Consider the following 144179-nt stretch of genomic DNA (forward strand, 5'->3'; position numbering starts at 1 on the left):
AACACTGCTTTAGACTAATGATAAATACCACTATTCCTCCTTGCTTAGCTCAGAAAGGCAATTTGAAATACTTGGTAAAGCCCAGTGTACCATGGGCAGCCCTTATTCTCAGAAGGGATTCACCTGTTTTGATCTGGCATTTGCATTTCAACAGCAGAGCTTTTCCCCTGGGAAGCTCATCCAATAAGTGGCTGCTGGTTATTGTATTGCAGATTCAGATGCCCTTATCATCTTTTTCAAACAGTTGAAGAAGAAGAAAAAAAGACCCTATGCAATGGTTTAGGTGCTGTGTTTCTGGGGTGGAATAACAGTATTGTCAAGAGACAAAGTATATCATCAGGAAATAAGCAACAGAAACTATTTGCAGAGGCAGCAGGAGTGAGAACTGTAGCAGGCGCACCCAAAAGACAAGGAATGTTGAGATGAAAATGGAGCTGGGAGAGTGCATCCCATGAAGAGCACTTTGTTCAGTGCTCTCCTGTTGTGGTTGGCAAAGTATGTCCAAGGTACGGCTTGTGGATGGAAGGGCTGCTCGCTGGCCAGATAACAGGGTGGCAATAGAAACAGTCAATAGACAACGGGCGAACAATAGACAATCCTTCAGTGCCTAGATTACTCAGAACGTTCCTCTCCAGTGATTCAGCTTTAGCATTTTTTTAAAAGCGATGTCTCGCTCTGTTGCCCAGGCTGGAGGGCAGTGGCATTATCTTGGTTCACAATAGCCTCGACCCCCTGGGATCAAGAATCTTCCTGCCTCAACCTTCCAAGCAGTTGGGACTATAGGCATGTACCACCATGCTTGGCTTATTGGCTTGTTTTTTTTTTTTTTTGGCAGTGATGGGATCTCAATTTGTTGCCCAAGCTGGTCTTGAACTCTTAGCCTCAAGAGATTCTCCTGCCTCAGCCTCCTAAAGTGTTAAGATTACAGGCATGAGCCACTGAGCCTGGCCTAGCATTGCTTTTAAGGTTGAGAATGATCCAAGGTAGAACAAGCCAGCCACAACAGAAAGACCAGGTACCTGCTTGGATGGTCTCATGCCTTTCAGGATCCCTGGAGTAAAAGCCTTGCTGCTCTCTGGCTTTCCTGGACACTCCCAAGTTCAGAACTGAATATACGTCCTATTCAATAGGACAATACAAGCAAAGAGGCATTAACAGTTTTCTGGGGTGAAGGGGCAAGTTCGGCAAATGATGACTTCTACACAGCCTCCAGAACCCAGCTAGGCCAGGCGAGAGCCTGTGGGGTGCTATTTCCAGGCCCCCCGGCTCATCTAGCAAAGCCCCATATGGGCTATATCAGATGGCCTCGCCCTGGGTTGGTCTCAAACCCTTCTTCAGGTTGTGGCTGGAGGAGGGGAGGCTCTGGCTGCTTCTGAGTACTTTGGGACACACTCTATTCAAGCTTTGAGAAGGTAAGCGGATGGAGCATCCAGGTGTTACCCTCCAGGAAGGGTCAGAGTTAACTGCTACCCAGTTCCCATGCTCAACCGGAAGGAGGTAGAGTACCACGTGTCATTCCGACAAATCCCGGCTGGTGGAGAGGGTCAGAACCTTTGGTGTGAGCTGCCAGGAGGCAAGGAGATCATCTGGGCTCCAGATGGTCTCTGCGGCGAGGGCAGGGCTGCCAGAGTCCGGCCTCATTGTATGAGTGGGTTTTGGTAAGACAAGGGCAGCAATGGGAGAAAATGAGGAAGAAGAAATGGCAGCACTCTCACACTGCCCTATTTTCTCCATAGTCGCTGAAAATTTCTAGCCAGAGTCATAAAATCTGGGTTCTCAAATTTCTTTCACTGCAGTATTTCTCTTCCTAAGTAGGAATGAGGCGTTCTGCAACATTATTGGCTCTCTACAAATCTTTTTAAAGCAAAAAAAAAAAAAAAAAAATTCTTACAGGGGTAACCAAGTCAAAACTACCAATCTTTTGTCACCTTTTATGTAGAGGAGAAGACAGTCCCCAGGGGCAGTTGGCCTGAATATACTCAGAGCCTTAGTTTTGCATCAGGGTACAAGTAATGCAGAAAATTAGGAGCATTCTGTCCTCCAAAAGTGTTCACAGAGGAGGATCTGCTGAGATGACACGAGACGCATTCCCTTCACCCCGGAAAACTGTTTAATGCTTTCTTTGTGTTGTGGATAGGACTGCAATATTGCAGGTGTGTGTGTGTGTGTGTGTGTGTGTGTGTGGTGTGTGTGGGCGCGCACGCACACATGTTTTTTCATAAATTAGAGAAAGAACAAGTTTCAGAGAGAAAGACCAGAAACTAAAGGAAACACAAATGTTGGCATAATCAGGAACCAGATATTCCTTTTCAGGGTGGGGCTTTTAGCTCTCGGGGCCTTCTCCCCAACAGCCATGGCTATTGGCTCTTAGCCCAGTCTCCTGAATAGTAATGCCTGTTTCTAACCTACTGGATAGAGAGGGCTGAAACATACATTTTAGGTAGCCCCCTAAAAGGAAAACCCAAGTCTGAGAAGTACACCATCAAAGCTTTATTAAACAAAGACAATGGTTCACCATAGGAGCACACATCTTGATAAACGTGGAGATGAAGCTGCTGTGGCTTTCTCCTGTCCTACCTGTAAATGTACCTGGAGGGTCATAAGCCCTGAGCACATCCAATAACTCTAATAATCGAATAATAAATAAGCATGCAATCAGGATACACTGTGAGAGAGTGACGCCAACAGGCTGAGGCAGCACCTCCGTGGGGCAGGGCAAAGGCAGGTTGCGACAGATCAAAGAGGAAATATTAGGATAACCCATTATAGATTTCCTGACCTTGGCATTTGTCCAGGATGTGCAGCCACAAGAAAACTCCTAAATACAGAACTAGCACATAACCACCAGCCTCCTTGGAGCCCTGATAGAGTCTACTGAAACCATGGTGGTTGTTTTCACGTGGGCTTAAGATAGTCCCTGGCAGCTTCAGGCCAATCACCTTGAGTACTTAGATCCTGGCAAAATTAGATGGATTCTGACTTCAGCATTAATCAGCTTCTTCACCAGGAAAAAAAAGAAAATGTGTGTGGTGGGTGGGGAAGGAAATTTGGTTATTGAGTTGGAAGAATTAACATAACGGAAGGGAACTAGGAGCTACATAAAGCGTATGAATCCATTGCCATGTATAACTCATTTTTTGAAGCATTTTTTTTTTCCTTATGACTCCTGGAGGGTTTGGCCCAGTGATTTGTACAATGTGTGAGGCTGCATTTAAATCTGAAGCAGGGAGGATGGAGTTCCTTTACTGGAGAAAGAACTATGGCGCAAGGGCAGTAGAGAGGAACGGCGGACGCATGTGAGGACTTGCAGAGCTCACACTTCTTGAAGGAATGCAAGGAGGAGGCACTATATAGTTAGAGGAGTAGTCCCTCTCCCAGGAGCCTCTACCAGGAATGCCATGGCCACTTTTAATAGAAACACTCAGAGCTGGCCTTTGGCCATGTTCCTTTGGGTCCTGGGAGAGGAAAACGGGCTTGGGGCCGGTAAATTGTGGTGCATTCTATTACTATTGTTAGCTTGACCTTCAGAGTAGCAACAAGGTACTAGAGTGTCATTTAGACATGGAAGACACAGTCTCTATTTCAGTCCACAGTGTAAAACAGTTCCAAGGTCACACATAAATTAATCTAACAGTTCTCTGTATTCATTTTATATACTTAGCATAGTACCCTGTACACAGGGCCTCTGGCAAAGGTTGTGTCTGATGATTGAAGGAGAAAGGGAGGGGGAGAAAAAGAGGGGGAGGAGGGAGGAGGAGAAGGAGAAGAAGAAAGAAAAGGAGAAAAGGATCAAGAAGAACTGAGGGAGAGAAGGAGGTAGAGGAGGAGAAGGAAGAGAAGCACAGGGAGGAGGAGAGGTTGGTGATGAGGCCTTGGAATAGCTGGTGTAGTCTTTTCTGCAGAAAGGGGTAAATTAACTGATCTATACTATTCCTTGTAGCCTATGACAAACTACTTTACTTTCATGCTGGTCCCAAATTCTGTAAATACTAGTATTTTACCTCTCGGTGTTGAGCCTATAATCATTGAATAGTAAATACCTATTAACTGATTTTATGAATCTATTTAATGGAATGTGAGTGGAAAAACTAAGCCTGCTCCACCTCCAGGCAGCTTGCTAGCAGTGGTGTGCAAAGAGAAATTGATTAGGCAGGATCCCAGATGGAGAACCTGTCCTTGAATACTGAGCTTTTTTGATTCCATTGCTAAGTCTACCTTTTCTGCTGTGAGGGGAAGAGTAAGAAAGCATCAAAGCTATGATGTCAGAGGCAACGCCTTCCTTAACAAGGGAGAATCATACACTACCGCCAAACCATTAGGAGCTTGAAAAGTTAGCTTTTGTTTCTCTTAGAGAGGTCCAACTTCTTCTCTCTGTTGATGGAAGTGAGTGGATTTTGAGCGCCTGCTCATTCCGCTCATAAATAAGCACTCATGAATGAATGAATGCTCATTCATTCATGCAGTGATTCTCTGTGTAACTAGATATCTGCTAGGTGCTGTATATCATTCACGCCAAGCCAATTTAGAAATTGTTGGTGCCCTCAGAGAACTTTCAATCTAGTAAGAGTCTTAAAAGAATTTATATATCACTTCAGCACAAGGCAGGATAAGGTCAATGCCCTGAGAGAGTTACATGGGAAAGCTAGCAGGTGCTCCACGGTGATAAGAGATGTGGTGAGAGAAGAAACCTACCATCTCCATTGTTGTGTGAGGATGGGAGAAGGAAGGGGCCCATGAGAATGCTGACCACCAGGTCCTGAAGCTGATCTGACACCGCAGGTGTACGGCCAATGTGTTGCCCTCCACCTCAACCCCCTCCTGCCCCCACCTGAACTCACTCTTTAAGAAACAGTGACTTTTGCCCCTCTGCTTTGTGTGTCAGTTTCTAAAAGTCTGACCCTACTTCAAGTACTCTTAACATGTGTGCAGTCAGGAGACTAAATCTCTGATTACAAGTCGGCAGTCCAAGAAAGGAACAGGGTAACGCGATTATATGCTGACATTTCTGCAGTGTCCGATCTGAAAAAGTGCTGGCTCTTTTCTAGCTTATCTGTTCTATGAGCACTCAAGGTGAAATGTCCCAGCATTATCAAGAAATAGCATCATTTCAAGCCCTGCCATTACATACACTAAAAATATCAGGTCTCAGGGTCTGCAAAGAGGAGGAAAAGAAATCAACTGTCCTCACTGAAACATGCACACATGCCAGCGTGGGCACGCGCACGCACGCACACACACGGTTTCTCAGTACTACCTTTGTTTATATTACTGACTTTTTTTTTCTTTTGTCATTAGCCCCAGAATCTTCTTGATGAATTTAGGTTAACAAATCTCAAAGAGATGCTGTTTTTATGACAACATGGTGGCAGGGCCTCTCCTAGAATTAACTGGCTGCCTTCACTCACTATAGTATGTGATCCAGACTCTTTACAAGGAGCTGCTGGTATCCGTGAGCAATTTCTTTTTTACAAAAGACAAGGAAAACCAATCTGAGAGGTTACCATCAATGTTTGATGCTAAAATGCCAGCGGGAGGTGAAAAATAACAGATAATGCTGAGAACAGTTTTCCTCCCTGGATGCCCTCATGGACCTCAAGGAAACCTAGCATCTGCCCTTCTAACCGGAGAAAGGAGGTAATAGGACAGCAAGCAATTAATACCTAAGAAAAGCACTTTCACTTTGGGAGGCCGAGGTAGCCGGATCGCGAGGCCAGGAGTTTGAGACCAGCCTGACCAACACGGTGAAACTCCATCTCTACTAAAAATACAAAAATTAGCTTGGTGTGGTGGCATGCACCTGTAGTCCCAGCTACTCAGGAGGCTGAGGCAGGAGAATCGCTTGAACCCGGGAAGCGGAGGTTGCAGTGAGCCGAGATCACGCCACTGCACTCTAGCCTGGGTGACAGAGTGAGACTCTGTCTCAAAAAAAAAAAAAAAAAGAAAAAAAGAAAAGAAAAGAAAAGAAAAGCACTTTCCCCTATTTTTTAAAACATACATGTAAGAATAAATTCAATGGAGAAAAATTAAAAATACAGATAAGTAAAAAGAGAAAAACAACCAGCCAAATTTCTACTAGCCAGAGAAAGTCATTCTAAATATTTTGGTGTATATCAATCAAAACTTGTGTGTGGGTTTTAATGAAATTATTTTTATATATAGTATTTTAAGACCTAATTTCCTCTTTAATATGTCATAAATATCTTTGCATATAAGTGTTAACAGAAAAACCTTAGCCAAATTAAATTCAACAGAGTTTAACTGAGCACAGAACAATTCATGAATTGGGCAGCCTCCTGAGCCAAAGTGAGCTCAGGGAGACTCCAGTGCAGCCCCATGGTGGAAGATTTATGGATGGAAAAAGAAAAGTGACAGACAGAGAATTGAAGTGATGTGCAGAAGCAGCCAGACTGCTTACGGCTTGGTGTCTGCCTCATGTGAACATGGTTTGAATAGCTGACCCCCTTTTTTGATTGGCTAAAAGTTGGTGATTGACACAAAAGTAAGTTGCAGTCTGTTTACAACTCCATATAGGTTATAGTTCACTATATAGAGAAAAACCTTTAGGCTGAATTTAAAATGTGTAAGGAGGCAGATTTAGGCTAAACTTGATTTAATGTATATATACATACATTCATTATATTCCTGTCTGCAGGAATTCTGCCTGCAAGCAGATACACACTTGTATATCATCATTTTATCATTTTTAATGGTTATATAATATTCTATTCTCAAGATGAATTGTCATTCATTTATTCAATCCTGCATATTGTTGGGCATTTAGGTTGCTTGCAGCTTTTCACAATTAAAAGAACACTCTGATGAGTATCCTTGTATATATATTTTGCTTTCTTGTCCATCATTTTTTTTTAGGATAAATTTCTTAGAGTAGAATTGCTAGGTACATATACATTTTTGAAGCACTTGCTATATATTTTCAAAGTATATTCCAGGAATATTGTTCTCATTTATACTTTTAGCAACAGAATCTAAGAGAACCTCTTTCCCTAGACCCACGAGAGGCACCTTTTAAAATGCTGGGTATCATCTTTGCCCTTGGACTTCCAACCAGGACACGTGGCTTTTCTGACAGCAGGTTACAGAAAGTGCTCTGCACCTCTCATGTGCACCAAACAAAGAAAGATAGGCAAGCAGCCATAAACTGGGGGAATAACTGAGATGGGCTGTCAGGAGCTGGTGAAATTTTGCTCCAGAGAAACAAAGAGAGAAAAGAGCAAGGTGTCATCCTCAGAGATACAGGGCTCCGTTCTCTTTCCTTTTTTTTCTGTTTTAAAAGGAAGCAATACCTTGAGTTTACAGAGTATCACCCTTCTAAGAAAATTAAATCACCCCAGCAAGGTCTCGGCTTTCAATCCTTTTCCAGATTCAAGTACAATCAAAACTCATGCACTTTTATGTAGATGACTGAAGCAAATCTTCCTGCTGCTGTATTCAGCGCAGGTCTGATGATCTACTTCACTACGGCTGGAGGGGGAGACTCTGGTCCCGAGTCCAGTGGTTCCTTTAGATATTTTCCTTTTTCATTTAATATGTAAGATATTGGCATAAATATCTATGAACCCCCAAATCTGTGGAAGAAGTTGCCTTTTTGACATTATTCTCGGTATCAAACTTTTGTTGTCCTTTGTTTTATTTCCTCCTAAGGAAGCACAAATAAAGAAAATCTAAGGTCTAGTCCCAACTACTGTATGCCATTAATGACATCAATAGGACCCTATTCATTGTGAGTGACTTATTAGGGTCATGGTTACTGACTTCACGGAGGGTTTATGTGAGATGAGAATTATTGATGTTTAGACAGTGCTCTATGGGGCCCTGTGATGGTTATTTTTAAGTATCAACCTGGCCATTACCCAGATATTTGGTCAAACACCAGTCTAGATGTTTCTGTGAAAGTATTTTTCTTTATGAGATTAACATCAGTAGACTTTGAGTAAAGCAGATTATCCTCTTTAATGTGGATGGGACTCATCCAGTCGGTTGAAGGCCGTAGTAGAAAAAGACTAATCTCCCTTGAAGAAGAGGGAATTCGGCCTGCAGACAGCCTTCGGACTTGAACCACATAATTGACTGTTCCCTAGGTCTCCAGCCTGCCAGTCCCATCTGCAGATTTTGCACTTGCCAGCCTCCACAATGGCATGAGCCAATTCCTTAACTCTCTCTTTCTCCCCACAAACCCCTCTCTATCCATCTATCTGCTGGTTCTGTTTCTCTGGAGATCCCTAACACAGGCCCAGTGCCAATTTGTAACAGAGCTTCCTGGTCAGGGTTTCTACCTCACCTAATCTTACTTTTAAGTCCAGGAAGCAAGCACAGGTGAATTCCATTCCTTCCCCCGCTCCAGTGAGAATAATAATCCTAGCAATGTCCCAGACACCGCACCTAAGTCACTGCCCAACACCAGGAGGATGGCCTCAGCTCCCCTGTCTATAGAAAAGGAAAGATCCCAGAGGGTGGGCTCCCTGCCTCTAGCCTCATATATGTGACTATGAACAGCTCTGAGCCCAGGGTTCAGATTCAGGTTCCCTTGACTTGCCTGATTCCCAAGTTCAGGTTTTGTTCTCTATGCCATCCTGCCTTGCTCTAAAGTGGTTTGGCATTTGAAAACATATTCAGTCCCAGCTGGGCACCAGCAGGACTCTAAATGCTCTTACTTGTGAGTGAGTGAAAACCACCACCCAAAGACTCTTTCAGGTTCTGAACACACTAAATGAGGTTCCGAGGGAGACTCAGAACAATATTCCTGGAATACATTTTGAAAATATATAGCAAGTGCTTCAGAAATGTGTATGTACCTAGCAATTCTACTCTAAGAAATTTATCTTAAAAAATTACAGACAAGAAAGCAAAATATATATACAAGGATTCTCATTAGGGTATTCTTTTAATTGTGAAAAGCTGCATGCAACCTCAGTATCTGTGTTAGGACTCTGTTTCTCCAGTGTAGGAATATTTAGATGCTCAGCCTCTCCACACTGATTGTTTTCATGTCTCTCTCTTCTTGCCCAGCTCTGATCCTTCTCTAGGGCCTGTTACAGGTAGAACTGGCCTCTGCCCTGCCTAGAGAGGCCCTGACCTAGCTTCACAGGTTCCCAGTGGCCGTCTCAGGGCTGCCTTCTGGAGGGGACCCTGTTGGCCACTCTCTCCTTTGGGTGAAATTTCTTTAGCACCCTCTCATAATCTCTCGCTCCCTCCTTGCTGCTGCATTCTTCTGACTTCATCCTCTTCCTTTGCAGGTAGAAAGATTTGTAGGCAAGAGCTAAGGGGAGGAGAGAAGGAGGAGGAGGAGGAGGAGGAGGAGGAGACCAATGCTATTTCGTTCCTCTCTTCTTCCCTCTCAAGTCCAGGCAAAGTAAAAGCATAATAAGCATCTTTCAACCATGTGAATAGATGCCACGGCAACTGTCACAGGAAAACATCAATGTGTTTTAGCACTCAAGGGGATAACGCTGTAAGAAAGCCTGTCCACCACTGTCTGGAGACGTGGAAGGGAAAATGACAACATGACAAGAGCCCCTAGGCGCCCATTGGGTTCTAGGAGGATTATAATATGAAAAACACCATTTGCCTTTCATTGTTGACACATCAAGCGCTGGGGAGTAGGCTCACCCAGAAAGTGTTTGCTGTTTTATCATATTCTTTCCCATTTCCCTAGGAAAAATTTACAGAATCATCTGCCTCTTTATTCCCACAGTTTCCCCCTCCCACCGTCTTCCTTGTTGCCAGAAGCAGCTGCTGTTGCCTTGGCAACGTTACAGAATAAACTTGTTGCTCGTGGACCATCTGTACCCAGCCGGGCTGTGTGGAGGCTGTTTGCCTCCTTTGCTTGTTATCTACCAAAAATCAGACTTCCTAGTTCAGCTGCTGACCGTCCTGAACAGTTCTATGAGGGCTAACTGAACTTCTCATTCCCATCTCAGAGCCGGAAGGTGAGCCCTGATTCATTACATCGGATTCAGATCTTTCCCACAAGACCCCTGGTAAAATACATGCCTGTTACCAGGGAGACGGGACCCATCGACACATGACAATCCAATGGGATTAGTCAATTTTCTTGTAGAAAATAGAATCTCAATGGATGAAAGCATAGATGGGGCCATCATGTGAAAAAAAGAGTGTTTTAAAATTGTATGATTCTTACTGATTTTTAAAATCGAGTTATCTATTTCTCCTTTTTCCAAAAGGGATATAATACAGTGATTACAAAAATAATATTTGCTTCTTAAAACAGATTTTAAAAATGATTTTTTTAAATTGCCAATAATCCTGCTACCTGAAGGCAGTGACTGTTAACTACATTTGCATTTTTTCTTTCATACTGTACAGCATACTTCTTTTTTAAAAAAGGTGAACTTTTTTATAAATACAATTTTATATCCTAATTTTCCCAACTTAATATATGTTGGACTTTTTTGCACATTATAATGATCATGTAAACATGATTTCTTTCTCTTTCTCTTCCCTCCCCATCTCTCTCTCTTTGCAATGTGTTCCTTATTTGTTAAAAAAGTGGGTCAGTTTTCCCGTAGGGTTCCTTACAATCTGGATTTTGCTAGTTGGATTTTCATGCTGTCATTGCTAATGTTCCTCTGTCCCCTATACTTGCTAAAAAATGGTAGCTAAATCTAAAGGTTTGATCAGATTCACATTGGGTACTTTGGCAAGCATACTTCATAAGTGGGATGATAAGCTTCCCGGGAGAGACACGGTACCTGGTTGTCTGTCTCTGTGTGGTCAGCAGCCATTGAGGGTCACTGCCCAGAACCATTATTTCATTAGGAATCTCAAAAAAGTAATATTCTCATCTGACCATTATTTCTTCATTTATTAACTGGAATACTGCTGCAAGAAAAAACTTCTCACTGATGATTTGATTATACTAAGGTGCAGTTCATACAAGAAAGGCAGGATAAATGCTCAATTTATTCCCTTTGTTTGCCAGTTATCAAAACAATGAATGAATTAAGTGCCAAATATAATCCAAAGCAAGCTAGGTTTTAAGTATCATTATGAATGCAAGGACTTAAACATGTTTGATGTGTTTTAATCCATTGCAGCTGTCATTTTAATGATACTCCAAAATTGTCCCATCTTCAGCAAGTAAGAACCTCTTCATGATCATTTCTGAGTCTTTAACAAGACCCTAGTATTTTTTTCCTTGTCTTTTTAAATTGCTTCCTTACTTTCTGTGGTGATGGGATGCTCCAGGCTCATCTAATACATGTTCTGCTCCAGACACCTAGAACTAGCCACTTCTTCAAAGATAACTAGGTTGTTTGTTGTTGGGAAATTTTACATGGAAACCACAATCTGTGTTCTTTTTTTTTGAGACAGGGTCTCACTCTGTCACCCAGGTATGAGTGCAGTGTGCAATGACACGGTCTCCACTCACTGCAACCTCCACCTTCCAGGCTCAAGTGATCCTCCTACCTCAGCCTCCTGAGTACCTGGGACTACAGTCATACACCACCACGCCCATCTAATTTTATTTTTGGTAGAGATGGGGTTTCGCCGTGCTGCCCAGGCTGGTCTCAAAATGCTGAGCTCTAGGATCCACCCCACCTCAGCCTCCCAGATTACAGGTGTGAGCTGGGATTACAGGTGTGAGACACCATGCCTGGCCCTACAGTACTCATTTTTAAAGGTCTTTTCAGTAGACAGAACTAAGTAACATACCTTCTTCTCCTTCTCCTCCTTCCCTTTTAGCTTCCCCTTTCCCTCCCTCTTTCTCTTCTCCTTCTCCTCCATCTCCTTTACCTCTGCTCCACCTCCTCCACCTCCTTAACATAAAATACATCACTGCAATCATTGCAATTCAAATTCAAGACTACAATATATGTATTTTTCACTTCATGCATCTTATACCTGTAACTTCTTTCTTTCAATGACACCAGTGTAATTACTCATTTGCTTCATCAACAATACACACACATCAAATTACTCCAAAACTTGATGACTTGCCACAAGGACAAACACTAATTATATTACAGTTTCCATACATCTCTAAGTCATAAGACTGCATGACTCTGGAACAAGGTCTCTCATAAGACTGCAGATAAAATATTGGCCAGAGCTGCAGTCATCTGAAAGCTTGATTGGTGCTGGGAGATCTGCTCCCACCGGCGCATATTCACATGGCTGGTGAGTTGATGCTGAGTTGATGTTGGCATTGACAGAAGACCTTGGCTGCCCTTCAGATGGCCTCTTACACAGCTGCAAAAGGGTCCTTATAGCATGATGTCTGGCTTCCCCCAGAGTGAGTGATCCTAGGGAGCAAGATGTAAGTGGCAGTGCCTTTGATTGTCTAGCTTCAGAAATCACACATTTTTGTGTCTATCACTTTCTGTTGTTATAAGTGAGTCATTATGTCTGGCTTACTTTCAAAGGGAAGGAATTCATCTCTTCCTGTTGAAAGGGGAATGTTAAAGAATTTGCAGACCTATTTCTTCCTACCCTCTGGCTGCAACTTACTTACATTTCTCCCACATGCAATATACACACACCACTTCCAAAGATCCCAAAAATCTTATTCCTTTACAGCACCAACTCACAGTCTAGGATCTTGTTATCTAAGTCAGATCCAAGCATGGCAGAGACTCCTCAACTTCCTTGAGTTCAGCTCTTTGAGTACAGTTGCTCACAATCTGAGGACCTGTGATCTAAAGAGAAAAGTTATCTGCCACCTGCTCTCCAACATACACTTAATACAATGGTAGCACAAACACAGGATAACTGCTATAGACTCACCTCTTTCAAAACAGGAGAGACCAGGAGACACAGGAGGCAGGAGAATCACTTGAACCCAGGAGGCAGAGGCTGCAGGAGTCCCTGACCCACAGCAATTCTGAAATCCATCAGGGCAAATGTTGGAAGTTCCTTGATTAGAACACAAGACCTGAGAATGAGTTTCCATAGCTCCCAGCTCCCATATCTGAGCCCTTGGTTCTACCCATTAGGTCATTCATTCTTTTCCATGAAAGGTAGCCTATGTTCTCTGCTGAATAGTTTTCTGATCTTGCTTCTTGCCGGTAGAAACTTGAGGGTTCAAAGGCCTCTTTCAATTTTATATGAATTATGCAAGCTTTCAGTCCAAGCTCCTGACATTTCTGCCAATTTAGTTCTCTTAAAAACTTCATGGATCTCCTGTTATTCTTTTTAATTTTTATTTTTTGAAGTCTTTATTTTCCTTTAAAAAAATTTTTTTTTATTTTACTTTAAGTTCTGGGATACATGTGCAGAACGTGCAGGTTTGTCACATAGGTATACATGTGCCATGGTGGTTTGCTGCACCTATTCACCTGTCATCTAGGTTTTAAACCACACATGCATTAGGTATTTGTCCTAATGCTCTCCCTCCCCTTGCCCCCCACCCCTTGACAGGCCCCAGTGTGTAATGTTCCCCTCCCTGTGTCCATGTGTTCTCATTGCTCGACTCCCACTTATGAGTGAGAACATGTGGTGTTGTTTTTTTTGTTCCTGTGTTAGTTTGCTGAGAAGGATAGTTTCCAGCTTCATCCATGTCCCTGCAAGGACATGAACTCATTCTTTTTTATGGCTGCAGATCTCCTATGATTCTTATTGTAGCCTACTCAGATTAAACACAACCACAAACCTCTCCAGAATAAACTCCTCTCAACCTTGGGCTTCCACTAAAAGCCTTTTCAAGGTCCTTTATGTTTTCATTAATATTCCCAACTCCTACCCACTACCCAATTCCAAAGCCACTACTAAATCTTAGGTTTAGTTATGGAAACACTCTATTTCTGGTGCAAACTCTTTATTAGTTATCTATTGATGCATGACAAATTACCCTTGGAGAAAAGTTACCCTGAAACTTAGTGGTTTAAAGCAACACTAAACATTTATTCTGTCACAGTTTCTGTAGGTGAGAAATTTGAGAGCAGCTCAGCTGGGCAGCTCTCATAAAGTTGCTCTAAAAGATTTGGCCAGGACTACAGTTATGTAAGGCTTGACCAAGACTTTGGGGTCTGTTTCCAAGGTGTCTCATTATGTGGCTGGCAAGTTGGTACTGGCTGTTGGTAGGGAGATATTAGTTCCTTTCCAAATAGGCCTCTCCAGAGGGTTAATGGAATGTTCTCATGGCACGAGGGCTGGTCTCAGAGTAAGCCACCTTGGAGAACAAGAGGGAAACTGCAATTCCTTTGACAATCTAGCCTCAGAAGTCAAACATCATTTTCATACTTTTTATTAGAAGGAAGTCCCTATGTCTGGCTCAGTTTCAAGGAAAGGGGAATTTGGTTTTACCTTTTGAAGGTGAAGATATATTTTTAAACTACCCAAACACTACTACCAACAATATAATTGCTGAAAGTAGTTAAAATTTTTGCGTTTTTGTCCCTAGACAGTATCTTACTAAGGACTTCTAGTCAAATTGCTATGTCTAAATTCAGTTAAAATTGTTTTCTCTATGTGCATATGCCACCAACCTGAAAAACAGTTGATTTATTTTGCTTTTGACGAGGTTTTGTCAAGAGCAATTTTGAGGAATTTCTTGTTTTGAAATTTTGTAAAATAACTTCAAGGTTTCAAAGCCAAACTATAGAACAATGTATATTCAGAGAAGTCTGGCTTCATTTCTGCACCTTCTGCCCTCTTCCTTTCCCTCCTGTATATTAACTTTGTTTCCAGTTTTTTATTTATTCTTCTTTTCTAAATACATAAATAGCTATTCAAATAAACATGTATTCTTCATTCGAAGATAAACATTTGCACATTATCCACACTATTCTTCATATTTCTTTCTTTATCTACCAGTATAACCTGAATTCATTCCATAGTAGTATTTGGAGATAATTGTTTCTTCTATGGCTAATGGTCACCATTGTGGAGATGTATATAGTTATTCAACCAGTCCCCTATGGAGGGATATTCTGGAGGTTCCTAGTCTTTTATCATTACAAATAGTGTTTCAGTGAATAGTGTTATGTATATGTCTTTCTACATTTTTTACAGAAACATATTTTTATAGCTATCATTTTTTCTGTATTGTGGATAGATACACCTTAAATACTTTAAGTCTACTTCTATTGTGGACTATATAGTCTCTTTATAGTCTCTATATAGTCTCTTTCTGTTTTTTTTTTTTTTCCCCAGTAGTATAAATGATACAACAGCAAACACCCTTGTACTTAAATCTTTGTTGAAATTTCTGATTATATCATAAGAACAGATTTCTAGAAATTTACTTAGTAGGTCAAAGTTTATGAACCAGCCAGGCACAGTGACTCAAGTCTGTAATCCCAGCACTTCGGGAGACTGAGGTGGGCAGATAACTTGAGGTCAGGAATTTTAAACAAACCTGACCAACATGGTGAAATCCCATCTCTCAAAAAAATACAAAATTTAGCCGGCCATGGTGGCACACACCTATAGACCCAGCTACTCAGGAGTCTGAGGCAGGAGAATCACTTGAACCCGGGAGGCAGAAGCTGCAGTGAGCCAAGATCATGCTGCTGCATCCCAGCCTGGGCACCAGAGTGAGACTCTGTCTCAAAAAAAAACAAAAAAAATTAGGAACCATTTTAGGCTGTTTGTGCATATTGTCAAATTGTTTTAAAGGAAAAGGTGCAATAAGTTTATAGTCTCAGAGGTAGTACTACTTGGTATCTGTCATCAGCAAGGTCTGGGCTCAAATCCTACATTTACGAATTACTAATTGAGTGACCCTGGGCAAGTTACTTAATTTTCCTAAGCCATAGCTTCCTCGTCTGGAAATGAGACAAATATTACTTATGGTATTGTGTAAATAAAAAAATAAGATATTTGACTACCTATGTTCTTGAATACATAGGCCAAGTATTTAGTATAGTTCTTGACATATGACGAGTATTTAAATGTTTGTTTTTATTATTCTTGCCACTAGCAGAAGAGAATGTCAGCCTCATAGCAGATTCATCAGCACTGGATATATACATGCTTCTCCAACATATACTTAATACAATGTTAGTATGATCATAAGATAACCGCTATAGACCTGCCCTTGGATATATAACATAATATATACCACATATATATTATATATAATATATTTTAATAATTATATCATTTTAACAATTTTAATATTAAAAATGCTTTCATATATTTAATAATAGTAAAAATATAAAGTGCTGACTTAAAAGGTAGAATGTTGTCTTGTTTTAATTTTCATTTCTTTGATTTCTTGTTCTAGTGAACTTTTTAATTTTCATATTAATTTTTATTTCTAAGACCACTTTATTGAGATATGATTGAGATACAAAAATCTATACATATTTAATGTGTACAGCTGGATTCTGGATTAATTTTTATTTTTAAGGCCACTTTATTGAGGTATGATTGAGATACAAAAGTCTGTACATACTTAACATGTACACCTGGATTCTGGAGCTCTCCTATAGCTATTTTTATCTGTGGATGGTGGTTCGGTTGGAAGCAGATGGAGGGCGGGGACCTCCTATTTTACCATCTTGTTGACCTCATCACTCCCTGCTTACTCATCTTTTTATTACTTCTTCTCTGTACTCTGTTTATTTTATTTTATTTTTTTATTTTTTCTTTGAGACGGAGTCTCCCTGTGTCGCCCAGGCTGGAGTGCAGTGGCCGGATCTCAGCCCACTGCAAGCTCCACCTCCCGGGTTCATGCCAATCTCCTGCCTCAGCCTCCCGAGTAGCTGGGACTACAGGCGCCCACCACCTCGCCCTGCTAGTTTTTTTGTATATTTTAGTAGAGACGGGCTTTCACCGGGTTAGCCAGGATGGTCTTGATCTCCTGACCTCGTGATCCGCCCGTCTCGGCCTCCCAATCTCTACTCTGTTTATATTCTTTGTCTATGCATGTACAAGCGTTCTTCATTAGAAATGTAAATCTTTTCTCATACTTGTTGCATCTATATCCTCAATATGTTACTTTTCCATTTTATTTGTTAGACATTATTTTGACATACAGAGTTTAATATTTTATATAATCAAGTATTTCCCTTTGTGATTACTTCAATAGATTTTTTAAAACCTTTATGAAATAATTCACTATTTCAATATTCAATTATTTGCTCATTCACTGGTTATTTTAGTGTTATCGAGGGCATTGATTTTATGTACAGAAAAGTGCACTGATCATTCGTTCACAGCCTGATGAATTTCCATGAAATGGACATACTCATTGTATCCGTTTGCTAAGGCTTCCATAACAAAGTGCCACAAACTGTATGGCTTGGGTAACAGAAATTTATTGTTTCACAGTTCTGGAGGCCAGAAGTCCAAGATCAAGGTGTCAGGAGGGTTAGTTTCTTCTGAGGGTTACAAGGGTCCTTTTCATGCCTCTCTCCCACCTGCTAGTAGTTTGCTGGTGATCGCTGGCCCTCTTTGGCTTGTGGATGTGTTGCCCCAGTCTGTGCCTTCATGTTCACAGGTCGTGCTCTCTTATATGCATGCCTCTGCCCACATTTTTCCTTTATATAAAGACACCAGTCATATTGGATTATGTCCCACCCTAATTACCTCAGCTCAATTTGATTATCTCTGTAAAGACCCTATTTCCAAATAAAGTCACATTCCGAGGTACTGGGGGTTAGGGCTTCAGCATGAATTTTTGGGGAGAAACAATACAATTCATAACATTCATGAAACTAGGACATAGATCAAGACAGAATAGTGCCAGCTGTCTACAAGCCCCTCTCACATGCCCTTCAGCTGTCCCTCCTTGCCTAGGTTACCACTCTTCTGATTTCTCACACTATAGGTCACCTTGTCCTTGAACTTCCCATAAATGGAATCACATATACATATTCTTTTGTGTCTGACTTTTCTACCTGAAACTTATTTCTATGAGATCCATTTGTGTTATTACATTGTTGCATGTAGCAATAGTTCATTCTTTTTCATTTCTATGTAGTATTTAACAGAGGAAAAATAATGTAATGTATTCGTGTTATTGCTGATAGACATTCAGGTTATTTCCAGTTTTTAACTCTTATGAATATGTTGCTATGAAAATCCTAGTGCATATCTTTTGGTGAGGACATGCTCACATCTCTGTTGTTTGCGTATGGAGAGTAGAATTTCTGGGTCATAGAATATATATATATGTTTAATGTTAGTAGATGATACCTAATGGTTTTCCAAAGTGGCTTCTAACAATATAGGAGAGTTTTGGTGTTCCACAACCTCACTGGTACTTTGTGTTATTTACAGAAATATGTTTTTGATAAGAAGAAGAAGATGATGATGATGATGATGATGATAGCTTCTCATTGCTACTTTTATCATAAAAACTAGGCATTTGGCTGGTCATTTTATCTCTAGTTACTCATTTAATCTTTTAAACTACACTTTAATGAAACTAATAGCTTTATTTTACAGACAACAAAACTAAACATGAATGAGGTTAACTAATTTGCCCAAAGTAACAGTAAGTAACAATTCAGGGTTTGAATCCAGATTTGTCTGATTATTAATCCCAGACACTTTCTAGTACAGATAAAATGTAAATTTGGTTGCCATGAAAAAGAAGGGGACATTCTAGCCTTCATGGGTAGCATGAGGGGATTGGTGTGTCTCTTGCAAAGGAGCCAGCTTGGTAGTAAGAAGTGAACATAGCTCCAAATCTCCACCTCAAGGCTAGTTTGTGCCATCCTATTTTGGGACATTAATCATGAACTTTTATTATTAGGGTAAGATCTAAACATTGCCCAATGAATGATTATTTTTAAGACTATCTCTAGGAACAGATTGATGTAGTTCATATTCTAAAATAGAGTGACAGAAGCCAGTTTTGGGGTATAGAGTTAGAGCTAGGGCTCAAGTCTGAAGCCAGGGAAAGAATTAGTAGTAGCAGGTGTGTGCTGCTAGTCTCATGACTGATATGGATCGGCACTCTGTAGCCCTTCAGGCTTCACCTTCCCAGTCCTGGTCTCTGGGTAATATCAGGAACATTTGTCCTTAGTATATTGTACTTAGAAAAAGTTTATTTCTATTATAATAGAAATAACTGTCAATTATTCCCATGTCATAGTTGTGGGAATTGAGCCTTGGTGAGGTTAAGATAACTGGGTGAGGATACAGTAAAGGAAAAAGGCAGTATAATAATGGGTTTCCTCCAGGTACACAAGGCTGGTTCAACATTTAAAAGTCAATTAATGTAATTAATTACATCAGCAGGCTAAAGAAATAAAATCACATGATCATATTAATAGACGTAGAAAAAGTATTTGACAAAATGCTTTTATCATGCCCTCTTTTATCATGCCCTTTGCTTGCTTGACTCTGGGTGGTAAGGTAGATATCAGTAGGGAAAAAATATTTCAGGGTACAGGAAAAAAAAAATATATTGCCGGCCGGGCGCGGTGGCTCAAGCCTGTAATCCCAGCACTTTGGGAGGCCGAGACGGGCGGATCACGAGGTCAGGAGATCGAGACCCTCCTGGCTAACACGGTGAAACCCCGTCTCTACTAAAATATACAAAAAATTAGCCGGGCGAGATGGCGGGCGCCTGTAGTCCCAGCTACTCGGGAGGCTGAGGCGAGAGAATGGCGTAAACCCGGGAGGCGGAGCTTGCAGTGAGCTGAGATCCGGCCACTGCACTCCAGCCTGGGCAACAGAGCAAGACTCCGTCTCAAAAAAAAAAAAAAAAAAAAAAAATATATATATATATATTGCCAAATAATCACCCATCTGCCAAAGATACTCAGTAGAAGCAAGTATTGGGAGCCTGCTTCAAATCAGGCAGTATGCTGGTACTTCCAAATATATCATCTTAGTCTTCACAATGACCCTGAAAAAGAAAGAAATGTCTGTTATTCTTATGTCATAGTTGTGGGAATTGAGCCTTGGTGAAGTTAAGATAACTGGCTGAGGTTATAATAAAGGAAGAAAGCAATATAATAATGGGTTTGCTCCAGGTACACAAGGCCAGTTCAACATTTAAAAGTCAATTAATGTAATTCATTACATCAACAGGCTAAAGAATTAAAATCACATGATCATATTAATAGACGTAGAAAAAGCATTTGACAAAATCCAACACCCATTCATAATACAAACTCTCAGTAAACTAGGAGCAAAAGGAAACTTCTTCAACTTGATAAATAATAACTACAATAAACCTACAGCCAACATCATATTTAATGGTGAGAAAATAGAAGTTTTCCCACTAAGATCAAGAACAAGGCAAGGATGTCCTCTCTCACCATCTCTTTTCAATATTGTACCGGAAGTTCTAGCTAATACAATAAGACAAGGAAAGGAAATAAAAGGTATACAGATTGAGAAAAAAGAAATAAAACTACCTTTCTTTACAGATGACATGATTATTTATGTAGAAAACTCAAAAGAATCAACAAAATCTTCAAACTAATAAATGATCATAACAAAGGTGTAGAATACAAGATTAATACATAAAAGTCAATTTATTTCCTATAAGTAAATAATGACCAAGTAGAATTTGAAATTAAAAACACAATACTATTTACATTAGCACCCAAGAAGACATAGTTGTAAATCTAACAATTTTTCAACAAATGGTGCTGAAACTGGACATCTGTATGCAGATTTAAAAAAGGAATCTAGGCCGGGCGCGGTGGCTCAAGCCTGTAATCCCAGCACTTTGGGAGGCCGAGACGGGCGGATCACGAGGTCAGGAGATCGAGACCATCCTGGCTAACACGGTGAAACCCCGTCTCTACTAAAAATACAAAAACTAGCCGGGCGAGGTGGCGGGCGCCTGTAGTCCCAGCTACTCAGGAGGCTGAGGCAGGAGAATGGCGTAAACCCGGGAGGTGGAGTTTGCAGTGAGCTGAGATCTGGCCACTGCACTCCAGTCCGGGCGACAGAGCGAGACTCCGCCTCAAAAAAAAATAAAAAATAAAAAATAAAAAATAAAAAATAAAAAAAATAAAAAAGGAATCTAGACACAGATCTTACACAATTCACAAAAATTAACTTAAAACTTGAACGTAACCAAGATATCCTTCAGTAGATGAACAGATAAACAAACTGTGGTCACCCAAAGGGACATTACTCAGTGTTAAAAACATATGAGCTATCAAGTCATGAATAGACATGGATATTAAATGTATGTTACTAAGTGAAAGAAGCCAATTCAAAAAGACTACATACTATATGGTTCCAATTACATGACATTTTGAAAAAGGCAAAACTATGGCATAGACAGCATAAAGATCAGTGGTTGCCAAGAGCTGGAGGAGGTGGGTGGGAAGGGATGAATAAACAGAGCACAGAGGATATTTAGAGCAGTGAAAATACTCTCTATGATACTCTAACAATGGATTTGGGTCATTTTGCATTTGTTCAAACCCGTAGAATGTACAACACCAAGAGTGAATCCTAGTATAAGCTATGAACTCTGGATGGTGGTGATGAGTCAGTGTGGGTTCATTAATTGTAACAAATGCACCCCTGTAGTGGGGGGTGTTGATAATAGGGGAGGCGGTGCAGGTGTGGGGGTGGGGGGAAATGAGGTATTTCTGTACTTTTCTCTCAATTTTGCTGTGAACCTAAAAGTACTCTAAAAACATTAGGTCTTTAATTTCTTAAAACTCAAGATAAAATTAAAGGAGCATTGATTTTTATATTTTAAGCACAAGCATGAGATTATCAACACAAAGTTTTAGATCTTTGACCTTTTGGATGGCATCCTCATTTTGTGTACAATCGTTTTATTTTAAAAATACCTTTTCAAGGCCTTTGACAAAATTCAACAGCCTTTCATGCTAAAAACTCTCAATAAATTAGGTATTGATAGGACGTATCTCAGAATAATAAGAGCTACTTATGACAAACGCACAGCCAGTATCATACTGAATGGGCAAAAACTGGAAGCATTCCCTTTGAAAACTGGCACAAGATAGGGATGCCCTCTCTCACCAATCCTATTCAACATAGTGTTGGAAGTTCTGGCCAGGACAATCAGGTAGGAGAAAGAAATAAAGGATATTCGATTAGGAAAAGAGGAAGTCAAATTGTCCCTGTTTGCTGATGACATGACTGTATATTTAGAAAACCCCATTGTCTCAGCCCAAAATCTCCTTAAGCTGATAAGCAACTTCAGCAAAGTCTCAGGATACAAAATCAATGTGCAAAAATCACAGGCATTCTTATACATCAATAACAGACAAACAGAGAGCCAAATCATGAGTGAACTCCCATTCACAATTGCTTCAAAGAGAATAAAATACCTAGGAATCCAACTTACAAGGGATGTGAAGGACCTTTTCAAGAAGAACTACAAACCACTGCTCAACGAAATAAAAGAGGACACAAATAAATGGAAGAACATTCCATGCTCATGGATAGGAAGAATTGATATTGTGAAAATGGCCATACTGCCCAAGGTAATTTACAGATTTAAGGCCACCCCCATCAAGCTACCAATGACTTTCTTCACAGAATTGGAAAAAACTACTTTAAAGTTCGTGTGGAACCAAAAAAGAACCCGCGTTGCCAAGACAATCCTGAGCCAAAAGAACAAAGCTGGAAGCATCATGCTACCTGACTTCAAACTATACTGCAAGGCTACAGTAACCAAAACAGCATGGTACTGGTACCAAAACAGAGATATAGACAAATGGAACAGAATAGATCCCTCAGAAATAATACCACACATCTACAACCATCTGATCTTTGACCAACCTGACAAAAACAAGAAATGGGAAAAGGATTGCCTATTTAATAAATGGTGCTGGGAAAACTGGCTAGCCATATGTAGAAAGCTGAAGCTGGATCCCTTCCTTACATCTTATACAAAAATTAATTCAAGATGGATTAAAGACTTAAATGTTAGACCTAAAACCATAAAAACCCTAGAAGAAAACCTAGGCAATACCATTCAGGACATAGGCATGGGCAAGGACTTCATATCTAAAACACCAAAAGCAATGGCAACAAAAGCGAAAATTGATAAATGGGATCTAATTAAACTAAAGAGCTTCTGCACAGCAAAAAAAAAAAAAAAAAAAAAAACTACCATCAGAGTGAAGAGGCAACCTACAGAATGGGAGAAAAGTTTTGCAATCTACTCATCTACAAAGGCTAATATCCAGAATCTACAAAGAACTCAAACAAATTTACAAGAAAAAAACAACCCCATCAAAAAGTGGGCAAAGGATATGAACAGACACTTCTCAAAAGAAGACATTTATGCAGCCAACAGACACATGAAAAAATGCTCATCATCACTGGCCATCAGAGAAATGCAAATCAAAACTACAGTTAAATACCATCTCATGCCGGTTAGAATGGCGATCATTAAAAAGTCAGGAAACAACAGGTACTGGAGAGGATGTAGAGAAATAGGAACACTTTTTATACCTTTGGTGGGACTATAAACTGGTTCAGCCATTGTGGAAGACAGTGTGGCAACTCCTCAAGGATCTAGAACTAGAAATACCATTTGACCCAGCCATCCCATTACTGGGTATATACCCAAAAGATTATAAATCATGCTGCTATAAAGACACATGCACATGTATGTTTATTGCAGCACTATTCACAATAGCAAAGACTTGGAACCAACCCAAATGTTCATCAGTGATAGACTGGATTAAGAAAATGTGACACATATACACCACGGAATACTATGCAGCCATAAAAAAGGATGAGTTCATATCCTTTGTAGGGACAGGGATAAAGCTGGAAATCATTCTGAGCGAACTATTGCAGGGACAGAAAACCAGACACCACATGTTCTCACTCATAGGTGGGAATTGAACAATGAGAACACTTGGACACAGGAAGAGGAACATCACACACCAGGGCCTATCATGGGGTGGGGGGAGGGGAGAGAAATAGCATTAGGAGATATACCTAATGTAAATGACGAGTTAATGGGTGCAGTACACCAACATGGCACATGTATACATATGTAACAAACCTGCACATTGTGCACATGTACCCTAGAACTTAAAGTATAATAATAATAATAAAAAGAAATAGGAAGAATATTACATTAAAAAAATACCTTTTCAAAAAAAAAAAAAATCAGAAATTCCCATTCTCATGGAACTTACTTCTAGCAGGGTGGATGACAGAAACAATACATTTTTAAAAAGTAAAGAAAAACAAAACAAAAAAATCAACACAATCGTTCCACTACAGCCAAAGATGTAAAAATAATTTGAACATTTCTGAATTATGAATATATCTTTAAGGAATCTATGAGAGTACCTGCACACTTTTAGTTTTTAAAACAAGTAAGCCAATGAAAGGATATTAAATGTTTTCCCAGTGAACTGCTGAAAGCTTATTTGCTGGACAATACAAACTTTAGAAAGCTTCTGGTTTTATGGGCCAGCAGCCCTTATTAGGTGCCATGTAACAGGTGGCTCCAGGGACTCATGTCCTATAAAAATATCACATTGATGAGGTTCTAATCAGTTCAAATGTTGTCATCTTCTAGTTTGGTGCCAGTGTAGTTATTTTAAAAGTGCAAAGTTTCCATTTTTAATTGGTGCTCAGTTTGTCTCTTAAAACATTGGCTTGGTTTTAAGTTAAATGCAAGTTAAAATGAACAACCTGGGCTCTGTCCTGGCATCAATAAACTTGTGCATTATTTTTATCCTGTATGTTATTCTGTTGTTAGTTTAATTGCCTGACCAAGTCACAGACCTAGGTATTCCACGTGTGCATATGTTTTGCATACAATACAACCCAAGCATTGTAGCCAGAGCAGAACAAGAGCCATGCAGGGGCTCACACTCACAGGGTGCAATTCACAGTGGGGGCTGATCCTGCTCCAGGCAGCACTGGATCTGGCCTGACTTCTCAACAGAGAAACAGCCAGTGAAGAGGGAAAACACAATACACTCAGCTGCCCTGCTTTAGCTGCAAAGACTAAACCATCAGAGCTAGTCCCGAAAAACCCAAAGTCCTTCAAGAACTGCTTAGGAATCTTTCTTCAAGAACCAGCAGCCTCCTGTCCCCCCACTAGCCCTGTTCTGGGGAGCAAGGACAGGTTTGCAGTCTGAGGACTGGAAACCCCTCTCCCTGTGCCAGCACAGAAATGTGCTGCTAGCATTTGCAGAAACAAGTAAATGATGTGGTATGTGCATCCTTAATTTCTATTTTAATGTCTCCAACAATCTAGTGGTTAATTAGCAATTTGCTGCCCACCAATATGCAAATGAATGACAAGCAAAGGTTCTCTGCATCTGTAATTATTTTGTTGATTTACAAGCCTCTTTCCTCTCAGTGTAGGTTTTTCTGTGTGTGTGCATTCATGCATCAGGGATATCATTATTTTTTGAAGCATAGTCTGTGCATTTTTATCCTTTAATACTTTCAGACTTCAGTAATCACAGTATTTTGAAAAAAAGAATATATATATATATAGTAATACATATATATGTGCTTCCCTCCACCCCTCAACTCCAAATGCATTTGTCAGGGATTCTTTTCTTTGATAAAGAGTGGAGAGTAAGATTTATCAAGGGGCTGTAATCCAAATTGCAGAAAGTCAGAACGCAAGATTGAAAGATACACATTTTTGCTGCTGCCAAGTCCTTATCTGGAATCAGAGTCTAGTAATATTTTATTTTCTCCCAAGCAGCTCTGGTGAGTCGAGCCACGATCTGCGTTATCCATCTGCCTACTTTGGAGCGGGGTGTTGTACTATTTGGCTGCTTAAACGCTTTACGTTCTTGCCAGGGCATTAAGAAAGACTCTCATGTTAAATTAAGTCAATTAATAAATGGAGACACATTAAGCAATCAATTTTGTCAGCCTATCTCCCCAGCATTAGGTATGGTTGGCTGTAATCACAAGATAAATGCAATGTGCTGATCTATGGTAATGTTCAATAATACGTTCTCCGCCAGGTTCAATTCATCAGGGAGTTTCGGTAGGGAAGGCATTTGTTATTGGCTGTCTCTGCACCTCAAGGATAACATTTCTGTCCTTTTGATTGGCCGCCTCACTGCTGCAAGATTCTAACCGTCTTATTTTGATGATGAATATGAAGGCGCGCTAAGCCGGGCTGGAGCGGAGTGTCTCAGAGGCTGCGCTCCTTCCAGAGACCAAGGACACACAGCTTCCTCCGCTGCCTTCCCGGGCCAACAACCCCCCAAAAGTTGTGATGCTTTTCTTTACCCAGTGCTTTGGGGCTGTATTAGATCTCATTCATCTCCGATTTCAGCACTACAAAGCTAAACGGGTTTTCTCCGCTGCCGGGCAACTTGTCTGTGTCGTCAACCCCACTCACAACCTGAAGGTGAGTCTCTGTGTCATTTTATCTTCACTGGGCTCAGGTTCAAGTCCTTTCTCGGAGGCGGCAGCGACCCTCCGGTGAGCGCGTGCAGCCCTTTGCAAAGCCAGGTCGCGGGGGCTGGGACTGTGTCTGGACCCGTCGTGTTTGCCTCGGCTCACTCTCGCTCTCTAGGTGGCTGGGTGCTGTTAGTAACCGAGCGTTGTTTCCCTAACTGGCAGGAAAAATTGGATTGATGGTCTGGTGTCTTTCCCCGATGCTGTCAACCTGAGAGTGGCGTGGGGGGCAGAAGTGAGGGTGGTGGAGGGAACAGGGGGGCGTCCCCATCGCTCCCCCTAATATTTGTGGGCAAGTGCTCAGGAGACAGGATTTGAAGTTAGCCAAATTGCTCTCTGTCCCATGTGTTGGGAGAGGTGGTCAAACACGAGGATTTTAGAAGCCGCTGCGGGGTGAGGAATCCTGAAACAGGGACCTGGAGGTTGGTGGGGGTGGGGGAGGGTTCTTTCTGCAAAGTGTTTGTCCTTGTCCTCGGACTCGTGTGCGTGTGTGTGTGTGTGTGTGTGTGTGTGTGTGTGTGGTGTCGGGAGGATTTTGGCTTATTTCCTTCCTGCTGGTTAGATGCGCTCCTTGTACTGGAGCAGGATTTGCCTGGATTGTGTAATAATGAAACCAGCTCCGAGCTGCCGCCGCGGCTGCCTGGAGCTCCCTAGGCAGCTGAGTGCTGGGTTGCTCGTGGCTGCCTAGCTGCCCCGCGGCCTCTGCATTTGTACCCTCAGGTCAGTGCCCTTTTAGAGACCAGACAAAATATGGGGTCCGGCAGAGCCGCTAAACATCACAGCCAAGACTGACCGGGAAAGGAACGATGGGCCACTGGCTGGGGTGGTAGGGAGGAGGGGAAGTCAGGGGAGTGGGGGCTGGGGAGACGGTGAAGCTGAACTCCCCGGATGGGAAACTCAGCACCTTATCTTTCTCCTAACATAAAAGGTGGACTCGTTGGAAGTTCTTTTCCTGTCCTCCTGTGTAAGACAAGACTGAGTGCCGGGGGGAGGGGCCATGTCTGCAGCGCCCGACAGTCCCTGTGAGGATAGATCTGTCCTTCTGACCACTGCTGTTGGGGAGGAAGAGCATTGCCTGTTGTCCATTACTTTATAAACTCCCACAGCCAGACTATCCTCAGCTGCAGCGCCGCAGGTCAGCGCTGATGGGTATCCCCACTCCTAGAAGTTCCGCGGAAAGACAGCTGCCTGGAGCTGCTGGGGCTACATGCCAAGACCAGTTCTGGTGGAAGAGCGATGGACTGTCCTGGGACCCCTATGGTGCACCTGACCTAGCATCTGACTCTCTCTGGTACCCCAGCTGTGACGAATACCATCGCATGCAACTGTTCACACCTGTTCTTGCTTGCGAGCTCTTTCCTCTCATTCCACTATTTCTTTTCTTCTTGTATAATTTAGTTTTATAAATAAGAATTCACACCAGTCACCCTTGGCAAAGCAAGTATATAGCATACACATTAAAATATAATTCTGAATTCCATTTTATGGCCACTTTTGAGACCGCATTCAAACTTCCATTATTTTGTCACTTTGCATTAGTTAGTTCCCTGGGGCAAGAAATTTTGTTTACTTCTGTTTTGTATTTTAATACCTTTAAAAATTGCTTATGAGACTTTAGCATTTCTGAAGTTTGAATTTATATGGTTCATTGACTGCAGCTGATGATGGAGAATAGCGAGGTGTTAAGGCCTCTGTGTGGAGTCAGAGGAAACCACTTGTGTGTATTTCTCAATGATGCCTGCCTGGGTATTGACAAATCATCTTGCCGCCCTGACCCAGGAGTCCAGAGTTAGCGTTGGAGGCCTTGAGTCAGCTCTGGCCAGCTGTGTGAACTTAAACGCCTCCTGCACCTCTTTGAGCCTTCCCTTCCTCACCTTTTAAATGGGCTTATGAACATCTACCCTTTCTCCGCCTCAGCTTTTGACTGAAGAGAGGTATCAGAGGTGTTTCACAACTCTCCTCTAAAAATGATGTATGTTATTGTATATATAATTTGTAGAGTTCCAATAGCAAATTCAAAAGTTGTCACTGAACACATTCAGGCAATTTAGAAATCAGATAATCAGTAACATAAAAATGGATGACATGCTTTGAGAGGCCAGGGCTCACTTTTTCACTTACACGCTTATCTGGCTTTTCATTTCCCATAAAAAAACACTCAGGGATTTTTGCTCAGAGGAACATCACCCCAGATAAAGCAAGCTGAGTGCTGCTAATGTCCCCAGGACGTGGAATGAGGCACACAGGATTTGGAGGGGGCTCCAGGTAGGGCAAGACCTGGAGGGTGCAGGCGGCCCATCAGGTAAGTTGTACCCCCTTCTCAAACCTAAGGGCTGATAGTCATTTGCAGAGCTTTAAAAGGACTAACTCTATAGGAGCATCACTGCCCCACTGCTTGTATTAAAAAGCACATGTAACCTCAAAAAAAATCTCCTTCTAAACACTAATTTGCATAAACAGACCACGGAAATATGCCTTGGATGTAATAAGCTGTGATCTATGTAATGAGGAGGAATGTCCTTCTTTTTTTAAAGGAAAAAAAAATTCTGTGGCAATATTAACCCAGAATAGCTATTGATCTGCCGTGCTTCCCCACACTTTGTATGACAGGCCAGTACATGAAATGGTGACCAAGGACAGAGAGACTACAACCTTGCGTTCAATTTTCTGGGTTGCGTGTAGCTACAAAGAGGGCTGGGAAGCTTGTGTTTTTCTTTGTGGAAGCATTTATGTGTTTTATCCTTTCCTGGGCTTTCCTGAGAATTAGAACCAACAGCATTTTAGAACCTGAGGCAAGTGCTGAGTTATCATCAAAATTCTCTTACAAAGCAAAGAAAATTGTGTATTTGCCATGCTTCTATAGGTCACCTTCATTCTCAATCTTATTATAGTGATTACTCAGTAACTGGGGATTCCTTCAAGCAAGCTGATGCCTTTCCTTCTAAATGGAAGGCAGAGCCTTCCTGGGGACATCAGATCCTCTGGTTAAAGCCATTACACCCCTGAAGCTCACCCTAATTAAAAGGGACATTTAGAGTAGCCAGCCTTGAACATAAGAGACCTCAGCTTTCAGTGAGTGCCAGGCAGTGGAGTGCAAACAAGACCTTTTACCTCAGTCTCTGTCTCTGTCTCTGAGGACCACTTGCACAGATTAGGGTTCCAAATGGTGCCCCCACTTTTTTCCACCCTGTGAAAAGTGACCGTCAAGGAGCCAGCTCTCTTGGCCGGCTGCCCTCTGCTTCCTCATTCACAGTGGTTATTGAAATGTGGCGAGCAGACTTCAGGCTGGCGCTCATGAGGACGCCTGCTCCTGGTCCTGATTCAGCATTCCTCTCTCCCTCCTGTCCTTTGCTTGTTTCTAAACCAAGAAAGCCTTTCTCTCCTGGCTCCACTCCCACTGGCAGTAGCTGCTTCTACAGTGTCCTGCCCTGGGCAGCCCTGCCTTCTTTTGCACCATCTGCAGAGGTGCCCTCTGAGGGGAGGATCGGTCAGTCCCTGTGCCCAGGTTTTTCCAGAGAAGGCTCTGTAGTGCTAGCCAGAGCCCTTCTGGCGTCAGTCATGAGCACTTCCCAAGCAGGCAGTAGCTAGGCTGAGGCTGGCTGAGTGGCTTCCTCCTCTTAACCACAGCCTTTGATAAACAAGTTTCTGAAAGAAGAATAGCAAAATGCTTTCTGGCAAACTTCCATGAGGCCCTCTCTGATACCTCCACCCCGTGCCTGCACCACCCCAGACAACCCCATTAACCTTGGGTTACAACAGAAACACACACGTGCACGCACACACACACACACACGAACACATGGAATGGGAGGGGCATATGGGACAACCGTGGCTTTAAGTGCCTGACAGATATGAAATCTAAAGCTAGGGCACTTCAGTACCATTTGTTGATGCATCCATGTGCCTTTCATTCTAAGACCAACCTATGTGGATAAATGTGTATTGAGTGGCAGTGGGGAGGGTGGGAGCTGTAAGGAAGAGGAGGAGGCAGGACCGGGAAAGGAGAGATGTGAGATGTGTGCCCGCCTTTGCCATTTATAGGATAATCTTTGGAAATCCCGTGCTGCACCCAGCTTTGCTAACTCTGTTTCACACAGCACAGCAGGCGGCTGAATGAGAGGTAAAGACCTGAGCATTGTCTTTAGAGATTTAGAGGTGGCCTTTGGAGTGTTCTGCATGAATACCTACTTTAAGCAGTTAAAGGCTTCCTACAAGATTGTTTAATAGCTGATATGTGGGTTACTCAGTTCCTCTCCACACAGTCACCTCTGACGGTCCCATTCCCAGAGCTCTGGGCATTTCACAGTCTTCTTTCTCTGTCCAGTCTGGAGTCACTTTGCCAGAGGGGCTGGAGAAAGGGTAAGGAAGGGGACCCCAAGCTGGTGGGGGTCACTGTGCGAGCGTTATTCTAAAGGCTTTGCAGCCTCTTCTGGCCCATGGGTTTCTGTGAATATTGTATGACACTCCACTCTGCGGGCTCAGAGCAGTCGTGCGGCTTTTCTGGTTAATGGTGATTGCAAATGAGGCTCCTGAGTCACATAACGGGGAGGCCCAGAGCCCGAAGCAGTAATTTGGTTAGCCGTGTACCAGTGATTTGTAGGGGAGGCTGAAGCTGGCGGCTGTGAGGAGGTGAGCCGATTACCTCTGTACTACATTGATCCAGCAGCCTCGAAGCAAATTTGGTGGAATTCTCTTCACCATCATCCCTCAACCTGCAGGGACTGTTTGAGAAAATTAGAAAATAGATACTGAAAGCTTTCTTTGAAATCCACAGAGAGGTCTGAGTTATTTGGATGGCTTCCCTGGGGTAAGATGGATTCTTTTCCTAGCAATTAACAACAAGAAAAAAAATTAACTGTGGAGATATTTTACCCTTAGCAAAGTCATCTTCATCCACTAGCTGTGTTCCTCCAAAGGGAAACAGTGACCTGGTTAGACACAAAATGTCCGGTGGAAGGAATCAACCCAAAGAATGGAGACCTTACTGACAAAATTGAGACTAGAAATTAGGTCTTCTAGGTCGAGTGCGGTGGCTCACACCGATAATCCCAGCACTTGGGAGGCCAAGGCAGGTGGATCACCTTAGGTCAGGAGTTTGAGACCAACCTCCAACGTGGTAAAACCCGGTCTCTACTAAAAATACAAAAATTAACTGGGCGTGGTGGCAGGCACCTGTAGTCCCAGCTACTTGGGAGGCTGAGGCAGGAGAATCGCTTGAACCCAGGAGGTGGAGGTTGCGGTGAGCCAAGATCGTGCCACTGTACTCCAACCTGGGCAACAAGCGCAAAACTCCATCTCAAAAAAAAAAAAAAAAAAGTTAGGTCATCTAACATCAGATCTATATTCCTACACTGCCCCAGGTTACCTTCAAATTATGCTAAGCTAAAAGTCCCTTCCTCCAGATGCATGGTGTGAGAGTGAAAACTTGCAAGAGTCCCCTTCCTGTACCCTATCTCCCTTCCCGGGGCCAGCAGCATGACACCCTGGGCTGCACCACACACCTTGCCATCTCCCCTTTACCACAGCCACATTTTCTTCACAAATTAGAGCTTCTAAGTCATCATCCTTCCTTAATCCCTCACCCCTTCTATGAGTTTGGGCCATAATTTTGAAAGACACAATCTGAATGTTGAAATTGGGAAAGATGAAAGTCCCAAAAATATAACTATGGAAAAAAGCTTTTTAAATTTTAAGACCCTTATTTACATTTTTAAGAGAAACACACAAAATACAACAGAGTGTTTTATAGGCCACTTAACACAATAAAAGAGGCAATAGTAACATACATATTTTTGCAAGCATAAACACTCAGATATACTAACAACTGTAGCATGGGGATAAGTTATAAACAGACAAACTATATTCATAAAGAACTAGATCAAAAGAGAAATGTATAAATGCATATTACTATGGTTGGTAATTGTGTGCACCCAGCTTTATAACTGTGGCTATCTGAAACACTATGATGGACAACGTAAATCTTTTGATGGATGGCTCAAAAACCAGCGAGTCACCATTGCATGTGCAGTCATCCAAACCACCGAGATCTCAAGAAATTGTATCTTTCACAAATGCAGATGTACAGAAAGGACAGCTCTTTATTTACCGAGGAAGTTTCAGCGTTTTTACACACACGCACAATGCCTATACACAAGGTCAACATTGTGATAATGCACTTTCCTGGAGTCAAATTTGCAAAAAAAAAAAAAAAATCCGCAAAACAAGAGAGAACTCTCTAAAAGTCTTTACACAATGTATACATCTATTATTGGAGACAATACGAAGATTAAATACATAGCATAGTATATTGGCACTGTGTGTGAAAGGGCAGAAGTAATACATGATTAAATAATTTGGCAGGCGAGTTTTTTTGTATCTTTCACCTGCATTTTCACTTCTTCTAGAATCTTCAAAATAGTCGCCGCACTTGTATTTGGAGAGTGGTTGTGGTCTACAAATTTTATAAGTGTATGCTGTCCACTTGAAAGTTTGATTATTGCTGGGCCATTGCAATTAAATGATTTTCTGCTATCATAGCACCATGTAATTAGCTTTTAAACTTTTATCTTTCACCATTAAATAGCTTCATACACTTAACTTATCACAGCATTTTTGTGAGGGGTCAATTTCACAGATCTCTTCCATTGTGTTGTAAGGAATGTATAAGAATGAATGATATTCTGCTTCCCCAGTACCAAATCTGTATTAGGGTTCTCCAGAGAGCTGGAACCAATAAGATATGTGTGTATACGGATGTATGAGAGGGGATTTATTAGGGAAATTGGCTCATACGATTATGACTGCTTAGTAGTCCCACGACATGCCCATCTGCAAGCTGGAGACCCTGGGATGCCAGTAGCATGGCTCGCTGCAAGTCCGAAGGCCTTAGAACCAGGGAAGCCAATGGTTAACTCTCATTTAAATGTGGTTGCTGGTGTAAGTCCTGGAGTCCAAAGGCTGGTGAGCTTGGGGTTCTGATGTCCAAGGCAGCAGAAGAAAAGTCTGTCCCGGCTCTCAGAGAGAGATTGATTTGTTTTCTGTATTTGTTTCTCCCAGCCATCAGCCAATGAGATGGTGCCCACCAACACTGAGAGCAGCTCTTCCCCAGATAACCCACTCATACTCACACACTAACCTCCCCTGGAAACACCCTCACAGAAACACCCAACATAATGCTTTACCAGATTTCTAGGTATTTTTAAATTCAGTCAACTTGACACCTAAAATTTAGTTCACAAGTCCACAACTTAGCACCCATACGCATCTCCTTAAATCATACTTAATTTCCGCATAAGACAATAACAAGGTAATAGTTCTGCCTAACACGATACAACTAACATGGTGCAGTTATCCTGCATATAACCTAAATGTACCAATCCTTTCTCCAGATTTTGACTTTCAGAATTTTAACATTTGGGATTTTAATCTTTTGGGAATGAGATTTTTCAGGATTTTAGACTTTAGGGATTTTGATCTTTGGGGATTTCAACTTTTAGGATTATAATGTTTGTGATTGTATCTTTTGGGATTATGACTGGCACCAATTGTTAGCATTGTCATTATGATGAAAGCAGCTACTCAAAGCTGGCTTTGACTCCCCACACGCCTCACCTGGCTGTCTTTCTCTGCCTTCTCTTCCTCTCTGCAAACTTTGGTGCTTGCTGTTTCTTGGTATTTTATGAGTTATCTTTGGCCTTGAAGAGAATTGTGAATAGAACAATTTTTTTGCCTCATGTGAAAGTCAGATTTGTCCTTAATGTTTAGCTTCAAAGAAAGCATGGAACCCCGTTGGGCTCTGAGCCTGGAAGACAGGCTGGGTCTCAGGAAGACACTCATGCCTGCATGGGACAGGAGCTGAACGAGCTGGGGCCTGTCATTCACAGAGCCAGGAGCCATGCAGATAAATCCCCTTCTCTGCTCATCCTGAAAACGTGCCCCTCATGACTTACGCATTCCTTCTTTTCATTAGCAGAGGCTCGAGTGAGCACGTGGGTAGGTGGCTCTGTGAGGGGTATCTGATTTGAAGGGTATATATCTGCGGGCTCAGTGACGCCACTCTGAGATTCAGCAGGGTAGAGAGACAGATGGAGGCAGAAACTGCATGTCCCTGTGAGGCTGTGCATTTCCTCTCTGCCCTGCAGTTCGCTGCACCTTGAGGACATAGCTTCCCTCTGAGCGGGGCGTGGATGACAAGGGAGATGATGCTCAGTCCAGGCTGCAGCCTCTGGACTCAAGGAAGGGCAAGACAGAACCCCTAGATCCTACTGTCATCAGAAAATTAAACATTAATGAGCTAAGCCCTAGGCCTGAGTTCTCTACACTCCAACTTGAGTTTCTACACACACACACACACACACACACACACACACAGAAATAATGGCAATTCTGAGATGCTCCCCTGTGTGGGCCCTGAGTGGTCTCTGAATAGAAGTGTAAGATCACAGAATGCAAAGCCCAGTGGGTGGGGAAAACTGGCCCCCAGCACAGTGGAAGAACAAATAGAAACAAAACCCTTCTTCCCCACCCAGTCTGTAACCAACCAGCCTCAGGAAAGAGGTCAGTGGAGAAAGTGGTGTTGGGAAAGAAGAGAAATGTTTTAGTTGAGGACCTAAAGTATGAATTTTGGAGTTAGATCTGGGTTTGAATCCAATGTTGCATTCCTTGGATAATATCTTTGGCCTCCCAGAGTCTGCATGTCCTCCCCTATAAAATGGTTGTTGTAAAGATTAAATAATATGATGTGCAGTCCGGGCACAGTGGTTCATGCCTATAATCCCAGCGCTTTGGGAGACTGAGGCAGAAGGATTCTTAAGCCCAGGCGTTCGAGACCAGCCTGGGCCACATAGTGAGACCTCATGTCTCCAAAAATATAAATATTAGCAGAGCATGATGAACCCCACACCTGTAGTGTCAGCTATTCAGGGTGGAGGGACTGAGGTGGGATGATCGCTTGAGCCCAGGAGGTCCAGGCTGTGGTGAGCCATGATTGCACCACTGCACTCCAGCCTGGGTAGCAGTGCAAGATCCTGTCTCAAAAAATATACATACGATTTACATAAAGTGTTCAGCACAGCACCTGGCATATTATAATTACTCCATTAACAGTAGTTATCATCATTACTAGTAGATGAGTCCTGCAGAGATGTTACCTGATGCACGAAATGTGACCCAAGTTCCTTTGCCTAAGTTTAGGTGACCAAACTTTTACTCCAACTGTATGTTGGAGGGAAGGGGGAAGATACAGCAGTAAAATGACATACCTGTTGAGGACCATGCTTTTGAAGCACACAGTGTTTAAGCTGAGAGCCAGAATAATGTTCTAGTTCAAGGACCCAGTCTAACAAATGTGGTTCAAGGGGATGAAGTGACTTGCCCCAGGTTCCCACTGATGAGGCTCCAACAGAGCTGGGGATGGCACTTTGGTTAAGGACATTGACTCTATAATATGTCCCCATGACAGTGCTGGACCTCTTCCCAGAGGGGTCTTGTTCTCAGGACCTTGTTAAGGTATAAACCAGCTGGACAACAGCGGGGCATTAAAAAGGCAAATGGTCCTTGTGTCTCTAGTGCTGGCACAAATATATAGTGAGAGACAGGGATGAGGCTCCAAGTGAAGTCACCAAACCCTTGCAGCCATCGTCCCAGACCTTCAAACAGCAGGATGGATCCAAACACTACATATTCATCTTGACTATGGCACCATCAGAAAACAGATCAGAAGCAAACATAATGTTTTTACCAGAAGAACAGAGTCTTTGTGGATAATTTAGAATTGTGGTCTAACTGGAAATGTCAGTTTTACTTGCAAGATGCTATATCTTGTAATCATTTCTTGGTCCTTTAATGTATTTTTAATCAAGAATAAATCCATGATAAGAAGGGAACTGCACATTGCAGAGCTGTTTTCAGCTGTGGCACCAGCACTCCAGCAAGGAGAGTGTAGCCTGAGAAAGGAAACGGTAGGCCCTGGCTCCCCAAGATGAAAAGGACATGATCTTCTGCAGAAGAGATGGGCCACTGCAGCCCATGCTTGGAGAGGGAGGGCAGGGTTAGCTTGGCATTAGGAAGGCCCCGTAGAGATGAAACCAAATGCAGATCAGTAACACAGATTTTACAAAAGACTGGTCAGCAAGCCTTGCCACCTGCCAGCTTCATAACCAGACTTCATGGCCCCTCGGATCTAACTGCTACGACTCTGCCAAGATGTGCCAGGGAGTCCAGGGCAAGTGGCCACTTGGAACTTCGGGTTCCCGCTGTGTACTTTAGGGATGTATGATGACTTATACTAGGCCAAGGCGGCTACACATCCTGAAACCCTGACAATAGTTTTCTACTGTATTAGTTACACACACAATAAAAGCAATAATGATAATAACCACAAAATGCTACATCGAGGAACTATGTTAAGTGCTATTACATTTAATCATCACTGGGAAGTAGTAAATTATTATCATTCTCCGTTATACAGAATATCAAAACAGAAAAAGGTTGAAAAGCTTACTCAATGTCACCCAGGTCTTTGTGGCAGAACCTTTTTTAAAAATTAAAATTCTGTGCTTTAAAGCATGTCTTGATATGTCATCCCTCAGAGTTACTTTTCACGACAAACAACTGAGCCGACATGCTTGGCCTTAGGATTAATATTGAGTATATTTCACTTTAAAACGCTGAGCCGGGACCCTGTCTTATTCATTCTGTGTGTATAAACGCACACAGAGATGCTCTGGCTCTGGGCGGACCATCTTGGTAGCATCCTCTGTGCTTCTCTATGCTGCCTGGTGGGATCAAGTTCCTGTGGCCTGCGCAATGACTTGTTCCCTTCCTCCTGCTTGCTAGAATAACCTCCCAAATTTACCACTGCATCCAAATCCTTATCTCGGGCTCTGTTTTTGGGGAACCCAAATTAAGACTATGTGTATATTTTTTAACTGCCTAACATTTATTGAGCACTTACTAAGTGCCAAGTACTGTACTAAGTGATTTACCTGAATTGCCTTTTAAAAAATCCTCAGGATAATTCATTAGTCTATTTCCAGTTTACACATGAGGAAGCTGAGGCACAGAGAGATGAAGTAACCTGTCCAGAACCCATTCCATGAGCAGCAGAGTTTAGCTCCTGGTCTTTTTTTGTTTGTTTGTTTGTTTGTTTTTGAGCCAGAGTTTCCCTCTGCTACCCAGGCTGGAGGGGAGTGGTGCGATCGCCACTCACTGCAGCCTCCACCTCCTGGGTTCAAGTGATTCTCACGCCTCAGCCTCCCAAGTAGCTGGGATTACAGGTGCACACCACCACTCCCGGCTAATTTTTGTATTTTTGGCAGAGATGGGGTTTCACCACGTTGGCAAGGCTGGTCTTGAACTCCTTACCTCAGGGGATCCACCCACCTCGGCCTCCCAAAGTGTTGGGATTACAGGCGTCGGCCACAGCACCCGGCCTAGCTCTTGCTTTTAACCTTGATGTTGAGCTAGCTCTCCTTCCTGATCATAGAATTGGTTGTCTGGAAGCTTCTACAAAGAGCTAAGCCCTCCAAATTCAGGCTTGGTACAAATTATGATTTTTGTTTGTTTGTTTCTTGAGACGGAGTCTCGCTCTGTTGCCCAGACTGGAGTGCAGTGGCACGATCTCGGCTCTGCAACCTCCACCTCCCGGGTTCAATTGATTATCCTGCCTCAGCCTCCTGAGTAGCTGGGATTACAGGCGGGTGCCACCACGCCTGGCTAATTTTTTGTATTTTTAGTAGAGACAGAGTTCCACCATGTTAGTCAGGATGGTCTCGATCTCCTGACCTCATGATCTGTATGCCTTGGGCTCCCAAAGTGCTGGGATTACAGGCGTTAGCCACCGCACACAGCCTAAAAATTATGACTTGTATACAATATTTCTGGAAAATCTTTGCCACAACTTTATGTAAATGCCCGATTCAAAATTATCCTGTAGGAAAGGAAGTTTGTGCTCTATGACCATGTTTTTTTAAGAAAGGAGTTATCTGGTTTAACAGGTGGACAAAAATGTCTGAAACTGGGACTGGTCTCCAAATCTGGGCCATATGATTGTCTTGTCATTATCTAACAGTGGACGCTGGTTGACCACATTGGAAATGCAAATGCTCTCTAAGCATTCACATACTATGAAACAGGCTGCTTTTTCTCTTAAAAAAAAAAAAAAAGAAAGAAAGAAGTCTATTTATACAAAGCAAAAATGGCCTTTAAGAGAACGTGGCTTTTAGCATGTAACACCTGTTCTCTAAGAGATCCACAGGCCTTTTGAAATTTCCTTTCTCATTAGCAGTCATACTCTATAACGAAATTTTTTTTTTTTCTAAAATCAAAGAGGAACGAAACTTTAATGACCATTTCCTACGTAATTTAATTCAGCTTCTACCTTGGTTTCTGGTAAATGCTTCCCCTTATGCCCTTCCAACATTTTCTTTTTCAAATACTGCTGTGAGAAGAACCGAGTGCAGGAGGCATCAGGGTGAGAGGTGGGCTTCTAGAAGGAAAGTGGGATGATGCCTCCAAGCCGTGTGTCCAGGTCGAAAGCCAGAGAAAGGAGGCACTGTGTCCACATTGACCCTAGAAAGCAGGAGGAAAACACTCAGGCAGGAGCCAAGGAGGGAGAATCACCAAAGGAGGTCTCAGAGCCACCTCATTAAACAGCACTGATATCTGGGAAAAGTCACCAAGGGGTGCAGAAGGCTCACAGGAGAGACTGGAATGGAAGGAATGAAAAGGAAACCTGAGGAAAGGCCTCAGACATGAGTGATGTGCCATCGTCACAATTCCCTGTCCTCCATGATGTCTGCTTGTCACAGTGGTGGCCTGGGGGCACTGGGACAGGCGCTGGCACTGCAGGAACCTGACTGTTCTCTGCCACCCCAGTGCCCTGTGCGAGCCTCCCTGTAAGCAGGAGGGCTGATGAGCACATCAAGAAGCTGCCTCATTGAAGCCAAAGTGCTACATCTGTTTATGGTAATTAAATAAATGCCAGTTGGACCCTTCTCAGTGTGCTTACTGAAGCAAGTGCCAGAAACGCGCTGCTCTCCAAGAATCGGAGAGAAATTAGAAACAGAAAGGCGAGCTCCCAGGCACTTACCACCCACTCCTTGAAAAGACTTGGCCAAGGAGGTCTACTCAGAATCAAGAGGCTAAGCTTTCATTTGCAGTTCTGGCTTGCTTCCTTGTGTGGTCTTGAGCAAGTTGCTTAACCTTGGCTACTTAATCTGTTGGATGAGAAGATGACACTTGCCCTTTACCTCCCTCCAAGGTGACCTTGGTGTGCAAAGATGAGTCTTTACAATTGAACTGATTTACAGGCTGCCTCTTTTCAAAAAAGTTTGAGGCAATTTACACCAAATGGTGGGGTGATGTGGTGAATACAATAGACATAAAATGGAGAATGCAAACAGGTTAATTTTATGAGTTTAACCCATTTATCGTGGGTGACAGAAATTTAATAGAAAAGAAAATCCACAGAGGTATTTTAAACACTTATCAATGTGTTGGAAACATCACGGACTTTGGACTAGGATGTGGCTTCAAATTTAGTTCTAATATTCATATCTACGAGATCCTTGGCAAGTTACTTCATCACCTTGAGCTTCGTTTACCTTGCCTATAATAATACACACAATGTGAGGCTAAAGAAGAATTAATATGGTAAATATAACCAAAGGCACCTAGACCAGAGCCTGGCACACAGTAGTGCTTTCATAAACATTGATTTCTTTTGGCCTGTATGCATTCCTCCCTCCCTCCCTTCCTTCCTTCCTTCCTTCCTCCTTGTCTTTCTGTTTCTTCCTTTCTCTCTTTATTTTTCTTTCTTTATTTTTATTTCCGTCTCTTTCTCTCTCCTTCCTCCTTTCCTTCCTTTTTTTCGTTCTTTTTCAAATTTAAATAAGGAAGTCCCCAAAACACTCCTCACATTATTTGATGAGTGAGTTAGAGAAGAACCTCTGGGAATGAGAAACAGTTTGAAATTAGGAAAGGAAGTGAGCCTTGACATGCAGTGAAGGGACAAATTTTCAAAATGAGTGATGACTCTATGAATGAATCCAAAGTCACCAGATGAGTCTCTTAAATTCTCTGAGTCTTATTTTATTACTGGAGTATAGAATTAATAAGTTTGGTTTCCTCCTTTGCCCCCTAGATCTCCCCAAAAGATTTGGGAGTAGAAAAGGGAGAGCTGGGAAGATGTTTTCTCCACGTGAAGCTGAGAAGACGAGGGCCACTGTTATGGTGTCCCTAGGGGACACAAATCCAGGTAGACATGAAGCTTCAGTGGGAAACATGGGGCTGGCACTAGGGCGGCAGATGTCTACACATTTACCACTAACCAATTATAAAATAAAGATGACAAACGCAATTCTCTTTTACTGTCTGAGGTCACGTGGGTATGTCCAAGCAGGCAGGATGTGGTGTGTAAAAAGTGACCACCAGCAAATATTACAGGCAACTGAGGACATCCAGGAACGTCCAGAACAGGAAGCAGGGTCACAGCCACAAGGTTATTGACTGAGGCAGGATTTCTTTATTTCAACTTTTAAGTTTGGGGTACACGTGCAGGGTGTGAAGGTTTATTTTATAGGCAAACGTGTCCCATGTTGGTTTACTGCACAGATCACCCCGTCACCCAGGTAGTAAACTCAGCATCCATTAGCTGTTCTTCCTGATGCTCTCCCTTCCCCCATCCCCTCACAGGTGCCCTGTGTGTGTTGTTCTCCCCTGCCATGTGTCCATGTGTTCTCATCAATAATCAGCTCCCACTTTTAAGTGAAAACATGCTGTATTTTGGTTTTCTGTTCCTGCATTAGTTTGCTGAGGATAATGGCTTCCAACTCCATCTATGTCCCTGCAAAGGACATGATCCTGTTCCTTTTTATAGCTGCATTGTATTCCATGGTGTATATGCACTACATGTTCTTTACCCAGGCTATCACTAATGGGCATTTAGATTGATTCTATGTCTTTGCTATTGTAAATAGTGCTACAGTGAACATATGCGTGCGTGTGTCTTTATAATAAAATAACCTGGCAGGACTTTTCACGACCTAGTCTCGCCTTCTCTTCTGTGAAGCCTTTCCTGATAACCCTTGACCCCCTCTATCTGCTTCACTGGTTCTCACTGATTTTACGCACAAAGCTCAGACTCTCCACTCTAGGCATTCACTTGCATATCCATGTCCCTATCAGATGGTGAGTTCCCCAAGGGCTCTGTATCCCCAGGCCTGGTATAAATGACTGGCTTGTATAGTGGGTGCATAGTAGATGTAGGTCTAATTAATAAATAAAGGCTAAGAACTGCAAGAACAAGGCAAGGAAGTGGGAAAACTAAGCATGTTATCAATACAGAGGCTGAAGAACAGGGAAAGAATCTGGCGTCTCCCAAAGCGTGCTCTAAGGCAGAAACATGATATTCAGAGAGCTGTCATGTACAAGACCAGAGCCTGAGGAGCAGTGAGACTTGGTCCCAAGCCCGGCAGATCCCTCCAGCCTGTGGAGAGTGTTAAGTTTCTGAGCCAGACTGGGTCTGAGCTCACAGCTGGGGTCGAAGATATAGAAGGTTTAGCTTAATGCTAAGTGCTGGTCTCTGGAGTCACACTACCTGGGTTCAGCTACTGCCTCTACAGCTGCCAGCCATGTGACTTTGGACTTGAGTTTTAGCTTTTTGGGGACCTCAGTTTTCTCATCTGTAAAATGGCAACTGCCTGCCTCCTCTGGTTGTTCTGAGGACTAAATGAGTTAATATAATAAAGTGCTTGGCACAGAATAAATGCTATACAGATGTTAGCTGCTATTATTACTATTGTTGTTGTTATTATTATCATTACTAGATGTGAGGAGGGAACCCTTAGTTCATAGGTCCTGATGCTGACGCAGTGAAAGGAGAGAAAAGAGTCTAGTGTGTCCAGCTTCCATTTACTGGATTGTAGCTGCTCTAACTGTGACTGATTAGTAGTTGATAATCTGAAGACTAGTTCTCTACATGTTATTGAGAAATACTTTAAGTTTCATTTTTGGAGAGCCTGGGAAATAGTCACTATCACAATAACACCAAAGGTTGACTTTTTTGAACAATGGGTTTGAGATTTGTTTGTGAGTATATTCAAGTAAATCAGGGAGCTCTGTGGTTTGGGAGGTGGTGGAGAAAATCAGTCTTCCTCCTTCTGCCCTTCTAGTCTATCTTGTGGCCTCTCACACTTGCTGAAGGGAACAAAAGAACAGGAAAAGAGCCTTTAATAATTAAAGGAAAGTTTCTATTTACTTGTCTTTAAACACACACTTATAAAGCACTTACTATGTGTTAGGCACACACTGTTCTAATTACTAATATTAACTTATCTGATCCTCAAATAACCCTGTGAAATAGAGCTATGATTATATAGATGAGGGATCTGAGGTCCAGAGAGGCTTAGCAATAAGTCCAAAGCCACACAGCAGCAAGTGGTGGAGTCAGGATTGTGAACTCAGGAGTTCCTCCTGCATCACCTCCAGAAGGCGTAAGATTAGGTACCAGCACAAGACGGTCAGCACCCCTCTTCTGGCTCAGAGTAGGTCGGTTCGCGGGCCTGACTCTGGGTGGCCCAGCTTTGGAAGGGAGGTGTCACGTCCCACAGACACTGAGCTGGAAGCCCAACGGGACAGCCTCCAAGAGGACCGGGATGCTGCCCACCAGCCATGGACCCTGAGCTCGCAGGGAGCACTGCCCTGGAACCTGAGGCCTCTCTGCTGCATCTTCCTGTTGGTTTCCTATTCCTTAGTCTCAGAAGGTGCTAACTTCTGAATTTCAGTGAAATTTGAGGCCCAGGGGATATTCTCCCTTTTTCCCAAGCAAGAAGAGAAAGCCCCAGGGAGCCCATCCATATCAGTAAGCAGCTCTGTGTGATTGCTGGGCCTTCACAATTGGACAGCCTTTTCTTTCCCCCGATAGAGATAAATGTTGATAACTCAATGATGATAAAAACATTGTAAAGTGTCAAGCACAGCATGTTTAGTTACAAAAGCTAGGAATAATTGCTTCAGCTTTGCTGCTAAGAAAACCAGTTGTTGAGTCCAGGCTAATTCTAGTAAGAAATTGGCATTCAGGGATTAATTATTTGGAATGTAATGACTGCTACAACCCAAACTAATGAGAACAGAAGGCAGTTTCCAATTAGAATTCTGGGAATGAGATAGGCTTTGCCAGGCTAAATGGTACAGAATGGAAGAGCTTTTTATTCCCTTTTTTGTTGTTGTTGTTGTTGTTGTTGTTGTTGTTGTTTTCCTTTTTGACCTCAGTATTGGTTGGGCAAAAAATAAGAAAGCGTTTTGCAAGAACAGCTTCTGAGAAGACTAGCCAAAAGTCTGTGCAGACGCCTCGGGAAAACTCTTGATTGATTGTTAAAAGCCTGGCTGAGCTCTTCCTGGAGGCCCTGAGCAGACTGGGGGCAAGCAGGCCAGGGTGAGTCATCGCCATGATAGGGAGAGGGAGCCGGCTCTGGGCATGGAATCAGACCTGTCCCTGCTGCTTACCAGCTCTGACCTTCCACAGGTCATGTCCCCTTTCTGAGTCTGTCCCCCTGTTGCAAAACCGGAATGGATAGCAGCACTTACCCTGCCAACTGCAATGGTTTATCATGAGGATCAAATGAGAAAATATCTGACAAGGTGCTCTGCAATCTTTAAATCACAATGTGGATAGACAGTATCATTTGGATGAACCACCCTCTTTCTGTTCCTTTTATTTGTGTGCTTAGCGCTGCCTTGTTCTAAAAAGGACTGCCGTGTGTGTGTGTATGTGCGCACGTGCGTGTGTGGGTGTAATTTCTTACACACACTATGAGCGCCATATAGAATAACTGTCATGGCAGGCAGTTGGTCAGTACCAAAAAAGACCCAGGGTGGTTGACTGGGTCCAGCTACACAATAGCCTGAGGGACCTGGGAGGGAGTTGATTCACTCTAAGAGAGTCTAAGATGTCTGACCTTCAGCGATGCCCTTGTCAGACCTGGATCATGGATGATGGAGGAGAAATGAGGAAAAGAAGCAGGGGTAGCTTTTTCATTCAAGTGTTTATTTATTGAGCACCTACTATGAGCATACATTTATTGACACCTGCTGTGGAGAGTGGTGCTGTAATGGAGAGAAGAAAAGAATCCTTAGAAGATGCCCACTATAATGGGTACCTCATGGGAGAGGTCCCAAATTTGTCACCTGTTTCCCAGTTCCTATCCAGTTCCCCCCACCTCCGTCTCTGCTTTCTGGTTGTTGTTGGCAATAAGGATGCTGAACAGAATTTCCCTGAATTCTTTCAACTACCCAGAAGGCACATGCATCAAAGTCCCACCACAAAATAAAGAGTCTTCAGATTGCCAACAGGACTTGGATGATCAGAGTACATTCTGAGAGAGGATTTAGACCTGATGCTTTTAGGATAAATCAAAGTCAACAGAAAAATAGCAAGTGTTGCTGAGGATGTGGGGGAATTGGAACCCTTGTGCATTGCTGGTAAGAATGTAAAATGGTGCAGCTGCTATAAAAAAACATAGCTCGAAAAAATTTAACATAGAATTACCATATGACCTAGAATTATACTTCGGGGCATATACCCAAAAGAATTGAAAATAAAAAGTCAAATGGATGTTTATTGCAGTATTATTCACAATAGCCAAGAGGTGGAAACAGCCCAAGTGTCCGTCAACAGAGGAATCAATAAACAAATGTGGCAGATCCATAGACTGGGATATTATTCAGCCACAAAAAGGAAGGACATTCTGACATCCCACATGAGTAAACCCTGAAAACATTATGTTCAACGAAATAAGCCAGACCCAAAAGGACAAATATTAGATGATTCCATTTACTTGAAATTTCTCAAGTAGGCAAGTCCATAGAGACAGAAAGTAGATTAGAGGCTAGCAGGGATGGGGGAATTGGAAACAAGGGTTCCTGCTTCATGGCCACAGTGTCTCTCTGGGATGAGGAAAGGTTCTGAAAATAGATAGTGGCGATGGTCACACACATTGTGAGTAGAATTAATGCCACTGAATTGTACACTTACACATGGCTAAAATGGAAGATTTTATTTTAGATATGTTTTACCACAATAAAAAATATATATATACTTTGCTTAAATCAAAACAAACAAAAGAAAAAGGCCAAGTCCCCAGGCAGAGTTGGGCATGGCGGGGCCCTTGCCCACCTGGGTGGCCGCACCCTGCACCTCTCTTCCCTCCTCCCTAGGCATTTCCGCTGGCTCTCCCTAGCGCTCATCTGGCCCTCCCACCGCTGGGTTGGAAATGCTCTCCCACCCTCCCAAAGTCCGTCTTCTCAGGCCACCCGACCAAGGTGGGGTTCCTTGGCTGTATGCTCTAAAGGACCCATGCTCCTTCGCTCCAGAATATGCAGCTTAGCAGTGGGATATCTGAATGGTGTCTGACTCCTCTATGAGACATGAATGCTGTGAAAATAGGGTTTTGGTTTCATCTCTCCACTATGGAGACACTGCATAGTAGGCCCTCAATAAATACATACATGTTGGGTGAAGAGACACATGAAGGAATGAGCTGTTCCGTCTTCTCTCTCATGTCCCCTCCTTCCTCTTTATCCCACTATCCATTACCCACAGCACTCACTGCTGTCTGAAACAGTGTGATGTCTTCATTGCTTTATGTTTCTATGGTGTCCCTGCCTTCTGATTAGAGTATAAACTGCTTGAGAGGAGGGACTATTTCTTCCTTGCCCACTGTAGCTTCCCCAGTCTAGAACAGTGCCTGGCATATTGGAGGGGCTCAACAAGTATCTACTGAGTGAATGCATAGCAGACCTTCATTAACTCCTTCCCGGATTATTTTCTACTCCATATCAGTACCAGAGTTGTGGTCTACAAATATCGATTTGCACATGACTCCCTTCTGCTGAAAGCCTCAGTACCTCCCCCAATTCCTGGAGGTAATAAAATCTGTGTTCCTGTTGGTGCATACACTGGCCTCTCCTGGCACCCCCTCGTCACTGACCATACCTTCTCACTGCTGGAAGGCTCAAAGCTCATTACATAGACTATTCTTTTTTTTTTTTTTTTTTTTTTCTGAGGCAGAGTCTCACTCTGTCTCCCAGGCTGTAATGCAGTGGGCCCGATCTCAGCTCACTGCAACCTCCACCTCCTGGGTTCAAACGATTCTCTTGCCTCAGCCTTCCAAGTAGCTGGAACTACAGGCATGCACCACCATGCCCGGCCAATTTTTGTATTTTTAGTAGAGACGGGGTTTCGCCATGTTGGCCAGGCTGGTCTCAAGCTCCTAGCCTCAGGTGATCCACCTGCCTCGGCCTCCCAAAGTTCTGGGATTACAGGTGTGAACTACCATGCCCCGCCAACATAGACCATTCTTAACTCATTCTGTGCTCTCTCCCCAAAACACCCTCCTCTGCCTTTTTGATTAGTACTTTCTTACCTTCCAGGGCCACTCAGAGGTCCTCTCCTGCTGGGAGCCCTTCCTCAAATCTCCTATGTCTGTCTCTAACATGGTATAAAACTACTACCCAGCTGGGTTCTCCCATTAGACTCAGGCCCTGAAGAGCTGGGAGCAAGTTTAGTTCATCTCCATGCCTCAGTGCCCGGTAGAGGGTAAGCACCAGTGAAGACGGCTTTAACCAAGCCCAACTCTCCAGAGTGAATCTGGAAATGAAGCAAGCTGCCTCTTGATTGAGATAAATGACCTCAGTGTTGTAAAACCACCCTTAGGCCAGACAGCTGTGCACCCTAAGCCCTGCAGGACCCACCTGGCCTGCCTCGGGCTGTGCCCCCACCCCACGCCTTGAGGAATGTGCAGTCCCACCTGAATGTCCCCACTTGTAGCTCACACTTCCCTTGCTAGGCCTCTCTCTGGGTGCCTGGGGCTTGCTTGTCTTCTGCAGGCCTGTCCTCCTCCTAAGAGTGCACAGTGCCACCAGCATGCATGCCCCTGACAGGTATCCAGGCTCACTTTTTATGGAGACTTTAGACAGAACTTAGATGTACAGGGTCAGGTGGCCACATACATCAGGTGTGGGATGGAGCCAGGGATGGGAAGAGACACAAGTGGCTGCCCCTGGAGCTACAGCTGACTCTGTCCAAGGGACATATTCCAGAACTCGAAGGAGTCCGAGCCCTCTAATTCAAACCTGGCTTTCTCGTGTTATGAAGATGTTCATTTATCAAGATAGGAAGAAAAATGAACTGTATTTAACAGCCTATCGGCTTAGTGTGTAACTCTGAAACATTTAGACAAATGGTTCATGCTTCTTTCTGTGACCCTTGCCCAGGGTCTTGCAAATGTTAGAGGCAGGCCTGCACTGCAGCCAGACAGGAAAACTGCACCCCGGGACAGAAGGCTCCTGGGGTGTGGTTCATGATGGCCTTGAACCCAAGTGCCTCTAAAAACAAGATAATTGCTGCACTAAATAGGAGTGAGATTTATTAGAAATTAGAAGCAATGCTTGGTCTTCTCAGAGGGAAAAAAATACAGAAAGGGAAACAAGCAAGACTGTTTTGCCTCGAACTGATTGATGGAGATAGATGTCAGAACAGGGGTTATCTCTGGAGGTGGGAGCGTGGGTCTGCCTGGGAAGCGGCATGAGAAAACCTTCTAGGATGTAGCAAGTGTTCTGTATCTTTTGAGACAGGGTCTTGCTCTGTTGCCCAGGCTGGAGTGCAGTGGCATGATCATGGCTCACTGCAGCCTTGACCTTTTGGGCTCAAGCAGTCCTCCAACTGTAGCCTCCCGAGTAGCTGGGACTAAAGGTTGACACCCCCATGCCCGGATAATTTTATTATTATTATTATTTGCAGAGACGAGGTCTTGCTATGTTGCCCAGGCTGGTCTCGAACTCCTGGGCTCAAGCAATCCTCCCACTTCAGCCTCCCAAAGTGCTGGGATTATAGGCATGAGCCACTGCACCCAGCCACGTTCTATATCTTGATCTGGCTGGTGGTTACTGGGTCATGCATATGTTAAAATTCACCAAGCTGCACAGGTGAGATGAATGCATTTTACACACAAGCAGTTTTTGGAGTCAGTCAGCTTGCTGACTTTTGCTAGCTCTGCCCTTGAGCTAAGTTACTGATCCTTTGAAACCTCAATTTACTCCATGGCAAAGTGAGTAAAATCAACACATCTACCTCACAGCGTTGTGGTGCTGATGAAAGGTCTTGGTGCTCAATCAGAGGTCATTCTAGATTCACTATTATTAAATTAGTTATGTAAGGTATTTCTTATTAAAATGCTTTGAAACTTTGAAAAGGGTGGATTTTTTTAAATGCAGTTTTTCTGCAAAAAAAGAAAAAAAAAAAACAGAGTTAATTCTGTTCAAAACTCTCCTCCCTTCTAACTATTCTGTCAATACCACTTGTTTTCACTGACTGATTCCTTTTAAACCACATATGGGTCTAGATGCTGACTTTTCTGCACGGTAAGCAGGTTTCCCCTTCACCATCGGGCATGACAGTGAGACTGGAATTCAATCCTAGAGGAAAGCAGAGCACACTGTTGAAAATGACTTATTGAAAGAGACCTTTATTGTCATGGAGTTCACCTCGGGCCCCCCAAAAAAGGCTTTGTCTGGCTGCATTTGATTTCTTATGGAAATGTCCTGGCTCTAATCTAATTCCACATGGAAGCTCAGCCTGGATTGAGAGGAAATTTAGACTATCTTTCATTAGATGAGCTGGGATAGCAGTTTTTGAGTCTCACGAAATAGCGAATTATGCCTTCCTTATTATACTGTGGTTAAATTTTGCTGTTCCCAAAATGCAACTTCAAAAGAAGAAGTGGGCTACGACACAGAATCCAAGCAGCTTTCAGAGTAGCATTCGTTCATTTGTCAAACCTTTACTTGGTGCCTGCTAAGGACAGGCACCATTGGGGTGAAGATCATTGGAATAAAGATCACCACGCCCCTCAAAGAGTTTAGCTACTTCATCTCTAAATGAGGCATCAGGACCATGAACTTCAGCCACGGAAGGGTATGAACCAGTCAGGGTTAAATACTCAAGAGGAGAAAGGCAGGAGAAGAAACCTGTACAGAGCACTCCCATAGGCCAGTCATGGGGGGATGCTTTGCTTATGATACCTCATTTAGTCCTCCCAACAACCCAGCAAAGCAGTTATTATTATTCTCATTTTACAGATGAGGAAACTGAGGTTCAGAGGAGCTAAGACATGGCCGTAAGTTGCAAAGTCCATTAGCAGACGTGGGACAGGCTACCTAATTTGTGGGGCCCAGTGAAAAGTGAAAAGTGGGCCTCCTTCCTAAAATGTAAGAATTTCACAGCAGTGACAGTAGTGCATTAAATTGGGGCACTGTTGGAACTGCACAGATGGGATGTCCATGAAGCCAGTCTTGAGTGGAGATGCTACAAAGAATTATGGAAGCAGAGAGGAAGGAAGAACCAAGGTTGGCTGGAAAGATAAAATTAAAAGCTTTATCGGCAGAGGTGGCAGGGGCCTGGAAGGGGAATGTGGCTTTGGTATCATGTAGTCTGGACACTGCTTTGACTGAATTAATCAGAGCCTGATGTAGCCAGGAGTTGAATGAAGTATCTCCTAAAGCCTATGGGACTCACAAGTCTGTCCTGGGAGCAAACCACCTACACAGAGGGAGGAAAGGAATCCAGCTCTAGGGTTCATTTGCGGCTGTTTGGAACTTTCCCAACCCCCTCTGAGAACTCTGTGACCTCCTGGACTGGCTCCAGGCCTGGACTGGACATGTCTGTAGAGTTCCATATTAGTTAGAAATAAAATCAGTTATAAATAGCAGAATGGTCAAATAACTGTGGCTTGAACAAGTAGTGGTTTGTTTTTCTTACAAATCACAGCCTGGGGTTAGACGGTGTCTAGCATGAGTCCAGGTGCTCAGAATGTCAGGATTGGCCTGTCTGCTCTTCTCTTGCCCTTTTCTTCGCATTTGCTGCCTCGTATTTGCAAGACACTGACTGCAGCTCCAGATTCTCGACTGCATTCAAGACAAATGGAAGGGGAAAGGGTGACACTGTTTCATTTTATTAGAGAAGCAAAAGCTTTCTCAGGATCCTGTCCTCCAAAAGACAGCTCTTAAGTTTCACAGACCAGAGCTGGGTCAGTCACACAGACACCAGAACTGTCAAGACGGGCCAGGGAAACAAAGAATAGTGATTGGCTCAGACCTAAGAGTGGCCACTTAGCTGCCATGAATGAAACTAAAGAGCTGTTCACCATGAAGAAAAAAGGAACTGGTGGTGGGCAGGCCATTAAAACCATGGTTTACTCGAGAGACTAATCTAGTCTGCTGAGTTCATCACAGTTAATGTGTGCATCTCCCAGAGACAGTCCTAGGGGATCCCCAGGTCAGGGTTGGTCTGGGCGTCAATCTGGAGATGTTTGTCACCCCAGAATGTTGGAGGGGTGCCAGCCTCTGCAACCCACAGCCCTCACATTATCTCTTTATTTTAGGGCACCCACAACTCACACGTAGAGTTTAGATCTTTCTGAACATGCCCTACCTTCCCTCCTGGACTCTAAACTCCTAGAAAGCAGATCTTCATGTTCAATTTGAAGGAATATGCTTAACATGTCTACTATGCTAGGAGCTATGACTGAGCTATTAACGTGATAAAGGCTGCAACATGACAGGAGGCAAGTGATAAGATAAAGCATAGAGGGTGATAAATAATAAAGCCCTGAGAGTGCAAGGAGCACTTGCAGAGAAGGCTATTGATTGATCCATCCATCCATCCATCCATCCATCCACCCACCCAGCCACTCATCCATCCATCCATCCACCCATTCACCCATCCCTCCATCCATCCATCCATCCATCCACCCACCCACCCACTCATCCATCTATCCATCCGTCCATTTAAATGTTTATTTAGCACCTACTATATGCCAAGCATCATCCTAGACTCTGAAGATATATTAGTGAATGACATAAACAGGTCTGATCTCACAGGGTTTACAATCCAGTCCAGAGAAGAAGAAAATAATAAGTAAATAAATACATCAAGTAATGTTAAATACTTTATGGAGAATTAAAACAAGCTTCTATGGACTGAGTCATCCAGGAAAGCTTTCTTTAAAAAAATAGCACATGAACTCATATCTGAATGAAAAGAACATGCACGGAACCAGCCATATGAGGCTCAAGGGAAAATGCCTTCCAGAAAGAGGCTAAGGAGAAACCAGGAAACAAAGACGCAAGGCTGGGGTGTTGAGGGCCAGGGGGAGGAAGGCAGAGATCTTTGAATGCTGAGAGACTTGGGTTTTGGTCTTCATGGTCAGGGGAGGGAGTCTTTGGAGGAAAGCTGTAACTCAGAGAAGAAGGCCTAGGAAGCGAGGGAGCTGGGGAAGGGCCATCCTACAAGACGGAGAAATGTCGCAGGCACAGAGGATGTAGCCAGGGCATGTGTGATATGAGGGCCCAGACACAGGGAGTCTTTGAGAAGGGACCCTGCCCTAGATCCTCAGAAACTCTCTGGGAGGAGAATGAACAAGAAAGGCATCATCAGGGTGTTAAGCTCACGGACCACCTAAGGGAGAGGTGGCTGGAGACCTGTTAAAGGCTGTGGCAAAATCCGGAAAAGAAATCAAGAGGACTCACCACAGAAAAGGCTAGCAGGTGGGAAACACAGAGCTGATCTGGGAGGTAAGTGGGAAGCAGAAGTGCGATCCGGCCTTCATCTGCAGGTACCTTACCTACTGTAGGTGTGCAATGACGCTGTTGAATGAATGAACAGATGAGGAAGCTGCTCAGAGCTCAGGGAAGCAGCAACAGAAAGTATTGTCCCAAGTAACTTCTTGCTCACCAAGTTGTTTCCTAAGAGACACAGCGTTTTACATTCTTGCCTATGGTTACCTTCTGCAGAAAAGTGAGCTGGGAAAAGTGGATCCTCAGGAGGACTACTTCACAAAGGTGTGAAAAGGTCAGTTCAGATGTCACTCCCTCCAAGGTGACACTGAGCACACGCCCCAGGCAGGGCTGGGGGCTGCGTTCCTGGCTTGGGGGAAATCCGTTTTCTGGGGAAGAATATGGTGTGAGGTCTTTTCTCCATCACCCACATTCCCATCTGTTAACGGAATGCTCCCAGAGTGGACATAATGATTTAAAAGCTCTAATTTTGTTACATTCTGAATCCTGTCTGCCATCAAGGCTGATTGTAATGAGATTTGGCCAGGAGCTTGGCTCTTAGCTGGGGTCAATTTATCTTTGGGAGAAAGTGCTCCCATCAAAACGCCCAGGAATTATTAGCACTTAGAGGAAAGCTGAAGAGACCTATTAATGCAAGATGCCTAGGGAGTCCTGAAGTGTGAGGTGCAATTATATTTCTTATTTATTTCCCCCAGCTTCATGTTTAAGGGTGAAGAAAAGATGGGTAAGTAAGATCTCGTGGAAATCAATAAATATATATTAAGCACCTACGATACCGTCATGCTGCCGTACGTTTGCATACTGCTTTAGCACTCACAGCAGTGAACACATCAGCACACGCGTTGGTTCTCTGTCACTTCTCAGCACAGCCCTGCAGAGTAGAGGATGCCTTATTTTTTCGTTTTTGTTTTTTAATAAATGAGGAGTAAGACTCAGAGCAAATAAGTCCCCTTCTCTGATAAGCGATAGCGATTTAAACCTGGATTTTCCTATTCCAATGTGCTGCTTTAACAAATTATACCACAACACATTATTTCTGTGCCAGGCTGTCTGTGTCTGGAGGTCCAAAGACATTTAGCACTGGTCTCTTTTCCAGCAGTGGTTTTCAACTCCACCTGCATGTTAGAATCATCTAGGGAGCTTTAAACCAAGGTGAAGGGCCGAAACTTGGGTCTCAACCCCAGATACTCTGCCTCCATTAGATGAGCTCAGGTCCAGAGCCTTCCAGCTTATAAAGGGAAGAAAATGGCCAGTGACAGGTGAGGGGTATGGAGGTTACCCCAGACCACTTTGGGAATTCTGTTATTGCTTTTGTTAATAGCAGTGCTTTATCGACAGCAGCAAGGGGCAGGTCCTGTGCCTGCTGTGGGCCTGACTACGTTCATTCTGACTTACAACCCTTTGAGGCAGCCAACGTTACTGACACTCTTAGGGAATTCGATATGGCATTGTGGGACAAATAAAGGGTTTGGCACGAAAAGGAATTGACTTCAGAACCAAGTTCTGCCGTTTTTACTTGTATAATTTTTTAACTTAAACTGAAGTTCACTTAAACCTAAGTCAGAGTTGCCTAGTATGTAACATGGGATGTAAAAATTGCCCTAATTATAGAGTGGTGAAGATGAAACAGATGAGAATGGATATTTGACCTTTGTAAGGCCTACAATGTAGACTATTGGGTGCTATGTTCACTGTTTGGGTGATGGGTTTACTAGAAACCCAAACCTCAACGTCACTCAATACACCCATGTAATAAGCCTGCACATGTACCCTTGAATCTAAAAATAATATTTTTAAAAAATATAGTCCCAGTGTGACTACAGAGGAGAGAGCTGAGGCTCAGAGCCAGTAAGTAATTTGCCCAAGGTCACACCAGGTCACAGCCCAGATCTTTGACAGACACCATCAGCACTACTCCCTATACTGTCAGACCTATAGGACTAAACCACCAGATCAACACTTGCACAGTGCCTGCTGGCCCTGAGGGCCTTTGCATCTTTTGACCCGGTCTTAAAGAGAGGGTAGGATAGTGCTGGGTGATGAGAAGCAGGCCGGTCTTCCTGGTGTCTTTGGATAGCAGTTTTGAGACCAAAATCTTTCAAGTGCTTGGAAATCACAGAATACACAGAGTTCTCTAGGGCTGAGAGTTTACATTCAGATAACTGGAGAGTTTTAAAGCTGAAAGGCATATCAATGGTAGCTTTCACAAAGAAAAAGAAAATTGGAAAAACTCCGGAAGTAGACTAAGATTTAAGGTTTCTAAAGTAATGCTATAAAAAGACCTGCCTGGGAAAATAGGGCAGACTCGCCTTGCCTGTAGCGGTTCTGAGGATCAGCTGAAATAGTGCACACGTGCTTTAAAAACTCGGCAGCAGCAGTTCTCAGCTCTGGCTGCATGTTAGAATTGCCTGGGGAGCTTTTACAAAACTCCAGCTGTAGGCGCCCACCCCAGACCGATTAAGTCAGCACTCTAGGGTTGGGCCAGGCAGTTCGATTGTGCCGTTACAGTTAAGAAACTACCACTCTAACGTGTCATGAGAATACGAGTTATAATTATTTTATTATTCAAGTAGACCCAGGACTATTATGGAATAGGATGCCCCCCTTCTAAGGTTCAAATAAGAGCTAACAGCTTCAATCTGGAGCAGAAGGGACAGATTAGGTCTAAGGAGAAGCTTCTGTCTGGAGAGGGAGGGATTCAAAGAACTCCTCAAGTGCTTGCCTCTTTCCAGGGTGACGCAAGGAGAGAGACCTTGGGACGACTTCATGTCCTTTGTTCTTCGTTTCCTCATTAAGAAAGAAAATAAAAAGAGCCTCACGGGGATCACTTTTTAGGCTGGGGAGGGAGGCCCTGGGGCAGGCGGTGAAGTGCAAGAACACGGCACTTCAAAACACGTTTCAGGACAAGGATGAGTTTCTGTCTTCCAGGCCTGCGGCACACCCAGCTCCCAAACAGCAAACATGTGTCACCTATGCTGAGGATTTCTTTTTTTTTTTTCTGAGATGGAGTCTCGCTCTGTCGCCCAGGCTGGAGCGCAGTGGCCGGATCTCAGCTCACTGCAAGCTCCGCCTCCCGGGTTTACGCCATTCTCCTGCCTCAGCCTCCCGGGTAGCTGGGACTACAGGCGCCCGCCACCTCGCCCGGCTAGTGTTTTGTATTTTTTAGTAGAGACGGGGTTTCACCGTGTTAGCCAGGATGGTCTCGATCTCCTGACCTCGTGATCCACCCGTCTCAGCCTCCCAAAGTGCTGGGATTACAGGCTTGAGCCACCGCGCCTGGCCTATGCTGAGGATTTCAAGTCCTTTACAAGTAACATTTTTCTGATGATATAAAAAATAAGTGTTCATTTTCAAAATTAGGAAATCAAAAATATAAGAAAATAAAATCACCTATAATCCTACCGCCCAGAGGCAATCATTATTAATACCATTTTTACCTGTTTCCTAGTCTAATATATATATATATATTTGATAATAAAAATGTTAGCTCACTTTTTCACAGCATTGATCACTCAAGTTAGTAAATTTGTAACTGGAGCTTAGATCAGAAAAGACTCACATTCAAATGCAGTTTCATTATTTCAAAAGTCCTTTCAGCTCAGTCTATTTTCAAATGGTCCAATATACTGTCCTACTATACTTGGAAAAAATAATGAATGATTGCTAAGAAAATATGTTCACCTCTAAGAAAATTATATTGGAGCTGAAGAACAAGTTCCCAAATCACATTCCAGAAAGACAGCAATTTTTCTGTTCTCTGTTCCCGAATCGTGGCAGTGGGACACCATACAGGTCCTCATTGAGACCCCAGTGTCTTCAGAAAATCTCACTGTTACACCAGCTAAGCGAGTCTCGGGGGTGATGCTGGGGAGTTTGGACTGGGAGTGCCAAGGAGTCAGATTTCTCCGATACACCCTGGGTCCATGTGTCACTTGCAGCAGGGGACACATGTCACAAGAGCAAAGGTGTGTAGTCCTGCTGGGGACACACAGGTGTGAAGCATTCCCTACAACGGCCACTGATAACCCTCATAAATCACTCCTGGCTGGTACTCAGGCCCCTACCCCTGCTCTGTGGAGGGTGGTGCTGAAAGACAAGAAGCAGAAATCACGTGAAAAAGAACCTCCAGATATTTCACAGTGAACATTCGTTCTTGTTCTCTCTTCCTGCCCAACTTGCTGAGCAACAAACTGTCTCTTGACTGCCTTTTGGCCCCACTGTCATTAATTTTCAACCCAAGAATTGAGCACAGTTATTTCCTAGGGGCCATATCTAGGTAATGATATAATTAAGAGGGCCACAGAGTCATTTGCATAGCACTTGCTCATAATTAGCATCTTTGTTATAGTTAATTAGGACAATGGTTAAAATTCTCTATGGTGATTTTCCACCTTGAAGTCTAATGATTTTTATGACAGCAAATTTTTTGATGGCCTACTATGTGTCAGGCACTCTATTGGGCCATGGGGCAATAGATTCAGGCCCTTAAGAACTGATGGCTTTGCTGGGGAGACAAGAAATCAAATTCATGTGACAGTGTGATTGGGTTACTAGTACCTGTATTTGAGTCCTAGAGCTGCCACAACAAAGCACCATGAATTAGGTGGCTAGAATAACAGGAATTGGTTGTCTCACAGTCCAGGTGTCGGCAGGGCTGGTTCCTTCTAGGCTGTGAGGGAAAATTTGTCCCAGGCCTTTCTCCTGCCTTCTGGCAGCCTTGGGCATTCCGTGGCTTGTAGAAGGCATTCTCCTTGTGTCCTCACATCATCTTTCCTATGTGTGGATGTCTGTCTCTGCCTCCAAATTCCACTTTTTACAAAGACACCAGTCGTATTAGATTAGGACCCACCCTAATGACCTCATCTTAATTTGATCATCTGTAAAGACCCTATCTTCAAATAAGGTCACATTCACAGGTTCACAGGTACTGGGGTTGAGAGCCTGAACATCTTTTTGGGAGACTATTCAACCCATAATGGTACTCATATATATGCAGAAAGGACAGAGGGGAACACAGAGAAGGAAAGAACAGACCTTGGTAGGACAGAGTCTGTGGAGGAGAGAGGTGGGGAAATTCCTGGCAGAGAGAATATTATGTACGGAGGGCCAGAGGGCAGGCATCAGCCTCCCGGAAACTGGAAAGACAGTAACACAGCAGGAAGCAAGCCCCAGGAGCTGCCTGGTTCCCTGGTAAGGCCAGTGAGTTCTAAGGGCCCCAGAACCTGGGGGAGGAGGGGAAAGAGAAGCCTCAGGTAACCCAGAAACTTGCAGAAGCATCCAGGCAGAGTCTCTTTGCTCTGGAAGGGGATTTGGGAGACTGGTGGAAAAGGAGGGCTGGGGTGGTGGGAGACGGGCTGGAGGGAATGCTGCTGCTCAATAGTCTTCTGAAATTGCTTGGCTCTTCCACCCACACCATACCATATGTCTGCACACTTCAGAAGTAGAAATCAAGTGAACAAACTCTTAAACAAAATATGTTCTCCCCTTCTACCTTTACAAACATAGGCCTTAAACAATCGGAAAGACCAGGTTCCAATCACAATCCCTAGATTCCGAGGAGCTCCTCACCAGAATGTAATGGTGTGAGGAGACGCAGCCCCTGGCCTGCAGCCCAGTCGCTTCTTATCCCATCTCTGGCTCCATTCCCACCACAGGAGGTTCACCTGCATGGTACCCTGGCCCACTCATCAAAGCTTCATGTATCTCCTGGCCAACAGAGCTTCTTGACCACCTGTTGGCTTAGGGGTTCGCTTGTGGTGCTGTGAATCATCTGGGGAGGTGCTGTGGTTTGAATGTGTCCCCTCCTAAATTCAGGGATTGACACTTAGTGGCCAATGTGATGATATTAAGAGGTGGGGCCTTTAAGAGACACATAGGTCATGTGGATTCCTCCCTCCTGAGTGGGATTAAGGCCCTCATAAAGGAGGCTTCACACAGCATTCGCCTCTCTTGCCCTTCTTCCTCCTGCTATGTGAGGACACAGTGTTTCTTTCCTCGGAGGATGCAGCAGTGAGGCACCATCTCGGAAGCAGACTGCAGCCCTCACCACACTACTGACCCTGCTGACTTCCCAGCCTCCAGAACTGTGAGGAACCCCTTTCTGTTCTTTATAAATGACCCAGCCTCTGGCATTCTGTTATAGAAACACAAATAGACCCAGAAAGGAGGGCAGAAGCCCTGCAGGCCCTGGAAGTGGGTTTGGGGCTTTGAGGAAAGAGACCAGGTCCCCAGAGTGATGTCCATCTAAGTCCCAGCCCTGGAGACCCTGCCCCTGAAGTGGGCACAGGCAAGGCAGCCAGAGCCAGCCCTCCGACATGCAGGGTCCATTTTACCTATAAGCACCAGAAGCTATTTCTAAAGCCACATTGTGTGGCCACCCAATAATTATGTTCCTCCTGAATACCGATTTCCACCACAACCTCCTTTTTCTAATTTTCCAAAGTCTGATTTCCTCTTTGCTATTTTTTTCTTAATTTGTAGTTATTGGTTTCTTGTAGAGGCCATGATGATCTGACTCTTCCTCAGCGACCACCACTCCTTCCCATCCATCCACCTAGCCATGCCCAACACTGTGCAGCCCAAGGCCATGGCTGCCTCCTGGCTCTGTGAATGGGTGCACAGTGTTCTTCCTTTTTTCCTTAAGTGCTCTTCCCATCCTCTGTCTGTTAGAAGTAAAGTCTAGCAGCAAATAACAACCCAACAAAACAATCAAAAACAATGACTCACGTAAAATTCATTGTGTTGCTATGTTAAAGCAATCTGGAGGCAAGTGGTCCCTGATGGTTTGGTGACAGCACAGGACCATCTGGGATCAGGCTCTTTTGACTTTCTACACTGGCCTCTCTTCCTTTCTCTGCGTTGTGCATGGTCAGAAGCTGGTCCTGGTGCTCTGAGCCATCCATCACATGCACACTGCAGCCAGAGCCCTCTTCATGGCTCTGGGTCAGCATTTAGCCAGCACCCTGTAAAGATGGGTTTCCTTGTCCATCTCGCCATTAGAATATGAGCACCTAAGGGACAAGGACTGCCTTTTATTCATCTCCATATCCCTAACACCCTAGCACATGAAAAGGATTAAGAGTGAAATTGTTTTGCGTGAATGACTATCTAATCATGGTAAACTCTTGATGGCCCCCGCCACTGTCCACCTCCTAATCCCAGCAACTTGTGAATGTGACCTTGTGTGGCAAAGTGTTTGTAGATATGACTAAGTTAACCATCTAGATATGGTGAGAATATCTTGGATGCTCTGAGTGGGCCCTAAATGCTATCACAACCACTCTTACAAGAGGGAGATCTGACACAGGCACACAGAAGAGAAGGTGATGTGAAGACAGAACAGAGAAAGATTTGAAGATGCTGGCCTTGAAATTGCAGTGATGCAGCCACAAGCCAAAGAATGCCAGCTGCCACCAGAAGCTGGAAGAGGAATGATTCTCCCCTAGAGCCTCTGGAGGGAGGGAGTTCTGGAGATGCCTTGATTTTGGCCCAGTGATAATGATTTCAGACTTCCAGCCTTCAAAACTCTGAGAGCATACATTTCTGTTGTTTTACGCCACCAAGTTTGCAGTAATTTACTACAGCAGCCATAGGGAGAAACAATGATCTCTTTAGAAGTCATTATTTAACCTAACTAGATGCATGAAAATAGCAAATATACATATCTATGTGTAGGTGTCTTGGCTTGAGTTCTTCCAGGAAGAGACCCTGAAACAAGGACATGAACACAAGTAGTTTATTTGGAAGGTGACCTGAAGAAACACCAGTAGGGGAATGAGAACATGAGATACAGATAGAAAGGAAGTCATGCAAGGTGCATGCTCAAGCAAGTTACCACTGCGGGCAGGTGGGCTGCAGTCTCCCTGGGGACCCTGGGAGGTGATGTAGGATACCTCAGAGTCGTCCTGCTCAAGAGGAAGCATCTGGGTATTTTCCTCCAGTTTCTCCTCATCATTTGTCAATAGCTGCCTCTAGGGCAGAGTTGCAGGAACTTGCAGTAGGAAGGCATCACAATACAAAAGGGATGCAGGCTGGGCCCCTACTGTACCTTCTGCAGTGTGGATAACAGGCAGGTGGTCTCTCCTCACACACACAATAGACAGCAAAAGGGCACAGCGAGTAAGAGGATAGGTTCAGGGCTCTGACAGACCTCAGATCAGATTTTCATCTCTAAAATGGGAATAGCAATGTTGCCTGCCTCATGGGATTGCTGGGAAGAGTAAAATACATGTATATATATTCTCTCTATGTATAAGCTCTAAGAGAGATTCCTTTGCGTCTTCCAGCTTTGGGTGGCTGCTGGCATTCCTTGCCTTGTGGTTGCATCACTCCAGTCTTTGAGGCCAGCATCCTCACGTCTTTCTCTGCTCCATCTTCACATTGCTTTCTCTTCTGTAGGTCCCTCTTCAAAGGTCCCTCTGCCTCCCTCATATAAGGACACTTGTGATGGCATGTAGAGCCCACCCGGATAGAATCCAGGATATCTCCACATCTCAAAATCCTTAATTTAATCACATCTGCAAAGACTTCGCCCATCGAAAATTGTGTGTTGTTTACAGAAATACGTTCTGAGAAATGCATCAGTAGGCAATTTTGTCATTGTGTGAACATCACAGATTGCACTCACACAGACCCAGATGGTCTAGCCTACTCCACACCTAGGCTGTATGGTATAGCCTATTCCTCCTGGGTTATGAACCTGCATGGCATGTGACTATATTGAATACTGTAGGCAATTGTAACAATGGTATTTGTGTATCTGAAAATATCTAAACATAGAAAAGATACAGTAAAAATGCAGTATTATAATCTTATGGAACCACCATTGTTTATGGCCTAAACACTGTTATGCAGTGCATGACTCTGTGTGTCTGTGTGTATGTTTACAATTATCCAGGCACTAGTTTAAGTGCTTTTAACAAATTAACTCATTTAATCCTCACAGTAATACTAAAAGGCCAGTGATATTATTATTCCTATTTTACCCAGGTGGAAATTAAGGCATTAGCTAGTAAGGAGAGGAAACAGGATGCAGGATGCATCCCATTGCCTAGTGCAAATTTCTAATCAGTATCTAGTACAGCCTTTTGTCAATGATGTAATAATAGTACTTGGTTCAGTGAAATAATAACCTGGTTGGCAATAATCACTCCGTATATTATTGTCATTACTGCTGTTCATTGCTACTACCTGTAGGCACGTGTAGTTACCGTGGGCCCTCTCTCCCCACGGCCATCATACTCTGAGCTGTCACACTGGATTGGCTGTCTTGGAGCAGGTGAGGGGCAGTTGAATGCTGCCCAGAGTGAAGAGAAGAGACCCTTGCTGAATGTAGGTGATGTCAGAGGGCAGCCTGAGCGCAGCAGCAAGGTGGCCAAGGTGCACAGCGCAGTGAGCCTCTGTCTGGGGGAAGTGTGGTTGTGGGGCACGCCCAAGGGGCTGAAGTTGTGAGCGCTATGTTGACATTTACATTTGAATGAATGCCGTTCCTCAGGGTTCATAACTCAGCTGTTGTAATTTATAACAAGGCTTTTAAAAATAGATGCATGTTATTTTCCAGTCCATATGTTAGTGGAAATAAGTGGCTATAAACACCCTTCTTCTTTGGCTGGGATATTGCTGTGTTTTTCTGGATAAACCTCACATCATGTCTTTATTCCAGTTCAGTCATCAGGCTCCTAAGATGAAAAGGCCGCGGAAACTGGGCCTCGAGGGTACCATTCTCTGCAGGGCACCATTCTTTGCAGTCCTTGTGAATAGAGGCAAGGGCTTCTGGAGTTGCACAACACAGTGGCACAAAACAGACACATCAGCAAAGATGCAGCTTTGATGTCACCTCCTTCAGGTCTCAATCAGGCCTCACAGAGCAGTGAAGCAGAGGGGTCCAGGCCAGCTGCCTGGGGCTCCAATCATACCTCCATCTGCCTGTGTGTGCCTGAGCATGGCAGCTACATTTCTCTGTGCCTCGGTTTCCTCACCTGTAGAATGGGTGATGATGTTCTGTAACTCGTGGCTTCGCTATAAGCATTAAATGAGATAGACACAGCACGTGCTTCATGTGGACCTTGGCTCCTGAAATACATTATAATACACTTTGCTGTGATTTCTGTTGTGAGGATGCTCCATACTGCCATGTCACCTTACCAGCCTCTGTTGGCTGTGTGGCAGATAAAGAAACTGAATTCTAGGAAGTTAATCCACTTATCTAGACTTGAGTCTTATTTCAGGCTGGGGCAGGAATGAAATTTTGTTTTGTGTTTTCCTACCCAGCCCTCTCACATCATGGAGTGAACAACTGTATCATCAGGAAGATCCGGGAAGCATGGTCTTTCCTAGTGGACGAGATGTAATGCTTTCAGATGAGTCCAGCAACCTAAAGGGACCTGGGTTTATGCATTGTATTTGTCATGGTTCTCCAGAGACCAGAATGAATCGGATGTCTATATACCCACATACATACCTATGCACACACACATATAGAGAGAGATTTATTTTAAGAAATTGGCTCATGTGAGGCTGGTAAGTTCAAAGTCCACAGGACAGGCAGGCAGATTGGACACCCAGGGGAGAGCTGATGCTACAGCCGGAGCCTGCAGGCAGTCTGTAGGCAGAATTCCTCTTTCCTCGGGAGACCTCAGTCTGTTTTCTCTTCAGCCTTCAACTGCTTGGATGAGGCCGGTCCACTTTATGGAGGGCCATCTGCCTCACTCAGAGTCTTACTGACTTAAATGTTCACCTCATCTACAAAGCACCGTCACAACGACATTTAGCTTAGCACTTGACCAATTATCTGGGTACCATGGCCCAGCCAAGTTGACACAGAAAATTAACCTTCACTTCCAGAAAGATGAAATACCCCTCTTTAGCAAGAGCTGGAATTGTTTGAAATGGTTGATTAAAAAAAAAAAAAAAAAAAAAAAGAAGTGCTGTTAGGTTGGTTCAAAAGTAATTGCAGTTTCTGTCATTTAAAAGTAATGGCAGGCCGGGCGTGGTGGCTCACACCTGTAATCCCAGCACTTTGGGAGGCCAAGGCAGGCAGATCACTTGAGGTCAGGAGTTTGAGACCAGCCTGGTCAATGTGGTAAAACCTCATCTCTACTAAAAATTAAAAAATTAGCTGGGCATGGTGGCACACACCTATAATCCCAGCTACTCTGGAGGCTGAGGCTGGAGAATTGCTTGAACCTGGAAGTGCGAGATCGCGCCACTGCACTCCAGCCTGGGCAACAGAGCGAGACTCTGTCTCAAAAAAAAAAAAAAAAGTAATGGCAAAACCCACAATTACTTTTGCACTAACCCTAATACTAGAACTCTAGGAGCAAATAAACTCACGACTTCCCCAGCAGCCCAGAAAGACCTGAGCAGTGTGGGGTTGTGGGGAGGGGCTGAGAAGCTAGACTGGTGAGAGAGAATGAAGCTTACTTAGGGCGGCAGCACCTCACATGTGCTGTCTCTTTGGCTGCAAGCCTGCTCCCCTTGTTTCTCTTTGCCTGCCCAGCTCTTACTCATCCTCCCAGAGGTCACTTCTAAGAAGCCTTCCATGATTCCCCAAGATGGCGTTGGTTTTCCTGCTAAATATCTCCTGATACCGAGTGCCTACACCACGCCGTGGCACTTTTCCTGAGTAATGTAATTGCCAACTTGCTTGTCAGTTTCTCCCATTGAACTGTCAGTTCCCTGGGGACTATACTCCAAAAACACTTCTTGAATAGATGCATGAGTGTTATAGACTGTATTTTTCTATCACCCCAAGATTCATATATTGAAATCCTAACCCCCAGTGGAATGTTTTTAAGAAGTGGGGCTTTGGGAGGTAGTTGGGTTTAGATGAGGTCATGAGGGTAGAACCCTTATGATGATATTAGTGTCCTTATAAGAAGAGAAAGAACCTAGATCTTTCTCTTCCTCCCTCTCTCTGCCATGTGAGGATACAACAAAATGGCAGCTGTCTGCAAACTCGGAAACAGGCCCTCACCAGACACCAGATCTCCCGGAGCCTTGATGATGGACTTCCTCGCCTCTAGAACTGTGAAATATTAGGTTGGTGCAAAAGTAATTGAGTATTTTAACATACTTTTAGATGGCAGAAACTGCAATTACTTTTGCAACAACCTAATGAGTGTCTGTTGTTTAAGCCCCTGCACCTATATTCTGTTACAGTAGCCCAAACTGACTAAGATGGATGATAAATGAAAGAATGAATGACTCTGTAATGCTGGACAAAAGGGCTTGTGGTCACCAAGCTGGCCAAGGGGGCAGAGCCCTAGGGATAACACTCTCCAGGCTCCCTGGCACCAAGCCTTGGGATTTTCCTTTTGCTATCTTTGCTCTGGGGAGGCCAAACAGCCTCTTTCCCATCCTCTCTCTCTCCTTATTTCCACTGCATGACAGCATCACAGACTGAAAGAGCTGAGTGCAGCTAGTGCCAGGGCTCAGTACTGACACAGGTTCGCCATGTTCCCACCAGGTCTGGGAGTCAGTACTGACATAGGCTTGCCATGTTCCCGCTGGGTCCAGGCAATCGCCTTCTAAGTGTGAACAGTGCAGACAGCCAGGACAGGACACCCCCTCACTTCCCTGCCATCCAGAGGGGAGCCCAGAAGGCCTGGATGGGCTTCAATACACTGGCTTCCTTCTCCTGGGAAGGCATGGCCTCACATTTCCAGCCCAGGAGGAGACTAGCACCTTTATTTCCTTCCTGCATTTGAGCATGTAAAGATATGCACAACTTTCTCCAATTGTCTTAACTTCCCTAGTGTGTTTTATCTGCAAAGCCTTTTATGTCACTAGTGCAACAAAAAATCCTAAGAAATTCCTGTTTAGTCATGCTGGGATCTCAGGTTTCATTCTCAACACTTAGCGAAAGCTTCCTTACCTGGTTGCTATTTGGAGTGTGAGAGAGAGAGTGTGTGTGTGTGTGTGTGTGTGTATGTTACATGTTTATGCACCCATATGTATCACAGGAAAACATGGCATTAAGGAAGCTGTACCCCGAGGTCCTAGTAATTCTGTGTCATGATAGCAATCATTATAATCATTATAATCTTAGCCACCTGCTGCTCCTGAATGAATGTGAGGATTAATGGGATGCTATTAATAATGTTCCTTGAGTCCATAGGGAAAGCTCGTTATCAGGCACTATTTTTTAACCTCTTTCGAATGAAAAGAAAAAAAGGATGAACTGGCAATTGGACCACATCTCAGCCTCTGCTGGCTGTGTCCTAGCCTGGGACCTTGGACCAGTCACGTAACCCTTCCGATTCTGTCTCTCTGCTGGCTGTGTCCTAGCCTGGGACCTTGGACCAGTCACGTAACCCTTCTGATTCTGTCTCCTTGTCTATAAAATGGGCTCGCAGGGCTGGTCTGTCTCCTTTTCTGGGGTTTGGGTGAGGATGAAACAAGATGACATCAGTGAATGTCCTTGAAAACTGGAAAGCGTGGGACATAGGGACACACTTGGACCTACATCGTCAGCCCTCAGGCCGTGTCTGCATCAGGCAGCGTGGGCATCCTCTGGAAGTTCTTCTGCAGAATTCCCCGGGTCCACTCCAAACATGACTCACTTGTTTTTCTGCTCCATCTCCACCGGTGCTGGGAGGCATCCTTTTGGTGAATGGCATTGGACTAACAGGTGTGCATCGGGGAGAGTGTGACTGGAGTCTCTGAGAGTTCAGAGGGAGCCTTCCCATGGGGTCCCAGTAGCAGGGCATGTCCAGACCATAACTGAACCAGGCTGAAAGTTGTCTGGTTCTTCAGAGACAGAATTGCCTTCCCTTTGGTAGACTCGTTCTCTAAAATGACCTCCAGTCCCTAGGTCAGTAGAGGTGAATGCACCCAAGAGGCAAAAAGGAAGAAGCCTGGCTGAGGCATACTTGGAAAGAGAAAGTGGGTGACCATGAACATGACTATCTCCTGCCCTGAACTCTGACTTCAGAACACTAGGATCCTGAAGTGGTTTCCTGAGATGTAAAGAAAATATCATCCATGAGTTTCATTAGAAGTGCTTTGCCAAATACAAAAATTAGCTGGGTGTAGTGACATGCCCCTGTAGTCCTAGCTACTTAGAGGCTGAGGATGGAGGATGGCTTTAGCCCAGGAGGTCAAGGATGCAGTGAGCCTTGATCGTACCACTGCATTCCAGCCTGGGCAACAGAGCAAGACCATGTCTCAAAAAAAAGTACTCTTTCAGGCAACAGAGCAAGACTGTGTCTCAAAAAAAGTACCCTTTCAAATTGTTCTGTTACATATCAACAAAGATTAATTACAGAGTTCTCAAAGTGTAGTTAGCCTAAAAACGTTCATTTCTGTTAGGAAATGTTCATTGCCCTCACCATGGCCGGAGTACCAACATCACCACCTCTCACCCTCTCCAACTAGTACTGCCTCACTAAGCTCAAAGGAGAAGAATCATCACCATCATTACCATCACCACCACCAACACTGGTTACCAACTACTATGTCCCAGGCAATGTGCCAAAGTTTTGAATGAAATTCTTTTTAATTCTTGAAATCACCCTATTATTGTTCTGATTTTACAAATGACACTCAGAGAGGTTAAGTAATTTTGCCCAGGTTGCACAGCAAACGAACAGCTGAACCAGGACTCAGCCTTAGGGTTCCAAAGCTCATTCTCTTAATCTCTTTCCTATTTTGCCTCTCTCAGTCATACCAGAACAATCCTTCAATCATACGTCCATGGAAGCCAACCAACAGATATGGGTATGGAAGCAGTACATTCTCTTTCCTTCTCACTCTGTTCCTGCTTTCTGCAAAGTTCACCCCAGGCATTTCCAGGCCCCATGCATGCAGACGCTCCTTCTCACTAAAAGATCCATGGAAACAATGAACCAGAAAAGCAGGAGATGTTTGCCTCTTCCTATCTCTAGAGTCATCCATACCTGACCAGTAGCGACAATGCAGAGCCAAATTTTAGCAGCAGAATTTGTTCAAACTAAACATTCTTAAGAGTATGAATTCTAGACCCCCATCAGTCACACTCATACTGCAGTACATTGTTTCTCAATGTCTTTGTCTCTGACTCTAAGCTCAGGAGAGGAGAAAGCAACCAGCCCCAGGCAAATGCACTGGAACAAAATTCCAGTCTACATGAGTCCCTGTCACCGCATTTTTCTATTTCCAGAGGGTGATTTGCTCCAATTCCAGAACACATCAATACCCCCATATATAAGCCACCAAACACCAGCTGCTGGTAGCAGAGTTTGAAAAATACCTCCTGGATTTTAAGTATCCAGAGTGGTTTGCAGCAGCACAATAGCAGCCTGACAACCACATACACAAGAGTCAAGATATATGTGAGCTTCTGGTGCAGACCATTCCTCACCCAGGCACTGGTGCTGAACGGGACTTCATCCATCCGTTCAGCTGACTAGCCATGATGGAGTGTCCCAGTGCATGACGGATAGGACTGGGCCACTCGTCTTTGATCTCCTTCGGGTAGTCAAGGTGGGATTGAGCATCCTGAGGAGGCTGGTGTCTCCTGCAGGAGGATGGAGAGTTCAGGGTCCAGAATGTTGGCTGTGGGCCCTGTTGTCTAAGCCATCTTTGTTGGACTGTGCCTTCAGGTCGCTGCCCCAGGACTCTGGGCTGCTTTAGGAACTTTGAGAGCTGGGACTCAGGACTAGCTTGACCAGGGAACCCATGGCAACCCGACAATCTTCTGCCTGGGCTGCTGAAAGTAGTTCTAAACAGAAGCGGATTTTTTGATTTGGTGTTGCTTTTGGTTTGCTCGTTTTGTTTTATGTCTCCCCCTTGACTACATTATTCTTAAAATAACATTTAGTTTTTAAGTTATAAAAGTAGTATTTATTCTGTACAGGCATTTGTAAAATATGGAAAACCACTAAGAAAAAAAACTGCCTATAATTCCACCCAGAGACAACCACCATTATCTGGCACTTTTGCTTTCAGTAATTTTTTAAGTGCAATATATTTGATTGTATGTTTTATAAGAGCATTAAATCATATTATGCATGTAAGTTTTACCTTGCTTTTTTAAAAAGCTATATATTGTAAACATTTTACAGTGTCGGAATGAAGGTAGGGACTCCTTGGGTAAGGAGTTTGGGGACTTTCCAGCCCAGTAATTTCTGATTTCAGTCTCAGCCAGGCTAGAGAAAGAGGGCCCAAATTATTGATATTCTCAACGGAAACTTTCCTTATGGTAGCAAAGCAGACCATTCTGCCCTGGCAATTCCTCCATGAGGCCCGGCCTCTCAGTCTCTGATCGACATATGCGATTTATCTGGGGCGTCTGTTATAATGTCCAGAGATTCTGATTCTGCAGATTTGTGGACACAAAAAACATGTGTAGCACGTGTAATGATTTCCAAACCACAGTCTATAAATTTCTGGTGTAGACTTAAGGGTGGAAAAAAATTATAGCGTCCATTTAAAGATTTCAGTTCTGCGAAGCCCCCAACACACGCATTCTCCCCACCTTAAGTCCTAGAGGCTCAGCCAATTACCCTAAGGCAGCAGCCACTGCGAGTTCAGAGGTTATGCAGGGCAGCCTCAGGATTTATGTCCACTTCAGGAGTCATTGACCCACATCAACTTCTTTTATGAGTCAGGACCAGGCGGAGATCATCAATATTGTTACAATAGGGTTGGAAGCCCACTCATTCACTGTGTGGGACGCACTGCCGGAGGTGAAAAAGAGGCCTCAGAGCCTCCTTGTTTAGCTTTTAGGTTTACTGTTGGGTTTGCTTTGCCTTATCAGATGCGAAATGGGTACAAGTCTTAAACATATTCATAATTTGAGATGTGCAATAAATATAACATTCTTTTCTCTATAACTGAATTTAATATATATTCTGGGCTCCCATTCCATCAAGAATGGAATCCTAATTTTAACCAGGATGGAGATTCCCTGCTCTGCCCAGAGTTGAGTCCAAGTTTTGAGGGACCTATGAAGTAATGTTCTGGTAGATAAGAAAAGTATGCATGTACATAAGGACTTAAGTTGATTATAAATTTTGCTGATATAAAGTATGTGTAATACAATTTATAAATAACAAAATACACAATATTGTTTATTTTAAGTTTCATATAACCACACAGAATGTATTTATTGGTTTTGTTGAACTCTTGTATCTGTAGCCAACCTACAGTTACAATTCAGCCATCGTTTGCCAAAATTAGACTATGTTGGCTATCCAGTTCATGGAAAAAGTCACCATGTCATTGATGAATGTGTGTGACTTAAATATGAATGTTGGTTGATGTTTTCTTTTATGTTAACAAGATCAAAGTGAAACAACAAAGATAAATGTCAGATTATCACTAACTGCTCAGTGACATGAACTATTTCTTTGCTGAGTTGGATAGTAGTTTTAGGATACTCAAAGACTATTTCCATAATTTTTTGTGCTATTTAACACAAAGTAACACCAATATACCAGGACACTTTTAGGTTTAGTTTGCCCTTATTAACATTTTCTTCATCACTTTCTTCAGTCTACCCTAGAAAATCAACAAAATAGAAAATCAAGCCCTGATTTATAGCATTTGCCAATTTCCATGGTGTAAATATTCCCACCATGACTAATTTTAAGCTACCTACACAACATCACTGTACATGAAGTTGGAAAGAGGTTTTTAGTATTTCCACCATATAGATACAATACAGATTTGCAGATATGTAAGCAACCTCAAGAACACATTCCATAGCAAAATATAATAAAATATTTAGGAAGTAATGAGTTTTGGGTATTTACTACCTGGGTTGTTAATATAAATTATTTAATTATGTTTGTTTAATTTTAACAATGGCTGTGTTTAACAATCAGCTCACAAAATTTCTAAAACTTCAACAATTAGCTCTTGTGAGCTAATACACTACTGGGCATATGTAATGTCAATGATTGGATTTGGAGGGCATTCTTTCTAGCTGTTGTCATCTAGCCGTACTGACACCCACTGAGAGTCCTTGCTGCCATCTGGTGTCCGGTCATGGGTCACAGCAAATTGCTGCTGTGTCCTGACTTTTTCACACACTGAGTCTTCTCTAGGTCCCTAAGTTCTCTCTTGCTTCTATGTCTCTCTAGACGAATGGGGATGCAGATTTTAAAACACAGTAGGAGGGTGGGGGGATTTTTTTTCTCTAATAATATACAGTGCTGAACATCCTGCTCTACTAAATCTAATATATAGAACTATATGTATTTGGGTCTCTGTGCTGTTCTATCAATCTGCTTTGTTTCCTCATGCACTTGAATCACCATGTTTTAATACTGTAGCTTTATTCTATGTTTTACAACTTTATCGAATAGTCTCCTTCATAACTATTTATTTTTCAGCAATCTGACTATAATTGCACATTTATTTTTTCATATCAACTTTTTAAATTACTTGAGTTTTTTTAGTATTCTGGTGTATTTATTACAATCTTGTTAATTTTAGGGAATGTCAACATATTTGTAACAGTGAACCATCCTATTGAATAGATGATACTTTTATTTATTCAATTCTTTCTTAGTGTTCTTCACTAGCATTTTACGTTTTTTCCTTATAGCCTATGACTGTTTCCTATACGGTTTATTCCAAAGTATTATTTTTAATATGAACAGCTACTTCTTATTTGAGTGTATGATAATTATGGATTTGTATTTACTAAATTTGTGCTTTACTGAATTCTTCAAATTTTATGATTTTTTCCAGTTGGTTCTCTCATTTCCAAATTTTTACACCTTTTATTTCTTTTTTCCATCAAATTGCACTGGCTACTTCCTGTGGAATGTTAAATAACAGTAATATAGTGAACATTCATGGTTTGTTTCTGATTTCAGTGACGCTTCCAGAGTGTACCCATTAAAAATGTCAGTCTACTTGTTAAGGAAGTTTCTGTCTTTTACTATTCTTCTAACAGTTTTATTGAAATAAAATTCACATACCTTTACATTTTTATTTATTTTCTTCAACTTTTAAGTTTAGGGGGTAAATGTGCAGGTTTGTTACATGGGTAAATGGCATGTCACTAAGGTTTGGTTTATGAATAATTCTGTCATCCAGGTAGTGAGCATAGTACCCAATAGATACTTTTTCAACCCTTGTCCTCCTTCCACCCTCCCCACTCCCATAGTCCCCAGTGTCTATTGGTCCCATCTTTATATCCATGTGTACTCAATGTTTAGCTCCCAGTTTTAAGTGATAACATGTGGTATTTGGTTTTCTGTTCCTGCATTAGTTTGCTTAGTATCATGGCCTCCAGCTCCATCCATGTTGCTGCAAAGGATATAATTTCATTCTTTTTTATGGCTGTGTAGTATTCCATGGTGTATATGTACCACATTTTCTTTATCCAGTCCACCACTGGTGGGCACCTGCGTTGATTCCATGTCTTTGCTATTGGGAGGAGTGCTGTGATGAAAATATGAGTGTGTGTATCTTTTTGGTAGAACAATGTCTTTTCCTTTGCATATATGCTCCATAATGGAACTGCTGGGTTGAATGGTAGTTCTGTTTTAAATTCTTTGAGAAATCTCCAAACTGCTTTCCACAGTGACTGAACTAATTTACATTTCCACCCACAGTATATAAGTGTTCCTTTTCTTCACAACCTCATCAACATACTATTTTTTGTCTTTTTAGTAGCAATTCTGATGGGGGCGAAATGGCATCTCATTGTGGTTTTGATTTGCATTTCTCTGATGATTAATGATGTTGATGATTTTTTCATATATTTGTATGTCACATGTATGTCTTCTTTTGAGAAGTGTCTGTCATGTCCTTTGCCCATTTTTTAATAGGGTTATTTGGTTTGTTTGTTGAATTAGGTTTCCTATAGATTCTGGACATTAGACCGTTGTCAGATGCATAGTTTGCAAATACTTTCTCCCATTCTACAAACTGTCTGTTTAGCCTGTTGATAGTTTCTTTTGCTGTGCAGAAGCTCTTTAGTTTAATTAGGTCCTACTTGTCAATTTCTGTTTTTGTTGCAATTGCTTTTAGGGACTTAGTCATGAATTCTTTGCCAAGGCCAATGTCCAGAATGGTATGTCCTAGTTTTCTTCTAAGATTTTTATAGTTTGAGGTCTTACATTTCAGTTTTTAATTATCTTGAGTTAATTTTTATATATGGTGAAAAGTAGAGGTCCATTTTCATTCTTCTGCATGTAGCTGACTAATTATCCCAGCACAATTTATTGAATAGGGAGTCCTTTTCCCATTGCTTGTTACTGTCAACTTTTTCAAAGATCAGATGATTATAATTGTGCAGCTTTATTTTTGGGTTCTCTATCCTGTTGCATTGGTCTATGGTCTGTTTTTATACCACTATCATGCTGTTTTGGTTACTGTAGCCTTGTAGTGTAGTTTGAAGTTAGGTAGTGTGATGCCTCCAACTTCCTTCTTTTTGCTTAATATTGCTTCTGCTATTTGCACTCTTTTTTGGTTCCATATAAATTTTAGAATAGTTTTTTCTAATTCTGTGAAAGATAATGTTGATAGTTTGATAGAAATAGCATTGAATCTGTAAATGGCTTTGGGCAGTATGGCCATTTTAACAATATTGGGCATAGGAAGCTTTTCTATTTGTTTTGTATCATCTGTGATTTCTTTCAACAGTGTTTTGTAGTTCTCCTTATAGAGATCTTTCACTTACTTGGTTAGATGTATTCCAAAGCATTGTGTGTGTGTGTGTGTGTGTGTGTGTGTGCGCGCGCGCATGTGTTTGTGTATTATAAATGGGATTGAGTTCTTGATTTGACCCAGCTTGAACATTATTGGTGTGTAAAATGCTACCAATTTTTGTACATTGATTTTGTATCCTAAAACTTTACTGAAGTCATTTATCATCTCTAGGATCCTTGTGGTGGAGCCTTTAGGGTTTTCTAGGTATAGAATTATGTCATCAATGAAGGGAGATAATTGGACTAATTGTTTTCCTGTTTGGATACCTTTTATTTCCTTCTCTTGCCTGGTTTCTCTGGCTTGGACTTCCAATACTATGTCAAATAGGAATAGTGAGAGTGGCTATCCTTGTCATGTTTCAGTTCTTAAGGAGAATGCTTCCAGCTTTTGCCCCTTCAGTATAATGTTGGCTGTGGGTTTGTCATAGATGGCTTTTAATATTTTAAGGTATCACATACCTTTTAAAGGATATAATTCAATTGATTTTAGTATATTCCTGGAGTTGCACTACCATTACCACTATCTAATTTTAGAATATTTTCATCACCCCAAAAGAAATCCCATATTTGTTAGCAACCACTCCCACTCTCCCCTCCCTCCAACTCTTGGCAACCCATCTTCTTTCCGTATCTATGGATTTGCCTATTCTGTGCATTTCATATAAATAGAATTATAAAATATGTAGTCTTTCGCCACTGGCTCCTTTGACTTAACATAATGTTCTTAAGGTTTATCTATGTCGTAGCATGTAGTAATAACAACATGTTAATATTAAATATATTGACAGAATTAACAGTAACAACAAACTTGCCTAAATAATTTATAGGTTTTATTTTTAAAAATATAATATGTAAAATAATTATTTTTGTAAAACTTCCAATCACAGTTTACTTTTTAGGAATCAATGTGCTTTCAGTGTACAATTGTATGTATCTCTACAAATTGATTGTAGGTAATTGGATAAAAATATGGATTTTGTAACTGCTACTATCCTTATATCGTTTTTTACATCTTACCCCACCTACCTGGAATTTTTTATTAGGAGTTTTCTTATGTCATCCTTGTCAATATACCCCTTAGAATCCTTGAGTGGCTCACCAAAGCCTTGATGACAAGACTCAAACTCCTTAGCAGTCTTGATAACAGGACTCAAACTCCTTATACACAGCCCAGGGGCCTCTTCTGTGTAATTTCTCATCATTCCCACCTACCTAGACCTCAACTACCTTGACCTTCCAGGATTACTGAACTATTTGTAGCTTTCAGGGCTGCTGAATGTACATGTCCTTGCTTTTTGTCTACCTGAATGTTCTTTCGTTCTCCCTATAAATGGTCCTTTCCCAAGATAATTCCCATTCATCCTTCAAAACCCAGCTCACTTACCACCTCCTCCGTGAGACCTTCCCTGGCCAGAGTTTTCTCATTGTCTTTCCTCTGTGGTCCCACAGCCCCCTGGGCTTATTTCTGTCATAGCATTTATCACACATTTCTTGTAGTTGTCTATTTTCCAGCCAACCCCCATTAGACTGTACATTCTTTTGGGGACAGGCACGGGGTATTATTTATCATTTTGTCACCAGGATCTGGCACATGAAAGAGGGCTGATAAAGTTTGATGAATGAATGAATGAATGAATGAATGAATAAATAAAACTAAATCCATATACTCCAGCTTTAGGCATTTGAATAGGGACTACCTGATCACTTGCTGTGCATGCACCTGTGACCTAAGACAGAGCTATACAAAACGCAGGACTCCCTTTCAAACTGCTGAAAAGATTAAGGCACTCCTGCCCACACCCTGCCAAGCAGGCTTTCAAGTCTGCAGTTGCTTTTTTTTTTTGAGACAGAGTTTTGCTCTTGTCACCCAAGCTGGAATGCAATGGCGTGATCTCGGCTCACCGCAACCTCCTTCTCCCAGGTTCAAGCGATTCTCCTGCCTCAACCTCCTGACTAGCTGAGATTATAGGCCCCCGCAACCACGCCCAACTAATTTTTGTATTTTTAGTAGAGATGGGGTTTCACCATGGTGGCCAGGATGGTCTCAAACTCCTGACCTCAAGTGATCCACTGCCTTGGCCTCCCAAAGTGCTGGGATTTTACAGGAGTGAGCCACCACGCCCAGCCCCAAACTTTCTTACTCTGTAACAGTCTTCCAGTTGATTCTCCTGTGTAATATCACAGTTTCTGGAAAGGGCATTTTCCCTTCCTGCTACCCATGTCCTCCAGTGAATAAGCATGAATAGGCAGGATTTCCATCAAAACCCAGCCCTGCTGCCCCTTGATCACTTCATCTCCTTGCCTAGACCAATGCCTGGAGCATGCAGAATATCAGTCAGCAGATGTTATTGCCCAGGTAACCAAAGCTCTTGACCTTACCTATATTCAAATTTACATGAGGTACTAGGTATGAAAACACTTTGTAAAATGCTGAAATGATGGTTCGAGGTAATAGTTCTTGACCAGAGAGATGGCATAAGAATAATGCAACATGTTATTAAATATATGTTGACACCCAGCTGTGTGAAAGGCTATATACACACACATTTTCATTGTAATTTTTAGTCCCTAATATTGTAAAACATATCATATTCAATACAGCCTGCAAGTCATGGTCACATATCCAGGACATGGAACCAATTAAGTGTTGTGAAACACCTTCTGTCCTTCTTACTCTTATCTTGATTTCAAAGCTCTCTGTGATCTGATTGCACCTTCCTTACTTAGCCTCATTTCTCCTTGTTCTGTCAAGGCCTCCTCAGTCCATGGAAAGCACAGGTCCTCCCTGCATTTGGGGATGTCCTCCTTCTTCCAGGAGTGCTCACCTCTCATCCCTCCACTATCCAGAGTTCCTCTGTTGTTTCTGACCCGTTTCAAGTGTCATCCCCAACACAAACCTTTCCCTGCAACTCAAACCATTTGGTACAGAGGGAAAACGTACCCTGCATCACTCCATGCACACGTATATTGCAAAAGCATATGGCTTCACAGATGTCAGGCACTGGCGAGCCCCCGGAGGCCAAAATAGCAACGTCTATAGCCATGCGCCCCCCATCACTTCACACAGTGTCCAGTATATTCTAGTTGCTTCACAGACATATGCTGATGGATAAGGATCCTGGTAGAACATGACCCTGAGCCTAAAATCAAAGGTGGACACAGGCAGAGTCTACCCTTCTCATGGGATCATTGTGGAAGTGAGGTTTCATCCCTGTCTCTCTTGTGAACATGGCGCTAGGAGAGGTCGCCCACAAAGACGATGTTCTATCTCATTACCAATTCAGTTCCCATGGAAGCCCTTGCCAGGGCCCTTAATTTCTTGTGTTAAAACAACAAACGAGGTGGCCCAAGCACAATCTCTAATAGGTAGCATGGGTCAACAATTATTCATTTGTACTAGTGCTTTTCGCATGACGGGCTGGGATGAAAATTTGTCCTCTTCCTAGCAAGAGCTATAAATTAGTTTTATGCCACTGTTAAACCCAGAGGCAAAAAAGGAAGGGATTGAAAGTGGGGGAGGGTCAGCAAATAAGGCCTGGCTGCTTCCAACAACAAAGCAAGCTGCTTTTTGGGCCATGCCAACAAGGAAGGTTGGGGGCAGGCAGCAGAGGTCAAGAGATTGAGCCCAAAAGAAATTGATGTAGTGACTCTGAGAAAAGACAGCAAATTCTCTGAGGCTCTGAACTACATTTTATTATTTTTTTTCATCTGCAATATCTGGCAGGTTTGCTGAATCAATGAACAAATAAATAATTGGATGCATGAAGCAATTGTGTCTCTCTTAGCTAGGTTTGAATAAAACCAATTATGCTACATTCATATGAGTTCTCCAAGGCCAATGGAGCCACTAAAAATAATGGTGTTCAGCTACATCTCTTGATGCGTATAGTTCCACAAGATATCAAGTAGAAAAAAAAAACAGTTTACAAGACTACAAGTACAATATTTAGGCATTTATGTCGAAAATAGCATTGAAAAAAGAACATGCCAAAATGTTAACAATGTTACTATCAGGATGGTACTATTCTGAGAGTTTCTATTCTCTTCTTTATACTGTGCAGAATATTCTAAATATTTTGTGAGAATACATGATCGCCTAATCAGAAAAAATTAAGTTTAAAAACAATATGTCATCAACCCATAGTTATCTGTGCTAGAAAGAGAAAAAGAGAACAGTGATGTGGATCATCTAGAAGATGGAAAAAATCACCCATGCTTGACTTTGGAATATGTTACATACATTTTCCCCCTAGAAGATTTATCTTCCTAATTATGCTTTGCTCTTTACTTAATATTAGGATTAGTTCTAACTCCCTGAGCTCCCCTGCCAACTAAATGAGCTGAGCTGGTTGGCAGGGAAAAGTCAGCTTGGAATGAAATGAAATATGAGCTGCAGATAATCCACATGGGGATAATTGAGTGCTGGCTGCTTGCGGGGAGAGGAGCGGGAAGCCTGGGGCACAGCGCCCACACTCTGCAGCCAGAATCTGGAGAATCAAAGCCCACCTCCCCTACCACGGACCCCCAGGCCTTGGGAAACACCTTCCTCCATCCTGCACTCCAGTGTCCCTGGGTATAAACTGCTGGTGATAATGATGCCCACCTCCTGGAGGTCACGTGAGGATTAAGTGAGATGAGGCACGTGATGTGCTTAGAACAGACACTCAGCAGGTGTCTGTCAGAATCATTCCATATTTCAAGCATGCTCTTCCATGATTTGCATCCATATGATACTTTCTTCCAAATGGATCTCGCCATTTAAAACACATTTTAACGCATTCCTCCTATTATCCAGGAGGGAGGTAGATATCATCGTTCTTATTCTATCAACATGGAAATTAAGGTCTGAAAAAAGTGAAAGGAACTATCCTTGGTCGTGTAAGGAGTGGAAGACCTGGACCCATATCTCCATTCATCATGCACCTTCGTGCCATGTGCCCCTGCCCCAACCCCATCCGTCTCTTTATGCCTCAATTCCCTATCTTAGTCAATGCAGGGAAATTGAAGTTTCATCCTGAGGCCTGTCTATAAAGACTTGTGAAGATTACCCAGGGAATTACTGTTAAGTGCTTGGCCAGGATCTAGTGCTGTGGAAACTCAGAGTTCTGGCAGTGGGGAGGAACAGAAGAGGCCCTGGTTCATTCTGACTACTTGTCGTGAGGCTGTAGATCTAGTAGACTAGAGACTAGTAGATCTGGGATGGAGGACTTGTCATTTCTGTGTTTACAGAGGAAGGCTTTTGTGCCATCACCAATTTGTCTTCCAGAAGAATTAGTCACCAATATTAGAATCATGGAAGAAGATAGGACAATTTGCACTTGGACCAGTTAAAAGATAAACTTTGGTACATCATAATTTTTCAAAATGTATTTGTGCACACAGCAATTCCTGAATCAGAAAGCTCCAAACCAGAAGTGGTTCAGGGCTTTGCTGGAGGTGACTGCAGGGAGAGCTTCTATAGGGCGAGTGCCGAAGTGAGCAAAGCCATGATTAGACTGGTTACAGTTAGAGCATTGCCTCATCTGGACAGTTCCAGTGGGAAGGTCAAGACAATTTAACTAAATACCAGTTGGCTCCATGTGATTGGTAGTCTAAATTACCTCACATTTGATTACATTAAAGGACCCCTCCAAGATAGTGGACAGGATACCATCCCGAACGTTCCCCTACAAAGCCTGTCCTGACTCCCGGAAGCAATTCCTCCCCCTACTAGAAAAGGAAGCTCTCTGAGGATAGGGACGCAACAAATCACACAACGAATACAAATTCATCACTCACTATGTGCTCTGTTCACTATTTTATACCCATCATCTCCCATTGCACATAGTGAGTGATGAATTTGTATTTGTTGTGTGATTGATTGAATGAATGCATTTACTGTGTAACAGCAGAATGGGATGGAACTCAATGGGCCCTGCTGAAAAGCGTGATATTTATTTGTTTATGTATTACTATTTAAAACTAAAAAGAGGAAGCTGCTTCTAAATTCTGAACATGAAAACTCAATTAAACTAAATAGTAGGGAATTACGAGTAGCCATAAAAGTGGAGAATTTATTAATTAAAGTGAAGCTCTCTCTTAACAAATGAATTTAAATACTGTTAAAAGAAAGAAGATAAACTTCCCATTTTCTGCTTAAGAATTTCCTCACAGCTCTGCTTCCCCTCCGCCCCCAGTGAAGTCCTGTGTTGCCAAGCTGTCTGCAAGGGGACACTGCATGACTAACAAATCAAGGCGTTCCCTCCCCGGAATAGGGCAGCCCTATTACCACCATCATGAAAGTAACTGTGGACCCTGCAGGGACTTGTTGTTAAGGAATCAGTGTTAGAAAGAGATGTCTGAGGTTATTAAGAATATGCTATTGGATTCCTAAAGGGATGTTAGGGCTTTTGTGAAGGAAGAAGGTTGCCCGGCATAATGGCAGTGGGCAAGGACGAGTGGGTCTAGCTGCTTGCCCTTCACAGTGTGGTCTGTGACCCAGCAGCTCTGACATCCTTGAGAGCTGGTTAGAAATGCAGAATCTCAACCCCATGCCAGACCTGCTGCATCAGAGTGTGCATTTTAACAGGATGTCCAGGTGATTTGCGTGCACCCTGCACAGCATTTGAGAATTGTTGGTCTAACCCTCTCTGCAGACTCATGAATGGAGAGTTTCGCGGCCTGTGTAGCTGCAAGGGAAGTTATGAGAGATTTCTCCAAGTGCAGGACAGAAAATCAAGTGCTTTGGATCCGCTGAAGCTGTGCATGTACCTTCCCTTCTACAACATCCCCTTAGAGGATGGGGAAATGCAGACAGAGAGGAAGAAAGTCTAGCCTTCAGGGTGATCCTAGAGGTCACCCAAGCTGCAGGCATTATGCAGGCTGGAGCAAACCTGGTCTGGGAGAAGGCTGAGCTAGAGCCTGGGGACTTAATCTCCTTCCCCTTCGGCTAATTGGAGAGCATGGCACTCTTGTAGCAACTGAATACCTCCAATGGGGGAAATATGAACAAAATAGAACCAACGTTGAAATGTAGTCATGGTGAATTGTGTTAAAAAAAAAAAAAAAAAAAACCCTACATGGAGACTATTAGAATTGCCTTGAAGTAGATTAGGCTAATTATCTTAGCAGACACTAATAAACTTGTTCCTTAGAGATACTCAGTGACTATAATGACCCAAAGATGAATATTGGATGAACGAATTATTAGGGACTGGCCAGCCTGCCAGCCTCCCAAGCCCTGGGGGCAGGAATTCTCCCTTCTGCCTTCCCATCCCTGCCCCCCAAGCCTAAGATTTTTATTAAATATGTACTCAGCTACTGGCAAAGATTGAGAGTCAATAAAACACCTGCCCCCACCTCGCTTAAGGGAATTTACTTGGAGCTGTCAGCAGCTTTTTGTGGCTGCTCTGTCCCTCAGTTTGGGGTGAGGAGAGCCATATTGCAGAGAGGAGGAGCCATTCATTCAGCGAGGCACTTACACCAAGTCAGCGTGCACCTCCTGTGACACTACAACCAGGCCATGGCACTCGTGTCGGTCCATAGCCCCCGAGTCTAATCTCAGAGAGGAGCTTTCTGCCTCTGGGACCAAAGGGCAAGGCCTGTGCCACTCCAGGCATGGCACGAACACCTTCAGCACCTTATCTTCTGGTTTCCAGGTCCTGCGTCTCCCTGGGAGTGTCAGCCATGACCCTGCCTTTCTAAGCTAGGGAGCTCATGCTCCCTGGGCCCGTCCCTGATCTGACTCTCATCCCCATCCTCCAATCCCCCTAGCTACTGGTATCACAGGCAACCTGATGCAACCAGACCTACAGACAGGCCAAATGAACAAGTGAAATAATGAAAGAAAAGACCCCCTAGGGTTCTTGAGCCCCATGAAATATGTCCATTTAACACTGACCTGAAGACAACGGCTACATACATCCGTTCTCTGTCTCTCTTCCTTCATTCTATTTTGTTTTTCGATGTATAGCATGCAGTGAAGTACACAGATCTTAAGTGTATTCCTCGATGGATTTTTACACACATATATAAATATATATATATATATATATATACATACATATCCACAGAGCCACCACCCACCCAGACCACAAGTTATAATATATGCAGCCCTCAGGGGCTCCCTCAGGTCCCACCAAGTCAATATGTCCACGCACAAAGATAACCAGTGTTCAAGCTCTGTCACTATAGATCAGTTTTACATTTTTGAACTTCAAACAAAATTCTTAAACATGTACTCTTCTGTGTCTAGCTTTTTAAAAATTTCAACATGTTTTTGAGATCCATGTTGTTGGGTATAGCAGTAGCTCATTCTTTTTTATAGTAGCATGATATTCCATTGTGTAGATATATCACAATTTACCCATTAGAAGAACATGTAGGTGATTGTTAGATTTTGGTTATTATGAATTAGTGCTGCTGTAAACATTCGTGTGCATGTTTTCTGATCACATAATGCTCATATCTGTCAGGTATTGATTACAACTGTGAAGGGGCTCAGATCTTACCCCCCAACTTGCAAGCTCACAAGGTGACCTGCCACAGTTTCATGGATGCTGGTAGAAGACATGAGACTCCTGCGTCAGAGATGAAGGGGTGCAAAGTGTCAGCTTGTGCCAAGCAGCTAGCTCTGACAGGCTAGGAACTCAAGGCGCAAATGTACAAGCAGTATGCTCTTTATGTGACCATGCCAAGCTGTCAGGGGAGTTTATCTTAATAAGCAGGCCCCAGTCTATAGAGGCATTTGTTATCTCAACCTCTGTTGCCTGCTGAGTGCTGGGAAACTCTCATACTAGTATCACCTACTTGGTGTCACACGTTAGCAGGTCTGTGACTGGAGGCATCCCACATGGTGTCATGAGGAATGTGGGTGACTGAGATGCTGTTCACATAAACATCATCTTTAAATGCTTGTGGCAACAAGGGTCTCTGGGTTTCTTTGTGTATCTCTGGGAGTGAGCTCCTTGGATCATGGGGCTCACATCTTCTGTACCCACTCTGGGAATGCCATAGTGTTTTCAACGGGAAAATTACGTCTGGGTCTCTCCATGAAAGGCTTATTGGTTTGAGTCATGTTTAGAATAAATAAATTAGCTATATTCAAAAGGAAGATTTTTTAAGATGAGCTCTCATTCTAAACAACTACTGGTTATCTATGGAAAGATCAAAATAACACTTTTTTAAAAAGGAGAGACACAGTGAAATATAATGACTAATCTTAGAAACTTGCTTAGCAAGATTTTAAAAAAAACAAACAAAAAAAACATGGTCCTGGTGAGAATTGCTAGAAGGCCTTAAGGGAGACATGGAAGGACATTAGTGTTTTTATGATTTAATCTTATTCATACATGATCCTAGAAATTATGGAGAGTACATTTCCTTAGCTTACACCTCAATCAGCTAGATGTGTATATTAGTTCATTCTCTTGCTGCTAATAAAGACACACCTGACACTGGGTAATTTATAAAGAAAAAGAGGTTTAATGGACTCAGTTTCACATGACTGGGGAGGCCTCACAATCAAGGCAGAAGGTGAAGGAGGAGCAAAGGCATGTCTTACATGGTGGCAGGCAAGAGAGGGTGTGGAGGGGAACTGCCCTTTATAAAACCATCAGATCTCATGAGACTTATTCGCTATCACAAGAATAGCATGGTAAAAACCCATTCCCATGATTCAATTACCTCCCACCAGGTCCCTCTCACAACATGTGGGGATTATGGGAGCTACAATTCAAGATGAGATTTGGCAGCAGGGGTGTGGTGGGGACACAGCCAAACCACATCACTGTGCAATAATGATGACAATGACAATGATAATAACACCTACTGCTTATGCCTCCTGCTCTGGACTAAGCAGTATACAATGTCCTTTGTATCTCTGGTATTAGCACATGGGTATAGTTGATAATCATCCTGGGAAGGACCTATAGGCTACATCCATTTGTGTGTAGACTCAGTGTTTCCTGATAGCAAGGCCATTCCCAGTCTACAGTGCCTGTAGTCCCAACTACTCGGGAGGCTAAGGCAGGAGAATCACTTGAACCCAGGAGGCGGAGGATGCAGTGAGCCGAGGTCACACCACTGCACTCCAGCCTGGGCGACAGAGTAGACTGTATCTCAGAAAAAAAAGTGTCAGGAGGGCCACACAGCTTCCGAAGGTGCTAGGGAAGAATTCCTCCTTGCTTCTTCCAGTTCCAGTGGGTCCAGGTGTTCCTTGGCTTGCAGCCACATCACTCCAATCTCTACCTCCGTCTTCACATGGCCTTCTCCTCTTCGTCTGTGTCTTCTCCTCTTCTGTCTTTTCTAAGAACACTGTCCTTGGATTTAGGGCCCAGCTGAACAATTCAGAATGATCTCATCTCAAGGTCTTTAACTTAGTTACATCTACAAAGACAATTTTTGCAAATAAGGTCACATTCACAGGTTCTGGGGATTAGGATGTGAACACATCTTTTAAGGGCAGTCTTCTAACCTGTCATAACTAGTTAGAAGGCTATTGTGTAGCCCAGAGAAGCAATGAGGGTGAGTGCTGTCAGATGGTGAGAAGTGATTGAATTGTGTTAGGGTAACAGGTCAACGGGGAGGAGTCATTTATTCATGCTCTCCCCACATACTTACTGGGTACCTACCATGTTCCAATCACTGTGCTGATACTTCAGATACAGTGGGGAAGAAATACAGTACTCCCACCTGGAGCCCCTGTTGTGGTCCAGCAGGAAGACTAGATGTTGAACAAGTTTGTTGCATGTTTTAAGGGAGCATGCAACATACAGACCTGTCCTAGTCAGAATAAGGAACCCCTGAAGGATGAACACAACTTAATCTGGGGATAGGGAACACAGGGCAGAGAGTTCTGGCAGAGAGAGCTGAAACTGTGGAGTTCCTGGTCATGACATTTTTGAAGAACTCAGAGAAACAAGGATGGCATGTGGCCTGGAGGCATCAGATTGTTTCGGGCCACCCAGGACACACCTCTGCCCACTTGTAACCTGCTAACACATCTGCTTCTGCAGTTTGCATTTGCATGTGTAACCATTTGCAGCAACCTGCCTCCTCTCAAAGGTTACAGCACTGACTCCAGCCACAACAGTGTGAGCAACACTCTTGCCCACAATCTGAGGTTATCCAGATTGGCAGGACAAACTCTGGACATGGTGTCCAGTCACCACTGTGGTTCTAAAGTCATCCTAAAGAAAGGCTCATAGTTAATGTGGCTTTGGGTAATAAAAAGGTTAACCTTTAAACTGCTCATGCAGACCCCAGATTTCACTTGCCAATTACGGATATGAAAGTCTAACTACACAAAAAGTTGCCTTGACGAAAAAGTCTTTCATCTACAAGATTGATTAGATTCATTAGCATACTCAAAACCCCACAGATGAAAAGCAGAGCCAAAGAATAGAGACAGGGCAACATTCCTCTATGTGGTTTGACTGCAAGCCTGCCCCCAAGATTTGCAAGACAGCAGGCAAAAGTACACATGGTGGTCCACTTACTGTCTATATAAATACTCAAAAAGAAAAAAACAAGATATGAGACTCTCAAAATACATTCTGTCCTCCTACCGTAATAATTATACCTTCATGGCCAGGCATAGTGGCTCATGTCTATAATCATAGTGCTTTGGGAGGCCGAGGCAGGAGGATCACTTGAGGCCAGTAGTTCGAGACCAGCCCGGCCAACATGGTGAAATCCCGTCTCTACCAAAAACACAAAACTTAGCCGGGCATGGTGGCACCTGTCTGTAACCCCAGCTACTTGGGAGGCTGAGGCAGAAGAATTGCATGAACCCAGGAGGCAAAGGTTGCAAGGAGCCAAGATTATGCTATTGCACTCCAGCCTGGGGGACAAGAGCGAAACTCCATCTCAAAAAAAAAAAAAAATTTACATCTTCATAATGAGTCGCATGGCGGCAGCTCCCAGGTAGCAACCTGTCTCACTTTCTTCCTAACCCGGCTTCATCCTGGGTTTTGATGAGTCTCTTACAAAGGCAAGCAAACACCTCAGCCCACACATTCAAGCTCTGCTTATACTCCCACCCCCGAAATCGTCACCCATTGGCCATCTCTCTCACATCTAATGGTCTGCCTTCCAGAAGATGGATCCCAGAAAGAGCACGGGCTGCAGGAAGACACTGGGTAGGGAATTCCAGCATCCCACTTATGCGGAGTGTGGTCTAGAGGGTGGGCTCTGGGGTTCTGTGTGGGTACAACCCATTAGCTCCTCATCTCATGGGTAGGGACAGCTGGAGGAGCTACGGTAATCTTTGGTTGGGTTAAAGTTACCTCCTGGTGATTATTAACAGAAAATGGATAAGGAAGTGAGAAGGCAGCCAGCTTTTTTAGCTCAGGGGTCCTGCCGAGGTGCAGGAAGGGAACATGGGCCTAGAGCAATCTGGAAGGTGGCCAGATTGATTTGCTGAGTTAACCCAGCAAACTGTCCTTCCTAAATTGGGAGAAGCAATTCATTACTGAAAAAGAGAATGCCTGAAGCATCAAGTAATCTCAGTAAAAAGTAAAAGCAAAGCAAGTACCTCTCTGGCAGGAGAAATTTCTTCTTCAAAGTTTTTATCATACTTCTCACACTGGCAGCTGGGCACGTGTCAGTACCCTCCTCTTGGTCAGGGTCAAATGCAGCTTCTGTGTCCCATCACTGTCGGATTCTGGGTGAGGAGCTGCCAGGTCACCTTTCTGAGGAGCTCACAGTCATGGACACTTGGCCACACGGACACACACACACCGTATTTCTATAGCACCTGAAATGGAAGGGTAGGGGACAGAGCCTCTGACTGAAGACAAAACAGCCTTTCCACTGATATGGTCCAAAACAGGGATCTGTTTATGAATCATTCATTCATTCATTCAAGCAGCATGTATTAAAAGTAATGGCAAAGACCGCAATTACTTTTGCACTAACCTAACATTTATTGAGAATCTACTACGTATCAGAAAATGCAAGTCCATCACTGCACTAAACACTGGGCAGACTTAATACAACCTCTGCCCTCAGTGACTTCCAACCTAGTTGAGGAGAAAAGGGTACCAATTAGTGATTTTTTTTTGTTTTTCTTTTTTTTTTTTTTGAGACAGGGTCTCACTCCATGCTCAGGCTGGAGTGCAGTGGCATGATCTCAGCTCACTGCAGCCTCAACCTTCTGGGCTAACCTGATCCTCCCACCTCAGTCTCTGAGTAGCTGGGACCACAGCTGCCTGGCTAATTTTTGTATTTTTTGTAGAGATGAGGTCATGTTGCTCAGACTGATCTCAAATTCCTGGGCTCAAGTGATCCGCCCATCTCAGCCTCCCAAAGTGCTGGGACTACAGACATGAGCCTCTGCGCCTGGCCACAACTAGTGATTTTTCAATGCAAGTTGAAATAAGTAGTGAGTTGTATGGACAGATCTTAACTGCTGCTTAACTACTTCACAAGTCAGGTAGGGAGACAGCATTCCTGTCTTATGGCACCTGATTGTCTCAGACAATGCCAGGTGGGACAGTGGCTGGCACACCTGAATGATATAAAGGACAGAACCAGTGTGATCTTCATATTGGAAGCTGTTACTAATGCATTGATCTGTGCTATGAATATGTGGCAAGCATACATTGCATGTCGGGCACTGTACTAGCAGTAAGGACACACGAACAATTAGTCCCTGTCCTGAAGGCACTCAGCAAGCAGGAAAATATTCATGGATAAATCAGCTAATGCTTGTCAGCCAAGGTTAAGGATCTGGAAACTAAAGGGCCCTGGGATCTCAGAGATGTATTTTTTTTTTTTTCAGTGTCATCCACTTATTCCTTCCTATGTGACTGGCAAATGTGTTTATAAGAAGACCAGCTTGGTCAGGAGGTTTTTGAGATCATAGGACCGGTGTCTATGAAGACATCTGTATGGACCCTTTTCATCTGCATGGACCCATAGGTCTTGGTTTTAAATAATTTTGTTCACAAAGTTGTCATCTTTTCAAAGCCACAGCCTATTAGCCTCTTTTCTAGCTAAACAGTGGCATAGATAGGTCAAGACTCAAGGCTTCTGAGTGTGTTAAGCAATGTCTCCACACTCAAGTTACATAATTTTGATCACCAGTAAAGAAAATTTGTGTGCAGTGGTATTCCAGAGGCAAGATTCCGATACAGTTAAGAAGTGGCATCAGAGCACCAGAAGTCCTGACTTAGCAGCTGGACACAGGATATTTAGGGAACCAGCTTTCAAGACCCATTCATAAAGTGAGAAATCTCTCTGCACTATTTTAACTAATCTTTACAACTCGAAAACCACTAATTTCCTCAAATAGAGCCCATTTCTAGCATCTATTATGCTGATTAACAAACTACTAATTTCACCAACTAAAACATCTGTGGAAGTGTTAACTAGCAGCATCTGATGGGAATCGGAATAGGGATACTAATTGAGGCCATTGTAGTCATTATCTCAGATATGGACTTTTCCAATACAATGTTAGGTGATTACCTTGATGTTTGAATTCCCAATTCAGGATTGACAGGCCCTAGGGTATAGCTTAAAAATGCATACGTTTAGGCCGGGTGTGGTGGCTTATGCCTGTAATCCCAACACTTTGTGAAGCCGAGGCAGGCAGATCACTTGAAGTCAAGACTTCGAGACCAGCCTGGCCAACACGGTGAAACCCCTTCTCTACTAAAAATACAAAAATTAGCCAGGTATGGTGGCAGGCGCCTGTAATCCCAGCTACTCAGGAAACTGAGGCAGGAGAATCACTTGAACCTAGGAGGTGGAGGTTACAGTGAGCCGAGATCACGTCGCTGCATTCCAACCTGGGTGACAGAGTAAGACTCTGTCTCAAAATATAGATAGATAGATGATTGATAGATAGATAGATTTGTATCACATTCTCTATACTAAAGTATTTTAAAGGAAATTGCAGAGATGCTCATACTGTCCACATGAAGATCTCCTCCATCTACATAGCAAGAGCTAAATCTGGTATGGAGGAGAAGGAGTATAAGATACATTTTCTAACTAAGATGTTCCTGTCCCATGTGATAAAAGTCTTGCTGTTGTTTTCACTCTTGGCTTAACTTATTTCTTACCTGTTTGGAAGCATCTAGAGTCCTCCTGAGTTTTGTGTGCAGGGCACAGTCCTGGAGCAGTCAGTTCTTCTCCCTTCCTAGCAGACCTGACTCCCAACTTGGCTCAGACGTGGACTTTACCTCAGTACCCTGATGCCTGCCCAGAAGCGTTACCCTACCCTCCACCCCAACCTGCTCATTCTCCCTTTGTGTGAAATGCATCGATAGCATTGCTGCCTTCCCTACTTCACCCAGGACTAAAAACTTCAGTTAATTAATATTCACAAATAAGGGCATGAGCAAACTCGAAGCAAGTGCCTGCTATGTAGAATTGGGGGCAAAAGTCTCTTTCAGTTAAAATGCATGGCAATGTTCCTGGAAGCAAGTGGAAAGGAAAAGCAATCCTTTAAGTGAGTTTGCTGACCCCAGGGAGCAGAGGCCAGAGAAGGGGTCATGGGGTATTTCCAGAGGCAGTTTTCGCCTTCAGAAGCCAGGATTTGGAGGGCCATTACCAACCATGGGAGTGTGGCTGATCAAATTAAGGAATGTGTTTTTAAATTCAATTACACCCTCAGTGGAAATGGCCTCACTAATGCATAGAGAAAGTATTATCCCCAGCCTATAAAGCCTAACATTGCTAAACCCAATTTTGCGCATTATTCTAAAGGTTAATTCAAGATCTCTCTTCCAAATGGGAAGTTAAACACAGCCAATGGAAGAGAGGCATCCACTGACTGACTGAGGGGTTTATCAGTCTGTAAGAGTTCATTAGTTTTAATTAGTGTAATCACTAATGTTGCATTAATAGTTTAGTGAAGGAAAGTAATTACTCACACATCCACTGTATTAGATGGGAAGATTGGAATTCATTTTCTGAAACAATTAGCATTTTGCCAATTAAAAGAATCTCTTCTCCCTGCCAGCAGCCCTGTGACCTCACTCACCCAAGGATCATTTAAATGAAACATATTTTGCATCAGAAGATGGAGCAGGAAGAAATAAAAAATTAAGGCTGCGTTTATTCTGAGCGCCTTCCCAGGGCACAGCAAGTACGCAGGTCTCAGTAAGTGTATCACGTTCCACTCTATTTGCATAGTTATTCACTTCAGGCTCTTTGGATTATACCCTTGGCTGCTTTGTAACATGGCAGCAATTAAAAAACAAAAAGCTAGTGGAAGATGAAGCCACAAGGAAGCATTGGGAGAGTCCAGGGGAATGACTGTTGCTGGGGGTCTGCTGGTTAGACAAGGGTTAGGTCTTGCTGCTGGCCCCATTCTGAGCAGCAGCTTAGAGCAGGCTGTGCTGCTGGGCATAGGGGGCATCGTGCTACCCACAGGAGCTCCCTAACGCATATAGCTGGGTCTCTTGGATATTCCTGCTAATATCCACCGTGCACTGGGTGCCATCTCAGAGCCTCAGCTTGGCTTACAAGGCCTGGGCATGATGACCCAACATCTCCTCTCCATCTCCACCGGATTCCCTATCAGCCACTTGGGACTTCTTGTCACTTCTTGAACATCCATGTTCTTTCATACCCAGCTCCTTCAAACCTGCTGTTTTCCCTGTCGGCAAGCCCTTTGCCTATTCTGCTAGAGAATTCACCCTTCACGCTTCAATTAGTTTAAATGTCACCTCACACTGGCTAGAACAGCTGCCTCCCCCATTTGGTGTTCTCAGAGCCCCTGGTGTACCCTGCATTTTTGCATTGCTTTCACACAATCACAGTGAGCTAGTGAGGCAGGAACAAGGAGCTTATTCTGTTCAGTATTCTCAGCCCCTCGCACATGACGGGTGGTGTGTACGTGTATGCTGAATGGCTTAATGAATTTTTTTTAATTCATTTTATTATACTTTAAGTTCTAGGGTACATGTGCATAACGTGCAGGTTTGTTACATATGTATACTTGTGCCATGTTGGTGTGCTGCACCCATCAACTCGTCAGCACCCATCAAGTCATCATTTATATCATGTATAACTCCCAATGCAATCCCTCCCCCTCCCCATGATAGTTCCCCAGTGTGTGATGTTCCCCTTCTCGAGTCCAAGTGATCTCATTGTTCAGTTCCCACCTATGAGTGAGAACATGCGGTGTTTGGTTTTCTGTTCTTGTGACAGTTTGCTAAGAATGATGGTTTCCAGCTGCATCCATGTCCCTACAAAGGACGCAAACTCATCCTTTTTATGGCTGCATAGTATTCCATGGTGTATATGTGCCACATTTTCTTAATCCAGTCTGTCACAGATGGACATTTGGGTTGATTCCAAGTCTTTGCTATTGTGAATAGTGCCGCAATAAACATACATGTGCATGTGTCTTTGTAGTAGAATAATTTATAATCCTTTGGGTATATACCCAGTAGTGGGATGGCTGGGTCATATGGTACATCTAGTTCTAGAGCCTTGAGGAATCGCCATACTGTTTTCCATAATGGTTGAACTAGTTTACAATCCCACCAACAGTGTAAAAGTGTTCCTATTTCTCCACATCCTCTCCACACCTGTTGTTTCCTGACTTCTTAATGATTGCCATTCTAACTGGTGTGAGATGGTATCTCATTGTGGTTTTGATTTGCATTTCTCTGATGGCCAGTGATGATGAGCATTTTTTCATGTGTCTGTTGGCTGTATGAATGTCTTCTTTTGAGAAATGTCTGTTCATATCCTTTGCCCACTTTTTGATGGGGTTGTTTTTTTCTTGTATATTTGTTTGAGTTCTTTGTAGATTCTGGATATTAGCCCTTTGTCAGATGAGTAGATTGCAAAAATTTTCTCCCATTCTGTAGGTTGCCTGTTCACCTGATGGTAGTTTCTTTTGCTGTGCAGAAGCTCTTTAGTTTAATTAGATCCCATTTGTCAATTTTGGCTTTTGCTGCCGTTGCTTTTGGTGTTTTAGACATGAAGTCCTTGCCCATGCCTATGTCCTGAATGGTACTACCTAGATTTTCTTCTAGGGTTTTTATGGTATTAGGTCTAACATTTAAGTCTCTAATCCATCTTGAATTAATCTTCGTATAAGGGGTAAGGAAAGGATCCAGTTTCAGCTTTCTACTTATGGCTAGCCAATTTCCCCAGCACCATTTATTGAATAGGGAATCCTTTCCCCATTTCTTCTTTCTCTCAGGTTTGTCAAAGATCAGATGGCTGTAGATGTGTGGTATTATTTCTGAGGACTCTGTTCTGTTCCATTGGTCTAGATCTCTGTTTTGGTACCAGTACCATGCTGTTTTGGTTACTGTAGCCTTGTAGTATAGTTTGAAGTCAGGTAGCGTGACGCCTCCAGCTTTGTCCTTTTGACTTAGGATTGTCTTGGCAATGCGGGCTCTTTTTTGGTTCCATATGAACTTTAAAGCCGTTTTTTCCAATTCTGTGAAGAAAGTCATTGGTAGCTTGATGGGGATGGCATTGAATCTATAAATCACCTTGGGCAGTATGGCCATTTTCACGATATTGATTCTTCCTATCCATGAGCATGGTATGTTCTTCCATTTGTTTGTGTCCTCTTTGATTTCACTGAGCAGTGGTTTGTAGTTCTCCTTGAAGAGGTCCTTACATCCCTTGTAAGTTGGATTCCTAGGTATTTGATTCTCTTGGAAGCAATTGTGAATGGAAGTTCATTCCTGATTTGGCTCTCTGCTTGTCTGTTACTGGTGTATAAGAATGCTTGTGATTTTTGCACATTAATTTGTATCCTGAGACTTTGCTGAAGTTGCTTATCAGCTTAAGGAGATTTTGGGCTGAGACAATGGGGTTTTCTAAATATACAATCATGTCATCTGCAAACAGGGACAATTTGACTTCTTCTTTTCCTAACTGGATACCCTTGATTTCTTTCTCTTGCCTGATTGCCCTAGCCAGAACTTCCAACACTATGTTGAATAGGAGTGGTGAGAGAGGGCATCCCTGTCTTGTGCCAGTTTTCAAAGGGAATTTTTCCAGTTTTTGCCCATTCAGTATGATATTGGCTGTGGGTTTGTCATAAATAGCTCTTATTATTTTGAGGTACGTTCCATCAATACCGAATTTATTGAGCGTTTTTAGCATGAAGGCTGTTGAATTTTGTCAAAAGCCTTTTCTGCATCTATTGAGATAATCATGTGGTTCTTGTCTTTGGTTCTGTTTATATGCTGGATTACGTTTATTGATTTGCGAATGTTGAACCAGCCTTGCATCCCAGGGATGAAGCCCACTTGATCATGGTGGATAAGCTTTTTGATGTGCTGCTGAATCCGGTTTGCCAGTATTTTATTGAGGATTTTTGCATCGATGTTCATCAGGGATATTGGTCTAAAATTTCTTTTTTTGTGTGTGTCTCTGCCAGGCTTTGGTATCAGGATGATGTTGGCCTCATAAAATGAGTTAGGGAGGATTCCCTCTTTTTCTATTGATTGGAATAGTTTCAGAAGGAATGGTACCAGCTCCTCCTTGTACCTCTGGTAGAATTCAGCTGTGAATCCATCTGGTCCTGGACTTTTTTTGGTGGGTAGGCTATTAATTATTGCCTCAATTTCAGAGCCTGCTATTGGTCTATTTAGGGATTCAACTTCTTCCTGGTTTAGTCTTGGGAGAGTGAAAGTGTCCAGGAAATTATCCATTTCTTCTAGATTTTCTAGTTGATTTGCGTAGAGGTGTTTATAGTATTCTCTGATGGTAGTTTGTATTTCTGTGGGGTCCGTGGTGATATCCCCTTTATCATTTTTTATTGCATCTATTTGATTCCTCTCTCTTTTCTTCTTTATTAGTCTTGCTAGCGGTCTGTCAATTTTGTTGATCTTTTCAAAAAACCAACTCCTGGATTCATTGATTTTTTGGAGGGTTTTTTGTGTCTCTATCTCCTTCAGTTCTGCTCTGATCTTAGTTATTTCTTGCCTTCTGCTAGCTTTTGAATGTGTTTGCTCTTGCTCTCTAGTTCTTTTAATTGTGATGTTAGAGTGTCAATTTTAGATCTTTCCTGCTTTCTCTTGTGGGCATTTAGTGCTATAAATTTCCCTCTACACACTGCTTTAAAAGTGTCCCAGAGATTCTGGTATGTTGTATCTTTGTTCTCATTGGTTTCAAAGAACATCTTTATTTCTGCTTTCATTTTGTTATGTACCCAGTAGTCATTCAGGAGCAGGTTGTTCAGTTTCCATGTAGTTGAGCGGTTTTGACTGAGTTTCTTAGTCCTGAGTTCTAGTTTGATTGCACTGTGGTCTGAGAGACAGTTTGTTATAATTTCTGTTCTTTTACATTTGCTGAGGAGTGCTTGACTTCCAATGATGTGGTCAATTTTGGAATAAGTGCGATGTGGTGCTGAGAAGAATGTATATTCTGTTGATTTGGGGTGGAGAGTTCTATAGATGTCTATTAGGTCCGCTTGGTGCAGAGATGAGTTCAATTCCTGGATATCCTTGTTAACTTTCTGTCTCGTTGATCTGTCTAATGTTGACAGTGGAGTGTTGAAGTCTCCCATTATTATTGTATGGAGTCTAAGTCTCTTTGTAAGTCTCTAAGGACTTGCTTTATCAATCTGGGTGCTCCTGTATTGGGTGCATATATATTTAGGAGAGTTAGCTCTTCCTGTTGAATTGATCCCTTTACCATTATGTAATGGCCTTCTTTGTCTCTTTTGATCTTTGATGGTTTAAAGTCTGTTTTATCAGAGACTAGTATTGCAACCCCTGCTTTTTTTTGTTCTCCATTTGCTTGGTAGATCTTCCTCCATCCCTTTATTTTGAGCCTATGTATGTCTCTGCATGTGAGATGGGTCTCCTGAATACAGCAGACTGATGGGTCTTGACTCTTTATCCAGTTTGCCAGTCTGTGTCTTTTAATTGGAGCATTTAGTCCATTGACATTTAAGGTTAATATTGTTATGTGTGAACTTGATCCTGCCATTATGATATTAACTGGTTATTTTGCTCGTTAGTTGATGCAGTTTCTTCCTAGCCTCGGTGGTCTTTACATTTTGGCATGTTTTTGCAATGGCTGGTACCGGTTGTTCCTTTCCATGTTTAGGGCTTCCTTCAGGGTATCTTGTAAGGCAGGCCTGGTGGTGACAAAATCTCTAAGCAATTGCTTCTCTGTAAAGGATTTTATTTCTCCTTCACTGATGAAACTTAGTTTGGCTGGATATGAAATTCTGGGTTGAAAATTCTTTTCTTTAAGAACGTTGAATATTGGCCCCCACTCTCTTCTGGCTTGTAGAGTTTCTGCCGAGAGATCTGCTGTTAGTCTGATGGGCTTCCCTTTGTGGGTAACCCGACCTTTCTCTCTGGCTGCCCTTAAGATTTTTTCCTTCATTTCGACTTTGGTGAATCTGGCAATTATGTGTCTTGGAGTTGCTCTTCTGGAGGAGTATCTTTGTGGTGTTCTCTGTATTTCCTGAATTTGAATGTTGGCCTGCCCTACTAGGTTGGGGAAGTTCTCCTGGATGATATCCTGAAGAGTGTTTTCCAACTTGGTTCCATTTTCCCCCTCACTTTCAGGCACCCCAATCAGACGTAGATTTGGTCTTTTTACATAATCCCATACTTCTTGCAGGCTTTGTTCATTTCTTTTTCTTCTTTTTTCTTTTGGTTTCTCTTCTCGCTTCATTTCATTCATTTGATCCTCAATCGCTGATACTCTTTCTTCCAGTTGATCGAGTCGGTTACTGAACCTTGTGGATTTGTCACGTATTTCTCGTGTCATGGTTTTCATCTCTGTCATTTCATTTATGACCTTCTCTGCATTAATTATTCTAGCTATCAATTCTTCCACTCTTTTTTCAAGATTTTAAGTTTCTTTGCGCTGGGTACGTAATTCCTCCTTTAGCTCTGAGAAGTTTGATGGACTGAAGCCTTCTTCTCTCATCTCGTCAAAGTCATTCTCTGACCAGCTTTGATCCGTTGCTGGCGATGAGCTGCACTCCTTTGCAGGGGGAGATGCGCCCTTATTTTTTGAATTTCCAGCTTTTCTGCCCTGCTTCTTCCCCATCTTTGTGGTTTTATCTGCCTCTGGTCTTTGATGATGGTGATGTACTGATGGGGTTTTGGTATAGGTGTTCTTCCTGTTTGATAGTTTTCCTTCTAATAGTCAGGACCCTCAGCTGTAGGTCTGTTGGAGATTGCTTGAGGTCCACTCCAGACCCTGTTTGCCTGGGTATCAGCAGCAGAGGTTGCAGAAGATAGAATATTGCTGAACAGCGAGTGTACCTGTCTGATTCTTACTTTGGAAGCTTCCTCTCAGGGGTGTACTCCACCCTGTGAGGTGTGGGGTGTCAGACTGCCCCTAGTGGGGGATGTCTCCCAGTTAGGCTACTCAGGGGTCAGGGACCCACTTGAGCAGGCAGTCTGTCCCTTCTCAGATCTCAACCTCCGTGTTGGGAGATCCCCTGCTCTCTTCAAAGCTGTCAGACAGAGTCGTTTGCGTCTGCAGAGGTTCTGCTGCTTTTTTGTTGTTGTTTATCTGTGCCCTGTCCCCAGAGGCGGAGTCTACAAAGACAGGCAGGTTTCCTTGAGCTGCTGTGAGCTCCACCCAGTTCGAGCTTCCCAGAGGCTTTGTTTACCTACTTATGCCTCAGCAATGGTGGGCGCCCCTCCCGCAGCCTTGCTGCTGCCTTGCGGTTAGATCGCAGACTGCTGTGTTAGCAATGAGGGAGGCTCCGTGGGCGTGGGACCCTCCCGGCCAGGTGTGGGATATATTCTCCTGGTGTGCCCGTTTGCTTAAAGCGCAGTATTGGGGTGGGAGTTACCCGATTTTCCAGGTGTTGTGTGTCTCAGTTCCCCTGGCTAGGAAAAGGGATTTCCTTCCCCCTTGCGCTTCCCAGGTGAGGCGATGCCTCGCCCTGCTTCAGCTCTCGCTGGTCGTGCTGCAGCAGCTGACCAGCACCGATTGTCCGGCACTCCCTAGTGAGATGACCCCAGTACCTCAGTTGAAAATGCAGAAATCACCGGTCTTCTGTGTCACTCGCACTGGGAGTTGGAGACTGGAGCTGTTCCTATTCGGCCATCTTGCTCCGCCCGGAAGTGGCTTAATGAATTACAAGACATCTCTGTCTCTCCCCCTGCCGTAAGCCCCATCAGAACTCAGCCCAGGAGCCCCAGCCTGTTCAAACCAGCAGCATCACATAAGATGCTGCAAGATATCGCAAGTGCAAATATCTCCATTTACCCATCTTCACCCATCTGCCTGACCCAGTACCACTTTCAAAGGGAGCCAACCTTTGCTGAGTGCACCTGCTGGACTCCCTTTGCTGGTAGGTCTCTGCTTGAGTTTCACCAGTGGAAGGCACTGGCAGGGGGAGAGAGGAAGATCCAGGTATTTCTTCCCACTCCCTCCCTACTACTTTGATCTCTCATCTCTGACATTAGCTGACCAGGTCAGGACGGAGAAGATGAAAAGTAGATCTGAGGAAGAATATGGAGAAATGGGAAAGAATAGGGGAAAGCCCAGAGCTTATTTGTAAATGGGGATTTCAGGACATTCTATCTGTCCTCACAGGTCAGCGCTGGGACTGGCGGTGCAGGCCAAGTGTGAGACTGGGTTCTCCAGCTTTTATTGTGGCCTGTGCTCAGCCCAGATTGCTGCTCGTGTGGGGAAAGTGAGTTGATCAGAATGGAGACAGGCAGGCACAGACTGCAGTGGAAGGCTGTCAAGTCTTCACCCAAAACCACATCTAAATGGAAATGCCCTCTCGAGGTAACACTTGATAAAGTTTGTAACGCCGTTTTACAGGGATGCTCTCATTTGATCTTCTAACATGCCCTTGAGATAAATATTTTGCCAATAAGAGAACTGACTGAAGGCTGCTGGCCACGTAAACAGTGAAACAGATTAGTCTTTTGACTTCCAGCCTGTGATCTTCCCAGTCTACGATCTGTCAGCGTTAACTGATCTGGGCCCTGTTACCAGCTGCAGCCCTTATGAGCCGTGTGACTTGGGCCAGTGACTCAGTCTCTCTGTGTCTCTGTGTGTTCATCTATAAGACAAACATAAAATGTTTCTTTCTTGATTGTTGTAAAGACTGGGAGAGAGGGGCCTTCTCGGACACTGGAAGAGGGACACTATTTGGGTTTTTCATGAGAGCCCAAGACCAGGTCCTCTTGAGTACAGGAGAAGAAGTTGCCTGCCTACTGGGCCTGCAGACAGTGGGAAGGTCCATGGGAGGGTCCTGATCCTGGCTGATGGAAGGTGTAGGTCCTGGACTTCCTGCATGATCCCAGGAGAGGGGAGAAACCCCCCCACCCCGACCCAGTCACTAAATGGTCCATGCCACCAGCAGACAGGTGGGGACAAAGCCAGATTTTTATTTTTTTAATAAGGAAATTGATCTTTTCTGTGAAAAATTAAATGAAATAATTATTTTAAAAATACCTCCTTTCCATAGCAGCTGACACTTAGAGATGCTACATACTAGTTAGTTTCCTTCCCCATACTTAACACTGAGAGGTAAATCAGACTCATCACTAGCAGGATTTTGGAACACAGCTTGTTCCTTCATAGCTGAGACACACTGTTCCCCTTGGGAAAGGGGAACCAGGTGGAGTTGCAGGATGGAGGACAGCAGACTGCCCAGCAGCTCCCATCCAGGGCAGGACGGGCGCTACTGGAAGAACCCCTGTAGAACACACTTCTGGGGGAAAAATGCAGAAACCAGCAGATGGAACTAACAACTGGAGAGGACAGTTGATCTTGCCCCCACCTCCTCCAGGTCACCTCCATCACTAGGGTGACAATCCCGGTGCACCGTGTGGTGTGTGTGTGCACATGTGTCCTGAGCCTGTGTGTGTATGCATGCATGTGTATTTCGTGCATGACTGTGCATGTATGTACGTGTATGTGTGTCCTGAATGCCCTAAAGAAAGGAAGCTAGCTGGCTCACTATTAGCCACAGGGAGTCAGCGGAGACAGAAACTCTGGCAGCAGCAGTGGCTGGGGACCTTCACCCCTGTTCTCTGTTCTTCGGGAATGAACTGAAGCAGGGTGAGGAGGCAAATGCTCTAAGGCATCTGAAGTCCAGAAAGCATTTGGAGAGCTAGGGCAGAAGGGACACTCCCTACCTGAGGACAGCCTAGGAAACGGCTGCAAGGTGAGCGACTCGTGCCTGGAGCGCACTGCAGAGCTGCCACCTCCCCTGTGCGACCTAGATCATGCAGGTTAATGACAGAAAAGAAGGACTCAGGAAACGGAGGAGGGAGCTGAAGGCAGGCCTCACTGGATGGGGGTGTGCTCCTGTGTTCAGAGTCACGGGGCGTGAAAATGAATCCCAGTCTTTCACTTACCAGTTTTGCAGGCTCTGTCACCTGATTACTGAAGCCGCTTTCTTCAACTGAAAAATATGAATCACGGTCTTCATGTCACATGGGGGACCTCTGTCAAAACTGTAATTAATTATAAGTGTAATAATGTCTGTGCCACCCACACCAAGAGACACAGTATCTATTGCGCTCACAGCTGTATCCCTGCAAGGGCCTGGCCACAGCAGATGCTCAATAAATGTTCACAGACACCTGATCAGAAGGTGTCCTCACAGCTCTTGGTGTTTTGGGGGGCACTTGTGGGCCACCACCATGAGGAACAGAAGGTGGGGGGGATTCTCCAGGTGGAGGCTGCCTGGTGATGAGGCTCTGGGAAGCTGCTCTGGGGCAGAGAGCTGGAAATAGGGTAGATGTGTGCCAGGTGCGGCAGTCTCAGGAGTCACAGCGAGGACTCTCTCCTTAGGGACTGTAGTCCCATTGCACACAGTCAGCTCTGCATCCCACCAGATGCCTTAGGATGCAGGAGAAGGATGCCCAAGACAGATCAATCCCTGGCTACACTAGAAGGACAAATGGGCATTATGTAAATTTTGTTCTAAAATTAATAACTGTGACAAAATAGAAAAAAAAATATTGACCTCCATTGCCTGCACAAAAATATCAACAATATCAAAAAAGAAAAAAAAAAGCTGTTTTTGTTCTTTATGATTGATGACCATCCTACTGCATGTTACTTGAGGAGGAAATTGCCTATTTGCTTGTGTGTCTTATTAAAGAACCAGAAAGGCATAAATACTGCATTTTCTTGGACTGAGTTTTCAGAATCTCAACACCCCCAACCCCAAGGTGCCCACTTGCGTTTGTTTTTTTTGTTGTTGTTTGTTTAAGAAATGAACCTTTCTCATCCTGCACTGGAGGATCTGCTTTTAACACTTTGAACATCAGGGGAGTGGTGGCCAGGGAGAAATGGGCCTCATCCCCGCACTGACGTTCTTTTCTTTCCTTATAGTATGTGTCCAGTCGGCGCGCCGTCACTCAGAACGCTCCAGAGCAAGGCAGCTTCCACCCTCACCATCTCTCCCACCACCACTGCCACCACCACCACCACCACCACCACCTCCGCCACCACGCCCACCCCCACCACCTTCACCACCAGGAGGTGGGGCTGCACGCCACCCCGGTGACGCCCTGCCTGTGCATGTGTCCCTTATTCTCCTGCCAGTGGAAAGGTCACCTGGAGGTGGTGGTGCCCCACCTGCGGCAGATCCATAGTGTTGACATCCTCCAGGGAGCTGAGATCGTCTTCCTGGCCACGGACATGCACCTCCCCGCGCCGGCTGATTGGATAATCATGCACTCCTGCCTCGGCCACCACTTTCTGTTAGTGCTGAGGAAACAGGAGAGGCATGAAGGGCACCCCCAGTTCTTTGCCACCATGATGCTGATTGGAACCCCCACCCAGGCCGACTGCTTCACCTATCGCCTGGAGCTCAACAGAAACCATCGGCGCCTCAAGTGGGAGGCCACCCCCCGGTCTGTCCTTGAGTGCGTGGACTCAGTGATTACAGACGGGGACTGCCTCGTCCTCAACACCTCGCTGGCACAGCTCTTCTCTGACAATGGCAGCCTTGCCATTGGGATTGCCATCACCGCGACAGAGGTCCGACCCTCAGAAGCTGAAATGTGAGGCCAGGAGCCATGGATGCTCCCCACACAGCCTCCCTAGGAAACACCTCAGACCTCCCAATGCCAGGACTCCAGACTCCTTTTTATTCTCCTCCTTCCTTTCTTTTCTATTTTATTTTATTTTGTGTCAGGTACTTTGTAGGATTTAGTTTTTGTCTGCCATGGGCATTATCTTATGTAAACATCCTGTAATTTAAGATCTTGGTGTGACGTTTGTCCTGTCTTGTTGGTGTTGTTTTATAGAACGTTTGTAAGATTTAATCAGAATAGTTTTTTCCTGTCACCTCCAATTCCTTTCTCCGCTGCATTCAAAAGGATCAAAACACCATCAAGCAGACTGTTGGGGTTGAAAGGAGGCTTAGTGTGAGAATCATTTCTTGTTTTTCTTTTCAGTCTATTTCAGAGCAAGCTAAATCTGAACCTGTGCATTCAGCAGGTTGGGGAAGGGGCCCAGCTCAGAGATGGATCACATTTCAGACCAATCAGACATGACTCTGACACCTTCCCAGGAACCTCAAGGTCAAAGCTGAGCTACCTGGACATGAGGAGATCGTGTCTCCACCGCAGGGCTGGAGACTGGGTTAGGGGTGTTGTGGTGTGTTGAGTGCTCAGGTTGATGCTGGGGTTCAGGAGAGTGGTCAGAGGCCCACCTACCTGTGACGGGCTCTTGTCACCTTGTTCCCAGGCTGTGCCATCTTCTCCTGCTCTGGAATCAAAGTCCTCAGATTTTTGGTGCTTTCTTAAAAACCCCTTTGCCCTCTGTTGAGCAAGTAGTAGAAAAGAATAGGCAAGAGGGGGTGGGGATGAAAAGTAACAGGAAAAAGAGAATATAAAATTAATCTCCCATCTCTGAGAGGGCACTCCCTCCTCAGAGGGTTTTATTATCACGTTATAAAATCCATCAGTTCCTCCCTAGGGTGCAGTTCCTTCATATCATGCAAAAAGCAGAACCAGGACTCAGCCTCAAATGCAAAGAACTCAGAGGGCGGCACCCAGGATCTCTGACCTGGCAGGCTGGCCATCACTTACAAACCTGAGAGGCTCTCTTCCCTTTCTTCACTTTCTAAAATGCTCCTACCGTCCCATTCAGCACATAGATGTGACCACGGCTCAAGTCTGTATTCAGCACCTGTTGCAGTGTGAATGACACAGTGTCAGAAATCCATACTGCCTCTGCTCAGGCTGCTTTCTCTTATTTGGTTGTCAGAACAATTCATCAACATCTTCTTGTAGAAATCTCTGGTGTATTTGAAGAAAGTCAGCATATTTAGTCAACTTTGTCTTTTCTAAGTTGGACACCTTTAAGCCTTCCCAGTAGGACCTCTTCTAGCTCCTTTTTACCGCATTTGTCCCTCCCTCTGGCTGCTCTCCAGACACTGCAGAAGCCAGGCACCCATCCCCAGCACATCCTCATGACAGCCCAGTGGAGCTCTGGCCAACCAGACATTACCCTCCATGCCCTGTTCCTGCACCTCACCCCCTCAGCTGAGTCCTGGCAGGCCTCCAAGTGACTACTTAAGTTTCAGGCAGATTGCCCTGGCTGGCCATCTACAATCTTTTCTCCACCAAAAATAATTGATCTTGAAACAGAACACCCTTCCCCCAACAACTGGGTTAATGGCAGCCACTTTTGCTGCCAACTTACACCCCACGCACCAGAAGGGAGGTGCCAGTCAATAGGAGATTTAATAACAGAGGCTGCTCTGGTCACATAGTCATCGCTGGGCCCCTGGGGCTGAGACGGCATTCCATCAGAGCCCTGAGAGGGGCAAAAAACATTGCCACAGATGGAGGCACATGTCAGATGTTGCAGTCGCAAGGAAAGGATTGGGGCCTGCTCATTGTTTGAGCTCTCAGATGCCCTGCCAGGACACCAGCCACTCCCCTCCAATCACACAGATGCTCAAGAACACCTGCGGCTGGTCCGTCTGCACATGGAGAGACTGGCTGTCTTCCTTCTCACTGCATCCCCAATCCCCTTCCGAGAACCTAAGACCCCCTTGGCCGTAAGTCTGATGCCTTTAGAAGCCACAGGTCCTCTCCTGGTTTTTGAGACTCAACCACTTTGAAAGCATTTGTGTAGCATCACAGGTGCTCCAGATCAACAAACAAAACCTCACTAAGCATATAACTAACATTCACAGGGCCTTAGGGCTCCTGCAGACATCACCTTTGCCTTCTGGTTGTGCCAAGTTACCTGAGCCACACTGGGAATGACTTCAGGTTATTTTCACTGCACACAAGACTGTATTATGAATAAGTGATCCCAGATGAGAACTTTTATGTTGATTCCTAGAAACCTTTAGGACAAAGCATAGGAAATGTATTATTCTCTTCCAGCTATGGTGCTCCCCCAAAGGCCTTTCCATGTCCATATGTGAAGAATTGGAGAAGAAGGAGCAAACTAGCAACCAAGAATCGGGAATAGAAAATGGTAACAGCAGTTTGTATTTGAGCTTCATAGTTCCTGAAGGGCTCTTTCATTTGAGTCTCAGGTTAATCCTCATTAGCATCCTCAATATACTAACAGAATAGCGGTTCTAAGACATGAAGTGATCTTTTCAAGGTCACACATCAAGTGGTTAGACCACAACCAAAACCCAGATCAACTGACTGCAAACTTGGTGTTCTTAAAGCTTACTTCAAGACTGACCCGAAATATTCAGCAGTCTTGCCAGCTCACCAGTGGACTGAGGACCTGAGAATCAACTGAGTCTTGGTCCTGGGATGGTTGAGGGAGCAGGGAGAGAAAGACTGGAGTGGATTTGCTTTTAGAAGCATCTCTGCTTTAAGAACTAGGCCAGGCATAGTGGCTCACATCCATAATCCCAGCACTTTGGGAGGCCAAGGCAGGAGGATTGTTTGAGCTCAGGAGTTTGAGACCAGCCTGGGCAATATAGCGAGTCTTCATTTCTACAAAAGATAAAAAAATCAGCTGGGCATGGTGACACAAGCCTGTAGTCCTAACTGCTCTGGAGGCCAAGGCAGGGGGATGGCTTGAGCCCAGGAGGTTGAGGACACAGTGAGCTGTGATTGCACCACTTGTAACTCCAGCCTGGGCAATAGAGTGAGACCCTATCTCTTTAGAAAAAAAAAAAAAAGCACTAGTCCACCTGGAAGCAGAGGGCCCAGAAAGTGGGTGGGCTGCATATGGAGGCTTCAGTGCGCCAGGCCCTTTCTGAATCCCTTTGCCCACACCCAGGTTTCTCATCTTAGAGTCCCAGGAGTCCCTGCACAGAACCCTGGGGTCTGGTTGCCTCATTCACACCAAGGTGCTAGAGTTAATGACTCACTCTCTAAGGAGTAATTACCTTTTAAAAGAAGGCCTAGAGAGACAGCAGCACTTAACAGTTACCAGTATCTGAACTTCAGGCATCTGCCAGAGGTTTTTGAGGAGGTGTGGAGAGAGGAGCATTCCTCCCCTTGAGGCTGAGCCTACATACATGGTTGATGCCGAAATGGAGGTCAGGCCACATGAAGATTGTCTTTAACAATCAGTATCTGCATGAATCTGTACCTGGTATACCCCATCACTAGCTGTGGCTGCTCTGGACATTTTAGGAATAGATCAGCATAGTAATCATAATAGTACTCATGGCTACCACTTATTGAGGCTTTTCTATATGATCCAGTAGGCTACGTACTTGGAATATAGTAGCTCATGTAATCCCCATAACAACCTTAGCAAGCTCTTTATGTACTCATGTTACGGGTGGGAAACGTAAGCTAAGAGAATTTAGCCAACTTGCTTAAGGTCACCCAGCTAGTAAATGGCAGAGCTGGGCCTGGGACCGGGCACGTATGGCTTCTGACCACCAGCAACCATGTCATTTCTATAAACGTATGGACCCAAGGCTCAGAAGGACCGAGTCATAAAGTGTGAATGGCATAGAGGCCTTTTAGTGCTTTCATACTCGATATGGCCTTTCAGCTCTCCTTTTTCTCCCTCTTTTTTCAGCCCAAGACCTAGTGGAGTACTAGAGTTGGCTTGTATTCTGGTTGTTAATCTTTCAGGAATTTTGTAAGCTGATTGTTATTTAAGTACAGTCAGTATTAAAAATGATATACATTTACAATTAAATAAATTATATTTAAAGCAAAGGTCGAAAGTACTTAAAACTGATCACTTCCTAATTATTTCACTACTCTTTTTATCCTCTATGCTCCGGGAGTTATTTACATCTATCACATCTGTATGATGAACATACGATATAATAATATGCTGCACTGCATCTTCCAGCTCCACATTCAGTGACGTCATGGTGATTGCTTGAAATTAGCCATGGTGGAAGTATTCACACCGTGGAAATTAGCAAATGCAACTAGATAGGGATTTTTCTCCCTAGAAAGCCAGTTGTTAAGCACTTAACAGTACAATCATCCCTCAGTATCCTTGGGGGATTGGTTCTAGGAATCTCATGGACACCAAAATCTGAAGATGCTCAAGTCCCTTATATAAAACAGCATAGTATTTGCATATAACCTGCGCAATCCTCCCATACACTTTAAATCACCTCTAGAGTACTTACAATACCTAATACAATGTAAACGCTATGTCAATAGTTTTTATAGTGCGTTATTTCTTATTGTTGTGTTATTTCTTTTTATTTTCCTGAATATTTTTGATTCACAGTTGGTGGAATCCGCAGGTGTGGAACCTGTGGATACAGAGGGTTGCCTTAATACCACTGCCTAGACATTACTGATGAGCACAGCAGGGTGAGAGAGGGGACTTTGGAAGGATGAAGCAAGGCCCTGGAAGGCCATATTGACAAGGGCATAAATGACAGTCAAGCCAGCAGAACAGCAAATTGTTGGGAAAACACGAACTCTTCTAGAGAAGGGACTCTGAGGCTTAAGCAGCTTCAAGAGCATTTTCTGCCAAAGAGCACCCTCTGCTCTCCCGCCGGACACTTCCGTATTGCTATTAGTGTGGAAAGTTCTATTTGGTGGCTTTCATGGAAAAATTGGGCTCTGCAAACTCAACCTATTGGCTATCCCAATCCAAAAAGCAAAACCAGCTCTATAAAGCTCAAATTTCTTGTTACTTGTTCTTACAGGTCACCCTCCCTACCTCTTTCTTACGTGCTGGCCAAAACCTAATCTAAAGAAATGTTTTACTTTGAAATTAGAAATTGGAAATATCCACCATTCAAGAGACACAGCAAGCAGTGGTGTCAAACACCACATAAGATGCATTACCACAAAAGTGGGACTCCCATAAAGCATGACGCTGAGGGACAGAAAACATAACGAGCCAAGGAACGTCACATGAAGAACAGGGCCCAGGGCCTTACTTTCCTACTTGGCTACTTCACTTTATTGCAACCCAGTGAGGACCCTGTTCACAATCCATAGCCTACCCAGACCAATACTCTTTCTAAATCTAGGGCACAGTTTCCACCAGGACAAGACTCACTGGAAACTCCCAGCTAAGTCCCTTGAAGCAGGCAGAATCTTCAAGGTCAATAGTGCATCAGTTACTCTGATCCCAGTCGTTTCAGTGGAAGGGATGGAGAAGTGAGAGCTGCTAAGTTCCTACTTGGATGCATTTCTAAGGGAAAGGGGAAGGGATCGTGGGTGGGACCCCAAAGAGTTAGACTTTGATTGAGTTCAGCTGCAAATAGCATCATTAGTGGCATCTCCTAGTCAGATTGTTAAATTTCAGAATTTTTTTTGTGTGTTCATAAGATTTTCTTCAAGAGTTGGGGAGTTCCCCATTGTGTTCACCTGGAAAATAGTCAGCTGAAGAAAACCTTCACTGAAAGGAGATCCAAGAGATCGAGTGTAGGCAAACATTAATTTCCCCCCAAATCAGGTCATCACATGAACTACCCACCTGGGTTAGAATTAGTCTTTTCCAATATTTTCTGAAAGTATTTCACCTTGGCCGCTATACTATAAATACTCCTCAACTTTTTTCAATCTTTTCTTTTAGGGTATTGAGATAAGAAAGAGAAAGGGTATTGAGATAAGAAAGAGAAAGGAAATTGAGAAGCATTTTACTTGTCCTGAATTAGTGTAGATATAATTTTCTAGGCTTTCTTATAATGTTAAAGACAATAATTTGAACAAACTCGAACTGCTACTTCATCTCTGCCCTGTCTCTCATAGAAAATGTCATTAAATTGCATTTGATATTGTTTCCTTTGACCCTTTGGACTTGTTTCTGTGGCGGGTTTCTTTTCCTTCCACAGGCTACTGTGCAGTATGAAGGAATAGAAATGAAATGCTGCGAGGGAAAGTGCAATTATCAGGAAGTTGCCAGCCGCCACATTTGACTCATGCTTCATTATCTTCCTCCCCTGTTCTTTTCTGGCTCCATTTTAAAGTCATAATTGAATGTAAGGAAGAAAGTGCTACCAGAGGTGAATTGAAGCCCTGGCAACTAACTTGCCCCCGGAACTATTCCAGCATATGGCACTGCCCTGAGTGGAGACACCAAAGCCTCTTGCTGGATTGTAAAGAAAGAGACACGGCTTCCCTCCCACTCCAAGCACCCCAGGGTCCCTTATCTTTGCTCTTCCCTGCCTCTGCCTGACAACGCTGCCCCTGAAATTTACTTCTGGGCCTGTCAGATCAGTTGTCAAGGCAGCCTTCATGGTTTAATTCTTTAATTTCAGGCCACTGTTAGTTACTGGCAAGATCAGGATTGAGCAGAGTTCTAATCCTATTGCCTGTCAATTCACTTTAACCTCAATCTTCTTCCCTGCCTCCTTACTCCCAAGACCTGTTTCCTGCTCTCACAAAGGCTTATAGCAAATGCCTTGAATTGATCTGAGTGATCAAAACTGACCGCATGGCCAGCATGAATATTCATGAGGCAGCATACTATTCAGGTCAAGTCCTTTCTTGGGGCCATTCTGCACCCCTATAGTGTCTTAGATATTCACCTCTTCCCTCAAAATACCCTCAAAGACCTGCACCATGGTTGCTGAGTGCTGGAGAGAGAGATTTCCCTGAAAGAAGGGAGAAAGTGGCCCTCCTGAAACTAAGCAGGGGAAGAGAAACCCAGCCCAGCCCCAACCCTGGGATCCAGGGTTTTGGTTCTCATATGTCAGTGTGCTTGAGAATTACTTGGAGAACTCGATTTCTAAGCCCCAGAACTAGAGATTCTGATTCAGGAGGTCCAAGTGGAGGCCAGCATTCTGATTTTTAATAGCCTCCCTTAAGAGATTCTGCTGGGGATATTTGGATGAACGTTAGGTTCTTAAATTTAGAGCCAAGTGTCTGGTGAGACAAGTGTCCACAAGGATCAAAGAAGTAGGTAAAGTCACCTGAAGAAGAGAGCTGGTGCTTCTGCAAGAGAGAGGAAGGCAGGAAAGTGACTGGAAATGGCCACAGTTGCATTCTGATGGAGAAGCAAGTAAATCTTAAACAGAGTCCAGAGAAGATAGCAGAGTAGTATTAGGTAGGAGGTCCCTGTCACCCGGTGCTAGAGGGAACACTAGACTTCTGTCATTTGGACATAGGAGGGGAAGGCGGAAGGGACAGAGGAGCAAGGGGAGGTCGTCCTGGCAGATCCAGACACAGGACCTCACCAGCGTGACAGATGGACTGGAGCTGGCTGTGAGGCCAATGTGGTACAGTCCCACTGCTGAATGTCACACAGTCACAGTCCCCACAGCTTGGTGCTGATGAGGTGGCTGCGTAAATTTTCCTGTGAGCACAAAAGGGGCTCATTCTATAAATCCCTGCCTGGTTGGGATGGTAATTCATATTTAAATCTCTGCCCCCAGCCTTGACAGGGAGTTACCTAGCAAATCCCTGGGGAGGCATTTATTCATCCTGCAAATCTGCCCTGGCCGCCTGAGCAGGGGGCCACCATTTCAAGGCCCTCGAGGGGAGTGTGCATTTTCAGACCTCTTTCTCTGGCAGCTCAGAGCTAAGCCTCACGTAAGCCTTGCCTACAGGCAAGGCTTATAAATCCCTGAACTAGTTGCTTATTAGCCTAGAGGTAGACAAGATAGCCTCTGTGCACGCTCTGCAAGGGGACCAATGGGAAAAGCGTATATTAAGTATCAAAGTTGGGGGCTTTGATTACCACCCATTTAGGAAGTAATTGAATCTTCCATTCTTTCTGTCTCTTCCTTGATTCCAAATCAACTTCCACTAGTACACAGGAGGTAGACATTTCTTGATTTTTAGATCTGACTTTGCAAACAACTCTGGGAATTACAGATTTACAAAATGAAACATAAACAGAAAAGCAATCACCCCAAAACACTGAAACGCTTCCAGGCCATTCCAAGGTGAGCTCACCGTCCACCTCACGGTCCTACAAACAGTGACAAAATCTAGGCCAATCAGCAAAACTCAAGGAAGCTCTCCTGAAAGGCTGTGTGTATTTCCTAAACATCCAGCTCTGCACCTTCACCAACCAGGAAAGGTGCTCCATTGAAAAAAAAGAATAAAAAACCCATGACCATGGCCAGGCACGGTGGCTCACACTTGTAATCTCAGCCCTTTGGGAAGCCAAAGCAGGTAGATAACCTGAGGTCAGGAGTTCAAGACCAGCCTGGCCAATATGGTGAAACCCCGTCTCTACTAAAACTACAAAAATTAGCTGGGCGTGGAGGCTAAGGCAGGAGAATCGCTTGACCCTTGGAGGCAGACGTTGCTGTGAGCCAATATCGCGCCACTGCACTCCAGCCTCGGTGACAGGGCGAGACTCCATCTCAAAATAAGCAAACAAAAAACCCATGATCACAGGAGAGAGTTCAGAGAAGTGGCCAGATCTCAGGATGAGGCACAGTTGAGGAATGGGCTCTAGAGGAAAGAGGGCAGAGAATAAGCTTCCATGGTAAAATAAAGGACACCTAGTTAAATTTAAATTTTAGATAAACAATTGTAACAAAACTTAGTATAAATATAGCCCATTAAATATTTGGGACATGTTTATACTAAAAAAGCATTCAATATTTATCTGAAATTCAAATTTAACTGGACGTCCTGTATTTTTATTTGTGGAATCTGGCCAACCTAGGAGAACAATGTCCACAAAATGCATTGGTTTCATTGTGGGCACAAGTGGCTATCTGAAGCAAGCAAGCAGAAGGGAGAGATCCCCCTGCTTGCCAACTCTGCCCCTAACCTGGGGAGCTAAGTGTGTGGCCAATTACCTCTAGCCACAAGACTGAAATGCTATAAGCCTGTTTTCTGTGTGATCACTGGTGAGGTGGAACTTGACTCTGAATCTTAGTAAGGCCAGGATAGCTTTAGATCCCAGAGTTTCGGATAACACGGACACTTGTGCAGAGGGAAGCCATGGCAATTTAGAAAGTAGTTCCAAGTCTTTGTGCACCATTAAGAAGAGAATTTCAGGACAGGATGTATCTTTGAGCAACAAAACATTATTGAACGCCTACTGGATGTTGGGCTTGCTGGAGGATCCAAAGAAAAGAGAAGATTGGTCCCTTCCCTAAAGGAGCTTCTCAGTGCACTTGAGGAGACAAAACAAATGCATTTATACCTGCATCAAGCAACTATCAAGTGGTCCATCAGTTCACGAGCAGCAGCCAAGTAGCAGTGGTTGGGCTGGTTTGCACACTTCCATAGATTAGGCCAGTAAGCAGAAAATGAGCACAAATGTATTTAAACAGCTTATTGATTTAGCAACAGAAACATTTTGGTGCCGGTGGCCAGAGCTCCAGTTCCACCAAGACAGCACAACAAGGGCTGGGTGCTGCCTGCACATGCGGTGGATGGGCATTACAGACAGCACAAAACCCTGAGACCGCGAAAGGAACCCTGATCTCATGTGGGGCTGCAAGCAAGCCTGCATCTTATCCTGTGGAGAAAGAAACTATTTTTATTACCCTGGAATATAAGCACATCTCTCCGAGGAGGGAATACTTCTATCTTTACTATTCTCAGATAAATAAATTTGCTCCTCAGTGAATCACTGTTTCCATGCTTATACAAACATTCCTGAAAAGATAGCTCTGGAGCAACTGATTGCTCATGTCTAGACATGTAGAAACACGAGATTCATGGACAATTGTCTCCTAACAGCAACACACAGCCTTATATAATGACGAGTTAATGAAATGATTAAGATTTTAACTGATGTGGTTTGAGAAGGAGCTCGATGGCAGCTATTACAATTAAAGAATGCTTTATCAAGGAAGAACTTGAGGTTGTCCCTGAAGACCTTGTAAATAATGTCCAATATTACCAGCCTATTTTATCCACTAAAACAGGGGTCAGCAACTGTTTTCTGTAAAGGACCAGATAATAAATATTTTAGGTTTTGCAGACTATATAGCCTGTATCTATCACAACTATTCAATTCTGCTATTATAGTGTGAAAGCAGCCATAGACAATATGTAAATGAATGAAGGTGGCTATGTTCCAATAAAACTTTATTTACAAAAACGGGCATAGTCTGGATTTGTCCCATGGGCTATGGTTTGTCAACTCTGCATTAGAACTTACAGCAATTAACGTTCAAACAGATGCAACAGGATAATCAATTGTAGGAAATGGTAGAAGGAATTTATTCAAGGGGAAGGTTGGATAGAAAGGCCCTGAATAACAAAAAAAGTAATAGAGAAAATACCTTCATGAGGTTATTCCTAGGGTTCTTTTTCACTCTGAAATTCCTTAAAGGTTTAAGGATTGGGTGGAGTAACTACAAACTATAAAGGCATTCTGGGTTTTTTCCCAGATATAAGAATAAAGTCAGAGTACTGTGGAAACTTAATCTATGTATTTGTATTCAAGATTCTACAAGAGCAGAGCAGGCTACAGAATCTTACTCATATGGTAGCACGCAGGTTCCCTGAAATCAATGATAAAAGAGGCTTTGAGTCTGATGGCCCAGGACCTGTCCCTAACATCCAGATGAAGTCTTCATCATAGCAACGAGGAGGAAGGCATTGCTGGGGAATCCTGCAAGCAAATTTCCTGAGACAGAAGACAGTCAAAATGTCAGGGCTCTGTCTTGGGAAATCCAGTTCATGATAAGAGATAAACACTGGAATATGATACTATGTGGTGAGATGACAGGCATGGAGACATCCTCTTTTAAAAGAAAAGTTCATGACTCACAGTTTCCAAGAGGAAGGGGCATGTCACACCATGTGGGGTCACACAGGGAAGAATGAGGCCAATCAGGTAGCAGAAGGATGAGGAAAAAGCATGGGCAAAACTTTGACTGTTGTTTTCACAGAAGGCATGGGTGAAACAGAATTAGCAGCCGAGCAGGCTGAGGATTGGATAGTTTCAATAACTTTGGCAGGCTCTAAGCTATGGGGTGAGCTCTATTTTTCTGGTTCCTGGCCCTGAGGCGATTTAGGGCAGGGGGACAGCCTGCAGGAGCAGATAAAATAAAGATGGTGAGGGTGTGAACTCAGGATTGGTTGGTTTGCATACTAAATACATGCTCTCAGGTAAACTATTTTCTCACTCTAGCAATCAGCTAACCCTGGGATGGGCAGTATGCCCCCTAGGTCTGCAAGGCCCCAAGATGTCAAAGCCTCATAAAATATGGAAAATAAAATAAGTGATTAATATAACCAACCCCTCAAAAATTTTGTCCTAAGAATGTGGACAAAAGAAGCAATATCCCAAAAGAGCTTAATCTCTTGGAGGTCTTGTGGGCTGAAAGAATTGTGATCTTTGTAGAAATCTCTCCCTTCACACTCAGGTGGAAATAGAGGCCCAAACTAAGGCAGTAGGAACAAAAAAAAGAACTTAAAGAAAGAAAACAGCCTTTCAAGAGGACAGCAGTTCATAAGGCAATGTTGGTAAGTGTGTGTGAATGGTGCCTCTGGATTGTACAGTGCACTATCTGCACAACTGTGTACAGTAGTCCTGAGTTTGAGTGCCCAGGACACACAAGAAAGGGAGGTTATATCAGTCAAGGTTTTTAGTTACAAACAACAAAATCTACTTTAGCTAGTTCAATCAGAAAATATTAGGTCATTTATAGCATTGGGGCTCAGAAAACAGTACCCCAATATATGGTGCTCTGACATGCCAAGCACTCTAAATTAAAGAAAATTGGAAGGTCTTAGAAGCTGCTTCAGAATTAGTCTGTCTTATCTTGTTTTTCCCCCAAGGGTAGGGAAGGGATCTCTCTCTCTGTGTCTTTCTCTGAAGTTTTGTTATTTGACTGAGGGAAGTTTTTCCAAAAGAAATACAATTGTCTTTAATCTCTGTCTGAAATCTTATTAACCAGGGAGAATTAATCACCAAAGATGAAAACAAAGGTCATCACCACACCCCTGCCCAGACAGACTTTTAATCTATTCTTGTGAGGGATAGTACCTGAGAGATTTTATCTTCATTGTAAGACAACCTTTGTTCCCAGTGCAGTTCTGCCCCTCACCTCCCCACAACTTGTCACCACCTCCCCACCAGCCCAGAAGAACTTTGTCCCAGGCTATTATTTGTTTTTCAGGCCTATCTTATCCCCTGGAGACTATTCACTCTTCCTCTAAAATTGCCTACACTCTCCACTTCCCTCTCCCCTAGGAAGCAGGCATGTAAGCTTTAATCTGGCCCTTGAGTTTCATTTTTGTGTGACTCCCATGTGTTTGCATATTAATAGATTTCTATGCCTTTTCTTCTGTTAATCTGCCTATTGTCAGTTTATGTCAACAGACTCAATTATCCAACCCACAGAGGGTGGAGAGAAAGTTCCCTTTGCTGTGACCACAGAAAGGCTAGAGAGTGACAGCCAGGGGGCAAAGCAGCCAGAGGAAACACCCAGCTATAGCACAGAGCTGCTCTAGCAGAAATGCCACTGCTGCTGCTTTCTGCTGCTTGGCACCTTGATGCGAGAGACTGAACTCTAGGGGCAGAAACTCTACCCCAGCTGCCCCAGAAGAACCAGCTATGCCTGCCAGAAGATTAAGTCTCTAAATCATATGAGGATTCCTAAATGCCAGGGAAACTGGGGAATATGGATGTCAGCCTTTAGGCACTCTAGCTCAGGCAGGGAAATTAAAAGGGCACTGGAACCTGGGTTAAGTGAGCCAATTTATGCTATCTGCCACAGTAAAATATTAGAAACTTGGAGTTTCAGGAATAAAACTGGGGATTAGAGGCAACTACCACTGGGAGTTTTACCTGAGTACTTGACTGTCCTCATGCCAGCATGAGCTGGGGAACCAAGGCTGAAGCACCTGAAGTAAGAAGCAGCCGAACTCTTTAAGTAGACAGCCTTTTGCCCATAGACACATTCCCGAAACAATGAACTAAATCACATGCTAAGTGCCACATATAATATTTATCACTTTAAGAATCCCATTGTGAATTCTTTTGCAAAGTGAATAACCACTCTCCTATATTTCTTTCCTGTGAAACTGGATTTAATATATTGAACTTTCTTAAATCAAGGTATACTGTCCCACTGGAGCCTTTTAGAAGAACAGAACATCACAAATCTCATGAAAGGAGGCTATAAAAAGTCACAGTTTTGACATTAACAGGCATCACATAACTGCACATGGAAACTGACAACTGTCGATGCCATTGTTCAATTTCCAGCCTTACAAATTAAGAGCTGGAACTCATCTGTTTGGACATAGAAGGAGAAAGCTGCGTGATCCTCATACCTGGCCGTGTCTGCAGAGTAGCTAAAGCACTCAAAGGATCAACTCAAATGTAGATCATGGGCCCCACATTCACATGTGTACTATAAATACTCAGCATGGTGCCACTGGTTGGGAGGAATGGGTAATCAATGCACTTATAAAAAGCAGCAAGCAGATGGTAATTAACACCTCACACCTTCCTTCCCCAACATGCAAAGCGAATTGTTACAGTGGCAGCAGCACACAGAGAGAGAGGGGTGTTGGGCTTCATGTCCAAGCTTTTGCTCTTATTTATTACCTTAAATTTTTTTTTTTTTGCCCAGAGAGCTGAAGGCCAAAGCAGCACATTATGAAAGATTTCTCTGCCTGCTCATTCAAATCTCAGCTCATAATGGAAGTTGGTTCTCGTTAATAGATTCATGTACTCCTTCCCCAGTGCCTTGTCAAATAATAGCACAGTCAAAGCAATAGCAGAGTGCAATAGCACTCGCACATCTCACAAGCCCAACAGGAGGAGGGGGCTTGTTTATTGCACTGTCTGGAGCAGAATCAAATTACTTATGGACCATTTAGATGCAAATGTATCACTCATTTAGCAAACATGCTGCATATGCAGACAATTTAGCCAAACAATGGATCTAGAAGGACATCCCCGCTAATCTCTGAGTATCAACTGTGCCTTTTCAAAGGGGATTTGGATTTTCTGTGAAGTGATCAAACTTGACAAGTAATTTCTACCTAACGTTTAGGCTAGCCTCTTCTCTCTTCACCGTCTGCAGGTGAAAAATCTTATTTTCTGCTAGTGACAAGGTAATGCAAAAGGCTACAGATGCAGGTTAAGAAAAAGAAAAAGATTTTGTGCCCACAACTATGTTGCCACAGAAAATAAAACCATTCTGAAGGATCTAGTCTGTTTGGTTGCTTTGAAATTACAAAACATTTTCATTCAACACACACCCCATCCCCCAACCCATTTATGCTTCCTGAGCTATTGCAAGAGAGGAAGCTGTGAATAAATCTAAGCCATCTTTGTACAAAGAGAGTGATCTTGCACACCCACTCAGAAGACTGTCTGAGTCTCTGCCTGGGAATTATAAAAAAGCCTCGACTGCTCCAGCAACTCTTGGGATCAATGAAAACCGTATTAGGGAAAGAGACACCAAATTTGAAAACTCCACTAGTCCTGGAGTTTATTATCAAAATGTCAGCCTGATTCAGTTGTGCTAAACAATTTGGTGAATAGGAGAAAGGTAACATAATAAGCACAGCAAGTCAGGGAGGTAAAATGGAATTAGGTTTTTCTGCTGCGGGCTGGGAAAGAAGGGCAGAGGGGCTGTGCCGCCTAAGTGAGGTCTGGGGATCAGGCTCTAAATATTTTAATTTCACAGCTAAAATCTACATGCATTGCTGCCTGGTGCCAATGAGTAATCTTTTTAAAAAATCACATTGTCATTTTCCCATGTATAAATGGAGAAATGGTAACCTGTGATTTGTCCGTCACCTCCTCAAGGAGATTTAGCCCAACAGAAAACTCCAATCGTTACCAGGGGATCCTTGCTCCCAGAGCTCCCAAGATGGTGGCTGCCGCTTCCAAGATGGTGGCAAGCCTCGTGTTCTCTGCCTTGGGGTTCTTGGCCTCACAGATTCCAAGGAATGGAATCTTGGGCCCTGCAGTGAGTGTTATAGCTCTATTAGAAGCCGTGGGTCATGGAGAAGAAACATGGAACCCAGTGACTAGTGTTCAGCTCTATTAGGATGAATCCAGGCACTTAGCCGTGCAGGAACAATGGCAAGCCTTTACCCCCATCGGGAGTGGCAGTGGGCGCCTCGCTGGATCAGGAGCACAGCGGACACCCTGCCGGATCCAGAGGGATGGAAGTCAGTGGCAGGTCTGCCACTGAGGCAAATAGCAGTGGTGGACGGGAAGTGAAAGCTCAGTTCCAGCCGTAACAAACACGGACCAGGAGAGTGCAGTTGCAAGATTTAATAGAGTGAAATGGAGTGAAAACAGAGCTCCCATACAAACGGAGGGGACCCAAAGGGGTTGCCGGCACTTTGGGTTTATATCCTGATCAAATGCCTGGGTTTAAATCCCGATCATTGTCCCTCCCACTGTGCTCTCAGGCAATAGATGATTGGCTATTTCTTTATGTCTTGTTTTTCACTAATTAGCATTTTAGTGAGCTCTCTTTACTATCTGATTGGCTGGTATGAGCTAAGTTGCAAACTCCGTGTTTAAAGGTGGAAGTGGTCACTTTCCCAGCTAGGCTTAGGAATTCTTAGTCGGCTAGGAAATCCAGCTAGTCCTGGCTCTCGCAATGACCACAGGTGATCTTTTGGCCTGGTCATTGGAAAACAATAATTACATTTCCAACACGTTCTCTAAGTAAGTTACCTCTTGTTTTACTGAAAGGCCAACCCAACGCCTGGATTCAACTGACAAGTGACAAAGTGCCTGTGGCGTGATCCAGGAGCGCTGGGCTAGGTGCCTCTTAGATTTTCTAAGAAAACAACAACAAAACCTTGATATAGTTTTCTATTAATTCAACAGATTTTGTAACTAGAACTCATGTCAAATGAATTGTAATTCATCCTCATCTACCCTACTCTATATCCCCATTAGTCTCCCTCCCCCCGCCCCCACCACATGCACACAGTACTCACACTCATTTTCTACTCTCCAGTCCTTACAAACTGCTAAGGAAATCCAGAGCCTGACGGTTCTTAAAGCGGTAAAAATAGATTTTACTCAAGAACAATTACGGTGGGAGAAAAAAGACCTCAGTATAGAACTAGTCTCAATTCTGAATACAGCCATGGCATGTGGGAATTTACAGCCAAGGAGCAGAGTGGGGAGGGGGGTAGTAGATAGAAAATTACTAAGAGGAGACAGCAAGGTAGGGGAATTCTTGCTAAACTAGCCTAACAGGGGCCAGGCGCAGTGGCTCGTTCCTGTAATCCCAGCACTTTGGGAGGTCAAGGCAGGTGGATCATTTGGGACCAGGAATTTGAGACCAGCCTGGGCAACATGGCAAAACCATGTCTCTACAAAAATTCACAACTTAGCCAGTTGTTGTGGTGTGTGCCTGTAGTCCTAGCTGCTTGGGAGGCTGATGTGAGAGGAAGGATCATTTGAGCCTGGGAAGTGGAGTCTGCAGTGAGCAGTGATTGGACCACTGTACTCCAGCCTGGGTGACAGAGCAAGATCTTGTCTCAAAAGATAAATAAACTGACCTAACAGGATTCTTGCTCAAGGCAGGCCAGGTGGAGCAGGTGCATCCCTAGGGGATGAGGAATTTGACCAAATATTGAGGGTGATCATATATCAAGGGTGAAGAGTTCTTCCTAAACTGACTTAGGAAGATTCTTGCTAAAACTGGGTGATGCAGGCCCCACAAGGACAGTCACTGAAGCCTGTAGTTGAAGCCTTGTTGAGACAAGGCCTTAGAGAGCCTAACACAGGTTAGGTCAAGGAGAAAATCTGTTACCGCAATCCTGACTGTAAAAACCTGCTGCTTGTACTTCATTAATGTAAGGTTTTCTTTTTGTGTGTTCTAGCTTCATTCCTCACAACTCCACTTTCTCAGCTTTTTCAAAGTCCTGAGCTACCATATTTCTTTGTTGTTAAATGTCAGTGGCCTCATCTCAGTCTTCATTTTCCTCAAGCTCTCTGCCACATTGGATGCTGTGGGAGCTCATGGGTTTCAAAGGAAGTTCCTGAGCGCTACACAGAGAGACCCACTGGGCAGCTTGAACCCAATAACCTGAACCAACATTAACCTGCATGCTCTCACTGGCATTAGGGCCTCCCCACCTAACCCTCCACTCTCGAGCTCCCTGCTCTGGGGAGGCCACGCTTTCCTCTCTGCATTTTAAACCCCTCCCGCTTTCTCACCTCGCCTTCAGGGCACCTGGCGTCCCCTTCATTCTCTCCATCTTTGCTTCTCCACATTTCAGACTTGTCAACATTTCAGAAAGACCACATCGTACATGGTGATGTCTCTCAAGGTATTCGAAATGCCACATAAAATATCCTACATTATATCACGTTGTATTTGCAGTTGTCACCCTTATGATGATTTTAGTGTGGGTGAAAATATCTGACTACTTCACATTGAAATGCATACTTTGTTATTGTAAATAGCTTTCTTTCTGCTTCTTCTGTATATTATACTTATAATTTCTGAATATTACACTTACAATTTCTGAAATTATAAGAGTAGGTTCATTACACTATTTGTAAAATTTATTTCAGATGGGTTGATAATACTGCTCTCTTTTACACCTTATGCTAATCTTTCTTTTCCAGACCCACTCCTCCTTCCTAAAGTCTTGCCTAGATTCCAAAATTATTATTTGCCAGCCCCCACCCTAATCCTTACATTTCCAAATTCTTGCTCTGCAATTCTCCCTTTGCACTGCCGGAAAGATTATCATTATGTAGCACATATCAGACCATGTCACTCTCCTCCTACGAAGTCCACCATGGATCCCTAGTGCCTCCTGAGGGGATTTTAACTCTCGAGCCTGGCATGTAAAGCCATTGCCATGGGGCCTCTGCTACTTCTCAAGCTGCATCCCCCCAGATGTCCACTCCATATCCTATGCTTCTATGGGAGACTGGAATATGCCATCCCAAAATATGAAGGATTGTTGAGCTGAAAGCAATTAAGAAGAAAATGTAGGAAAGCTCTCTACCCTTCCTCTATTTGCCTAAAAGCAGAACATAGATTTTCGAAGACAAAAGCTAACTCCCCCCCAACCCCACCAGGGAGAATAAACATTAACCACTAAAGACAACTTTGGACCCTGAGTAGAAGAAACAAGCTCTGTTTCTCCCTCTATATTTTCACTAGATGAGTGACTTTTGACACTAGATAAGTGGGGATTTCTACTCACACACCAAGTAAACAATCAATTCTGCAGCAGGCTGCAGCTGGGGACCCTCTAATTCACTTCAACTCTGACACTATCTACCTAGAGATAGCATCACATCACACCGGTTGAGGACTCGGTCCCACAAGACATCTGCCCACTTCCAGTGCTGACTGCAAGCACCAGGTTGTTTTGACCGTGCTTTTGAGCAACCAGCTATAAATTGGGGATCCTAAGACCCCCACCTTGGGTATGATGAATTTGCTAGAGCAGCTCACAGAAATCAAGGAAAGAGTTACATTTACTGGTTGACCATAGAAAAAGGACTCAGATGAAGAGATGGATGTGTAAGATGAGGTATGGGGGAAGCTCCAGGCATGTCACCATTCGGGAACCTCTGGAAGTTCACTGAACCCAGTCTTTTTGGGTTGACAGGAGCTTCATTATGTAGGCATGATTGATTGATTGCATCACTGGCCATTGGTAGTCAACTTAACCTTCAGCCCTTGTTCCGTCCTTAGAGGTTGAGAGTGGGGCTGAAGGTTCCAACCCTCTCATCCTCCCTTTGTCTTTCCAGTGACCAGGCAACAGTCAGCTCATTAGCGTACTTTGGAGATTCCAAGGGTTTTAGAAGTTGTATGACAGGGCAAGACCAAATATATATTTCACAGTATCACAGACACTTATCAGCCCAGAGATGGTACCAGAGAAATTTACATTCACAAGCTTTCCCAACTAGTTTTTCCCACATTTATTTGCCTTCCCACAATTTACTGCCCCTAGAGACTCAAATTTCTTTTCCTTCGTCTTGTCACTTCTCTAAAAATGTACTGTTCTTGGTTGAAGATGCTATATATAAGCTGGGATTCTCACCTTTTTGAGAATTGCTCATCTCTGGATTTCTCCCATATGTATATGGGATATGTATGTTAATAAGCTCCTTTTTTTCTCTTACTGATCTGTCTGTTGTTACAGTTTCCATTCCAACTAATAACTTGAGATAGCTGAAAAGAAAATTATTTTCCATCCCCCACGCTTCAGTAACTGGGGTTTACTCCTCTAGACCCTTGTGTAAACTGTTCCCTTTGCTGGAACTCTCTTTCCCTCCTATCATGAGAACATGAGCCCGCAGATCTCAGTACAAGGGTCACCCCTCAGTGAAACCTTTCCTGCTCCAGTTTCCATTTCCCCCATTTATCCTGGGCACTTTATTTGAACTCCATGAGAGAGAGCGCCCACTTATTCCTCCCAGTATCAGATTTGTTGTTTCCATACCTCTCCCTAACTAAGGTGCCAGTCTCTTGAGCCAAAACGGTCTCATGCATCTTTGTAACCCCCTCAGTATCTAGCACTTTGACACAGTGGGGCCTCAAGAAATGCTTACTGAGTTGAGTTAAAATAGCATATCCTGCTAGAGTTAGTGAAAGTTGTCAGAATCAAAATGGAGTCACCAATGTTAAGAAAACCTTGACATATAAAGTCCAGGAAGGTTGTGAAGAGCAGGTTCTCATGCTTATATGCCTGATAACAAAAGAGACTACAAGAACCACAACCTTGCACAAAGGCCATCTCAACCTTACACACACAAAAAAATATTTCTGCAAGGACATCTGTCCAGCAACTGCCTGTCCAACCTTGAGCTGGCATCATCCTTGTTATTGATCTTTGTAGCCATGGATAATTATTTCAAAACAGTTATGGAATCCTCCTTATTTTTTCCTTTAAAAACCCTTGTTTTCCTTTACCTCCCTGAATATGCATATAGTTAAGTGTGCATGCATAGTCCCATTGCAATGCTCTATTCCAAAATAAATATCATTTTCTTTTAGAAAGCCTCTCTATGTTTGTTATCTAAGTTGACAAGCTCAAAGTATTTCTGGAGAAATATGGGTCTGGTGAGACTGAGGAAAGGAAGACAGAGTTGCTGTCTCCATTGCCCTATCAATGAAGCTAAATTCAGGGCTCCCCCAGGAAAGGTCTCAGACATTTCCCTCCTAGTATTTTAATTAAAATTAAGAGCACACATCAATAAAACAATGAGAAATAAATGCAGCGCTTTTTTTTTTTTTTTAATGCCACACAGTGATGCTGACTCGGCTCCTAGAGCTCTGCTTCAAAGTACCTCTTCTCTGCCCACCACCATGAGTTCAGCCCCAGAGGTTCCTGTCAGTGGTACTACTGGGGTCAGTGAGACTCTACTGCCAATGTTCTTCTGCTTAGCGTGGATTCACTCATTCAGCAGTGGGCCTGGGGCCAGGACGCCCATGGGGGTCATCATCCCTGCAGGTACTGGTCATGCACAAGGGACTGCAGTGCCCAGCACTCAGCACTGCCCTTCACCCCTTTGCAGCCTCCATAGTCATCTGACCCTGTCTGGACTCTGCCCAGTTCATGCCCCCAGCCTACTTTCCCTTCTGTCTCTGCCAGCTCTACCCATGTGACCCACTTTGACTCTACTTTCTACATCATTATCATTTCACCCACCTTCCCTCACTCTCTGTTCTCCTACAACTCTGACCATCTTTCACGCCCTGGAATTTACTCTGTGTCCTCTTTCTTCAGTGTCTGCATATTGTCTCCTCTGCTTGCAATGCTCTTCCTCCTGCCAATCCCACCTCCGTTTTCCTGGATAACTTCTACTCCTCCTTCATGCCTCAAGGAGACCTTTCCTGACACCTGGAAGTCTAAAGTGTGCACTGGGTTAAATCCTTCTGGTTTGAGCTCCCTGAATCCTATCACCCTGTAACACTCATCACTCTTACAGAAGCTTGTGTTCTGTTTGTTTGTTTGAACTTACCATAACTTAATTGGGGATAGACTTGGCTACAATTATTACAAAACAAACAGACTACAGGCAATTGTGATCCACTAGGTAGAGGTAACACATTTCCACAGCATGAGTCACTCATATGAATGAGTGACATTATGTTCCTAAAACAAACAGCTGCACCATGTGATGGTAAACATTTTATTGTCAGTCAAATCATATGGGTTGGTTTTACTTATTTTAGTCATTTTTCTTCACTCTATAGCAGAAAGGCCAGAAATTTTACTTTCTGTTTACTTTTACTTTCTGTTTACCTTTGCATTTTTGCTAGTTTTACGTTTGCTTTCTCATATCTGTATCTGTTCACCAGGTCCCCATGGTCCAACACAGGGTCTGGCACACAAAAGAAAATCAATAACTATTTGCTGAATTGAAATGAGTTGCCTGACTGGGTTGGTCTGCATATTTCATTTGAATGTCAGACCACATGCCAGACGTTGTTCCCCAAGTGTTAGGGGAACAGCCCTGAACAAAGCAGGCAGAATTCCTGCTGTCAAGGGTCTTCTGTTCCAATGGGAGGAGACAGATTTTAAAGACATAAAGAGATGACAAAAGAATATAATTACGTCCAGTAGTGATATGTTTTGAAAAAAGTTAAAATCCTCCCTTTCTACATTGACCTGTTAAGCTTGCCAAAATTACATAAGCTCCAACTCCCTTGAAGCCCATGATAACCCAATACCTGGACAAAATTAGAATGATGTTAATGAGAAAGAAGCAAGACCCATGGCTTTTGGGTTGACAGCTGGGGCATCTGCCACCCTCCCTCATGCTGGATCCATCACTCCCACCATCTCTGTGTCTACTCCACAGCTCCAGTTCAGGCCCTCTTCAGTTTCAGTTATTGGCAAATGTCTCCCTCTCCGTTTGTGAACAAGAAGGCAGGGAGAATAAGAGCAAAGAAGGCAGAGAAATAGAGCAAACAGCAACTTTAGTTTTGCAAACTCTGAAATAATCATTCTACATGATTCACCTCTTGGTCTTTCTGATAGTATCCACTGGGTCCCTTTTGACATATTTGGGGATTGGCTGATGTGACATTGGTCAAAGGCCCTGTTTTGTTGTCACTCAGCTATCCCAGCAGTTTGGTTCACTGAGCTTCCTCCCTATGCCTAACCCTAGACCACCCATCACCTATGTCAATAACAGCTTCCTCTGGGGCTCACCAGGAACAGGCCCCTACTCACGTGGAAGTTGGCAAATACAGTTCCACAAAAGTTCTCACTGTCCCCGTCCAAGTCAGAGCCAAGCCCAATGGACTGGGGACATCCAGAATGTGAGGCAAGGCAGGAGTGTCTCGAGAGCCTGGATTGGAGGGTGAGTAACTTTTCAAAAGAGTGGCATTGAATTGTCCCATTCCTCTGTCCCATGGGGGTGTCAGAGGGAGAGTGAGAGGAAAAAGAGTGCTAGCTGGTGGCACCGAAGGGAAGGGGCAGCGCAAGAAGAGTGGCGAGATGGTGGCACCAAGGGAAGGGGCAGCACAATGAGAGAGGCGAGGGAGGTGTTGAACTTGGGAGGGGAGACAAGGAGAGAATCAGGCCAGATCAGTGCTTCTCATGCTGTAAGGGTGCCCCAAACCACCCGGAGATCTTGTTTCTGTTTTATTTTATTGATTTATTTTTAGAGATAAGATCTCCCGCTGTCATCCAGGCTGGAGTACAGTGGCACAATCATAACTCACTGTGGCTTGAACTGCTAGTCTCAAGCAAACCTGTCACCTCAGCCTCCCAACTAGGTAGGGCTATAGGTGTGCAACACTAGGCCCAGCTAATTTTATAAATATGGGGGGGGGGGGAGAGAGAGGGAGAGAGGAGAGGGAGGGAGAGGGAGGGAGGGAGGGAGGGAGGGAGGGAGAGAGAGAGAGAAGAGAGAGAGAGAGGAGAGAGAGAGAGAGAGAGAGAGGATCTCTATGTTGCCCAGACTGGCCTTGAACTCCTGGCCTCAAGTGATTCTCCTGCTCGGCCTCCCAAAGTGCTGAAATTACAGGCATGAGCCACTGCGACCAGCTGGAATCTTGTTAAAATGCAGATTCTGATTCTGTAGGGCTGGGTAGAGTCTCAGATTCTGCATTTCTGACAAGCTCCCAGGTAATGTTCATGTTCATGCTGTTGGGCCGCGGATCACACACTATAATAAAGAACGAAATGATTTTTAAGGCCCTTTCTGTTCTGGGGTTGAGTCTGATTCTCTGAAGGGTTAAAACTAGGGTGACCACACTGACTCATGGGTGCTGGGGAAAAGAGTCTTTATTTCATACAGCCATATGCCCAGATCAAGTGGGATAAAATAGTACTATACAAGAAAGAAAGAATAGATTTTGGAGGCTACCACTTCTGACACAATAACAACTGAATCACCACTTATCTTGTGCTAAGCACTGTGTTGGTACTTTACCTGCAAAGCACTGCCTTTAAGGTGTGTACTCTCATTCTCATTTTACAGATAATGAAACCGAGGCTTAAGGCTGGGCATGGTGGCTCATGCCTATAATCCCAGTACTTTGGAAGGTGAAGGATCTCTTGAGCCCAGGAATTCGAGACCAGTCTGGGCCATAGGACAAAACTCCATCTCTATGAGAAACACAAAAAATGTAGCAGGGCATGGTGGTGAGCACCAGCTAATCAGGAGACTGAGGTGGGAGGATCTCCTGAGCCCAGGAAATCGAGGCTGCTGTGATCACAACGCTGCACTGCTATGTGGATAACAGAGTGAGACCCTATGATGGTTAATACTGAGTGTCAACTTGATTGGATTTAAGGATACAAAGTATTGATCCTGGGTGTGTCCATGAGGGTGTTTTCAAAGGAGATTAACATTTGAGTCAGTGGGCTGGGAAAGGCAGACCCACCCTCAATCTGGGTGGGCACAATCTAATCAGCTGCCAGCATGGCTAGAATATAAGCAGGCAGAAAAATTAAAAGAGAGACTGGCCTAACCTCTGAGCCTACATTTTTCTCCCGTGCTGGATGCTTCCTGCCCTCGAACATCGGACTCCAAGTTCTTCAGTTTTGGAACTCAGGCTGGCTCTCCTTGCTCTTCATCCTGCAGACAGCATACTGTGGGACCTTGTGATTGTGTGAGTTAATACTTAATAAACTCCCATATATATTCCATTAGTTCTGTCCCTCTAGAGAATCCTGACTAATACAGATGTTGGTAACAGGAGTGATACTAGAGGAACAGAATATTAAGGATGGAGTTCTTTCATTGACTTTGGGGTTTCTGAAGTTGGCTGCCTAATATGATTAGACCCAAAAATGCTAAGGACCCTATTTCTAATAATACAGAGAACACTGATAGTCCTTGGCCTGAACTGTTTAGAGAATTATGTAAAATAAATGCATTTGACACTCCTGATTCATCGCTTGTGAGAGGCAAGGAGTTTAGTGACTCTATACATAATACATTTGACCATATGTGGAGAACCAAGGAACATAATGAAGCTGGTTGGTTGCTCCTAAGTTCAGTGGACAAAGTGATGAAAGAAAATGATGAACTCAGGGATTCTATTTCCCAGCTCCAGAACAGATACGGAGCCTCAAATCTGCTAAGACTGCCCTGAGTGAGAGTCTTATCTCCTGTAGAGAAACAGCTGAAATTGTGGAAAAACAGACATAAGCTCTTATCTTGCGACTGGCTGACCTGCAATGATAGTAGGTGCATGCATAGCCTCACCAGGTGTCTACTGTTAAAGTGAGGACATTAATTGGAAAAGAATGGGATCCTGCAACTTGGAATGGGGACATGTGGGAGGACTCTGATGAAGCTGGGGATGCTGAGTTTGTAAATTCTGATTAACCTTTTTTGCCAGAAGGAATAGCTTCCCCATCCCCAGTAGGGGCAACATACCTTCCCTGACCTATGCTGCCATCAGCCTTTCCACCTTTATCTGAGAAGACAAACCCTGTTCTGCCTTAGGCAACAGTGATGACCTCCCCTGAGGCAATTGCCAGGCAAGATAATCTCAGTTCTCCTCAGGAGCTGCCCCAAGACCCCTGTTTGCTTCTAGATCTATAACTAGACTAAAGTGCTAGTGGGCCCATAGAGGTGAGGTTGAAAGTGTGACCCAAGAGGAAGTGCACTACACTCAGAAAAGAACTGTGTGAGTTTTCTAATTTATATAAACAGAAATCTGGAGAACAGGCATGGGAATGGATATCAAGGCTGTGGGATAATGGTGGAAAGAACATAGAGTTCGATCAGGCTGAATTTATTGATTTGGGCCTACTAAGTAAAGACTCTGCATTCAGTGTTGCAGCTCAGGGAGTTAAAAAAGATTCTAATAGTTTATTTGCTTGGTTAAGCTGAAATATGGATTAAAAGATGGCCCAGTGTGAAAGAGCTGGAAATGCCTGATCTCCCTTGGTTTAATGTAAATGAAGGGATCCAAAGGCCTAAAGAGATTGGGATGGTGGAGTGGGTTAGTCACTTTAGACCTACTCATCCCAGCTGGGAGGGTCCAGAAGATATACCCTTGTCCAGTGCTTTACAAAATAGATTTGTGAGGGCAGCACCTGCATCTTTGAAGAGCCCTGTAATTATTCTCTGTATGTCACATCTAAGAGTGGGAACCACAGTCACTCAACTATAAAATTTAAATACAACAGGAATAATTGGATCCTAAGGTGGCAGGGGCCAAGTCGTGGCACTGAACTGTCAAAGGCAAAGTGGGCATAGCTACTGTAATAGAAAGAAGAGGCAAAGTGGCAATCAGAAGAGCCTGACTTGTATAGAGCTCTGGCATTGACTAAATAATCATGGTGTTCCTAGAAGTGAAATTGATAGGAAGCCCACTGCATTTCTACTTAATTTGTACAAGCAGAAAACTTCCAGGTCAAATGGACAAATGACTAATCTGAATTATAAAAACAGAGATTCATAACCCCTCAATCAATTTCCAGACTTGAGCCAGTTTACAGACCCAGAACCCCTTGAATGAAAGGGAGGTCAGGTCTCCTTGAGGAAGGACCCCACTATGTTACTGACAATTTATGCCATAAATCTTTCTCCCATCCTTCCCCAAGGAGACCTCTGGCCTTTTACCAGGGTAACTGTACATTAGGGAAAAGGAAATGATCAGACATTTCAGGAACTACTGGACACTGGCTCTGAGCTGATTTTGATTCTAGGGGACCCAAAATGTCATTGTGGTCCTCTAGTTAAAGTAGAGGCTTACAGATGTTGGGTAATTAATGAAGTTTTAGCTCAGGTCCGACTTATAGTGGGTCCAGTGGGTCCCCAGAATCATCCTGTGGTCATTTCCCCAGTGCCAGAATGCATAACACATACTTAGCGGCTGGCAGAACCCCCAAATTGGCTTCCTGAGTGGTAGGGTGAGGGCTACTATGGTGGGAAAGGCCAAATGGCAGCCATTAGAGCTGCCTCTACCTAGAAAAATAGTAAATAAAAAACAATATTACATCTCTGGAGGGATTTCAGACATTAGTGTCACCATAAAGGACTTGAAAGATTCAGGAGTGGTGATTTCCACCACATCCCTGTTCAACTTTCCCATTCGGCCTGTGCAGAAGACAGATGGATCTTGGAGAATGACAGTGAATTGTCGTAAGCTTAACCAAGTGGCGATTCCAATTGCAGCTGCTGTACCAGGTGTGGTTTCATTGCTTGAGCACATTAACACATCTCCTGGTACCTGGTATGTAGCCATTGACTTGGCAAAATGCCTTTTTCTCCATTCCTGTCCATAAGGCCCACCAGAAGCAATTTGCCTTCAGCTGGCAAGGCCAGCAATATACCTTTACTGTCCTACCTCAGGGGTATATCAACTTTCTGGCTTTGTGTCATAATTGTATTTGGAGAGATCTTGATCACTTTTTGCTTCCACAGGATATCACACTGGTCCATTACATTGATGACAGTATGCTGATTGGATCCAATGAGCAAGAAGTAACAAACACACTGGACTTATTGGTGAGACATCTGTATGCCAGAGGATGGGAAATAAATCCAAATAAAACTCGGGGGGCTTCTACCTCAGTAAAATTCTAGGGGTCCAGTGGTGTGGGGCCTGTCAAGATATTCCTTCTAAGGGGAAGAATAAGTTGCTGCATTTGGCCCTCCTACAACCAAGAGGCACAACCTAATGGGCTTATTTGGATTTTAGAGGCAACACATTCCTCATTTGGGTATGTTACTCTGCCCCATTTATCAAGTGACCTGAAAGGCTACCAGTTTTAAGTGGGTTCCAGAACAGGAGAAGGCTCTACAAGTCCAGGCTGCTGTGCAAGCTGCTTTGCCACTTAGGGCATATGACCCAGCAGATCCAATGGTGCTTGAGAGTCGGTGGCAGATAGAGATGCTGTTTGGAGCCTTTGGAAGGCCCTCATAGGTGAATCACGCAGAAGCCTCTAGGATTTTGGAGCAAGGCCCTGCCATCTTCTGCAGATAACTACTCTCTTTTTGAGAGATAGCTCTTGTCCTGTTACTGGGCTTTGGTGGAAACTGAATGTTTGACAATGGATCATCAAGTCACCAGGCGACCTGAACTGCCCGTCATGAACTGGGTGCTTTCTGATCCATCTAGCCATAAAGTGGGTTGTGCACAGCAGCATTCCATCATCAAATGGAAGTGGTATATATGTGATCAGGCTTGAGCAAGTCCTGAAGGCACAAGTAAGTTACATGAGGAAGTGGCTCAAATGTCCATGGTCTTCACTCCTGCCACCCTGCCTTCTCTCCCTCAGCCTGCACCTATGGCCTCATGGGGGAGTTCCCTATGATCAGTTGACAGAGGAAGAGAAGACTAGGGCCTAGTTCACAGATGTTTCTGCACATTATGCAGGCACCACCCAAAAGTGGACAGCTGTAGCACTATAGTCCCTTTCTAGGACATTTCTAAAGGACAATGGTGATGTGAAATCTTCCCTGTGGGCAGTGCACCTGGTTGTGCACTTTGCATCGGAATGAGAAATGGCCAGATATGTGATTATATACTGATTCATGAGCTGTAGCCAATGGTTTGGCTGGATGGTCAGGGACTTGGAAGAAGCATGATTGGAAAATCAGTGACAAAGGAATTTGGGGAAGAGGTATGTGGATGGATCTCCCTGAGTAGTCAAAAACTGTAAAGATATTTGCATCCCATGTGAGTGCCCACCAACAGGTGACCTCAGCAGAGGAGGATTTTAATAATCAAGTGGATAGGATGACCCATTCTGTGGGTACCACTCAGCCTCTTTCCCCAGCCACCCCTGTCATTGCCCAATGGGCCTGCGAACAAAGTGGTCATGGTGGCAGGGATGGAGGTTATGCATGGGCTCAGCAACATGGACTTCCACTTATCAAGGCTGACCTGGCTAGAGCCAGTGCTGAGTGCCCAGTTTGCCAGCAGCAGAGACTAACACTGAGCCCTTGATATGGCACCATTCCTTGGGGTGATCAGCTAGCTACCTGGTGGTAGGTTGATTATATTGGACCTCTTCCATCATGGAAAGGGCAGAGTTTGCCCTCACTGGAATAGATGCTTACTCTGGTTATGCATTTGCCTATGCTGCATATAATGCTTCTGCCAAGACTACCACCTGCAGACTCACGGAATGCTTTATCCACTGTCATGGTATTCCACACAGCATTGCCTCTGACCAAAGCACTTACTTCACAGTTAAAGAAGTGCAGCAGTGGGCTCGTGCTTATGGAATTCACTGGTCTTACCATGTTCCCCATCATCCTGAAGCAGCTGGATTGTTAGAACAGTGGAATGGCCTATTGAAGTCACAATTACAATGCCAACTAGGTGACAATGCTTGGCAGGGCTGGGGCAAAGTCCTCCAGAAGGCCGTGTATGCTCTGAATCAGTGTCCAATATATGGTACTGTTTCTCCCATAGCCAGGATTCATGGTTCTAGGAATCAAGGAGTAGAAGTAAAGATGGCACCACTCACTATCACTCCTAGAGATCCACTAGCAAAATTTTTGCTTCCTGTTCCCACAACATTTAATTCTACTGGCCTAGAGCTCTTAGTTCCAGAGGCAGGAACACTGCCACCAGGAGACACACACGACAACAATTCCATTAAACTGGAAGTTAAGATTGCCACATGGACACTTTGGGCTCCTCCTACCTTTAAGTCAACAGGCTAAGAAGGGAGTTACAGTGTTGACTGGGGTGATTGACCCAGACTATCAAGATGAAATCAGTCTACCACTCCACAGCAGAGGTAAGGAACAGTACGCTTGGAATACAGGAGATCCATTAGGGCATCTCTTAGTATTCCCATGCCCTGTGATTAAGGTCAATGGGAAACTACAACAGCCCAATCCAGGCAGGACTACAAATGACCCAGACCCTTCAGGAATGAAGGTTTGGGTCACTCCACCTGGGAAAAAACTATGACCTGCTGAGGTGCTTGCTGAAGGCAAAGGGAATACAGAATGGGTAGTAGAAGAAGGTAGTCATCAATAGCAGCTACGACCACACAACCAGCTGCAGAAATGAGAACTGTAATTGTCATATGAGTATTTCCTCCTTCCTTTGTTAAAAACATGTTTGTACATGTATACACTTGTACTAAGAAAATATCTTCATTTTATTTCCTTTCTCCTTTATCAAGTGACATAGATTTATTGACTTCACATCAGCATTTAAGTATTGTTAACATTATGTAATAGGATTTGGTTTGGGGATTGGTGTGTTTCTGGTTGTACAAAGGATAGTTTTATTATGTTAGGTGTAATTATGACCTTATTATTGTCTTTATTTGAAGATTATGTATGATCTCAGAAGATGTGTATGGGTTCAAGTTGACAAGGGGTGGACTTGTGATGGTTAATACAGAGTGTCAACTTGATTGGACTGAAGGATACAAAGTATCCAAAGGGGTGGGTTTGTGAGGGTGTTGCCAAAGGAGATTAACATTTGAGTCAGTGGGCTGGGAAAGGCAGACCCACCCTTTATCTGGGTGGGCACAATCTAATCAGCTGCCAGCATGGCTAGAATATAAACAGGCAGAAAAATGAAAAAAGAGAGAAGCTGGCCTAGCCTCCCAGCCTACATCTTTCTCCTGTGCTAGATGCTTCCTGCCCTTGAACATCGGACTCCAAGTTCTTCAGTTTTCGAACTCAGGCTGGCTCTTCTTACTCCTCAGCCTGCAGACGGCCTATTATGGGACCTTGTGATAATGTGAGTTAATACTTAATAAACTCAAATATAGCTATATAGATACATATATAGATATCCCATTAGTTCTGTCTCTTTAGAAAACCCTTACTAAAATAGACCCTGTCTAGAAAGAAAGAGAGGGAAAGAAAGAAAGAAGAAAGAAAGAAAGAAAGAAAGAGAGAGAGAGAGAGAGAGAGAGAGAGAGAAGGGGAGGGGGAGGGGGAGGGGGAGGGGGAGGGGGAGGGGGAGGGGGAGGGGGAAGGGGAGGGGGGAGGGGGAAGGGGAGGGGGAGGGGGGAGGGGGGGGGGGAGGGGGAGGGGGAAGAGAGAGGGTTAGACTTTGTGTCCCCACCCAAATCTCATCTTGAATTGCAATCCCCATAATCCTTATATTCTCTCATGTTAAAGGAGAGACCAGATGGAGATAATTGAATCATGGGAGTGGTTTTCCCCATGCTGTTCTTGTGATAGTGAGTTTCCACAAGATCTGGTGGTTTTATAAGGGGCTGTTCCCCCTTTGATTGGCACTTACTCCTTCCTGCCATCTTGTGAAGAAGGTGCCTTGCTTCCTTTTTGCCTTCTTCCATGATTGTAAGTTTCCTGAGGACTCCCCAGCCATGCAAAACTGGGTCAATTAAACCTCTTTCCTGTATAAACTACCCAGTTTCAGACAGTTCTTTCTAGCAGTATGAAATCAGAGTAATACAGGAAGTGAGACTTAGGGAGGCTTAAGCGATTTCCCCAAAGTCACCTAGTTTGAAAATGGCCAAATTAGATTTTGAATGCAGTTTGAATGCAGTAGGCTGAACTGAGGGTCAGGGTTTGTAATCATTTTGCCATGGCCAGGTGTCTTGAGCTTAAATGAAGATGTCATCCCTTCCTGGCTGTGTTCTTTTGAGCATATGTTAAGTGCTTAGTAACAGTGGTGATTATTGTTAAATTAAATAACAATGAAATGAAAGATTCAAAGTTATTGAGACCATGAGGGAGGTTGCCTATGGGATTTAGAAAGAAGGAGGAGGAAGAGCCAGGTGTGGTGGCTCACGCCTGTAATCCCAGCACTTTGGGAGGCCAAGGTGGGGGATCACGAGGTCAGGAGATCGAGACCATCCTGGCTAACACGGTGAAACCCCGTCTCTACTAAAAATACAAAAATTAGCCGGGCGTGGTGGCAGGCGCCTATAGTTCCAGCTACTCGGGAGGCTGAGGCAGGAGAATGGTGAGAACCTGGGAAGCAGAGCTTGCAGTGAGCGGAGACCGTACCAGCGCACTCCAGGCTGGGCGACAGAGCGAGACTCCATCTCAAAAATAAAATAAAATTAAATTAAAAAAAGAAAGAAGGAGGAGGAAGAAGAGAGGGTTGCTGGGATGCTACTGAATCTCCAGTTCAAATTTAACCTTGTTCATACAAAGCCCTAAACCAAGAAGTGTTGTCCCAACTATTTGCCCTAAATCAGTCATTCCCCTCCCAGAGGCATCAGACACTCAGTAGGGGAGTGACATGTGGGGTAAAAGTTGAGCTCAACCTCAGAGTCATCATTTTCATGACATGCATCTATGAGGGTTGGGACACATTTACTGAAAGAGGACCAGAGACACATGACCAACTGCTCAGTGGCCTCCAGAAAAAGACCAGAGACACATGGCCAACTGCTCAGTGGTCTCAGTGGCCAACTGCCCAGCTCATGCAGGACAAAACAGGCAAAATAATGGATTGCAGGTGGCAGTGAACTAGAGAAGGCCTTGCAAGCTGGCATAGGGCCAGGAATACTATAAGAAAAGTGAGTCACTTGCTTCAGGCACAAAATTTAAGGGGATGTCAAAGACTTGTCATCAAGATAAATTGAGATAAATAATATTTCAATGGAATATGCAATGGATGAATGTTTATATTCCCCCTTCCCAAAGTGTGTGTTGAAATCCTAACCCCCAAGGATCAGAGGAAATGGAGAGGTGGTTAGGAGGCAGAGCCCTCATGAATGGGATTAGTGTCCTTGTAAAAGAGACCAAAAGAGTTCTTTTGCCCACTCTGCTATGTGAGGACACAGTGACAAAACAGTGACCTGTGAGGAAGCAGGCCCTCACCAGATACCGAATCCACAAGCAGCTTGCTCTTGAACTTCTCAGCCTCCAGAACTCTAACAAATGCACCTTTATTGTCTATAAGTCACCAGTCTAAGATATTTTGTTATCAGAGCCTGACTGGATGAAGACACAATATTTTTTAAAAAATCAAAATTGGTCTCTAAAAAATCCATGATGAAAAGGTATCAAAATTGTAAGTAAGACTAAACCTGAATCTACACTTTGCATAACCCTGACAGTGAGTTTCTCATTCACTTCTTGTCCCAACCTTGATTAGCTGCACATGGACAGGAGACTTAGTCCCTGACATGCAGTGTAGGGACAAAAAGAGGGCATGTGGGTCTCGCCCTTCAGGAACTCACGGGTTTACCCAGGTGACGCTAGGGAGGAGCCATAAGAATACAATTGCTTGCCAGGCCTAAGGAGGTTGGAGCAATATTTAAGGAGGTTAAAATGGTAGTATTGGTCAAAACCTCTCAGAATATTGTCAGAGCTCTGAATATAATATCCCAAAAGATGGCACCTTGGCATACTAAGTATTTTAAGCTGAAGGAGATGGAGGGAACTGTAGAAAAAGAAGTCCACTCTCTGACTTTCTTTCACCTTTCTCCCCTGAAACATGGCTCTAGAGGAATTGTCTGATTTTCCTCCCCTGAAAGTAGGTGCTAAGACCCTCATATAACATTGTCCTGCTCTACACCTGAAAGCCAAGAAGAATCTGAACAAGCAGGCCTTGCTGACTTCCCCCTAGTTTAATACCATTAGATCATATCCCTTTTTGTCCAGTCATATATCTCCACAACTCTCCACTTCTTTCATCAGACTTAAAATAAAAATACACAGCTTATCCTGGGTCTTTGGGTTTTCATTTCTGAAGACTTCCTGCATCACATAAAACTTTGGTTAAATAAACATGTTATGCTTTTCTCTTGTTAATCTGCCTTTTCTTATAGGGATGTGTTAGGGCTCAGAAAATGATCCCCCAATATATGGTGACTTGACAGCTAAAGTAGAGAAGTAGCTTCAAGGTCTCTCAGACTATCCCACCCCTGCCTCCTGTCTCTCAATCCTCTGTCTCTCCCCAAGCACAGGATGGAGCTGTTCTCTGAAGTGCCCTTATCTACCTAGAAACCAGACCCCCTAGTTTAATACCATTAGACTTCCTTTAATTCTTTCCCTTAAGTTTTACTAACCAGAGGAGATTAAAACTCAAACCACAGAGAAAGCGACTACAAATGAAACACCACACCTAGACTCAGATGAACGTTGCACTTTGTCCCAAACGATTGTTTGTTCTTGGGTCCCTTCTATTTCCAAAGAGAATCATTCACAAGCAAATGTCTGCCTCCTGAAACCGTTTTTCCCTCCTAAAATTATTTATTCCTATACCCCCAACTCCCGTTCCCCTCTGAAGAAGGTTACATAAGCATCAGGACCCTACTGGGTAATCATTCTCCTATGATTCCTCTGGGCCATGCACATAAATACATTTCATATGCCTTTTTCTCTTGTTAGTCTGCCTATTGTAAGTTTATTTTCAGTGAACCTTCAGAGGGTGGAGGGGAAGCTTTTCCCTTTTAGCCCTATAGGTATTAGCCATGAACCTTGCAATGAGTAAGGAAAAGATAGTACTTTTTCTCCCCTATAACACAAATGGTTTTTAGACCACTTGACCGTCCTGACACTACACAAACGCTTTTTAACTCAGCAATTCCACTTCCAGAATGTAACTTCAGGAAATAATAACAGATATGTCAAAAGATTGCACAGTTAATATGAGAGAGATATTAAAAAACCCCTAAACGGCCAATAATAAAGAATAGTTTTAAAAAGAATCACAAGATATCCATATAATAAAATATTATTCTGCCACTTAAAATTATGCTGTAGACAAATTGTTAATGATGTGAGAAAAAGCTCATGGCACACTGCCAAGTGAGGAAAGTAACTTAATATGTATCTATGAAAACTGTCACTAAAGGGCTAAAAATGAGTACCTAGTAGTATATATTATATTTTGTATTAATATTTTCTAAAATGAATTGCTCTTCTGATCAAATCTTAACATACAATTTTTTTTAAGAAGCAAGTTCCTATTTATAGACTGCTCATGCTCTAGAGTCCTAAAGAGGAAGGAGGTAAGTGTAGGATGCTGTCCTTGAAGTGGAAGAGCTGGCCAAGTGTGGTAGCTGAAGAGGGAGGTAAGGAGAGCTTTCCAGGGAAGGTGATGAGCACAGGCAGAGTGGGGAGGCCAAGGGGACACAGGGGTGCAGGAGTGGAGGGAAGTTTCATTGGGCTCAAAGCAGGAAACAGTCAACCACACAACTGCCAATTCCAGAAAACCCTGATAATCTCAAATCCTATGAGAAGGATCCAGTGACCTGTTCCATCAGAGGATGGAAGGAGTCACGGGTACAATTCAAAGGCCGTGATGAAAGTTCCAGCAGCTCCTCTGATTAAATACCACAAATCCACATCTCTCCACCTAATCCCTTGGTGAAAAGGGGAGATTAGCACAAGTCGCAGCCCTGATAACTCCTATCTCTTTAAGTTGCGTGTAAAATTTCAGGCATCTCCCTGGAGATCCCAAGCTGGCCTATCGCCATTGCTCTCCCACTAATTGGAAAATTGTAATAAGAAAGCACACATTGCCGATTCTGTAATAACCTGGATAAAGAGCAGCCTGCCTTGTGCTCCCTGATTACTAAATATACTTGCATAGCTTGAAAGGATGAATGATGGGGGCTATTGTAAGCTGCTGATGTCACTGCATTTGTCATTGTATTAAAACAATAACATCTGAATTGAGGGAGATCATTTGGTCCAGAAAACCTTTAGACTCCCATGGGTTGGGATAGAGGCTTTGCAAATTTGAATGACTCCCTTCGGGGACATAAAGCCATCCAGCTTTCTTTGCCCACAACCGAATTACTAAACCACAGCAGGAGAAGGAGGCAGCATGAACACAGGGGCCTTGGTGAGGCTGTCACTTCTTCCTCCCTTTTGTTCCAAACCATTTTACATCTGGAGTCTGCAATGTCTTAGGAGGCTATGTCTGTGTGGGGCAGAGGAGGCCGAGTACCTGGGGGTGGGAGAGATTGGAGCGCTTCTGCAGAACAGATGATGTGGAGCCCGACTCTCCCACCACCCAGGCACTGCCTCCCTGACCCCCTGGCCACAAGGTCCAGAGAGCTCTGTAGCCTTAGCCTGCCTACTGCACCTGGGGAAGACCCAGCCACCACCCACCGCAAGCCACTGAGGAAACTGCCATTCAGGCAACTCTTGCAGGAAAGGAAGGCGATGCCGTACAGTCCCAATTCTGGGTGGTCCTTCTCAGTAGAATGACAGCACAGGAACCCAAGGACCCTTAATGCAGGATCCACTGATTTCCTGATGTTTTCCCAGAATTTGCTCTAAGGCTCTCTTGCTTGTAGTACTGGTTTCTAGAGAGTTAGCAAGGTGTGGGAATGGGACAGGGTATGCAAAACACTGCATCAGAATGTTTACTTTAGTTCAACCATTCTACATTGCTTTTTCTCGCATTAATTGCAAAAAGATATTAAAACATTCTGAAGCTATTAAAACAAGGGACAACATGAAAGGAAGCTTAATAGAGTGATATGCTTTGTAAAGTATCAAATTTAAAACACTCAGAGAAGACATTAATGAAATTTTAATGAGAAGTCAGCTTGCTGTAATTTTACAAGTAATGATTATCTTAATTCCAAAAACCGTCTGATTAACTGTCACCACAGTGATGCATGTAGTTAACAAAAGTATGTACTACTAAGAAAACCAGTCCATAAATAGACCACAACGGTCATTTCTGCTTAAGAGTAGCAGAAGTGTTAACTGGTGAATCTGTCTAAGGCTTTACACAAAGGAATGCATTTTTTAAATGGGTTCCTAGTTTGGGATAAAATTGCAGGTGGATTTTACAGGTGCTAACAAAGGAGAATGGGCCACGGCACAGTGGCTTATGCCTGTAATCCCAGCACTTTGGGAGGTTGAGGCTGGTGGATCACTTGAGGTCAGGAGTTCGAGACCAACCTGGCCAACATGGTGAAACCCTGTCTCTACTAAAAATACAAAAAAAAAAAAAAGAAAGAAAGACGGGCATGGTGGTGGGCACCTATAATTCCAGCTACATGGGAGGCTGAGGCAGGAGAATCATTTGAACCTGGGAGGCAGAGGTTGCAGTGAGCCAAGATCGTGCCACTGCACTCCAGCCTGGATGACAAAGCGAGACTCCATCTCTAAAACAAAAACAAAAACACAAAAAACAAAAACAAAGGAGAACACCTCTGACAAATGCAAAGCAACTTTCCAGAATACTGCAGATAATACCATTTCCCTTTACCTGGACTAAGCACTGGGCGATGAACAACACTTAACTGCAGAGAGCATTCAGGCCCAGGAATAAACCAGGAGCCATGTGGTAACGTGGGTGTTTGCCTGCAAGTCACAAGAGAGGAAGTGCTAAAGGATGGAGTATAATGCAAAGGGAAGAGAAGAGGATGCTGCTGGACAAGTGTACAGCCATGTGGCCCTCGGCATTGTCCTTCACTTGGCCTAACTCCTAAGTCCATGACATTTAAAAAACCCTGCATGTTGGGACTGCACCAATTTTTTAGGAACATGTTTTCCAAATGTATGACAATGCTCTTCCACATCGTCATACTAGTTAAGGCTTACTAGAAAAGCAGGCTTTCTCCAGTTTTAATAGGCATATGAATCATCTGAGGATCTTATTAAAATGCTGATTCTGTTTTGGTCACTCTGGGTTGGAGCCTGAGATTCCTGCATTTCTCACTAGTTAGTGGGTGTTGTAGATGCTCCTGGTCCATGAACAAGGAGGAGCAGTGTTACACAGCATTACCATGAGCCAGGCACTGTTATGAGTGCTTTTTGTATAGTGTTTACTCATCACACTTTTGTATAGTGTTTACAACACACTTCTTAGGTAAGTACCATTATTTTTCTCCCCTTTTGTGGATGGAAAAAGATAGACATGGAGAGGTTATGTAAGTCACCTAAGGTCACATAGCCAGTAAGGAACAGAACCAGGATTTGACCCCAGGCAGTGAGTGCCAAAGTCTGGGTCTCTCTGATAGCTGACTTTTAAAACATCAGATTTAATTCTTACAGATACAATTTCTCATACTCTCCTATCCCACTGTGAAGTCATACACGCAGGCTCAGTTTTCTACTCGTAGGCATTTCTTCACACATATCTTTGACAACATTGATCATGCGACTACTTCGAACCGGCCCTGGGCTAAGTTCTAAGTTTATAAAGAGCAGACCTGTGCCAAATGGAGCTCACAGGTCAGGGGAAACAGGCAGGGCGGAGGGAAAAGTAAACCAACAGCTCTAATGCAGGCTGACCCACATGGGAGTCACGAAATGTATCAGATATACTTGCATTTCCAATGTGGACATAATTAGGCTATTGTTTTATTCTTCCTTAAGTGGAAGGAAAGAGAAGAAAAGGAAAGTTAAGATTTTTTTAAAACTCTTACAAAATAGGCTTTGGACATATTACCTCATTTAACCCTCACATCAACCTGAAATACAGGTTATATTATCCCTTTTATAAAGCTGTATCAGACACTCTCCAAGATCACAGAGATAGCCAAGTGGGAGTTGGCATTTGAATTGATGTCTAACTGATTCCAAAGCTGGTATTTTCCAAATACATCACTGTTCTAACAATCTATTACCGCAAAACTATCCCAAAACTAAGTGGCCTATAACATCTATTTCATTATATGCAAAGATTCTGTAGATCAGGTATTCAGAAAGGCCACAGCTGGGAAGGTTTTCTGCTCCAAGATATCTGGGGCCTCAGGTGGGTGACTCAAAGGTGGGCAGAAGGTAGAGAGAGACAGGTGAGGCTGGAGAATCCACTTCCAAGTAGGCTTGCTTACTCACCGTCTGGTACCTGGGTTGGGAAGGCTTAGGGATATGTGTATTCACCTGGAATTGTCACTTGGAGTGCTTCCATGTGGCCTCTGCAGCAAAGCAGTCTCAGGAAAGTCAGGCTCTTCACATGGTGGCTCAGGGCTCCTAGAGTGAGTTTTCCAATAAAGAAGATGGAAGATGATTTCCACCCTTGGAATTCATGTAACATTACTGTGCTTTTCTCTACGGTCCATTCACTGGTCACAGAGCATACCAGGTGCAAGGGCAGAATGCAGCCCCCATCTCTTGATAAGAGATGTGCCAAGGAACTTGTGACCACATTTTAAAACCACCACATCACTTTCACAAGAACCAACCTAATATGTAGTTCTTGCCTCTTAGAACCACATGGAAGCCTTTCAATAATTCAGCCCTTTTAATAACAGTCAGAGGACATCCACAGTCCAACATGGGTCTACTTGGACTCCATCCAAGAGAGTGAGTTACTGAGTGACTGAAAGATATCAACAGAGTGAGCTCCCCTCTAACCCACCCTTGGGGAGTGCTCCAAGAACTGTGTTTACAGTGAATCATGGAACCAGCACTGACCCAGGTTCTCCCTCATTAACACCCAGCCCTGCTGGCAATGCTAATGAGAAGATATTGCTGACGAGCAGAAATAGCTTCTGACCTATCTTCATCTTTCTTGGATCCATTTCCAGGCCAGAGGATCAGGAAGAATGAAATGAAAGCTTTCACATCAGGCTCACACAAGCCAGTACCCCCAGGAACGCCTGCTTTCTAGGGGATGCCTTCAGTAAGGACAGTTAGTCTCCAATAAAAAGGCTCTCTCAACCTGTATTTAGGTTAGAATTTCCTTCTGCCTCACCCCGGAACTTCATGTCACATACCCCATAGCTCTGAGAGCCTGAACAGAGCTGGAGGAAGCCATCCCCCATTCAATATGGCTGATAAGTGAGAACACAGATAATAACTGATGGAGAGCTGATTAGGCAGGAAGCCATTTAATCAATCTGTGCAGGTGCTGCAGACCACTCATATAGATTTCAATCAGAAACAATCAGTGTGTGAGAAATGCTTCCTGTACCAGTTCTCAAAAATTTGGTTCTCTTTCCTCTACTCAGCATGAATTAATGTTAATTTCAGTTTAACAACCTCTATTCCAATATTTAGGACTTCCTAAAAATGGAGTCCCTTCCCTCCTTCTTTCTTTCCTCCCTGCCTTCCTTTCCAACATTGACTTAATAGTTTAGGCACTACAGAAATAGTAAACAAAACAGACAAAAAAATTCCCAACCCCACTTTCATTCCGGTTGTGAAAAAACAAGACCAATAAGCATAATAAACAAGAAATGTACACAATATGCTAAAACGTGGTAAAAAAAAAAAAAAAAAACTGAGGGAAAATGAGGACTGGGTAAGAAGATTACAAGCACTGGTGAAACGGTAAAGTTTTAAACTTCGTGGTGAGGGATGCAATTGCTATGAAGATGGCATTTGAGCAAAGATGAGAAGGAATCAAGGGAGTTATTCACTGGACTCTTTAAGAAAAATGCAGAGAACAGACATCCTGGGAAGGGAGTGCCTGCTATGACCATTGAATAGTCAGGAGGCACATGTCTCTGGGGCAGACTAAGCAAGAGGAAGAGTGGATGAGGTCACAGAGATACGGAAGGGTCTGATTATGGATTTCAGCTTTTATTCTGGGAGAAATTGAGGGATAGAGGGGTGGAGAAGGATTCTAGCATGTTTAGCAACAGAGTGACATGATCTAACTTGATTCAAAGGATTCCCCGGGCTGCTGTATCGAGAATAGACTAGAGTGAGGCAAGGGTAAAGTCAAGGAGACCACTTACACGGCCATTTCAGAACTGCAGAAGTGGAATAATGGTGGCCAAGACCAAGGTGGTATCAGCGCAGGGGTTGACATGCAGTCAGATTCTGAATCTATGTTTAAGATGGATTGAGCAGAATTTGCTGCAGATTGGATATGGGGTGCAAGAGGAAGAGTGGCATGATAGGCTGCTCCAAACTTTTGAACCTAAGCACCCGGAAGCCTGGAGGTGTCACTTCCCAAGATGGAGAAGGTGGTGGGCAGATCAGAAAGGAGGGGGAGGATGAGGAGTTTTGTTCAGGGCATGTTGAGTTAGAGACTTCCACTAGACATCTGGGAGGCAGTTAGGCAGTGGGCATTATCTATTGCAGAAGCCATCTGAGATGCAGCCATTCTGGAGTCATGTCTGGTAACTCCCAGCAGGAGCAGCTTTCCCTAAGGATATAAGGACATTCATCAAAATGAGATAGGGAGTCAAAAGTCAGCAATCAATGAGCATGTGTTTTCTCGGCACCTGCACGTGGCATCACAGCTCCAAGCACATGAGGGATGAAGCAGGAGACTCAGGCAGGCACATCTCCTTCAAGATATCTTTAAGTCCCCAGCTGAACTGACTCTTGAGCTGCACCCATATCAACATTCATAGATATCCTTATAGCACAACCTATGCGCTGGGCAATAGAGGAAATGCAAAGAAGTGCCAAGACAGCCAGGAGTCATCTATAGTTAGAGGGGAAAGACAGAGACTTATAAAAATGTAAGGAGAAATCCATGAAAAATCACTAGAAAGGCAAAGAACTAAGGTAATATAAAAGTGAGAAAATCCCAGGCAAATGACTTGTTGAGGATGCTTATCGGGGATGTGAGTATAAAATCTCAGAAATGGGTAACTCTTTGGATTTTAGGATGCTCTCTGTCCATGGTCCAGCTCCAGAACCATCCATCTCTGGTTTTTGTAAGCCTTCCAAGATGTAATGCTCAGGCCAGGCGCAGTGGCTCGCACCTGTGATCCCAGCACTTTGGGAGACTGAGGCAGGCGGATCACCTGAGGTCAGGAGTTTGAAACCAGACTGGCCAACATGGTGAAACCCCATCTCTACCAAAAGTACTAAAATTAACCTGGCATGGTGGTGTGCACCTGCAGTTCCAGCTACTCGGGAGACTGAGGCAGGAGAATTGCTTGCACTTGAACCCAGGAGGCAGAGGTTGTAGTGAGCCCCACTACACTGCAGCCTGGGTGACAAAGCAAAACTATCTCAAAAAAAAAAAAAAAAAAAAAAAGATGTGATGCTCCTCTTTGCTGATAATGGATTTTAGGAATCATTTCATACATGGACAGTAAGTCACTAGTTTTCAAACATCAGTGTTTTAGACCTCGTAAAAATTCAGGCTCTTAAACCACATCTCCAGGAATCTTCTTAATTCATTAAGTGAGTTTTGAGAAACCTTTCTCCAGGCATTATGGTCAGCACTGCTATGGTGGTTAATAAAAAAGCCTGATAGACTAGAATCCAGTCTCTGTTGAGAGTAAACACCCTCCAGGGAGGTGTTACCCTAATAATAAGTCACTGCAGCCACAAATGGGAATAAGCAGGAGGCTGCCAGGTCCCTGAGGATTAGATTTAGGGAGATGGCAGTCAACAGAATTTAAGAGGCCTTTGCTTTGGTAGCAATCTTATTCTTGGTGTTGATTTTCTCAGAACTCATGGACCTCTATTTCAACTACATATCATTATCATGCTTTCACTCGAATGAAACAGAAAACAAGAAATACGGCTTACATCCATTTTCTGGAAAACGCAATGGAGTGTACTCACCCAGCACTGAGGCGTGTTTCTGTTCGATAATGAAGAAATAAATGTAACCACCTGGGTCGGACTCCCTTCCCTTCCTGCTTTTGATGCCGTTGGATGTTGTCATTTTAAAAATCGGGCTGCTTACTACACATAAGATGACAATGTCTGTCTCCATCACGGACTATTTTGACATCCTTTTCCTTGGTGATCTCCATGTGTTTATTGGCCCCCTAGATATGAACCAAATATAGAAATATATTAATTATGGTTCTTTGAAGACTGAGATGACAAATCTATGTATGCATGTGAACTCCATGATTGAACCTAAGCAGAGCCCTATGAGTTCATTGCCATCGAAACCTTTCTACAGTCTCTGGCACGTCAGAATCAAAGACTACTGCTTTCCTTATTTGACGTCTGTTTAAAGAGACCAACCTCTTGATCACTTGTTGACAGTGAGTTTACAAAGGATGAAGAAAAGGATCTACCCAAGATCACAGGCTAATAAGTGGTGCCTCTAGAATTTGAACCCAGGTCTGTGTGACTCCAGAATCAACTCCCTTTCCTCTTTTTCCTTGAAGAGAGCAGACCACAATCAACCATGTTTTCAATTCAGCCTTTTCCCCACAATCAGTCAGACCAAGAAGTATTGACAGGTCTCTTGCCTCCTCTTCCCTAGGTCATCCAGAATCTAATTTGATGGGAAGTCCCTGTTTGGTGAAGAACTGCATCTTGTACACACCAAAAGTAGTACAGACAAAACTAAGTGATTCTATTGCATAACAGGGAGGAAAGGAGTTCCACAGAGCCCCCTTCTGTAAAAGCATAGTCAGGAGATGGTACATAAAAAGTTTACAAATATATTCTTGTTCTTCACCCTTTGCAATCATGGCTTCATTCAACCCTTTAAATTACTACAAATAAAAATTGCCTCATGCCAACATAGCAGCATTACAATCCCAGGACCTGACAAGTGGATGGGGGGTAAGGGAAGGAGGGAAGCAGAGAGAAATGGACAGAGCAGTTACTGAAATCAGGAAAACAACCAGCTAAATTGAGGATTTTCTAATCTAATGCATTAAAGTCAGACTCAATAAAGCTTGACACTGATCCCTATTCACTGTGCTACCAGGATCTCAGCAGATTCAGATTAGTAGAGTGCTTTCTTGCTTTTCTTTTTTTTGTTTTTGTTTTTGAGATAGAGTCTCTCTCTGTTATCCAGGCTGGAGTGCACTGGCACGATCTCCGCTCACTGCAACCTCCACCTCCCAGGTTCAAGCGATTCTCCTGCCTTAGCCTCTCAAGTAGCTGGGATTACAGGTGCCTGCCACTATGCCTGGATAATTTTTGTATTTTTAGTAGAGACAGGGTTTCACCATGTCGGCCAGGCTGGTCTCAAACTCCTGATCCATCTGCCTCGGCCTCCCAAAGTGCTGGGATTACAGGCATGAAAGCCATTGCATTGGCCTTGGGTGCTGTCTGAAATCCTCTTTCTCACAGTTGTTCAGACTGAGCAAGGTAAAGATTGATGCTTATGGTTTACCAGCGATTGCTTGCTTTTGCTCTCTTTGGGCACATGTTAGAATCATACTTCCTGTTCTCCTGTGGTTGAGTGGGCAAACTGGGTCTCCAGTTTGGACCTATGGATTTTGTGCTACTTTAGGGTGTACCTTTAATTGCAGATGCTAGAATTTCCAGAGCACTTTTCCTCTGGCCTCGCAGCTGCCCACTTCAAGAAGATAGCCTAAAGGCTGCTCTGTCATCCTGGGCCTTTGAATGATTGCTATAAGTTGAGACCCCTTGGCAACTTGGAATAGGCATGTAATATGTCACTGTCTGTCTACACACCCATGAGCTGTGGGCACGTAACATACATGATAAATAAACCTTTGTTGTTTTAAGCCGCTAAGATTTGGCAGTTTGTGTTACTGCAACATACTCCAGCCTATCCTAACTGATTCTGCAAATAAGCTTTTGAGCCTGTAAGGAAAGTGGGAAACTTGAGATGGCAAGGAGCCTTTGCCAACCATCACCATTAAGGGATTACGGATACCCTAAGACTCTGGGTGTTTCCTGAGGACCACTATTTCTGGAGAACTGCAATATGAAGATCCTAAAGCCCCACTAAAGCCTTTTTGACTTTAAGGGTCATCTCACAGTTCTGAAGGGTATGACTTTCGGGACCTGATAAATGTCATGACTCCCTGCAGAGATACTCAATAGACATCAATGCAGACTGAAAAGCAAACTGGGGCAGAGATAACGCTGCCCTTCCAACTGTGCTCCCTCCTTTAACATGGTTTGGGATTATGAACATACATTCTGGAGCTAGACTGATTAGGTTCAAATCCCAGCTCCATTATTTACTAGCTGCATGCTCTATGGGCAAATTGCTTAGTCTCTGTTGCTTCCATCAGTGAAGAGGAAATAGTACTACTACCTACCTCATTGGATTGTTGTAAGGATTAAACAAGTTGTTAAATAAAGAGCTTGGACCAATGTCTGGCACATAGAAAGTACCATGGAAGTATCAGCTATCATTACTTTTTGGTAATATTATCATTAGTTCACTTTTCCTTCATCAGTGAATTATCTTTTTTTAAATTAGATTGGTAAACCTGAGTATGCATATAAATTTTTTTTTCTAAACCATAAAAAACATTTTCAAGTGAAAAT

The 144179-nt window shown here is 43.6% G+C and overlaps 1 protein-coding gene and 1 long non-coding RNA gene across 3 annotated transcripts; one reads left to right on the forward strand and one right to left on the reverse strand.

Moving 5' to 3' along the window:
* Positions 1-25959: 25959 nt before the first annotated feature.
* Positions 25960-116260, forward strand: SIAH3 (siah E3 ubiquitin protein ligase family member 3). Of its 2 annotated transcripts, XR_004428850.1 has the most exons (3): positions 25960-26236; positions 98823-99623; positions 116250-116260. XR_004428850.1 is itself a non-coding variant. In XM_033176960.1 (2 exons), exons 1-2 carry the CDS (start codon positions 26102-26104, stop codon positions 99498-99500), a joined length of 813 nt encoding a protein of 270 aa, XP_033032851.1. In that variant the 5' UTR covers positions 25960-26101; the 3' UTR covers positions 99501-103618. The 2 variants fall into 2 exon arrangements, 1 of the variants encoding a protein (XP_033032851.1); XM_033176960.1 differs by lacking the exon at positions 116250-116260 and having other exon boundaries at positions 98823-103618.
* Positions 82609-87750, reverse strand: LOC117063288. Its single transcript, XR_004428851.1, has 3 exons — positions 87617-87750; positions 85081-85302; positions 82609-82931 (listed from the first exon to the last, which is right to left on the reverse strand). It is a non-coding gene; the product is annotated as an uncharacterized LOC117063288 (long non-coding RNA).
* Positions 116261-144179: the final 27919 nt, after the last annotated feature.

This window comes from Trachypithecus francoisi, unplaced genomic scaffold (assembly GCF_009764315.1).
Source record: "Trachypithecus francoisi isolate TF-2019V2 unplaced genomic scaffold, Tfra_2.0 Lachesis_group18, whole genome shotgun sequence".
Lineage (NCBI taxonomy): Eukaryota > Metazoa > Chordata > Mammalia > Primates > Cercopithecidae > Trachypithecus > Trachypithecus francoisi.

Coding starts and splice junctions, on each gene's coding strand:
- SIAH3 (XM_033176960.1), top strand. CDS start 26,102: ATGCTTTTCTTTACCCAGTGCTTTGGGGCTGTATTAGATCTCATTCAT. Junction 26,237..98,822: donor ACCCCACTCACAACCTGAAG/GTGAGTCTCTGT, acceptor CTTTCCTTATAG/TATGTGTCCAGTCGGCGCGC.